The sequence below is a fragment of the Rhinolophus sinicus genome, linkage group LG07 (genome assembly GCF_036562045.2).
Source record: "Rhinolophus sinicus isolate RSC01 linkage group LG07, ASM3656204v1, whole genome shotgun sequence".
Classification (NCBI taxonomy): domain Eukaryota; kingdom Metazoa; phylum Chordata; class Mammalia; order Chiroptera; family Rhinolophidae; genus Rhinolophus; species Rhinolophus sinicus.
This window is the reverse complement of record NC_133757.1, coordinates 19,297,798-19,441,976: the sequence shown is the minus strand read 5'-3', so window position 1 is coordinate 19,441,976 and position 144,179 is coordinate 19,297,798. Positions and strand designations below refer to the sequence as shown.

Sequence of the window (144,179 nt, the reverse complement as noted above, 5' to 3'; positions counted from 1 at the left end):
AACTTTTAAGTATACAGCAAAGTATTGTTACCCATGGACACTACACTGTATAGTAGATCTCCCGAACTTAATATGTATTTATCCTCAAAAACTGAAATGTTGTAGTTTTCACCCATCACCCTTCTATTTCCCCCTCCCATCAGCCTATGAAAACTACCATTCTACTCTCTGCTTCTATGAATTTGACTATTTTGTATTCTACATATAAGTGATATCATATGGTATTTCTCTTTCTGGGTCTGCTTTGTTTCACTTAATCAGAACGACTGCAAGATCCAAACACGTTGTTGAAAATGGCAGGATTTCTTTATTTTAAGACTGAATAATATTTCATTATATATATATATATATATATATATATATATATATATATCACATTTTGTTTATCCATTCATCCGTCAATGAACACATTGGTTGTATCCAAATCTTGGCTATTATGAATAATGTTGTAATGAACATAGGAGGGCAGATCTCTCCTGAAGATCCTGATTTCAGTTCCCTTGGATAAATATCCAGGAGTCTGATTGCTGGATTATATGGTCGCTTTATCACTAATTTTTTTAGGAAACTCCATACCGTTTCCCATAATGGCTGCACCAATATACATTCCGACCAAAAGTGTATCAAACTTCTCTTTTCCCCACAGTCTTGCAAACATGTGTTACTCTTATTTTTTAATAATAGCTCTCCTAACAGGTGTGAGATGCTGTTTCATTGTGGTTTCAGTTTCTATTTCTTTGATCATTACTAATGTTGAACATAGTTTCCATACTATACTGCACTCAGACTGGCATCCACAGTGCAACCCCCAACAGATCTGTGCTTTCTTTCTCCAATCCTCCTTGGTCTATATAGCAGGAATGCCCCTTACTCAGGAGCAGGCTGTTACACGCTGCTTCATGGGGAAACCTTGTTTGTCATTCCCACCACTGATTCAAACCACACAACCCTGCCTTTCTTCACCCAGAGCATCAGCAGCAACTTCTGTGGCCATATGCTTCTCATAAAACGTATGAAGTTTGCATTCATCGTCCACTTCAATGAATTTCTGGCAGCCAGTGGCAGGGAAAGAGACGTTCAGCTTCATCCTGAAGCAGCTAGCTGCCTCTGAGGCACCACACATACACACACACACACAAATTATTTTGTTGGCTTTGATTTTGGTGTCATATCCAGCAAACCATTGCCAAGGAATTTTTCCCTAGGTTACTTTTAGGAGCTTTGTTATTCCAGGTCTTTCATTTAATTCTTTAAGCCATTTGACTTAGTTTTTCATATGGTGTAAGATAAGGGTTCAATTTATTTATTTTTTTCATCTGGATATCCAATTTCCTGATTTTATTTATTGAAAAGACAATCCTTTCCCCATTGCATAGTGTAGATGCCCTTGTTGAAGAATAGTTGGCCTTATATATGTTTTGTTTATTTCTGGTCTTTCTAGTCTGTTCCATTGATCTACATTCTGTTTTTATGTCAGTACCATACTGTTCGATTACTATAATTTTTCAATATAATTTGAAATTAGGAAGTGTGGTGCCTGAAGCTTTATTTGTCTTTCTCAAGATTGTTTTGGCTGTTTGGAGTCTTTTGTGGTTTCAAATGAATTTTAGCATTGTTTTTTTTTTTTTTTTTCTATTTCTGTAAAAAAAAATGTCGCTGGAATTTTGATAGGGATTGCTTGAATATGTGTATTGCTTGGAGTAGGTCAGACATTTTAAGTATATTAATTTTGTCCAATCCTTGAACATTGTGTATCTTAATTTACTTGTATCTTCAGTTTCTCTCATAAGTGTGTTATAGTTTTCATTGTATAGATCTTTCATCTGCTAATTTAGATTTATTTCTAAGTATTTCTATTATTTTTGGTTTTATTTTCAATGGAATTATTTTCTTAATTTCTGTTTTTTGAATAGTTCTTTGTTTCTGTAGAGAAACACAGCTGCCTTTTGTATTTTGATTTTGTATCCTGCAACTTAACTGAACTTGTTTATCAGTTTTTAACAGATTTTTTTTTAATTTTTGTTAAATTTATTGGGGTGACATTGGTTAGTAAAATTATATAGCTTTCACATTAGAACACACCTATTGCACTGTGTTCATCACTCAGAATCAGTTCTTTCCATCACCATATATGTGACCCTTTTTACCATCTTTTACCACACAACTCCTCCCTTCCCCTCTAAACCATTGTCTGTATCTATGAGTTTTTGTTTGTTTGTCTCATTTGTTTGTTGCTTTCAGTTTAATAGCCCAAAGCCCACATATGAGTGAAGTCATATGGTTCTTGACTTTTTCTGTCTGACTTATTTTGCTTAGGATAATCATCTCAAGATCGATCCATGTTGTCACAAATGGCAATATTTCATACTTTCTTATGGCTGAGTAATATTCCATTATATATGTGTACCACATATTTATACAATCACCTATTGTAGGGCACTTTGATTGTTTCCACCTCTTGGCCACTGTGAATAATGATGCAATGAACATAGGGGTACATATATCTTTACAGATAAATGTTTTCAGATTTTTTTTTTTTTTTTGATAGATACCCAGTAGAGAGATTGCTGGGTCATATGGTAATTTCTGTTCTTAATTTTTTGAGGAATCTCCATACTTTTTTTCCACAGTGTCTGTATGTCTGTAGAAATTTACAATCCCACCAGCAGTGTATGAGGGTTCCTTTTTCTTCACAACCTCTCTAACATTTGTTATTACTTGTCTTGTTGATAATAGCTATTTTAACAGGAGTGAGGTGGTATTTCATTGTGGTTTTGATTTGCATTTCCCTAATAGCTAGTGAAGTTGAGCATTTCTTCATATGTCTGTCGGTCATTTGTATGTCTTTTTGGGAGCTGTGTCTGTTCAGTTTTTCTGCTCATTTTTTAATCAGATTGTTTTTTCTTGTTGAGTTGTATGTGTTCTTTATATATTTTGGATATTAGCCCTTTATTGGAGGTGTTGTTTGCAAAAATCTTCTCCCATTCAGTTGGTTGCCTCTTTATTTTGTTGATGGTTTCTGTTGCTGTGCAGAAGCTTTTTATATAGCCCCACTCATTTATTTAGTTTGATATAGCCCCACTCATTTATTTTTGCTTTACTTCTCTTGCCTTTGAGGTCAAATTCATAAAATCCTCTCTGAATCTGAGGTCCATAAGTTTAGAACCTATGCTTTCTTCTATGCAATTTATTTTTTCAGGTCTTATGTTTAGGTCTTTAGTCCATTTTGAGTTAATTTTGGTATATGGTGACAGATAGCAGTCTAGTTTCATTCTTTTGCATGTGGTTTTCAAATTTTACCAGCACTGTTTATTGAAGAGGCTTTCTTTTCTCCATTGTATGTTTTAACCTTCATTGTCAAAAATTATCTAATATTAATCTATCTAATATCTAAAATTATATATATATATGTATTTATCTTTGAGTTCTCAATTATTCCATTGGTCTGTGTATCTGTTTTTCTGCAAGTACCATGCGGTTCTGATTATTGTAACTTTGTGGTATAATTTGAAGTCAGGGAGTGTGATGCCTCCAGTTTTATTCTTTTTTTCTCAGGATTGCTTTGGTCATTTGAGATATTTGGTGATTCCGTAGAAATCGGAGGATTTTTGTTGTTGTTCTATTTCTTTAAAAATGCCATTGGGATTTTGATGAGGCTTGCATTAAATTGGTGTATTGCTTTGGTTGAAAAAAAAAGATTATTTTGCAATTGCAACAAAAAGAATAATATACCTAAGAATAAACTTAAGGAAGAATTTGAGGGACCTATACACTGACAATAAAATTAAAAGAAATTGAACAAGACTAAAGAAATGATAAGAGATTCCCTGTTCATGGACTGGAAGAATGAACATAGGTAAAATGGCCATATTACCCAAAACAATATACAGATTTAGTTTTAACAGGTTTTAAGAGGAATCTTTACAATTTTCTCTATATAAGATTATATATCTCTAAACAGCGATAATTTACTTTTACCTTTATAATTTTAGTGGTTTTATGTTTATTTGTTTTTCTTGCCTAATTGCTCTGGGGTAGAACTTCCAGTGCTATGTTGGAGAGAAGAGGTGAGTGTGGGCATCTTTGACTTGTTAGTTATCTCAGAGGAAAAACATCCAGGTTTTCATCACTGAATGTGATATTAGCTGTGGGCTTTTCATATATGGCCATTATGTTGAGGTACATTCATTCTATACCTAAATTTTTGAGTTTTTATCATGAAAAGGAGTTGAATTTTCAAAATGTTTCTGCATCTTTGAGATGATCATATTCTTATCCTTCATTTTGTCAATGTGATATATCCCATTTATTAATTTGTATATATTAAACCATCCTTGCATCCCAGGGATAAATTCACTTGATCATGATGCATAATCCTTTTAATGTGCTGTTGAATTCACTTTGCTAGTATTTTGTTGAGCACTTGCATCTCTGTTCATTAGGGATATTAGCTTTTAATTTTATTTTCTTATAGTGTGGTTTTCTGGCTTTGCATCAGGATAATGCTGACCTCACAAAAAAAATTTGTAAGTGTTCTCTCCTCTTCAACTAAAGGGAGAAATAGACAGCAATACAATAATAGTAGAAGACTTTAATACTCCACTTTCATTATTGGATAGATCATTCCAACAGAAAATCAATAAGAAAACATCAGACTTGAACAACACTATAGACCAAATGGACCCAACAGATATATACAAGTTGTTCTCTCCTACAGTAGTAGAATACCCATTCTTCACAAGCACGTGTGGAATAGTCTCCAGAATAGATCATATATTAGGCCACAAAATAAGTCATAACAAATGTAAGATAAAAATCATATCAAATGTCTTTTCTGACCACAATGGTATAACACTAGAAGTCAATAACAGGTGGATAATTGAAAAAATTTACAAGTATGAGGTAATTAAACAATGCACGTGGATGATTCTCAAATGTATTAGTCTAACTGAAAGAAGTTGGATTCAAATGTTTATATGATTCCGTATACATGACATTTAGAAAAGCAAAACTATAAGGACGTAAAACAGATTAGTCATTGCTAATGCGGGGGCTGGAAGTAGGAGATTAAGTATGAAGGAAAATGAGGGAATTTTTAAAGGTAATAGGAATTTTTTATATCTTGATGGTGGTCATGGTTATGTGCATTTGTCAGAATTAATAGAATTGTACATTTAAAAAGCATTAATTTTAATCTATGTAATCTTTATCTCAATAATGCTTACACACACACACTGATTACACAATTATTGGACAGTGTACCCAGGATTTCTGATTTAGTAGATCTGGGGTGGGACCCCAATTTTTCAAATTTAGAATAAGGTCCTTGATTATGCTGATATTCCTGGTGTATGGCTACGCTTTGAGAGCCATGGCTTTAGACTAGTGCTTCTGAGATTTAAATATGCACTGAATCACCAAAAGTAGTGTTAAAATATGTTGTTCTTTGATTTGCTATTGGATGGAAGCTTGAAATTCTGTTTGTACAACAAGTTCTACTGCTGTTGGTCTATGGACCACATGTTGTGTATAAGGTCTCAGACATTATGTATTCCTCATAGATAGAAACTGGGGTTCATAGAATGATAAGTAACAGCCACTGTGCGAGAAAGCACGGAATAAAGCTTTAAGTTTCTGACTCCTAGTGTGCTGCATTTGGCTGATGACAGGACAAACAAATAAAAAAGGCTTATTTCTCTCTGTGGAAAATAAGGGAAGAGACTTCACCTCATTCTCTTTCCTAGGAGCATTTATTGTAGAAAACTTGTAACTGTAAGGTTTTTGTTTATTTTCCCTCTTTGAAATGTATGTAAATCTTTTAAAAACTAAATAAGCCTCTCACCAGTTTTAGGACCCAGGAATGTCTTTCTCAAGGACTTGAGAACCGTATCTTTCAAATGTAATTATCAAGGAAGATAGCACCCCTGCCTCCTGGTTTCTGTGTGAGGGCAGGGGCCAACCTTTAGTGGGGCTAACCACCTTGATCCAAAACTACTTCCTGTCAGAAAGATATGGCAAGTTTATTTTTCCTTTGGAAAAAGCCATTTGGCTAACACAGATGGCCACCATATTTACCAAGTAGATCTAGGATAAACCATATGTGACAATAACTCAGAATTAGTTATTGCTTATCTTGAGAATGTGTATGTAATGGGTTGCATCTGCTTGGCTATATAAAAAGGTGAGGTTTTTGTTTGTTTGTTTGTTTTCTGTCTTTCCAATCTCTTTAGTGGATTACCTGTGCAGAGCATCTGGGTTAATGCTTATTTAATAATAAAATTGTTTTCTTTCTTTTGTAAACCTCTTTGTTAAGAGGTTTTCTGGGTTGGAAGAAGGCTTTATTTTTAATTATATTTTTACAACACTGATTACATTTTTCTTGTTTGTTGATGAAGCTGAGCTAGTGGATATTTCTCCTTGGAAGAACAGACCAGGTGCTAAAAGAGTCAGGGAGAGAGAGAAAGGGAGAGAGAGAGAGAGAGAGAGAGAGAGAGAGAGAGAGGTCAGAAAATACACCTAAGTCATCTTCACTAAATAAATAAATACATGAAAGCACAAATAAATGAATATATACATGCAAGAGAAAATCAGAATGGACAGAGAAAACAAAATAGTCCTCGTACTTCATAGATCACAGTCAATAAAACAGGTTTGTTTGAAGTACGTTTGTTTCCTTAAGAACTTTCTTATTTTTTACTCCCTACGGAGATTAGTGCTTGGGGAAATGGGGAGGAAAGAGTGATTCACAGAGTTATTGTAACAGTCATCTAATGCTTCCTAAAATGGCGACCAAAATATACTAAAAAGTAAGCACGCACTGATTTGAAAGACTCTCCATTTGGGAAAGCAGGAGTTTCCTCTCTAAAATTGCTCTCTAAGGGTATTTGATTGTTTTTTTCTTTGATGTCTTACTTCAGGAACTGTACAGAGGATCTCATTAGTGTACTTTCCATCATTGGAGAGTGTGGACTTTGGCTATTATATACTAAACTGTAGATCTGCCCGCTTTTAAAGTGCCAATTCCAATTAAAAAGCTAACAAAGTTCATACAGTTATTTTCTAGACAATGTCCTTTTTGGAAGTCCATGAGGAAGTTCATTTCTGGAGAAAAATGGACTTGATGAGTCAATCCAAACTGCAAAAGAGTGCAGCTCATGGAGAAATGTGGGCAAATAAGATTACACTTCAATGAAAGTACTCTTGTTATTTCAAGGACAGAAATATTAGATTATTTCTCCAAAACACTAAGTCATTAATATGAATATTATTATCAGTAATATCTCAATTTTGCCAGCTTCAAATTAAAAGAGCAAACATCTATAATGCAGCTGCATCTTACAGAAACATAATAAAGTTAACACACAAAGGAAGCGTTTATTAAAAAAGAATACTAAATTACAGAAATAACTCAAACATAAAAAGATTTCTTAGGAGACTCACCTAAGTCTACATTGCACAACAGTCTGCCCAACATGAGGTTATTACATTCTGATCACTGCCTGCCCTACACGATTGCCTACTGTGAAGTCCCGCTTAATTGGGCTGTCCACAAGTTCTGCCAGACCCTCCACAACCTGGCTTCAATCTTTCCATTTGGCCTTATCTCCCAACATTATATACTCTATACCAGGGGTTCTCAAACTTTAGCAGTCATGAGAATCACCTGGAGGGTTTGTTAAAATACAGATTCTTGAGACTTACTGGCAGAATTCCTGATTCAGCAGGTCTGGGTGGGGCCCCACAATTTGCATTTCTGACAAGTTCTTAAGTAATGTTGATGCTGCTGATCTGTGGACCACTCTCCTAGGACTCCAGATGTAACTATCTCACAGCACAGTTGTTCTAGTAATCACCAGCTCTGGCTTTTTGTCTCAGTGCTTTTGCACCTGCTGCTCCTTCCTCTACCCAGTAAATTCCTTTACATGCATCCTAGAGAAAATATATATCTTACTGCCCATCCAACTTTCTCTTAATTCTACATAGTTATTGAGCAGATATTATTATTAAGACCTGTCTATGTGCAAATCACAGTGTTTTCCTGTTAAGAGTGGTTCAGTCCCAATATGAAGCATATTTTGAATATCCCCACTTAAGTACTTAAGATATCCTGAAAAAAATTAGCACTGATTATTTTTTCTTCCCTCGATTGTCAGTGTGATAATCTGTACTTCCTTTTATTTAGATTTTTATCTTTCTCCTAATTGATGTGAAAGATTTGTTCAAGTTTGATATTTTTTTCTTATTTATTGATTATCTTCTTAGAGGAGGATTTGGTAATACCCTTGTGGTCAAGATATTGACTAAAGGTTGAATCCTTAAGTTTCAGTAGGCAAATGCTGAATGTAACAATATTTTATGAATTTCCAACAAAATCAAGAGAGGACTGAATATTGACCTAAGTTCTCAATAGCTGATTGACTATACTGGTGTGATAAGATTTTTATTATCCTTTTGGCAGGGTGTTACGATTATGTGTGAAGATTTCAATGAGTTTTGGAAAATAGTTCAAATCACTCAACATAATCCACTGATACTATTAAGCTCCTAGACAGTGAGGGCTTTGTTTTACATGCTGGGGATACATCAGGAAACAAAAAAGGATAATTCTCTGCTTTGTGGGGCTTATGGCTTATAAGCTTTGGTCAAATATATATCCTTTTGGACTAGTTAGAAACACTTTCAACTTCATGACATCAGTGAATTATTCCTTACGCTACCACCCAACTGGTCACAATTTCTGAAAAGTGCGTCCTGATAATAGGAATAATTTGGCATGGTTGGTAGATTTATAAATACACTAGACCTGTACTGCTGCCATTCTTTCTGTCCACCATGGTTGGTAGATTTATAAATACACCAGACCTGTATGCTGCCATTCTTTCTGTCCACCATGGTTGGTAGACTTATAAGTACACCAGACCTGTACTGCTGCCATTCTTTCTGTCCACCTTAATTCCTTTGAAGAGGCCTCATCCCTCTTAAATGGAAGTACAATGAGATGTTATAGATCAAGGCAGCAGGGCAATGATCATAACCACGTCATGTCCTGGAGTTTCCTCCTTTGGTTCAATGGCGATCAATTGGACAAAGTGAGCAAGTGTATTCACAAAATCCTGATATAATTACATTGACTTCATCTATTCTGTGTGTGATACTAGAGGTCTTTAGTGCCTCAAATCTGAGCTCACAGGTTCAATAAAATCATTTTAACTTATCATACAGGACCTTGTCCCTCCAAGCGCATCCCATCAGTTATTCATGGTATAATGTCTTCCCCCAGGTCACCGAGGAAGAAATAGTAAGATCAGCGCTTCCAAACTTTATTTCATATGGATTTTATGGAGATTTGTTAAAATACAGATCCTGACTCAGTAATTCCTAGGTTACAACCCAACATTCTGAATTTCTAACTTCCAAGTGATGCCAGTGTCGCTGGATTGCAGACAACATTTTGAGTAGCAAGTTCTATACCATGTGTTATTTCTTCATAATTTCAGTTTATTTACTTGTTGCATATCTCATTATAACATAATTCACATGAGGAAGGGGTTCCCATAACCCAGACCTTGAAAATGATGTCTAATTCTCATCTGGACCTTCTACTCCACTTGTTCGAACTCCATTTATCCTCTTGACTCTCCTTGCTTTTGTCCTCATGGGAGTGTGAACACTTCACATTCTGCCTGTCCGTATCTGCTCTGTGGCTATACGCAATCATGTGTCTAATAATTGTACTTTCATTAACAACACAATGCATATATGACTGTGGTCCTTTACAATTATAATGACGCTGAAAAATTCTTATCACCTAGTGACACTGCAGCCATCGTAATGTCACAGAACAAGGCATTACTCACGTGTTCATGGTGATACTGGTGTACACAAACCTACTGTGCTGCCGGGCTTATAAAAGTGTATCACATACAATTATGTACAGTACATAATACTTAATAATGATAGCAAACAACTACTGTGTTTCCCTGAAAATAAGACCTAGCCAGACAATCAGCTCTAGTGCAGCTCTCGGAGCAAAAACGAAGACTTGGTCTTATTTTAATATAATATAAGACTGGGCATAATATATTAATATAATATAATATAATATAATATAATACAATATAATACCTGGTCTTATATTAATTTTTGCTCCAAAAGATGCACAAGAGCTGACTGTCTGGCTAGGTTTTATTTTCAGGAAAACACGGTATGGTTTATATATTTATTATGCTATACATTTTATCGTTATTTTAGAGTATACTCTCTCTAATTATAAAAAAAAAAAGTTTGCTTTAAAGTAATATGCTGTGCCACGCAACCTGATATATCTCCTGTTTACCTCCCCTCTTGATGGCATCTTTTTCTCTTGTGGTTTAATCTTGTATTGTTTTATACAATAACATGCTCTACAGGCTTATAGCCTAGGAGCAATAGGCTACACCATATAGCCTAGGTGTATAGTGGGCTGTACCACTTGGGTTTGTGTCAGTGCACAATGATAAAACCATATAATGACACGTTTCTCAGAATGCATTCCTGTCATTAAGTGGTCCATGACTGTATATCTACCCTGAAATCAGTGACCTCATATATTCTATTTTAAACAGCTATACCTGATTCATTACCTTTTTCGGCACATGGAGTTATTGTCTAATCAGTTATCTGTTTTCTACTAGCATTTATACAAAGAGAAGTACTTACATGAATTTTCCTTTATCTTTTTTCCTCTGAGAAGTTACCCCAGTCACTATGAAGGATATATCCATTTGTCCCATCAGATCCCCTCTCCCATCTTTCTCTTATTGTTCTGTGCCCCAGGAGTTTGCCTATTTCGACTGCCTCAACATGCTCCCGTGACCTCAAACTTTAGTCAAAGGGGGGAAGAAAGAGGGGGGGAATTAAGGAGTAGGGTTACAATAAACTAAGTTTGGGGTATCTGTTCCCTAGTTCTTTCTCTGTTTGTTAAACAATTCTGTACATATAACTAAGCAGTCAGAGTTCATTTTTCTCCTTTCACCTGCCCTGTCAGGGGGTGGTAATGTTTACCCAGCTGATACCAGCACTGGAGTACTGCTTTATTCCTTGTTAGTTTACTCAAACTCTTCTCATAACTTTATAAATAGTCTGTTTATTAAACTCTTCTTAAATTACTCCATTTGAAATTGCCATCAGTTTTGTGCTGCAGTCCTGACCATTATAATCGTTTCCATATCTTGGCTACTGTGAAAAATGCTGTGGTGAACATAGGAGCACAGATAGCTCTTCAAGATTCTGATTTCATTTCCTTTGAGTATCTACCGAATAGTGGGGTTGCTGGATCATTTGATAGTTCTAGTTTTAATTACTTGAGGAATCTCTGTGCTGTTTTATGTAATGACCATACCAATTTGCATTCCCACCAATGGTATGTAAGGGTACCTTTTTCTCCACATCCTCATGAACAATCTGTCATTAGCTATTTCATACTGCATGAGAAACAACCCCAATATATTAATAATATGAAATGATAAGCATTTGCTTCTTAATCTAGTATCTGTGGATCAGTGGAGTTTCATCTGATCTAGGCAAGGCTCAGCTTAGTTTGGCTTCTGTGTCTGAGTTGAGTCCAGATCTTAACCAACATCTCTTCATCATCTTTGAATGGGCAAATGCTCAAGGCATATTCTTATAGCAGAAAGGCAAGAGCAAAAGAGAGGGGTAGAAGAAACAAGTGAGGTGTGTTTTGGCCCCAGATAAGAACAGTAAACTGTCATTTTAATCTATATCCCATAGTGCCAAATCAGTCATATGGACAAGTCCAACATTTTGAGATAAGGAAGCCTACTCCTCCTTTGATGGTTGAAAGGAAGAGTGAATATTTACTCATTAATAATTGAATCTTTCACAGTCTCTAAATTACTATTTTTAGTACTATGTCAGCCTCGTACCACTCAAATTTTGATAATAGAATTCCCTTGCTTTGCTGTTCTTGTCAAATAAATGAATTAATACATTCAGTGCAGTTTTAATTCATTGGTAATACAAATAATCACTCCATACTTTCCATTTGCAAATCATCAACATATATGTGACCACCAAAGTGTCACAGCTATCAGTGATCAAGGGAAGTAAAAGTGACTCATGTAAATATTAAACAGAGAACTAGTATTTTGGAATTATGGAATGCTAAATATTTTAAAATAAAGACATTATACTCAACGGATACTAGAGAGGAAGAAACTAGAGAACAGAGTTTAAAGCAATTATTCAAGTTTCTTAGCTAATTAATAGCATATCCAATTTGTTATCTTTTCCCCTATATTATACTTCCACGGCCTTTATGAACTTAGCAATGTTTCATTTGGTTTTGCACATGTACACTCACATAGTATTAGGAAAGAAGACAAAACTGCTTCTGAATTGGAATGATAGTTATTGGAATCCCGTATCCTCTATGACTAACCTCTGGATTCTGCATTAGTTTGGATTAAATGGGAACATAAGTAGAAGAGTCTTGAAAATGAAAATTGAAATATCATCTGTCTGACAGATAATGCTGGTTGGGAAATATGGGTTAGGTCTGTGACAAACCAGCTTTGTAAAGCTTTCTCCTCCCCTCACTTAGATCATTAGCCTCACCCATTCCCCAATCTAGCTTTGGGACAGCCTACAGGAGGAAAGTTGTCAGTTCTGTAGAGCAGATTCTAAATCGCTATTCTTCAGTGGTCCAAGGAAGAGAGGGAAAAGACAAGACTGAATCCTGAGTGCTCACAGCCTTGTATGAAGTAAGTCTTCCCAGTTGGGATAAGTGTTCCAGTATTCACCCACAATGGGTAAGTTATATGTGGGGCAAATGAGACAGAAGTGGATTGCTAGGCCATCTGTGTTGCTTTTCAGAAGTTCTTGCAGATGAAAACATTAGTTTAAAGGGTAAGAACACCTTCCCAGCATTAGCTGAGAATTATCAATGTCACCAGTTCCTGTCATTGAAGCATTCGATAGAAGCTATGTGGCTGTGCGGGTTGAGACTACAATAAAAACCAGTTGGTGTCAGTTAGGTGATTGTAGCACTGTGATTCTTACACTGTTTTGATTAGTAATGCATATTGATCTCTGGGACTAGGTTAAATCTGGATCTCGTGACATATGCACAATAACACATGACTGCACTCATTTAGCAACAAATAGCCTTTGGAAACTCCTTTATGTCCATTCTCATCATTTTGGTTCCATTTGATGTTTCCTTTCTTTGCCTGCCTTTTCAGTATTGTAGGCAACAAAACCCCAAGGGAAAGTTCTAAGAGCTTCATTAGGAAAGGAAAGTTTTCTCAGCGTAAGGAAATTGGAGCTGTGCATCAGAAATTGTGGTTTCTCTGGATTGACCTGCCAGTATTGCATGTGTCATTGACACGCATTTAATGCAGGTACAGTGTTCAAGGAGAAACAGAATCACTCAGCACAGCTCATGTATTTGCTTACTGATTTTATGTCTTTTCTCTCTCTCCTACACCCTCTGGGGACATCTGTTCACAACTTGTCTTCTTTCAAGAACTAGAGTTAGGTCCAGGGCACAAATTTGCAAGTGCTGAAACATACATACTTCCATTTAATTTTATGTAAGTAAGTATATAAAATTATTAATGGAAGTGTTTGCTGCTCTAAGGCAACTATTTTATTCCACTGGACAAGGCCAGTTAGTTATTTTTCCCCAGTGACAAAAATGGTATTGGTCAATGGGAAAGTTTAATATTCAAAAATCTATTTTTGTCCCAGTGAAGTTTTTCTCTTGTAACCAAGAGTAAACTCCAGAGATCTTGTGGTTTATTCCTGAATTTTTGGAAGTCTGAGGGCTGTGGTGATAAGGTTTTGTAGGCTGTAGGAGGAAAGCATCTAATTTTAGCAGCAGGCTTGGCAGGTAAGGTGTTATTTGTAACATCTCCTGGCATCTCATAAAGAATTTCTTGGCTTGGAATTCAGTGCCTATTATAACTAGGTTTATTCCTTCCTTTTCATTCTCACTCATTTTGTCTCATCCATTCTTAGTGGATACACTCACCATTTCCCCAAACAGAGCAGTTCATTTCACTTCCCAGTGAATTCATGCCTATGCTATATTATCTCAGAAAAATATGAATCCCCATCTCTCTCTCATTTCCATCAGACCAACTCTGATATAATCTTCAATGCCCAGTTTAGTCTTATCTCCTACTATTTTTATTATATAAAATATCCCATTCTCCCTCATCTTCAGGCAAATTTGATTTTTACTTTAGTTAGCTTTCCTGAAATATGTTATTTATCTGTATTATAATTTTGCTTGTGTTATTGGAAATTGCACACCTATGATTCTTTCATTAGACTGTGAGCTCTGCATGGACAGGTAGCATGTCTTAATCTCTGATCCCCAGAGCAAAGCACAGTTCTTGATGCAAAGAATGTATTCAATGTAGGTTTGTTGAATTAAATCAAACACAAAAACAATAACATCATATAAAAAGATGCATGGATAGATGAATAATCACTGCTGAGTAGCATGGGTTTTTAAGTCACAGAGGGTAAGTCACTTAAGGGAGGCTGCTCGGCAAAGTGCTATATCAATCAGGGACCTATTTTCAATTGGATGGTGACAGGTTTACTTTCTGTATGTAAGGATATGAAATATGTTGTGTGTATAATTTATTGTGTTTCATAAAAACTGAAGCCCAAATTCCCTGACAACAAAAGATACATTTACAGAGCATCAAGTGGAGTAATATGAAGAATGCTTACTATGAAATATTTTTAATGTTATTGGGAAGCTTTTGTTGGTTAAAAAATTCCAAAACTAACATAAATATACTTTCAGAAGAATGAAAATGTGTTGCAATTTAGGATGGACAGGGAGTAACAATTGTACTGTACACCAAGGAAATAAAACTCAAGTTTCCCTACAGGACACTAAAAATATCAAAATTACCACATTGTCCAGAGGGGAAAAGTAGTAAATGGTTTTTTATCTCAAAGAGGTATGACATAGGAAATTTACTTATAACTATTGTCCATGAATTTCTATCTTCCCTCGCTCCTGCTCCATAGTACCAATCCACCCTCTCCCTAGGAACAAAAGGAAAAATATGGTACCATGCTTAACGATGGGAATAGGTCCTGAGAAATGTGTCATTAGATGATTTCATCATTGTGCGAACATCACAAATTGTACTTAAACCTAGATGGTATAATCTACTACTACTACATATAACTGTACGTGCTGTAATTTTATAGAACTGGCAGTGCGGTAGGTTTGTTCACACAGCGTTACCACAAACATACAAATAATGTGTTGTGCTATGACATATGAGCACTGTGTCATGTGACATTACAACATCACTAGGCGATAGGAATTTTTCAGCTCATTATAATCTTATGGGACCACAATCATATATACGTTCCATCACTGACCAAAGTTTCTTCCTTCCTTTCTTCCTTCGTTCCTTCCTTCCTTCCTTCCTTCCTTCCTTCCTTCCTTCCTTCCTTCCTTCCTTCTCTCCCCTCTCTTCCCCTCCCCTCCCCTCTCTTCTCCCTTCTCTCCTCCTAAATCAAGACTCTTATATTTGAAAGAAATATATAAGGCTCCTAGTATATTTCCTTTATTCTCGGTGGGATTATGTTCAGACACTAAAGACAGCTTAAGTCCAAGGTGAAATAGATTTTAAAGGTGAGCTTTAAACCTTCTTTAGTAAATTGTATATAAAGAAAGTCACATTTATTTAAAATGTAAATATTTCTGTAGGACAATATAAACATTCAATCTGGTGTTAATGTAGCAGCATTTTGTTTTTGTTGCTGTTGCAGTTGTCTGCATTAGAAAACAAAATCATCCCAAGGGTGTGGAAAAGGCAGTTACTCCCTCCAACACACCGAACATTCAGGTGCCTTTTCTTTAAGGGGACTGAGATAAAGCATTTTAAAGACTGAGGTCCTCCTCCTAATCCTAAAAGGAAAGGTAAAAATTAAATCACTAATGATTAAGCTTATGGTCCAAATGGACCAATTTTAAGAGAATAGAAGAGAATGGGGCTTTTGTGCCAAGGGATAAAATTATGTAATTGGGAACACTGAAATGAAAAGAAAATATGACAACCCAATTATGTCAATAATTATATTAAATGTCAATGGAAAAAAAATTATAATTTAGAGGTAGAAATTATTGAACTGGGTAAAATAAAAGCAAGAAGAAAATCTACCATATATTGCTATGTATTATGCACACTTTTTTGCCCAAATTTGTGAGGGAAAAATAAGGGAGCACATTATACATGAGTAGTACTAATTCCATATCTGTGTGTTTTTAATTCTTTTATGTATGCTTATGAGTTAAAAGTGTAACTCTAGAGATCAATAACGATATCTGTATGCAAAATAATACCCTGGAATGGGATCATCAGTTTGTTGAACTTATGATGAACTTGCAATGACGAAGAGTTCTTGGCCTTCTAGGATGCAATTGTGGTAAATTTGTTACCAGTAGGTAAAATTCCTTGTACCTTGTATCTGTTCTTGTGTTTTGTAATTGTTTGTTACATAAAATTTCTCGTACCATAATACTTTAGAAACTAAATGCTAAAATTCCTTTATAATACAAAAAACAAGTACTTAAATGTAAACGGAAAAAAATTGAATTAAAACGAAAGATGTTTTTCCCCCAAAAAAAGTGGGTACGCATTATACACATGAGCACATTATACATGGCAAAATATGGTATTCTATGTATAAGAAACATAATTTAGATAGAAAGATGCAAGCAGGTTGTAAAGATGAAATATTTATGTATCTATTAGCAGTAAGTGTAGAAAGTTAGCATGGCTATACCAATATCAGACAAAGAAGATTTTAGGGCAAAAATATTATCTTAAGAAATATAATTTCATATTGGTAAAAGGAGTGAGAAATCAGTATGACATAAAATCCTAATTGTATTTGTATCTAGTAACAGAACTTCAAAATAGTTGAAGAGAAAACTGACAGAAACTAAAGGGAGAAAACAATTAAACATTATAATGAGATTTTTAACTCCTCTCTCAGTAATTACCAGAATAACTTTAAAAATATTGTTAGTAGTGAGCACAGAAGGTTTGAAAAAACACTATCAAAAAATTTGACCTAATTGACATTTGCAAAAATGTATATCCAATATTTATAGAATACATAGCCTATTTAAGTGTACATAAAACACTCACTGAGATAGTCCATATAGTGAACCATAAACAGATTCCCATAAATTCAAAAAATTAAAATATTATGATATGTTCTTTGACTAAAACTGCACAAAATTAGCAGTAACAAACAAGGTATCTATAAAATATGTTAATATTTGGAAATTAATCAACAATTCTCTAAATAACTAATCAATAGAGAAAACCCACAAAATTAGAAAATGTTTAAAATTGATGATAATATAATACTACATATCAAAATTTTGAACTGAAACTCGAATAGTGTTAAAAGGGAAATTTATATTTCTAATGATAATTTTTATGAAAGTAGAAGAGTTTAAAAGCAATGATCTCTATTTTGTTCATGAAGAGCATAAAAAAGGGCATATTAACCCCCAAGATAAGTTGAATACAAGGAATATAAGAATAATCATAAATCAATAAAATAGACAAAAAGTAAACAAAATCTCTATATTATTTATTCTTTGAAAACATTAATGAATAAAATTTACATTCAGAATTCTCAAAGAAAAAAAGCAAAACCCAAATTTACAATATCAAAATAGGAGAGGTGATATCTCTTCAGCTCTAGCAGATATTAAAAGTATAAAAGGTTCATAATGAACAACTATATCAATAACAAAATGAAATGGATATATTTCTGAAGAAACACAAATAATAAAAACTAACTTGAAAAGAAATAGAAAATTTGAATATGCCTATATATATTTATTAAAAACATTGAATTTACAATAATAATAATAATAAATTCCTAAGAAAATGTCAGGCTCAGAGAGTGTCAGTAGTAAATTCTCACAAATATTAAAGGAAGCAAAAATACCGAACTTCAACAAACTTTTTCAGAACATAGATAGTAGAATGTTTTCCAATTGATTTTTTTGAGTCAAGCATAACCCGAATATCCAAACTAAAAAGGCATTATAAGAAAAATAATTTTGGTGTATAAACATAAAAATGATCATCAAAATATATATTAGCAAATGTAATTCAGCTACATACATAAAATTATTTTCTACTGAAGCTTCTCCAGGTATGCAAGTAAAATTCAACATTAGAAATTCAATCATATTACTAGAATAAATGAGGAAAAAAATCATGACCATCTCAATAGATGCAGGAAAAAATATTGACAAAATTCAATGCCCATGCATGATAAAAAATTGTAAACCAGAAAACAGTAGAAGAAACTTCCACAATTGATGAAAAATATCTATGCAAAAAACACAACTAATAGCATATTTATAAGCAAAATATTGAATACCTATTTTAGCTTATGAACAAGGGAAAAATGCCACTTTAATTACTTTTTTTTTCAGTATTTTACAAGAGATCCTAGCCATATCCATAATGTAAGAAAATAACAGTAAATGGTACAATGAATAGAAAGTAAGAATGTGTAAAACTATAGTTATAGATAATATATCTGTGGACTGAAAACCATAGGAAATCTATGAGAGACAATAAAGGAATTTAGCAGTTGCAGTATGCAAAGTCATTATAAAAATTAATTGTATTTCTATATATTAAAAGCAGAGAGTTGGAACATAAAATTTAAAAATAGTAGTTGCAATAACATCAACCAAATTTGCAATAAAATCAACAAAACATACAGTACTTTGGTATAAATTTAGTAAAAAATATGCAAGACCTCTACTATAAAAGCTACATAACACTAATGAGAAAAATTATAAGAGACTTAATATCCATAGTACTAATATCCATACAGAAGAAAAAAAAATGAAATCCCACTTCTAGTTCAAACTGTATTTAAAATTATTTGAAATGAATCATAAACTTAAATATAAAAATAAAACCATAAAGGTCTAGGAGAGCATAAAATAAACATTTGCAATCAAACTAAAAATGATTTTTTAAATGAAGAAAATATTATTTTTTTTTGTAGTAAAAAGTTATAGATAACATAATTCAGTTCTACGTAAAACTTCCAAAATCCCCTTTCTCTACAGTAATTCAGCTACTACCAGAGACAGAGTAAGATAAGTGGTTTTACATTACAATGTCCCATATTTCTCTATTGAGAATACAATACATTTTACTTTTAATCTGACACTGACTCATCTAACAGTGACTTTGGACAAGTTACTTAACCTCTCTCTGTTTCAGTTTCCCAATTCTGAAAATGAATATAATATTATCATCTAATTATTTTATGAGTTTTAGGTGCAAAACCTATAAAACAGTGTCTGGCTCTGTTGACATAATATACATTCAGTGCTGCTACTGCTGTTTTGGTGATGATGACGCTAATATTGGTCATTATTCCACTATTTTATTATATGAAAGGTGGTGTTTATGTCTGGCTAAAAGCACATTCTCTAGAGCCAGAATACCGTTGTTCAAATCTCAGCTTTGCTACTTACTAGCTGTGTGACTTTGGACAAGTGACTTTATCTTTTTATGTCTCCATTTCTCCATTTGTAAAATGGGAGTTATGATAGTAAGTTCTCAGGGCTTTTGAGAGGTCCAGGACAGTTGATATTTATAAAGTGCTTAGGAAAAAATTTCTGCCATTGTGAGTGCTATAATGTAAGCCATTACTGTTGTTAGTATTCTTAATATTAGCCCATCACTGTCTTTTCTCTAATGGAAGACTAATTCCAAAAGAGAGAGTTGTTCCATTACTACCAAAATAACACTCTTCCCTGATACCTTTGTGGCTATTCTGACTCCTGTTAATTTCTGAGACTCTTAATTTTCATCTTAGAGCAAAATTTAACTTTCCAACCATCTATTTTAATAAAAAATACAGAACCAAAAGAAAATTTTCACCAGTCTCCAAGGCAAGGCATTGGCTGATGCTTGTTGACTCAGGAGTCTGTGAAATTATATCCATAAGCTTGTTCACTTTTTCCTCTTGGATACTTTCTTAGGTTAGATACCCCAGCAATAGACCATGCAATGAGAATATTTGTGTAAGTGTGTTATGAAGGAAGCGTTGTCAAGAGAAAACAGTAAAGGAGGGGGAAGCAGAACACACAAGGGGAAGAATTCATGCAAAGGTGCAATTTCAGGCTATAGTCTGCCTGAGAGTTTGTGCTTGCCTTGAATAAGGTAGCTGGGATTTCATACCCTGGCACAGAAATGCAAGCTACGTCAGCACAGGGAGTGTGTCAGTCTTGTTCATCATCCACATTCTGTATGAATGACACCGTGACTGCTTAATAACTATACTTGGAATAGATACAGTAGAAGAGATTTGTTCTGAAATATCAACACACATCAATTAGATAAGTAAAGACTGGCAGAGCTTTCTGTATAAATCTCTCCATTTGGTTAGACGAAGGTCGAGTCATTAAACACATCATCCTACAGTTGTCTCTTTTGCCCCGAGAGTCTTCAGCAGGCCTGAGTCATGCACAGATCTTCTCTTAGAAGGCCCAAATATCTGCATATTCCACAGATAAGAATTAAAGAGAAAGAAAAATTTGCAGAAAGAACATTTCACAAACAAAAATATGATACACGGAGAAGAAAAATGAAACAAGAAGATGAAAAAGGGCAGAACAAAAGAAAAGTCACATCTGTATCATCATCAATGTAAAAATGATAATTAAGATTTATTGAGCATTTAACTTATACCACGTTTTCTGAAAATTTTTGTCGTAGATTATCTTGAATCTATCCCATAATGTATGGAATATTCTTATATATCTAGAAACTGAGAAATTGCTCAAATCACATTTATTTTATGCCGTGGAGTTTGGAATTGAGTCCACATGGTTTGATGCTAGGTTTTACACAATTAAGCACCATACTCTATGCTCCTTTATACTTTATGCCTTACAAAGGGCATTGTTTTCATGGATGTTGTTTAATATATTTGAATTTTACTCTCTACAGATCAGGCAACTAAAACTAAATGAGGCAAATTGATTAGCCTAAAGTCAATCACCTAATAAATGATAGAGCCTGGATATAAATATATTTGTGCTTCACAGCCTTTATTCTTTCCATTTCAGAAATAGCAATGGAAATTAGAGATATAAAGCCTCTTGTTACTTTGAACTCAAATATTAATGCATCTGTCAAGGTATGTTCCATAGAGGCAGTGGTCCGTACCCCAAGGAAATTAGACATAAGCTGGAAAGCTTTCTCTCCAGCCCAGTGACCAACAGAAACAGATAGTCTTGATGATTGAAAGGAATCTTGACTTGTTCTTTTAGTTCTAATTGTGATGACTTGGGCCGGTGGTGGGGAGGGAGTGGGTGGAGCAGATTGAAATGAAAATGGTTTGTGTCTATTTATAAACCCTGTGAAGAGTTATTGCTGCTTGCATTGCATCCTAGAGATCACTGTGTGGTGTTTAAGTCCTGCCACATCAGTCTGGATCTTTTCTGGTGTATTAAAATATTCTTCGAAGTGTTATGACTATTGTGTGTCAATCACAAGTCCCAGTTCATCCTCAGTCTTCTTTACTAGGAGTTTGTGAAGATAAAATGTAGACCGTCGTAGTACTGTCTATAAGTGTAGTCAAATCAAATGCATTGGGGTTTCTGTTAGTTTGGGCACGAAAGACCAGACATCTGCTTATTATTTTAGACTATATTTGGTCTTCTCTTCTGAGATGTAGGCCATTTTGCAGGATTCAAAAAATCGTGATTGTTGTTTAAAGTATATTGACAACCACTCAATCCAGTTAGTTAGTGCCATTACTTACAGCCAATAGATTTACAGATTTTAACCTCCTCCCACCTCCTGGGCAGCAGTATCTTTCATTCTAGTTACAAAGTTCTCAAACTAGGTTTAATATGAGATCCATAGTAAATGAGGCTCACGGTAAATTTTCTGTTATAGCATTACTTACCAGCTCTTGCGTGCGTGTGTGCATGTGCAAAGACACACACACACACACACACACACACACACACACACACACATACACACAGTTCCAGTGGGTTCCATTTTATCTCTAGAAGGAAGCTGTTGTCTTGTAAACTGCTGGGTTTAACCAGTTGCATTTTCCTCCACATTTGAGTCAATTTTCATAATGCTTTTGAATCTATATAAGAATATATGATCAAGCTCTCAAATCTCTGTGTTTGTGTTCATAGGTACATTCAAACTTCCATGAATACTCAGTTTATTCCTGACAGATTTATTCAGTGCCATCAACTAAAACCAAACATATTTTGCCAGCCCTTCCCAATTACATCAGTAATACTCTACTCCATGCACTGAACAAATTTATTTTCTGATTTTGCAGAAAGGCATATGTCACTTAGAGACAAAAATTCATAAAACACTGAACTTTCTGAATCCAATTTGGTGTCTCCTTAAATTGCATTTTGTACAATCTCCTGGGGAATGCATAAGTGTAAAGCAGACTTTTGAAATAGGCAGGGATTTTTATGGGCTCTTTCTGTCATTATGGTCTCTCTGTAATTATTTTCTTCTATTTTTCCATTCCTATTCCCCACATAAAGTCTCCCAATTTGGAATTTCATGTGAATATATGTGTCTAGTTGGTGACTCTTGGAAGTGCAGTCTGTAAAAGTAGACTAAGTCATAGATTGTTAGAGGTAGATGGGGCCCTGGAGACTATTTGGCCAATCCCTGTGATTTCTGAGATGAGAAATGGAAGTCTGGAGAATTAGGGAGACTCCTCTAACCAGTATTACAAAGATAAAATCAGAGCTGATATAAAAAATCAGAGAAGCATCCTCATAAAAATAATGATGTTAAAGATAGTATTTGCTGGGGGCTATGATAACCATATTAAATGTATAATTATTAAGTACTGTAGTGTAGTTTTATTATTACTATTGTTATTGCATTTTAAATCTCATAATAATCATATGAAAAAATTATGCTATAAATGTTCCAAGTATATAGATGGAAAATAAAGTCCTGCAACTTAAAAGGGTTATGGGATGTGCCCAAACCAAATGAACAGAAGCAGGCAATAAAGCTCAGGCTGCATTTCTCCAAAGTCTAAGCTCTTAATCACTCCACCTGTTTCCTTCTTCTCTGATCTAATTTTTCTCCCCATGTGTTTTCCCACCCAAACCCTCAAAAATCATTCCTAAGCAGTACCAAAGCCAAAACTGATCTCCCTCCCTACCTCAGTTTCCACTCCCACTTTGATCTCTACTTGGGGTAAGTGAACTTTCAAATGCTGTGCACTTTCTGAATGAACTGCATAGTTAGTCAACATTATACTATGGGATGCAGGACTCTCCTGCCTTCCTCTAGTGGCTCCAAAGGTGCCATGTTTCCTTATGGGCTAATAAGGCTTGGTTCATGAACTCCCAGAAATCCCTTAAAGCCCAGATCACAATAAACATTTAGGGATAAACCAAGAAAAAGAGCTCGGTGGCCTTATGGCACGCTTTCCCACAGGCCTGGAAAATAATCAATATTGTGGAAGGAGTTACGACGAGAATAAATTTTCTTGACTGGAATTGAGCTCAACTTTTTATTTCATATCCTATTCACTTCCTCATTTTGGCTACTTTATGGAGACATCTGGGGCATTGAGATGCTGAGATGAATGTAACCTTGTTCTGTGGTTCTAGAAATTTGTCAGAGTGGGACTTCATCTGGTTTACATTTTGAGATAAGCGTGGAAGGTAGTATTAAAGAGAAGTTATGGAATTTACATTTTTTATGAATAAAACCTGAATTGGTTGAATTCTCCATATCTTAATTTAAAGAATGTATGTGGGAATAGAAAGGCAAATCTATGTATCTATCTATATTTTCTCTATCTCTTTATCCATATACATCTAGTTTTCCAAAAGATACGTCTTTAAAATTTGCATATCATATAGGATAATGACTTTATTTTTTAATTTTTCTCCTGACTGTAAGTATAGAAATATCCTTCCCCCCGCCTTTCAAATTACAGGGGGTAACCTCCTGTCTGTCAGTGTGAATCATGGAGCAGCTCTGTGCTATTCTCTTAGAAGTAATTAATCTTTGACATTTACTTTTCAAAATTCACAGTATTTCAGATTTATGGTTTCTCATGGGTCTCTACAGTAGGTTACAGGGAAGAAAACAACAACAACTATTTTTATGTTTGACACCAAAAATTCATCTGCCCAACAAATGTTAACTTATGTATTATTACAAAGTTGCTGAATGTGCTAATTTCTATTCCTGTGAGACTTTCAACCCCATAATGCTGAATCAAATAGTTCACATTAGCTTCAGATAAAATATTCAAACTTGTTCCAACCTCCTCAAATTCCCAAATTCTGCCCATCACTAGCTGTAAAGCACCCATCATTTCTGATGAGTTGAGTTCATTTAAAGGCTAAATGCATTTGTTATCTTGCCTGCTGCACACAGAGTCAGAGGGGAGTTTTACTTCAAATGTGCGTGAAGGCACTATGTTTTCAATAATCATTATATGAACTATGAAAGAAATAAAATATGCAGGACCCAAAGACACGGTGTATTAATATCCCCTGGTTTTTTATTCATGTTAAGTGTTTCCTTGGGGGATTTCAGTTGTCTCTGCCTAATGTAGGAGATCAATCGGTTTCATCATAAGTCATTTAAAACTACTGTGGAAAACTTTATTTTTATGTCTCTTTAAATAGAGCTTGATCCAAATGCTAACACTGAAGTCATTTTGATACTTATAAATCTCTTATCAGCTCAAAGCCACTGCTTTTTCTCACTTTCAGGTAGGTGATCTAGACTATTGAAGCAGTGTGATTGTCTCTATTGTCCTAATCGTGAGTGAATCAACCCTTCCCGTATCTACAAGGGTTCTATTAGTATTTTTAAAAGTAAACAGAAAAAACTCTGAAAGATAAATTATGATTACTGTACAAATGATTACTTGATATAAAATAGCTCTCCTTTGTCTCTACCTACCAAAAGAGAACTTGAAATGAAAAATCATAACTTAAATATGAATCTATATGGGAGAGAATGAAGATAAACTACTTGAATGCATTTTTCTTATAAGAGCCATTGAGAAGCAGTGAGCCTTTGAGCTCCTGATTTTCTAGAGATGCTCAGTGTCTCCAGTATTCCTTCATCACCGCCGTGTATACCTCTGTCTCAGCCATCATCATGTCACATTGGAATAGCTCATGAACTTGTCTCTCATCCCAAACAGGCTCCTTGAGAGATTAGAGTTTATTCAACTCAATATTGCCAGAGCCCATTGTAGTATTTGGCGTAGAGTATAAACTTGGTAAATATTGAAATGAGGAAAAAAAGGAAAAAAAAGAGGAGGAATGAAAGGGGAGGGGAGATAGAGGGATAGAGAAAATTAGTTGACAATGTATCTAGAAAATTGAATCCTAATGTTAAGAAGAAAATAAACAGTACTAATACACTGCTGCTGTAGTAAACTGGTTTGAGGATGATTTAACATGTAAATGTATATATTTTCATGATTGCAAAATAAAACATTCAGGCTGATTCTAACACTTTCTAATATCCAGTGAGTACTGACAGATTTGCTGACTTTAGATCCAATTAGTAATTTTTAATAGTGAATAAGGTCACTGGATGAGTAGCAATTAGCTATAAAAACAAAATTCTTAATTTCATTTCTGGTAGTCTTAAATCAAGGCAAAAAATATCACAAATGTAAACTGACCCATCAACTTTGTTTTTTCTTAACACTTTCTTTTTTCCAGCTTTTTCTACATTTACTTTTGAAACTACACCATATTACATGATTAATGTAAGGAAATATAGAAAAGGTGATGAGCAAATAGAAAAACAAACATAACAAAATACCCACAAGCTTACCACTGTAACACAGTTACTCAGTATTTTGATAGAAAGCCTTCCACATCTTTGTTTTTATGCATATATAAATGTTTACTCAGAAACTTAAAAAAGCAGTACATATTGAACACATGATTGAAATATGATTTTAAAATTAATAGTAATCAGTTATCAAACATATAAGTCTCTGATTTCTGGTAATGCTGGAACAGCCCAATCAGACTACACATAACAATTATATAACCTAGCAAAAAATGAACAGCACACTATTTGAAGGTGGAAAGTATAGTGGAGATACCTGTCTTAGTCCTCTCAGGCTGCCGTAACAAAACACTATAGAACAAATGGCTTAAATACTAGAGATTGGAAGTGAAACAGGCATAGGATAGACATCCCATTCCAATGAGGACAAATAAGAAAGAAGGGGGAGGTGACAGATCCCAAGTAAGTCCAAAACTTGGCAAGGCAAAATTCTGTTAGATCTTAAAGCTCAAGAATCATCCTCTTTAGTCTAATGTTCTGCCATACAGGCCTACCAGGGTGGCAATGTCACCCCCAAGGCATGGCATGGCACACCTGCCACTTTGGCTCCATGGGTCATCACCCCTAGGGCTCTCTGCCTGGGTTCCACCCATGTGACACTATCTCCTTTAGTTCCAGCTGGCAGTGTTTCTGCTGATATAATCCTATCTCTGTTCCTGGCTTTTGATGAGATGGCTGCTTAAGTTCATAAGTCACGTGCATGATCTCTTCATCAAGTGATAGTTCAGCCACATCTTTCATGTTCTTTTCCAAACATGCTGTCTCATTTTTTTGCAATATGGACAGGTTGAGAATTTCCCAAATCTTTAAATTCTGGTTCCTTTTCCTTGACATTTCATCTCTCTCTTCTTGCATTTTACTACCTATAAGCAGTCAGGAGGAACCAGGCCTCTCCTTCAACCATTTTGCTCAGAAATCTCCTCAGCTAAATACCCATTTTCATTGCTCACAAGTCCTACTCTTCATAACACACTAGGAACACAGTTTAATCAACTCCACAATGCAGTTAGGCCTACAATGTTTAATTCTCTGTTTCCTGATTAATAACATAGGGATAATGACGTCTGTGTTAACTGATTCATAAGGTGGTTGTAAAAGTAAAACTAAACACTTTTTCAATAACCATCCTGCTTTTTCAAGCATGTTTCCAATTATATTCCATCTCATACCTTCTAATTGCAATGGACTACTCAACCCTGTTTCCTCCTTACAAACTGGACTCTCCTTCGTCCATGCCTTTGGCATGCGAAGGTATGAGATACAACATTCCAGTGAAGTCAGCAATGAGCTATCCATTATTTAAGGTCAAGTTCAAGTGCCAAACCTTTCACAAGCATTTCTTTGAATGCTTCTTGGTCATACTCAATCTTTTTCCCCTGTAACTGCCTTGTATGCTTGACAGAACTTCAAATTCATTATTTCATATAACACGAGTCACCATAATGAACCTGAACTGTATCTGACTTTCCTACTAGATTTTGTGTACAATGAAGATAAAGACTCGCTTTACTTCCTACTGTGCAGTACAGCACCTGCACTGTATCTTTACAATCACTGGCACTCCAGAAGTGTTTCTTGCCTTGAACTGGGTTAGTACATCCACAGAATTATTTCGTGTATCTGAAAAAAAACGTAAGAGCAAGATTTCTATTTTGATGTCCATTACCTCATTTTTAATTGTGCCAATTATGCAGGTGTTACTAAGGTAGTGCTTTTTAGAATAGTCCCAAGTAATTACTATTCCAAATAGAGTCGGGGGCACGCAAATACCAATTTAAAAAAATTCCTCAAGATTGAAAAACATGGATATTAATATTACAATAAGGAAACTGTATGGAAATGGTTAGAGAAAGGGCCACCTTTTTAAAGTGGACTTTTACACAAACTTGAGTCTCTTTAATTCTCTGATAGACAACTTTCATTGTAGACACATAAACTGTTAAAGCTGAATTTTTGACAACCTAATACATTTTTCTTTATTAAGAAATGGACAGATACTCTCACTTTGCATGAGTTTTATTATTGCTATCATCTGACCTGAGAAATAGTCATTCTGTACTGTCCTCTCAATCAGCTTAGTAGAGTCAAGACTTAAGGTGTGTGTGTGTGTGTGTGTGTAATACTAAGCACATATTACATCAGTCAATTCCTTTAAGTCTGTGATGTTGACCGGATTGTTCTATATTCTTTGGGTATGAAATAGTACAGTAAACTTCCTACTATTGCTCTTCTCTTCTTCCTAAGGAGTTATGTCCAATACCGCAATTCAGAAAGCAATGGTAGTGATAAAACTTCCAGTACGAATGTGCCCCCTCACTATGTTTTTCTCAAGCTAGGGGTGTCCTTAATGATGCACTCAACACCAACAAGGACACATAAATCTGGGATCCACACTTCTGAAAGCCTGAAAACCATGATCATTCTCTCTCTCTCTCCCCTTAATTTGCCATTGCAGATCTATTGAAATATTTCATTTATTGCAGTTTTAATGCACAAACATGAAATGCAAGAAATGTAATTTACCTTTCTGCAAATGCAGACACTAATCCTCTTCCATTCCCTCATACTTTTGAGATAGTATAACTAACTATAAGTTTAAGGTAAGATGTAGCCTTTATTTCTATTCCTTGCTTAGGCTGAGTTCACTCCAGCAGAGAGGTTAAATATTCTGTTTCCTCTTAGAGTAGATTCACTCTGATACCACGGTAACTGGAAACAACTACTTTGATTTCAGCAAATCCTACAAAAGTGTACTTAATCCTACTATGCAAGGACCCTTTTGACACAACCTAGGAGAGACATGATAATAACCCGCCTTCACAGGATTCTTTTAGGGGGAGTGTGCATAATTGATAGAAGAATGAAGAGGCCTGAAAGAAAAAGCAAATCTTTGAATCAAACAGAACTGAGTAAACAATTTGGGGCACTATATACTAAAAGCAATTTAAAACAAGAGCTTTAACTAGATTTTACAGAAGCAAATTGAATAAAATAGTCACAAAAATGGATATGGCATTCAGGAAAAAATGTACACTGGTTCAGATAAATTAGGCTTGTCACTTGTGGTTTTCATTTTTAATCTCTTGCTCAGAGGCGAGCTGTAACTTTGTCTTTTACCCCTAGCTCACTGCAGGGGAAGCAGGCCAATGCCTTTATTTTATTTGGCTAAAGAGTGTGGTCATTAAAGGAAGCAGGTGTCTTTTATATCCATCTGCGTTATAATGTTAGAAAGGATTTAAAATGTTGTCGAAGGATCTTGAGCATATTATGTGACCTCAAAATTTTAGTCCGGGTAGAGACTCTCTCTAGCACAATCATCACATCCCCAATAAGCAGTGACCAGAGCTGGCACGGCTTGAATTTTAACAGTGAGGTAAATTACCAAGAGACTGAGTTTTGACTGGATAGTTGATCTTTATGTGGGACTGGATTGTGGAATTGGTAGGTTTCTTCACAAGAGGCCAAGAAACTTCATCCATCAAGGATGTGTTGATTTTTCATATGTTTTATTCCTTTTAATTTTCTTCCCCTAGTTTTTGAAAAATAGCTTACTTAGGAGTTAGGTATAATCAGTACTTATAAAGCCATTTACCTCATATGTGTGATTTCATTTATGGGTGATAGGGAAAGGGAGAAGCAGGGGGAGAAAGATTTTTTTAATAGTGTGGGAGATATTAACACTTCGTACTGTTTTCCCTAGTGAGTGAGTGAATAGTAATTAAGTGCTAACTTAGGTGGTGTGCTGACCAGCAGTATTCACCTAGGATGTTAGAAATGCAATTCTCAGGACCCCACCCTATACCCACTGAATTAGAAACTCTGGGGGTAGGGCCCAGCAATCTAGGTTTTAATAAGACCTCCAGAAAATTCTGATGCACATGGAATTTAAGAGCTTCAAGACGTAAAGCCACCATTGCCTCGGGCTTGGTTGCCTTGGTTTTTTCTTTGTGTGAGCTGAATACGATTCTTCATTTGAAGATCACATATACATTTTCCATGCAGTGTGGCTGTTACACACAAGCCAACTATTTTGAATATTATTCAAAGTCACAACAGTGTGTTAAATGTTGAAGAAGAAAGTAACTATACATACTTTCTGAGAAAAGGTATTCAGTACTCTATGCAAAATTAGAGTACCAAAGGAACTTCTGACTATATGCAATTTTTGCCTCAGAAACTGACTTTAAAATTTACAACCGTCATACACACAAAAGGTAATTTCATGTAACTACTCCCTATATTTTTTCTGAAAAAAAAAAAAAGCTTGACATGTTAGGAAGATGGAGAAAATGGAAACCATTGAAAAGATTTTTGACACTTTTAGTCATGTGATACTCTATATAGTCATGATCTCACTTCATGGAACTTACTGACTGCTCCCACCATTTGCAATGTTATTAAAGAGGAGAAAACTGAGTTTTCAGAGAGCTAGAATAAGGTTTTAGAGGGTTTTGTGGGGTTTTTTTTTTTTGTATTTTATTGTGCTAAAAATCACATAACATGAAATTTACCATCTTAACCATTTTAACTGTACAGTTCAGTAATATTAGGTATGTTTACATTGTTGTAAAACAGAACTTTTTCATCTAATGAACCTAAAACTCTATACCCATTAAACAACTCCTTTATTGCCCTCCCATCATCCCCTGGGAACCACCATTCAATTTCTATGAATTTGACTACTTTAGGATGGAAATTATTTAACCAGGATATGAATCTGAATCTCTTCATTTCTGAAATCTGTATTATTTTTCCTTCACAACATGTTACTTGTCAAACTAAGTTAAAACAATGTTCTTGGCATTTAAGTCTTATTCCTTTCTTACCAATCTGAATATGCGTGTATATTTAACTATATCAAGGCTGCCCTTTTGTCAGTTTCTTATAAGTACAGGCTATTTTCCCCCCATTTCTGTCTTGCTGATCCTTAGGATGACCTCTGTGTTTCTTTTTATCTGTGAAAACTCTAACTCCTCTGAAGTTCTAGCCCTCTCAGTTTTTCCACAGTGGTTTCTCTCTCTCTCTTTGTCCTGAATTCCCCCATAGAAATTACTGCTTCACTACACATCTTGTCAATAAGAATAATGGACTCTCCGTTCTTGTAAGGTCCTTAAATTCCAACTAAATCAACAATTCATCTGGTGCTCGAAGCCCCTCAATAATAGAGTATAGGCTTGTTCACCCCCAGAATTGTCTGGCACCCATGCTATTGTTGCACGTCTCTATTCCAACTCTCTTCCCTATGTGGAGTGAAATGTTGTGTCAATATAGCTTCTACCCACTCTTTTTTGGTTCTCCCCCCTTGGTTCCTTAGGGGGTGAGTCTAATGCCTTTTACACAGAATAGTCCATAAAATATTAATCTTCTCATGAAACTTCTCATCTACAAGTTAAATACTTTCCATCTTTCATAATTTTTAAAGGTCTCCTCTATTTTGGGTACCAGCTTAAAAACATGACCAATGGCTTTTTCTCTTAAAGAATGACACCCAAAACTAAGTCAGTTCTGTAAGTTTGTTTTACCCAGTAGAGTAGAAAAAACATTACTTTCCTTATACTTGCGTTTAATAAGGGCTAAAGTATTCTCATCATCATCATCATCGGTATTGGCAGCCACTCTTCTTTGATGACATCTATCCACTCACCGTGCCTATAAACTTATTGTTAATAGAAATCCTTTAAATATGTGTCAGCTATACCATTAAGACAAATGAGGCCAGTCCTGATTCTAGTTCCTTTTATAGAATTTTCTCTCTGTTTTACATGTGTGTCTTCCATGTATGCCTGTTCTTAAGGAAACACATGTGGTCTTGCCTGGTATAGAAGTTGTAAACACAACTTTTATTAACTCCGTCAGGAGAACAGGATTGAGCATACTTAAAAAGCTTATGTGGAGGAACCTATACATAGATTTTGTTTGATTATTTTTAAGTTACCCTAAGTCCACCACAGAGTTCCTAAGTCTCACAAAATTGACACAATGCTCCCAAACTTTTCATCAAAACATGCTCAACTTTGGAAGCTTCTAACTGGCTCTGAAACCAGGTGGGTTTTAAAAATTACCCTAATTAACAGTTTCGGGAACCATGCCATTAAATGTATTTATAAGCAGAAATCTCTTTCTCATGATTTGAAACAAGAGGGGGAGAGATGAAGCCTTGGTGTCTTTTTCTGTCTCTGTCACTGACTCACCCTTCATTGCAGTGAAAACCAATTAACCTCCTCCAGTTTCCCTATTTGTGAAATGAAAAAAAAAATCACTGGGAAATTTGAAAATAGAGGTTGTGGAAACTTTTAATATGTGTAGATAAAAGGTGCTGTATAAATGTAAAATCTACTTTTTTAAATGATGGAAGTAGATTAAATTTGAGCAGGAATTGTTGATAACCATCTAAACCATTTTTAGCAGGCAACACTTAATATTTATTTGTATTTCTATTGAACATTTATACTGAAAATCTCCAAACATTTTGTATTTACATATGGTCATGCTTCTTAATTCTTTCATGAAATGAGGTAAAATTCTTTATTTTAAACGCCTAGTAGATGCTTTAATAGTATAATTCCTGAAACCTGGAGAAATTCATATTGAGGAATGACTAGCAAAATATTCCAGTCTCCTAAATTCTTGAGAGTTCTTACAATGAACTTGAAATTCAACTCTACTGCCCTAGATGAGAAGATTATGACCAAAATGTAATTAGGAGATGTGTACAGAACTGTTTTTATAGCAGATGTCTGGTCAGATGTCTTTTATTTTGTTCTCACTAAAGAGTTACATTTTCAAGTTGTCTGAACAGTCTTGGGCCAATCCATGTGGGTTCTTTAATACCATCCCATTTCATTATTTTAGTTATTTTCATGATCTGTAAGATTTAGTATCTAGATTTAGGAGTCTGGACTGACTAACTGATTATGGGTCCTTATCAAGATTATTATCTTTCTGAATATTCTTCCTCTTTTCAAAAATAAGCCAAAGAAAGTCTTTAATCCCTGTATCCCAGGTTAGAATAATTCTGTCTATGAATGTATCTCTTTAAAATATAAATTTAAAACACCAAACAGCCAGTTAAAATGTTCACTTACCTTTAAGTTGAAAAAAAACACACTATTAAACTCTATTAATAGATAAAATGAAAAGTCATAAAAATAATATTCATTTAAGAATATTAATATGGTGATGTTTAAAAAAATTGAGTCATTTAAGTTCTAGGGTATTTGAATAGCATCACATAAAAATTCTAGTAAGTTGAATGTTTTTAGATTAGACCATGCCTGAAGGGAAAATACTGGAAATTATAAGAGCTCTATTATTGAAAGAAATTTCTAAAAAAGCAAACAAATAAATAAAAAAAAACAAAACAGACAACAAATAGCATCTGAGTCAGCACACACCTATTTCTCTCTCTCTCTCTCTCTCTCTCTCTCTCTCTCTCTCTCTCACACACACACACACACACACACACACACACACACACTCACAACTCTGAATATTGTAGAATGGTCTGACAACCCCTGGAAATAAAATCACAGCCCACATTAAATCTGATGCGTAACTAATTAGGAATGCACATTACTTAATTATTTGCCCTGAGGAACATGAATAGATCCTGTATAGATCCAAATGGTCTGGAAAAATTGCAATTCAGGAACTCATACTTTAACTATGTCTATTTGAATGTTCACATCATGATATACCAACTCCAGGAAGATTTTCTTGATTAATTTACAGTATGAGTTGAGTTCACATCATATTGACTCAGCAGCAGTGTATTGCCAAACACTATAAGACACTTATTTGAACATCAAGAAGTCGTTGTTTCTGAACACTTATACAGTTTTGTGATATGTGTCTTTCAGGAAAAGTCTAGAATGGTACCGTCTACATTGTGGAAACTTTATGCATGTCTTGTCATAATTGATTTAAATGTAATTTTTAGCTTTTGTGAGTCATGGGAATTCTACTTTTACCCTAGATAATCAATGCATAGGTAATTACAGTTAAGTTAAGCCAGATACATGACAGTATGTATCTTTTGAGGGTGAGTGAGCAAGAATGATTGGAGGATAAAGGGGAAAGGGAGTTAAAAGAAATTAGGTGATGAGATGAATTATTCAAGGTCTATATTGAATATGGAATTAAGTGAAGCTGGAACTGAGATAATAGAGTGGCACATGGGAAAAAATGAAAAGTGAGGGGAAGGATGGTCTAGATTAAGAAAAAAGGGGGTGGGGGGTGGGAGATGAGGGTAAGGGGGATCGAATATATGGTGATGGAAGGAGAACTGACTCTGGGTGATGAACACACAGTGGGATTTATAGATGATGTAATACAGAATTATACACCTGAAATCTATGTAATTTTACTAACAATTGTCACCCCAATAAATTTAATAAAATTAAAAAAAAAAGAAAAAAGGGAATAAGGGGTTGAAGTCTAGGAAAAAGTTAAAGACCCTAATTTTTGCTGAGTGTGGCACAAACTTAAAGTCCTTTTCCAAAGTGTACTCCAGGCAGCCACTACTGATTGACGCAAGTGTGCATTTGAAATGAAAAACTATTATATTTGGTTTCCATTTTTGGATTCAGACACTTGGGTGGCTAAGTCTCCTGCCTTTGATGGCAATAACTTGAATGAATCATGTCTCAGCAATGGATGTCAAGTAATGGCATTTAAGAACTTGAGTGATTATATCTGCATCAACTGCCTTATGTTAGAGAAAACAATACCACTATGAGATCAGTGAAAATCAAGACCATGGCATTTAGGGAGCAGCAGGAACATACTATATTGTGACAACATTTCATTTAACTGACAAGAACATGCTCAGTTGTGTGTCTTAGGCACTGAAACAACAGCCTTTCGAGATTTCTAAAAAAAAAAAAAATTCTTTGAGCTGATGATTTAAGGTGATAGCCATGTTATTGTATTCCACCTCAGGTGTATCCACTAAAATGATATGATTTGCTAGAACGCAGTATGGGTCACCATCAACCCCACCAACTACAAAGAACATGCCAAGGTTAATTAGAAACAGGTGCTGTTGTCATAGTAGGCAAAATCTCTTATTTGTGTGGGCTGGCAGGCATACTCTCATTTTGGGCCACCCCTCGTGCTCTTTCAAAATGATAGCCTTGAAAGTGATATGTACTAGGACAATATTTAGCTGCCTTTATTCAACAAATACTTCTTATGTACCATGTGAAAAGCAGAGCTGGTAAGCTATAGGAGATGAAAAGACAAAGCATATAGTCTTTGCACCGATTCAACGTCCATCAGGGGAAATACTTGTATTTATTCATCCTTCCTGTCCCAACACAAATGTGATTTCTTTAAGATTAGTTTTCTCATTAGTTCTTACATGTATTTATTCTTTACAGAACTCTTGACAGTTGCAATATCTCCCTTTCCCCTGGCTTATGAACTTTATGAGGCCATATTCTGAGTCTGTTTGTTTTCCATTTATAACCTCAGTATTACCTGACACATGGCAGGTACTAAATAAATATTTTTAATAAACAGATAAAATTATTATTGTAAGAAAAAGCAATAACTTGTTATGTTGGCATAAAGTCAATGTGCCATTGAACTTTAGAAGAGAAAGGAGTTGCCTCTATCTAGAGCAGGAAAACGTTCATGAGACATTTTAACAAGATTTCAAAAAGCAGAGATCATTTGGATTTGTACAGATAACAGAAAGTGGTGAAAATTGAATACAAAGTCAAAAGGAAGTCAAAAAGGAATAGTTCATTATTTCTATCTATGTATCTGTTATCTATCTATCTATCTATCTATCTATCTATCTATCTATCATCTGTCATCTATCCATTCAAGTATAGGTTGAATAAGGCTAATAGACGTAGAAACATAGAAATGAGTATTGGGTCCACGATATGGAGATATGTTGTAGAATGGTGATCAAAGAAAAATTGTGAGTCTGGAAAAAAACAAGGCCATATTTATGCTTCAGTTGTATTAAGCTCAGTGATATAAAGGGTGAAGAGACTGAAGACCATAACATCAGATAGGAAGCTATTGCAGTAAAGACAGTGAGGATATGGCAATGAAAATAGGAAGAAAGAAAGTTCAAACGATGTCGTGAAGGGATTTGGAAGCACTTGGAAATTAACTGAATGCAGAAATGGAGATGCAACAAAAAGAGAAGAGTAAAAAGTTCATTGGTTTGTTCAACATTTTTTTTTTTTTTAACGAGCACTTACTAGGTGCCAAAAAATAGAGGTTTGAGAGAGATAATGAGTATGGTAGAGCATTAAATTTCTTTTTCCAGCTTTACTGATATATAACTGACATACAGCACTGTGTAAGTTTCAGGTGTACAGCATAATGACTTGACTTACATACATTGTGAAATGATTACCACAATAAATTTCGTTAACATTCATCCTCTCATATAGATATAAAAAAGTAAAAGAAAAATTTATTTTCCTTTGTAATGAGAAATCTTAGGATATTATACCACACAGGAGTGTTAACTATAGTCATCGTGTTGTACTTGTGTATCCTATAACTGGAAGTTTGTACCTTTTGACCACCATCAGTCAATTTTTCCTCCCCTAGGCCTCGCCTCTGGTAACCTCAAATCTAATCTCTTTTTCTATACATTTTTTTTTAATTCCACATATAACTGAGTTCATATAGTATGTGCCTTTCTCTATCTGCTTTATTTCACCCATCATAATGCTCTCAAGGTCAATTCATGTTGTCACAAATGACAGGATTTCCTCCTTTTTTTAATGGCTGAATAATACACACATACACACACACCGTAACTTCTTTATCCATTCGTCTGTTGATAGACACTTAGGTTGTTTGCATGTCTTGGCTATTGTAAATAATGCTGCTGTGAACATGAGGGTGCAGATATCTCCTCAACATAGCATTTTCATTTCCTTTGGATATGTTCCCAGAAGTGGGATTGCTGGCTCATATGGTAGTTCTATTTTTAGTTATTTGAGGAAACTCCATACTGTTTTCCACAGTGGCTGTACCAGTTTACAGTACACAAGGGTCCCCTTTTTCCATATCCTTGTCAGTATTTGTTGTCTTTTTTTTTTGATGCTAGCCATTTCTGATTAAGAAATATTCAAGAACTTACTTAGCTAACTGTATTTTTATCCTTCTTTAATCCATGATTACTATTAACATATAACAAGTAAACTACTTTATTTGTTCAATCACTAATTTTGATATGGACAGATCCCCATAGTCTACACATTTTTTGCTAGTTTAGATTCCATGGCAAAAATCATTTAGCAATAATGAAAATTAACTGTAAGTAGTTTCCTTGAAACTAACTGAATAAGGCTAAAAGAAGAAAAATGATTCATTTTTAACTTATTTATCTAGTAGTGACTTCCTGTTCTAACTAATCACGCATGGGCATATTGTTATGAATATTCAAAGGTTTTTTAATGGCTTAATATTTTTTCTTTCTTTGTTTCTAGGAACAGAAATCATAACACACATTGAAATAGAGGATCGCACATGTCAAAATCAGATAAAGTAATGTCTCATTTGATGCTCTATCTTTCATAGCACCAACAAAGGCAGACCAGCCATCAAAGGAAAGTACCACTCCCATCTGGATTGTAAGGCAGAAATAACATAGAGCTGGCTTAGTCTGGATTCCCTTGATTAAAGTTAGAATATTCAAAGGAAAAGTTTCACTTACCAAGAGTCATCGCTATCAAATGCATGTCACAGGTCTGTTTGAAGTAGATAATATGTCAGCTCCAGGTTTTCCCAGCATGATATTTCTGCTCACTGCTTTCTACCGCGTACATAGAAATTGGTAGTTGGCAAAGTCACCTGGAGGAAAGAGGAAGAATCAGATTTTGCTCATTTTATTTTTGCTTCACTTAACCAAATAATGCTTGTTGTTTCCACTCCTTTTTCTTCTCAGAGCCACTCACTGCCCATCTTTGCCCCCTGGGATACTGACCTCTATACACTGGGTCACTCGGGCTCCCTTCTCCTCTAGCTTCCAGCTGAGGTTGGCCAATGGGAGGACTGTCAGGAATTGGAAGACACAAGGAGCGTGGGCTGTTTATTTCCTCTACTCGTTCACTGGTTGTAGTTTTTGGTAGATGCACACAATATATACTGGACCGATGGGGACAATCTCTCTTTCATGGCTCAACATTTTCTAAAGACTGCTTCTATATAGCTCCCTTCCCCCTCCATCAGGCATAGGGATAGTAATGGCTTGCCTCTTCTGCTGGTCCTTTGGTCCATCACTATTTGTTGTGATTAGTCAGTCATACTTAAAACTCTTACTAGTTATTTTAATAGCTCCCTTAGCATCAGTATATATCAGTAAGGATCCTAGAAGGAAAGAGATAGTAACCTCTAAAGCTTCTGGATTTTTGTTTATTTTTAAGGTACAATGTATAATTTCTCAGGAAAGGAACATTACTCAGGATTTGGTCACTATATTACTACTCTTCCCTTCTGCATTTGTAGAAGGCAAAAATACAATTTACAGACAAGTGGTTTGCAAATGTTTTTCTGTCATGCCACACAATATTCACATGTTCACTGCAGAACGATACACAAGATAAGGGTAATACTTCCATGATTTAAGAATTTCTTTTGCCACTTAAGAAGGTATTATTATAAAGTATGTGAGAATAGGTTGTCATAGATAACTTTAAAATTGTGCAACTTTATTTTTAAAGAAGTGAATTTTCAAACTTTTAGTAGAAACACATTGTGCAACACACCACAGAATCTCCTGAGGATCACCTATGCCGCAGCCTAGCACAGCTTTTGCTGAGACACAGATGAAAAGATAATTCTCTTTTAGGAGCTTCTAGCATAAGATGAGTGACAAATTGTCCTACTTCTTCCATTGATTATAGTAGTCAGCCCGTTAATGACAAGTCAAAGAAATATGAATTAACATTGACACAAAAGCCAATATGATAGATGTTTCAAAAATTTTTGAACTATGCTGAAATTATTTAGTTACCTGGAAACCATGAATATTGTAAGAGATGTAAGAAAACCAAAAAAAAAAAAACAAAAAAGAGAGGACGAGAAAAAGAAGAAGGTATATCTTCTTGACTAGTCATCCATAGATTCTTTAGATATTGATAGATTCTTTAACTGCAAAATGTTCATTGAGCATCTACAATAGCCAGCTTCAGAGTAAAATCTGCACGGTAATGAGCCACAAGCATTAATACCCACACAGAAAGGTACTACCAACTAATCATCCAAGTAGCAGTCTTAATTCTCTAAACACAGTTTCTGGTTTGCAGTTAAGAAAGAATTAAATGAATTTCCTTAGCGTGAATAAGCTCATAAATATTTTGTAAGATATATGTCAACCTTATATTGTTTACTTTTCTTGAAATCACAACAGCCTGACATATTCATAAATGGCACTGTGTTTATAAATTTACATTATTAAAAGGTTGATGTATAGCTCAAGGTAGCCATGCAGATTTGCATGCATATTTTCCCCACAAATTTAAATCTCACCATTTGTTAACTGGATTATGACTAATTCTCAAAATCACTGCATACTGCATCTTCAAAAATAGGAGACACTATAGAGACATTCAGAGCTACTTTATAGAATGGGCTCTGCAAGTTCATCTTCATTGTGAAAGGGAGTAAGTACCTTTATTAAACAGCTTTGCACAGTACTCATTTTTTTGTTTCCTGTTCCTTGCTTCCACTTTAGAGAAAACTGCAGATTTTAAGGAAAAATAACTTGAATTAAACATTTCCCCCCTATATGTTTTCCTCACTATAGCAGGTAAGAGACCTCAGAGAAGTCCCAACGTCAGAGATGCTATGGAACAACTACTTTAAATGAAAGGCCATAAATATCCTTAACCCCATTTTCAGATTACACAGCTGAGATTTGGGTAGTTTTAGTATCTGGCCTGTTCACTTACTGAGCTAGTAAGTGATAGAGTCAGGCCTTAAAAAAAACTAGGTTCAATTCCCAAGGTCCTTCTGATGTACTAGAAGTATCCTGGTCAACATTGTATAGGCAAAGACGGGCAGAACTGACAGCACCGGCAAATGCTAAAAATGATTTAAAACTCAGTGTCATCTGACGTTCAGAATAAAAGGAGCCAAAGTATGCTTTTTATTAGCTCCAGATAACTGCTTTGCCAATGTCAATCAGTAACATAATCATGAAAGAATACGGATTAAATGCAGGTTAAAAATGCAGATTTCTTCACCCTACTGCTGAGATTCTGATTTAATGAGTCTGGAATACAGTCCAGGAATCTGGGTTTTTAGCAATCATACTGGATGATGTAATACAGGTGTTCAAGAGTTATCCTTTGAGAAATGTTGCCATAGAAAATTGAAAGGGTAAAACTTCAGGTTTTCTGTTGGTCATCTTAAAACACAGACACACACACAGAATTTCCAATGTCAAAAAATCAGATGGGCTTCATTGTTTGTCATTAATACTTCTTATTAAATGTAATTCTACAATTACTGAATTAAAAAGTAATATTTAAGAGAGATGTGAGGATTTAACAACCGGTTTCTTGGAACTAAAAACCCCTTAGATCTGTTGCTAACCAATGATACCACCCGTGAATACATGCAACGTGATAAGATAGCACCAGTGTCCATCAGAGTGCTCCCGAACGTACAGAAAGAAAATTGTGTGTCCAACAAATGAGACATTACACTCAAAACTAATCTCTCACTTGAGGAAAGTGGATGAAGGAACCCCAAAGAGGATGAGAAAAGTTCTTTGGATCTCTTTTATCCTCGTGTGCTACAGTTATACATTTCAAAAAGTAATGATTCTGACCCTAGTGGCACATCCAAAGAGAGCACAACAGTGACATTTCAGATATCCACTCCCACCTCCCCGTACACATTTGCCCCCGGGAGCCATCTTTACGCTACCTTGCTAAGGTCAGAAGTTCCCCAGGCAGTTACTAACTGGCAGTAGCTGTTAGTGTGAGTGAGGGAGCCGATTTCATGAATATCACCTTTCACCTAGTAGTTTCTTGCAGGACTAAAGTGATCACTAACACACAATTTCAGGTAGTATATTCTCTTGGCGTTAAGTACAGGTCATAAGGTGCACGTTGTCATAGGCTGTGAAGGGTAAAGAATGGAACTAAAGGGCATCCAAAAAGGAAAACTCCTTAATAGAAACATACAGAGTCTGCGTTTGTAATGTATGTATCATTATGGTGGGAGGCAGCAGCTGGTGCATGCAATTGATTTTAGTATTAAAAATAAAATCCCTATCATTTGAAGATCATCAGTGGGTAGGTTTGGTCTGAATGTTTATGAGCTTTGCAGGGCATGAATAGGAAGATCAATAAAGCAAAACCAAGGGTTCCAGAAATGGTAGCAGAACTATGCTCAAAACTATGCAGTTACTTAGAGACCTTTGTCTTTGGCTTCAAACTGAGTTTAATACTCATTCAGTTGTTGCCTGAAAAGTACGTTTACAATTCAGTTTTCTTGTCTGTTTAAAAGTTTCCAGCCTTCCTTATAATCATCAGATCATCTAGAAACTTTTAATCAATGCAGTTTATATTATTATTATTATTATTATTATTATTATTATTATTTGCATAAGGATCCTTTTTAATAGAAGCAAAAAGAAAAAAAATTGAGAAGGGAACAAATGTATTTCAAAGAGACTTTGGGAGGCTGGTACTTTCTATTCACAGCTAAACAAAGACTGAGCAGTTCCATATTATGTGACTGTTTCATCAAAACCACATTAATACAATTTAAGATCATTTTCCTTCCAGGGACGATGAAACCTAGGTTGTTCATATCCCCTCAATAAGTAAGTTAAAATATAGACAGGGATGTCACCTCACCTTGGCCTGAGAATGTTAACAGCCCAGCATCCCATCAGCTTTTATTTTCTGGCAATGTTATTCATACTCAGGGCAGGAAGTAGTGGTGATGAGTCTTTCCATGATGCATATTTCATTTGAGTTATCTATAGGTAATTGTACTTTAACTTGCTGTTCAAAAAGAAAACCGCACATAGAGGGCTAGCCCCAAATGTAAGGTGAAGATGCTAAGCCTCATTTTTCAGTTATGCCAGGGAAGTGAAGTGGCTTTATTTCTATCCTGTCACAGTGCCATGAAATCCCACCAATTCTTACAGTTGAGACACATTCTCCAAAGTTACAGGATAGAAATGCCTATATGAAAGGTAACTTATCATGCCAGAAGCACCCAATAGTCCCCACGGTGAGTAGTCAATTAAATGGATCTGATTGACAGAATACCAGGGAAAAGAATACTGGAAACACCAATGTTCAGAGGCCGCAGGAGGGCAGTCATGAATATACAACAGAGCCATAGCCTGTGTGGCATAACAAAGGTGCCAAGAAAGAGCATCAGGTAAGAAATGGAACCCAACTTGTCTATAAGTATAATGTAGAATTTTATAGGCAGCAAAATCATGTTGTAGAAAAATAGCTGATAATTTGGGCTTGTAATAGAAGATATGAAGCACAAAAAGCTGATACAAGTGAAAATACACAGTCTGATCTCGTATTTGTATGAAAGAATTATAAAGCACATTTTCAGATCTTTGACCAATTAGAATAATAAAAACTGATTAAATAAACATTTAAGCATCTTTCTCTCATGTTTGAACTAGAAATACATATAAAATTTAAGCATTCAGTTTTTCTGAATATATTCTTGGTAATGATCTTACTGTTTAGAGTTACAAGAATGTAAAGTCCCCACTTGTAGAGATTAATGATTTACCACTGCTACAAAGACAGAGCACCAACTCCAAGAGCAGAGCCACATTCTGAATGATCATCCAGAGCCCTAGAGATTTTTCAAGCACTTGGAGGCTTTTGATTTCTGTTTTTTCTGACATTGAAGAATTTTTTGCATTCCTGTATGGCCAGATCAGGGTACTCAGGGTTCTTAACTTTACATAAACCTTCAAATGCTGCCTCTCCTCTCCTCCCAATTTTTCATATTTATGAGTGAATCTCAATTTCATACACCAGAAAATGTAGCATAGGTACTGTCTCTCTCAACAAATTCATGATACAGAAACAGGTGATACACATATGTATATACATAGATGTCAGAAAATGAAATGATACCGAGTAGTGATAAGGACATGATGTGATGAGAAAGAGTATGGGGCAAAATGTAAATTGTTACAAAGACTTTGGAAAATAATTTGGCCTTATTTTGTAAAGTTGAAAATGCACACATTTTACCAATCTATTTCTACTCTTAGGCATTTACACTGTGGAGAAACTCTTGCATCAGTGCACCAGAAGACATGGAAAACACAGTTTGTAGCAGCATTGTTTAAAACAGTGAAATGTAAAAACAAACCAAATGTCCACTGAAAGGGGAAAGTATGATAAAGAAAGGCATATTCTGATCCAGCTTTGGGCTTGAATAAACCATAATTACATGCATCCAAATGAATAGATTGTAACAAAAATGTTGCTTGATAAAATGAAGTCACGATAGACTCTAGAGTCTAAGATCAATTACACCAAGTTTAAAAACAATAAAAAACTAGAAGTTATTTCATATGGGGATGCGTGTCTCTATTTTATAACTATGTTTTCAAGTAAGAATGATTAAAAACACTCGCTCAAGGTAGTGGTTATTCCTGTAGTGAAGGGAGGGGGAGGCTATGATCGGAGAAGGGGACAGTGCTTTAACACTGTTCTAGTTTTCATAAGCTGATTTATGATATTGTAGTAAATATAGTTTTAAATTGTATCAGAAATCTCTGTTTCTTGAACTGAAAAAAATATACTATTTGATAAACTGGGATAGTGAGATCTCTTTTATCTGGCTGTCCCTGAGTTATGCCCTTTTATAATAAACCAGTAATCTAGTAAAAATAAATAAAATAAAGTAAAAATATAAAACATAACGATAATATGTATTAGTGTTATTGTGAGGAGTAAATGAAATTAAATCAGACAAAGAGCTAATGTTTATTTAGTAATTTTCATGTACCAAGCACTGTGTTGAGTCCTTTACATAAATTAATATAAATATCAACATCATACCAATACTGGTTACTTGGATGACTTTGCTCATCTACTCATCTTCAATCCATCTCATGTTAATGAACTTAAGAGGTTAATAGGAAAGTTCGAGATGAGTAATGTCATCTATAATCACCTGGTTTAAGTATCTCAACTCTTATTACTAAGCTCCAATTAGTTTGTTTTTGTTGAGAAAAAAACAGATTGAATCTCTGTTCTAATGATTTAAAAAAGAAAGAAAAAAGCATAGAAGATCTTGAAACAAATAAACAAAACAATCAGAAAGATTACATGCATATTCCTGAAATTAAACAATCTGATTAACTACCAGGCTGACTTTGACTTGCAATATGTTAGAACAAAGGAAGATTGCTGTGAGGCCAGCTTACGGTCTAAATATCCATGTCATCAGAAAATAAAAGTCTTCATCTCAGACAGAACTGAGATATTTCCTCTGGAATAAACAGACCTAATGTCAAGTTCCAACAGGATTGGACATGCATAAAACTCCCACTAAGTGTGCTTTTGTTTTCTCCAGTGAGTACACTGCCAAATACCAGCTTTATTTATCATGACCTTTGATAAAAATCTCAATATGACTTTGTGGAAAATTCGGATTAAGTAAACTATATTTGAAGCAACATATAATTGTAATGTCATCACAACAGAATTTTCTTAAGTTACAAGCTCAGTTGAAATACATCTTGCCACCTATTAACAATTAAAAAACATAAATAAAAGCAAAACAACAAAGTTGGAAGGCTGACTCTACCTGAATTCAACTTATTATACAGCTACAGTAATTAGCACAGTGTGGTATTGGGTAAAGGTACAGACAAATCAATGGAACAGAATAGAAAACACAGAAATATACCTCCATGAATACAGTCAACTAACCTTTGATAAAGGAGCAAAAGTAATCCAAAGGAGCAAAGATAACCTTTTAATCAAATGATTCTAGGACAACTGGACATCCACATGCAAAAATAAAAAGAATCTAGACACAGACCTCATAACCAAAACAAAAGTTAACTCAAATTGGAACACAAACTTAACTATAAAATGAAAAACTATAAAATTCCAAGAAGAAAACCTAGATGCCTTGAGTATGGTGATACTTTTTTAGATACAACACCAAGACACAACCTGGGAAAGAAATAATTGATAAGCTGGACTTCATTAATATAAAATAAAAAATCTTGTTTACAAAAAGTAATATCAAGAGAATTAGAAGACAAGCCACCCTTTGGGAGAACCTATTTTCAGAAGACACACCTGTTAGAAGACTATTATCCAAAATATGCAAAAACAACAAGAAAAAAAAACAAAAAAATCACAGTAATGAAACAACTCGATTAAAAAATAGGCCAGAAAACCTTAACAAACACTCACAAAAGAAACTGTACAGATGACAAATAAGCATATGAAAAGATGCCCCCATCCTATGTCATCAGAAAATACAAATATAAACAACAAGGTACCATTACATGATTAAAATGGCTGAAATCTGGAACCTGATAACACCCCCCATTATGGCTACACACCTGGGCTCAACCCAGAAGGAATAGGCAAGATACCCATCTCCCAGTTTCTGCCTAGAAGGGGCTTCACTACTTATTTTCCCAGGTACTGTCTGATGGTCAGCTTTCTAATCAGCCTGCATCATGATGCTGACTGTGGTCCTCCCCTTTGGGACACTAACATGTCTTAGCACACCCTCAAATACTGGATGTACTAATGAAGAACAAAAGAGGTGGCTTGGACAATCACAAAATATTTGAATAAAAATTAAAACAAGTCTTAAATCATTTAATAATATTGGAATTATAACTAGCACCATTTCTGACAATGGTATGAAACTAGAGATTAATTACAAGAAGTAAACTGGAAAATTCACAAATATGTGGAGATTCAACCAGAATCTTCTTAACAACCAATGGGTCAAAAAAGAAATCAGAGGGAAATCAAATAATATCTTGCCACCAATGAAAATGAAACATGATGTACTAAATCTTACAGGATGCAGATGAAGGTACTTCTAAGAGGGAATTTTATTGTGATAAATGCCTACATTAAGAGAAAAAGAGAGATCTCAAAGAAATAAGCAAGCTAACTTTGCACCTCAAAGAACTAGGAAAAAAAGGAACAAACTAATCCCAAAGTTAGTATAATGAAGGAAATACAAGGATCACAATGGAAATAAATGGAATAGAGACTTAAACAGACAATATAGAAGATCAATGGAACTAGGAGCTTGTTTTCTGAAAAAATAAATAAATAAATAAATTAAAAAAATAGACAAACCTTTAGCTAGGCTTACCAAGAGAAAAAGAAAGAAGTCTAAATGAAAGTATAAATCAAAGAGGAGATGATTACAACTGATATCACACAAATACAAAGGGTCATACGAAATTGTTGTGAACCATTATATGTAAGCAAATTGAATAACCTAGGAGAAAAGGATAAATTCCTACAAACATACAACCTGCCAAGATGGAATAATGAAGAAATAGAAAATATGAGCAGACCTGTTACTAGTAAGGAGATTGAATTAGTAATCAAAAAGCTTCAAACAAATAGTCCAGGACTGGATAGCTTCAGTGCTGAATTCTACCAAACATTTAAAGCACTAATGCCAATTCCTTCCAAACTCTTCCCCACAAAAATTGCAGAGGAGGGAGCACTTCGCAAGTCATTGTATAAGACCAACATTACCTTGATACTAAAACCAAATAAGAACACTACAAGAAAATAAAATTGCATGTCAATTTCTTCTGATGAACATAATACAATAAAAATCATCAACAAAAATATTAGTAAACGGAATTCAACAGTACATTAAGATGATGAAATACCATGATCAAATGGGATTTATTCCACAGACGTGAGGATGGTTCAACATCCACAAAATTAATAAATGTGATACAACACATTAAAAAAAAGTGAAATATAGTCATCTTAATACATGCAGAAAAAGCATTTTACAAAATTAAACTTCCTTTTATAAAAAGTGCCAACAAGCTGAGAATAAGGGGAACATACCTGAGCATAATAAAGGCCATATATGACAAGTTCAGAGCTAAAATCATACTCTTTGATAAAAAGGTAAAACTTTTTTCTTCTAAGATCAGGAGCAAAAAGATGCCCACCCTCACTCTTTTTTTTTTTTTTTTTCATAGTATTGGAAGTCCTTAGGCAACAAAAGGAAATACAAGGCATCAAAATTGGAAAAGAAGTGAAATTGTCTCTATTTGCATATGACATATTATATATAGGAAACACTTAAGACTCCACCATAAACCGTAGGACTGAAACAAATTTGGTAAAGTCACAAAATACGTAATCAATATGCAAACGTCATTTGTATTTCTATACATCATCAATGAACTATAAGAAAAGATTGAAGGAAAACAATCTTATTTATGATAGCATCAAAAATAATATACTTAGGAATACATTTAACTAAGGAGATGTAAGATCTATACACTGAAAACAATGAGGCATTGATGAGAGAAATTGAAGAGGATGCAAATAAATGGAAAGATATTTTGTGTTCACGAATTTGAAAAATTAATATTATTAAAATGTACATACTCAAGAGATCTACGTATTCATTATAATATCAATATTCCAATGACATTTTACACAGAAATAGAAAAAAAATCCTAAAATTTGCGTAAAACCACAACAGACCCTCAGTATTGCCAAAGCAATATTGAGAAAGAACAAACATGGAGGCATCATGATTCTATACCAAATTTTATTACAATGCTATAGTAATCAAAACACTAGAGTGTTGGCCTAACAACAGACACATAGACCAATGAAACAGGGTAGAGAGCCCAGAAATAAATCCATGCATGTATATTTAATAATTTGTGACAAAAGAGCCAATAATAATGGGGAAAGGATAGTCTCTTCAATAAATGGTGTTGGGAAAACTGGACAGGCACATGCAAAAGAATAAAACTAGACCCCTTGTGCACACCATACACAAAATTGGTTAAATACTTGACTATAAGACTTGAAACTAGACAACTGCTACACGAAAACATAGTGGGTAAGCTTCTTGATATTGATCTTGACAGTGACTTTTTTGGATTTGATACCAAAAGCTAGGGCAATAAAAGCAAAATTAAGTAAGTATGACTACATCAAACTAAAAAGCTTCTGCACAGCAAAGAAAAACGTCAACTAAATGAAATGGCAACTATGGAAGGGGAGAAATATTTACAAACCACATATCCAATAATGGGTCAATATACAAGGAACTCATACAACTCAAAAGCAAAAGACTATCCCAACTTAAAAATGGACAAAGGACCTGAATGTATGTTTTTCCAAAGAAGACATACAAACGGCCAACAAGTATGTGAAAAGGTGCTCATTGTTACCAATCATCAGGGACATGCAAATCAAAATCACAATAAGATAGCACCTCATACCTGTTGGGATGACAATTATGAAAAAAAAAAAAAGATAAGTGATAACAAATACTGGAGAGAATGTAGAGAAAAGTGAACTCTTGTTCACTGTTTTGGGGAACGTAAACTTCTCTAGCCACTATGGATGAGTATGGTGGTTCCCTAAGAAATTGAAAATAGAATTACCACATGATCTAATAATCCCACTTCTGGGTATGTAGAGAAAGGAAAAAATAAATATCAGAGAGATATCTTCATTTATATGTTTATTATACCATTTATAATAGCAAAGGGTATGGAAACAACCTAAGTGTCTATTGCAAGGCAAAAGTATGAAGAAATTGTGGTATATACATACCATCGTATATTATTCAGAATTAAAAATGAAGTAAATCCTGTCATTTGCAAAAACTTAGGTGAACCTGGAGGGCATTATGCTAAATGAAATAAGTCAGACAGAAAAAGAAAAATAGTGCATGGTATAACTTACATGTGGAATATTCTTTTTTTGAAGCCAAACTCATGAAAATGGAGTAGAAAAGTAGTTTTGGGAGTTGGTGGAAGCAGGAAGACATTGGTAAAAGGGAACAAACTTTCAGTTGTAAGATGAATAAGGTCTGAGTGAAATGGTGACTACAGTTAATAACTCTGTATTGTAAAATTGAAATTTGAAATAAGAGAGTAGAATGTAAGTGTTCTCACCAAATAAATAAATGAATAAATAAGTACAATAGGTAAATACGTGAGGTGACGAATTTGTTAGTTAACTTGATAAAGGGAATCCTTTTACAATGTATATGTACATCAAATCAACAGCTCTACTCTTTAAATATATAATTTCATTTGTAAATTACTTCAAGAAAGCTTAAAAATGGAAAAATATCAGTGGTTGAGGGGGCAGGTGGTAGGAGAGATACATAAGTGGAGTACATAGGACTTTTAGAGCAGTGAAAATACTCTGTATGATATTATAATAATGGATATATGTCATTCATTATATATTTTTCCAAACCCATAGAATATACAACACAAAGAGTGAATCCTAAGGTAAATTATGGGCTTTGGGTGATCACGATTCATCAACATAGGTTTATTTTTGGTAAAAAGTAATATGCTATCCTGGTGACTGCTGTCAATAAAGGGGAGTCTAGCCATGTGTGGTGGGAGGGGATATGAGGGAAATCACTGCACCTCCTTCTAAATGTTGCTATAAACTGAAAACTGCTCTCAAAAATGAAGTCTTAAAAGAAAAAGAAAAACTGGGGACAATAAAATCCCCACAAATTACCAAGTTAAAAAGGCTTCTGTGGTTGAATAAGTTATATGACTGTCACATCGACTAGGTTATTGCCTGAAGAAAGGCAATTGTCTTTAAAAGAAGTATATGTCTTTAAAGGAAGAACTTTTCACACAAGCTCTGTGACTACAGCAAAGCTTGAGTGACCACGAATGTCTCAAACCAGCCTTGACATAGATCCACTTATCAAAGGTGTCATTTTATGTATTTGCTTGTGTCAATAGCCATAAAGGACCAGGAAAAAAGCTCAACACATAGTAATAAAAACATCCAGTCTTACTTTGTTTCAACTCTTTTACATTTGCTCCTTGAAGGGAAAATATAATTTATGTCAGAGTGTAAATTAAATAATTCATGGTCTGTGAGTGACATATAGGCACTGAGTGTAATGATTCAATGTATCAATAAAATAGACCACAGAAGAAGAAATCTATTTGCATCCCTCCACTTACCTGATACTACCTATCTCCCACCCTACTTGGACATTAAATAGCCTCAGTCACCACTGTCCCATTACCTCATACCCCCAGCTGGTTTGGCCCCTTGAAGTAAGAGCTCACTTCTGACTTGGTTTTCATTATGCCCACTATGGTGTAAGCCAAAGCAGCTTTAGTAATAAAGCCTGAATGGCATAACCATAGAGGCTATCATTCTGTCTCGATTCTAGACTACGGAAAGCACCATGCATTAAGTATGAGATCTAGTTTCCACAACACATATCCAAAGAGGCCTGAGGATTCACCTGGAGATGCAAGAAACTATAAACCCTTGCAGTGACTAGTTAACAATACTGTATTGTATACTTGAAAGTTGCTAAGAGTAAATCTTAAATCTTCTCACCACAAAACCAGCAATAAAAACAATGGTAATTATGTGAGGTGATGGATGAGTAACTAACTTGATTGTGTTCATCATTTCACAATTATACATGTATCAAATCATCACATTGTACACCCTAAACTTATATAATGTTATATGTCAATAAAGCTGGGGGGTGGGGGGGAACCACAAATATCACAGCCAAATAAAGGGAAAGACTAAAAATGAAAGCTGATTTCTCATCAGAAACAGTGGAGACCTGAAGGAAAATGGACTAAGATCTTTAAAGCACAGAAGGAAAAAATAAACTGTCAACATACAATTCTATAGAGGATAAGGTGAGGCAGGTGGTAGATGAGGGTAAAAGGGATCAAATATATGGTGTTGAAAGAGAACTGACTCTGGGTGGTGAACACACAGTGTGATATATAGATGATATATTACAGAACTGAACACCTGAAACCTATGTAACTTTACTAACAATTGTCACCCCAATAAACTTTAATTAAAAAAATAAGAATTCTATATTTTTCAAAAGGAAACATGAACTCAAAGGAACTGAAAGTAGGAACCCAGATATAGGTATGCCAATATTCATTGTAGCATTATTCACAATAGTCAAAAGGTAGAAACAACCCAAGTGTCCATGGATAAATGACTGGATAAACAAAATGTGGTGTACACACACATATAATGGGATATTATTCAGCCTTTAAAAGAAAGGAAATAATGATACCTGCTATAACAAGGGTTAACTTTGAAAACATATGCTAAGTGAAATAAAGCAGACACAAAAGGACAGATATTGTATGATTCCACTAACATGAGGTATCTAAAATAGGCATTCACAGAATCAGAAAGAAAGTCAATTAGAGGGGCTAAAAAAGTTTTGGAAGTAGTAATGCTGGTCACCCAATATTGTGAATGTAACTGATGACACAGAATTATACACTTAAGAATAGTTAAAATGCCACCTGTCTTCCATAAGCCTCCAATGAAATCAGAGGTCCATGGTGATATTTTGAGTCCTCTGTCATCAGTGCCAGCTCAGACTCTGTATCTACAACTCCTCATAGGTTCTCTCCAGTGTACAGTTATTTGGTTAATGCCTAAGGTTCCTGCAGGGAAGGACTGACAGGATGTTTATTGTATTGACTTGCAGTACATTTCAGCATCTCTACCTAAGTAGAAATTGGCCTCCTATTCAATTGGTAAGAACTGCATCTGAAAACTGGGAAGGGAAACATTTTTCCATTAAGACTTCTGACAGCCTTCTTATAAGCTCTTCCATTTTTTTCAGTTTATACAAGTCAAGCAGTACCATTTCAGCTGCCTCGCTGTCTTACCCAAGTAACCTATGGTTTACTAGTCTGTGCCAGAGATATCCAACAAAAAGTCATCCTGGTTGCTGCTCTGCCCTTACTTTCCATTAAAAAAAAAACAAAAAAAAAAACAACAACAAAAACTGTCCACCTTGCCTCAGGTGGTTAAGTTCCACCAACCTCTTCTATTTTAATTGACACTAGGCAGCTCAATTTCACAGCAGCATCTCCTAATGCCAATCTTGTCCAAAAGATGGCAGTCACCACTAAACCAGGGATGGGTTGGAGGTGTGCTTCAGTTAAGCTGGAGTTTTCCCAGGAATCTATTTAGGCTTTTCCACCCTAATCACAAATCTTAGGTTCAATATAAAGTCCCTGACTTTCTAACTGGAATTTTGTATCCTGTTGATCCCCTTTATTCGTTTCGCTCACCCCCACCCCTTGCCTCTGGCAACAGCCAATCTGTTTTCTGTATCTATGAGCTCAGTTTCTGCGTTTGCTTTTGTTTTTAGGTTCCACATATAAATGATATTATATGGTATCTGTCTTTCTGTGTCTGACTTATTTTACTTAGCAAATGCCTTCAAGATCCATCCTTGTCTCAAATGGTAAGATTCCCTTCTTTTTTATGACAGAATAATATTCCATTGCACATACATACCACACGTTCTTTATGAATTCATCCATTGATGTATACTTAGTTTCCTTTTATTGACTATTGTAAATAATGCTGCAATTAACAGGGGAGTGCAGATATTTTTATGGTTTAACTTTTTTGTTTTCTTCAAATAACTACCCAGAGGTATTATAGAATTGCGGCACCATATGCTAGCTGTATTTTTAACTTCTTGAAGAACTTTTATATTGTTTTCCATTGTTGCTGCACCAATTTATACTTCTAGCAACAGTCTGCGAGGGTTTCCTTTTCTCCACATCCCCACCAACACTTATTTCTTGACTTTTTGATAACAGTCATTCTAACAAATGTAGGTGGTACCTCATGGTGATTTTGATTTTCATTTATCTTTTGATTGATTGGTGATCGTACCTTTTCATGTACCTGCCACCCATTTGTATGTCTTTTTTTGAAAAATATCTATTCAAATCTTCTGTATATTTTCATTTTTTAAATCTTTTTTTAGCACAAAAGAATTTTATTTATCCCTCATACAAAGATGCAGGTCAAGAAGCCCTCCTGTAACCATTGATCAGGGATCCAGACTCACTCCAACTTAGGATCCTTCTATCTCAAATGTGCCACTGTGGCAAGGGCAGAAAACACAACAGACTCATACCTTAATTGCTTCTGACCAGAAGTAAACAACTTTGTTTTGCTCACAGACCATTGGACTGAACTAGGCACATGTCCCCTCAGCTGAATAAATGGAAGGCTATTAAAAGTCATGGAATACATTGCTTAGCACAACAAACTCTGGCATACACACAAGAGAGAAATTGCTTTCTAAAATCTTGCTTGGCATAGTGTTACCTTGGATATCCAACAACAACAAAAAATTATGTAGAAATTTAAAATAATATTCAAAAAGAACTGGTAATAACATGGAAAATGATTTTGCTATGCTGTTTAAAAACATTATAAACTTTCATATGTCACATATTAGTTTTGTAGCTGCTAGTAAATCAATTTTTATAAGCTTTATTTTATTCATATATAAAATACAGATAGTAATAGCTCTTTCTATTGGGCTGCTGTGAGAAAATAAATGGCTCTGCATGTTGAACTCTTATGTCAGTGCCTAAGTTCACAAGATGGTCAAGAAATAGTAGCACTTTTTAAAATCTATTTTCATCTATAGCACTCATCAACTCACATGTTAGATATTCAATATTTTTATTAGTTTCAGGTGTACAAAACAATGTAATAGTTAAACATTTCACCCCTCACTAAGTGATGACCTCCCTCCCCCAAACTATTGCCCTTCTGACATTACATTACAATTCCATTGTCTCTGTTCCCTATGCTGTACTCCATATCCCGTGACCATATATATGTATATGTACATATATATATATGTGTGTGTGTGTGTGTGTATATATATATATATATATATATATATATATATATATATTCAATTGTAGTTGACATATAATATTATTCAGCTTCAGCTTCAGGTGTACAGTGCAGTGGTCAGGCATCTACACTGTCCATGAAGTGGTCTCCCTAATAAGACATGTGCCCATCTGATACCCTATTACTCAGCTATAAAGAATGAAATATTACCATTCACAATGATATGGATGGATCTAAAGAACATTATGCTAAGTGATATTCATTTCATAAATGTTTATTTTCTGTCTCTTCTCAGTTGAGCAGGGATTTATTCAATGGTGCAAAACCAGAATTGAATAAATATTTTTATTAGATTTTTAGTGCACCTTTGTATTGTTCTTTTAGTGGACTGGATAGGTGTGCATACTTGTCTATTATTGTCTACCTTAGTTTCGTGTATCTATCACATCTAGAATAACGTGAGAAACTTTTAAGTTAAACTCTATTTAACCCTCCTGACTGTGTTTTTTCATTCAGATAGTTTCCTTTTACATGTTATGTAAGATACAGTTCTTGTTGTTTGTGCAGTTAGCATTCTTTCATGTTTACCCCCATCTTTATCCTTTCTGTAATCCTTCATTCTTTCATGTAGTTCAAAGCTTTCATCTGAAATTATTTTTATTCAGCCTAAAAAACTTCCTTCAGGATTTCCTGCAGTGTGAATATTCTGGTAATAAATTCTCTCAGCTTTTGTTTGTTAGAAAAAGTCTTCATTTATGCCTTCAGTTTTGATGAGTATTTTCACCATGTTTAGAGTTCAAGACTGGATTTTTTTTTTCCAGTACTTTAAAAAAGGTAATTTTGTTGTGTTTTGGGTTCCATAATTTCTGGTTAAAAGTCAGACATTCGTTTTATTGTTGCTCCTTTGAAGATAATGTATCTATTTTTTCTAGTCCCTTGAAGGTTTTTTTCTTTAACTTTGATTTTCAGCAGTTTGATTACGAGGTGTCTAAGTGTGATTTTCTTTGTATTTCTCCTATTTAGATTTCACTGATCTTCCGGAATGTGTGGATTGAGATCTTTTATCCACTTGGGAGAATTCTGTCATTATCTCTTCAATTGTTGCTTTTTCCTCACTCTCTTTCTCTTTTCTTCATGGGTTTCCAATTATGTATGTTAAAAGATTTGGCCACATCCCACATGCTCCTTACAATACATTGTGTTCTATTTTTCCATTTTATTCCTTTCTCTGCTTCAGTTTAAGTGTTTTTCTATTGAGCTGTCATTGAATTCACTAATCCTGTTTTCTACTCTGCCCAGATTCTCTTTATATTCATTCAATGGGTTTTTAATAATGTACATTGTGTTTAGTTATAAAATGGCTATTTTTAAATTTTACAAGTACTAATTGGAATTCTACATGTTTCCTTACGTCTTATCTATCTTTTCCTCTATTAACATTTTAAAATAGTTATTTGAAAATCCTGTCTCAACTCTGCTATCTGAAAAAATTGTGATGAAATTACTTTTATCTGTTGTGTTTTTTTTTAGTTCCCTCTCAACTAATTTTTAAAAAACTAATCTTGATTTAGAATTTTGGATTGGATGTCAGTCATGTGGAAAATCTGTAAAGTCCCTGAAAGATAATATTTTAAAAATAGATTTCTGACAGATCAACTTAATCTTTAAAAGGGTTTTTTTAAAATACATTGTAAAAACAGGGCTATTTCAGTTTTGCCGTTTATCTTAGGATTTATCCCTTTGGGAGCTTTCTTTTTTCTTTTTTTTTTTTTTTAATTAAATTTATTGAGGTGACAATTGTTAGTAAAAACCTATGGCGTTTACAAGCCCCTCTAAACTTGGCAGGACTTGAACTAAACCATGTCTCCTTAGCTCCAGGCATCTATGTAAATGTCTATTCAACTTCAGACCCTACACGTTGCTTCTTCCACTGGGTTTCTTGAAGTCTTGACCTACACAGTTTCAATTTAATCATCAACCAACGATTTAAGAGGAACTTTCACTGAGATTTAGAACCCCCCCCCTTTTTATATTTCTTTTTCTTTAACATCCTTTCTGCCTCCTCAGTTTCCAGTTTCTATGACAATTCCACGTCTGTCCATTGCAATGTTTTCTTTGGATTTCCTTCTCCAGGCTGTGGTGAACCGAGAGTGCCCTCAGATAAAAAGCCAAGTAACTGTGGAATTTACCTAGTGCATTTCTGTTTTTGGAAGAATCGTATTCCTCAGATTTCTTTCTGCTTTGACTTGTCTCCAGTGATTTCAAACAACTTTTAATATGTTGTTGATATTGGTGGGAATATAATTAGAACTGATTTCCTTAGCAGCTGCTAGAATCCTCACATTGGTTCCATGATCCCTAGATTAATAATTAATCAATAGGTAGGGCCAAATGTAAGCTCCTAAAGCTAGCCCCATCCTGACAGAAAGAGCAATTGAAGCATTATAGCACCCCATAATCCTTTACAGAGATGAATGCCACCTCCTACAAAAATCAGAGTATTGTTTTGAATGACTAGTGATTACTGTAAACTTAACTGATATCCACAATCACAACAGTTCTGATAAATAAGGACTACTTCGGAGACTAGGTCAACACAGCCTCTAGAACTTGGTATGTGGCTATTTATCTGACGAAAGTGTTCTTTTGAAACCCCATCGATAATGAGAATACAATTGCATTTGCTTTTAGATGGGAAATATAACAATATACATTCACTGCCTCAACTCAGGGCTAAGTTAACTCTCCTGATTTCTGTCATAATATAGACCACAGGAGGTTACGTCAACTTCCTGTTCTGCCGAACACCATGTTAGAACTCATTATGGGTGATATCATGATCATCAGCAGCAATCTATGACAGAATGGAAAGGCTACATTCAGAATCACGCCCAAGCAGATTGAGAGACCACTGCTTCATTTCACTAACACGTAAACTAGATACCCACGCCCCTCATCTATGCTGCACCAGTGGTCATGGTCGTAGCCTTGTATGCATTCCCTGCATCCAGTTGGATAAGAAGTGAAAACTCAGGTCTTCTATACAGATACCTTGTCCAACTGTGTCAGTGCAAGCTCATAGTTTTAATCTGCTACTCCACAGCTTGTATCAGGAGTGACCCTAAAGGACAGTGGTCAGGGGAACTTCTAGAAATACAATTTGTCCATTTGGTTTGAAGAGAAATTGTCTGAAGTAAGGATATACATGGACTCATGAAAACTTGCAGATATCTTAGCAGGCCGGTCAAGGGACTGGAAAAACTTTGACTACCAAATCCAAGAAGCTTTGGAGTAGATACATATGCATGTATCTATGCTAGTCAGCACTAAGTGTATGAATATGTGTGTGTCATATCAGTGATGTGATACCTAGAGGACCCACTGAAACGGAGGCTCTCAATAACAGGTGGAAAGAATGACTCATCCAATGGATGTTAGCAGCTTGTATATTCTATCACTCTTTTGCTTGTGGTATAGGCTCACAAAATGTGTACCCATGTAAGATAAAGTCTTATGTATATATGGTCCCAACAGGAAGGGCTGCCTGTAAGTAAAGCTGATTTAGCTACTGAACTGACATTAGCGCAATTCAACTCTGACACCTCAATACAGTAAAACCCTTTGAGGAGATTAACTTGCCACTTTCTGTCAAGTTGAAGACATTGCATCACTTCCACCCTGTAGGGTGCAGTTATGGATTTTTATTAAAATAAAACGTATTCGTGATGTAAGTTTCGTTCTCAAAATGCTTCTTATAGCAACACTATTAGAGTAATAGAATGTCTGATACACCAGCAGAAACTATTGTATAATATCTCAGACCCATTGGCCAAATTTGCAATGAAGGAGGAATAAGAATTATCACATTACCACAACTCACCGACCTTACCATATGTTACATCACATGGAATTAGTCGGTCCAATAGAATGCTAGACTGGACCATTAAAGGTTCCACTAAGGTTCAAGAGTGATACTCTATAGGTTTTGGTTTCTGTTTTCCAGGATGCAATATATGCAATAAACCAATAAGTCAATATATGTTGCCAAGTCTCCAACAGCCAGAATACACAGGTCTGGAAGCCAAGTTCTGGAAGAAGGATTGATCTCTTTCACCATCTCTCCTAGTGAACCATTTGCAAAATTGCTTTGATCTTGAACCTCCATATACTAAAATTGAGGAAATGGGGTTTGACAGGACTATTGAACCCATAGCCTTTTCAGAGTTCTTCTAGTGTTAAGTCAAATTCCTGGGAGGGATACACCATGCTAAAGCTTTGGCAAATGGGAATTTTAATTTTTCTGCTCATGGGTCTGCAGATTGGCAATATATTCACTGGCAGTACTTGTTGTCAAGGCCATCTTAATTTCTACCAGCTCTCTCTAATGCCTTCCTGCCAATGTTGGATTCATAGGATTATATCTTCGGATACTATGTCACCAGGGACATAGGAATCTCTGGAAGGTTTGCCGTCGCGCAAATTACCTTGTACAAACTACAAACTTTGCAAGGGCTTTGTGTAAAAAAGGGAAAGTGATCCTCTTTCTTCAATAAGTCAACATATATCTTTTCATTACTTCCCTCTGTCTGCTTCATAGACTAAGGAAACCTATTTCTTGTCTAAGGTGACAAGATTCTTTTTACACTATGTTTCTCCCTATTATTTTACTGAGGTTCTCAATGCTCTGTGTTTACACAAGTGTTTGGTTTATAGAAACTAAAGCCAGAGCTCTATACATTTTCTATCTTCCATCCCTCCTCGAAGGCAATAGAGAACAGCAAGAAGGGGGAGAGGGCTATTAAGAAGGCAAATCCTAGGAGAGGAAACAAATACCTACAAACATAGAGTAAATATAAAATAATATATATGAAACACTCAGTGTTTTCACTTGTGTCCTAATTGGAGCCTAATCACAGATGAAATAAAATTAATTACTTGTTATTTCCTTTTCTGTCACTATTCTTGATACAAATTATATTCTGGTTAGAAAAGAGCTGTGTCCTGTGCACATAGCTGTGTACTCACAACTCTGTGTTTATGTTGAGGAGAAAACTCAGGAAAGCCTTACAATTATAGTCTACTTAGGATTGGTCCACATAATCTCAAAGCAACCTATTAATTTAGGAAGGTAATCAAGCAACTTTGTGTTGAGCCTAATATATGTTCCATAGTACCCAATTACCCTTATTTTCACTTTTCAAACTTTCTTTAGAGTGACATATGAGGTCAGACAATTAAGTTTGTGAACGTGTTGAAACAATTCTGCTAACCTCTTTTGATATCAGAAGGATTATTCATTATGAATTTGTACCAATTGGACAAACAGTTAACCAAGTTCACTATTTGAATGTGCTGAAAAGGCTGCATGAAAAAGGTAGATGACCTGAACTTTTCGCCATCAATTCGTGGCTCTTGCATCACGACAATGCACCAGCTCACACGGCACTGTCTGTGAGAGTGTTTTCAGCCAGTAAACAAATAACTGTATTGGAACACCCTCTCTATTCACATGATCTGGCCCCCAATGACTTCTTTCTTTACCCAAAGATAAAGGAAATATTGAAAAGAAGACATTTTGATGACATTCAGGATATCAAGGGTAATTTGACGACAACTCTGATGGACATTCCAAAATTGCTTTGAAGGGTGAACTAGATGCTGGCATCAGTACATAGCTTCTCAAGTGGAGTAGTACTTTGAAGGTGACTGTAGTGATAATTCAGCAATGAGCTATGTAGCACCTTTTCTAGAATGAGTTCATGAACTTAATTGTCTGACCTCGTAAACAGAATTTCTGTCCTCTATTTTTATCTACTGTATAGCACTTATTTTCCTTTCTGCCAAAGTTTCTTCTTTACACCTGACGAATCATTTTTACCATAGGATGAATCTTAGAAGATGCCTGGAAAATAACCCCATCTCCTGTGCAAAATTCCAGGATGCTCTGTGGTTCTCTTTTATGGAACTGCAAAATTATCTTCCATGATTTTCTCCATCTTTGCATTCATCTCTGTGTGTCTTTTAGGTGGCTAAACTCACCACTCAATCCGTTGGCTTAGGCATTATAGCAGTATTTATATGTGACATTTGCAATATGTTTTGGTGAAAAAATAAACAAAAAAATCTTAAAACTTATCTGAAGAAAAGGGTCCCCAAGAGGAAGTCTCATCTTGCTATACTCCTGTACCCCTTTAGTGAAGGCCCAATAGTGCATGCAGAAAATGCAGAAAGAAACAATAATACCCAATAAATGTTAACACAGAGATATTTCGTTACATATAGGATCTTAACAGCCAGAATTGCACAAGAGTATGAGAATGTTACCCGTAATTATGATTAAATGCAAAATATTTTAAAACATTAACTGTACCCTGAGGAGCACTGACAAAATTCGTGAAAAATAATAGTGATGTGATGTGACAATTAATATCTATTTCAACTTTATATGGTAGGTGTTCACAGCACGAATTTTTGTTTTTGTTTTTGTTTTCTAAATGGAAGCGAACAGGTTGCTGCACAGAAGAGAAAATGGCACTATTTGAATTGCAAATTTCTGCTGCAGCCATTTGTTTCCCCTAGTATTTTCTAGGGTGACTTGTAATTTGGACTATTTAAGCATTTACAGTTGTAATGCTTTTCTTTTAGTCATTGCACCTTGAAAGCCTGTTAATAAGATCTAATCATCCCTGCCTTATAGTTGAAGTAACCAAATTGTGGGGGGAAAAATTAGAAAATTATCACCAGATTTCATTATTGAATGTTGTTTTGTCACTATCTCCCATCTCTCTTAATATCTGTTTATTTAATTACAGAACAAATCTGACAATTTACCATTATGCTTTTACCACTGAGCTGGAATCTCTGAAGTGGAACAGGTTCCAGCATATACTATAAGCCTGGCATTTCCACTAACAAGATTTTCAAAAGGCACTACATTCTTTCTACTAAATGAAAAAAATGGAGGCAGGGACTGTATCAATTTTATCAGTATGATAAGCCATTTACTATGTTTTCCAATTCTAAGCATTCTAAGTCTTCTCTTGTCTGAAATAATGAAACAGAAATAAAATGGAAATTAAATGAAACCCAATGAATGGTTAATAGAAGCAACCTCCATCCAAACTTACTTTAAGGTTATCCATCAGGGTTCTGAACTACTCTATGAAATATCAGAATTCCTTTAAATATTACAGGAATTTTTCACATACTCTGAGACAAGTAGCTGCTCAAGTAAAAAACAAACTGTTTTTTAATTACATAGTAATTTAATAGAGCTCCCAGGTACACACTTGGTAAATACATTGTAATTATATATTCCTGCTGACAGAAATTCCCTGCCTCTAATTTCATTTTATACTGTATGTTGTTTGGACAGCATGGAGCATATTGAACAATCTGTCAAAGTAAATGTTCATTTATATACAGCCAGTTGGGGAAATTTATTGACTTCTGTAACAGTATAATATTCAAAACACAAATATTTAAGGAGCTTTCTCTACACCAACTTTGGTGATTCAAAAGAGAGTTTTCTCTTTGGTTGTGGGTAGTGGGAGGGAAAGGACTCTACCATGTTTTGGAAAATGATCTGAATTCTAGAATTACTTCCTCAGTATCTTTGGTATTTTCATTTATAATAACAAGGATGGCTTTTACTTATAGATTTTGTTTTACCTGGAGGTCTCAAAAAACGCTTCACAGATATTGTCTCATTCTTGCAGTCTGACTGCCAGGTATAAGGAACCAGGGAGAGCATGCCATCTGTACTTTGTCTTTATAAGATAAGTCACCTGGGGTAGGACACAATAGGCCAGCCTCTGACAGGGATAGCCTTTTCACCACTATTGAATCAACCGGGTGGTGTGGTATTTTTTTAATGATTATTTTTGGATCAACATTTCAGTAACTCAATTCAAGTCACCGAAAACAGAATAATAAAGCATACATCCAAACTGATGTGGAAATTTATTTGTATAATAATGGTAATGGTAATATATATATATTTTTTGGGTAATGGTAATATTTTTTAACAATTTGGTACATTTTCCAACATGACCTATATTAATTTTACAAAGATCAAACTATCCCATTCCTACCAGATGGAATAATCACATTTGGCATTTGAAAGTAATAGATGCTAAAATATTACTACATCCATTCTAAAGACATTATAGTCCCCAGTATAATCCTAGAACCTTATGCAAAAGGAGCCACATCAAAATATAACAACTGTTTCCCACAGCACTTTGCTGCAAGTATTTCCTCCACTGTGTGCAAATTAACTAATACAGACTAATAAGAAAACTGTGTGAGAAACAATCAAGAAGTTTCATGGCAAAGAGCCATGAAATAGCAAAGACAATAGGGTTACTTAAAAGGCATGCAATTAATTGATTAATTAATTAATTAATTTTAAAATGTGGTTTCCCCTGTCATGATTCATTGGTCACTGGCCCCTTTATACTGTATCAAGTAGAGTGCTGGTTTGCTTTTCTATTTCACACCACATTACTAATAGACTTTCTACTGTTTCCACCAAGAATACACAATCTGCGGGCACCAAGCTGATCAATGTGATAGTATGGCAAACTTATTAAGTCTCTGCCTGCTGGTGGACCTAAATCTTCCATTCTTATCTACTTATTTGTTCACCATATCTTCACTTCTAATTATCTCTGTTCTAATTCAAACTTTCTTCTCTCAGATTAACACTTTTATTAATCTATGCAGGTCAGCCCTCCACAATCTTTTTTAAAGCTTTTTAATCCTTTAGTATTTAAAATGCATACAGTATCATGGAAAATGGGAAAATGCAGAATTTTTTAACATGCACAAATAGAAAGGTTTTTTATTAGGTCTTAAAGACCTTCTGCTGTGCACCCATCTAACTGGAATTCATTGGATTTTTCAATGACATAAGTATCTGAGTCATTTTAAACTTAGGGTAAAGGCATTTGGATAAAGTTTGAAATAATATTCACCAGGCTTCCAATATTAAAAATTGGATAAATGAGTTGTGTGTGTCCAACTCATTAACATTTTATTCATGTTCTTTGGACACTAATGCATCAGTTTGGATAAATTCTGTCTAAAGATTAGACATAGATCGCAATAAACAGAGATACCCTAATAATTCTGCAAGAACTTAGAATCTCCTTGGGCTTTGAGTGAGTTCTAAATGAGCAAACAGTCCACTTCTCAGGCCTCACCTCATTTCTCAGGCTGTGACAACTGTTAATAAAGAGCCCAGCTTGACTGAATGGCAGTGGCCATAATAATTATTGATTTTAGAAATACTGTATGGTGGTGAGATACCAACTCGGGTCTATGTTTCCAAAGGCAGAGACATGAAAATCCAGGGAGTTAAGAAATGCCATATCATAACATTAAGTATCCAAATACTTAAAGAATCTAAAGAATCTAAGACATGAGAAGTCATGGAAAATGATGTGAAGTGTCCAAGAGATCAAATGCAGCGCTTGTCCACCTCTCAGAGCTGTGTGAGGTTAAAGGGTGCACTCGATGATTTCAAATGATTCATATAAAAAGTAAAAGTGAGATTAAAACAAGTAAAATATGGGTGGTGAAGTGAGAATATTTGGAACATCAGCCTGGGCTGCACAGGAGGACTTGGCTTTTACATACTCAATTAAGGTTGACTTCAAGTTCCCCTCTGCAACTTTCGCTTTTTTTCTTTTATTACATCCTAGGGAAATCCTTCCTTTATAATCCCACATTTCAGAGGGCTTATTGATTAGCCATGCTCAGCCTGTGCTCACCTAAATGACAATATATCCCAGCACCAGAGAACACTACAACCACCAAAAGTCTGTGGTTCAAATCAAGAATGATACTAGTTCCTGCCCAGCAGTCTACACAGATATGGGATTCTTGGCCTTTAGTGCTGTTACTGCCACTGTGATTTCCACTGCTGAGGAGTTTGTAGGCTCATCCTAACTTCTACCACCTTGTGATGGAGACACAACTGGGGCTCCCAACCTGAGAGGCAACGACTCCTTATGACTCCTGCATTGATCCTCCATGTCAATAAGTGATAACAACTTTCTTTCTGGATTTCTTGTCAGCTGCAAAATCAAGGTTTACAGTAGGATGAAACAGGACATCACTGTGCCTTCCAAAGAGGCACCGTGATTACTGACAGCCTTCTGTCACTGCTCGTCAAGTGCAAAAGGCCAACATTGTCTGTTATGTCTAATGCAACCCTGTGGGTTGCAAGGAAGTCAATTGTGAGATATTTGGGGATATTTACTACTTAGTACTTATGCATCCCTTAAGTCATGTCAGATCATTGACATTTACTTAAAGTCTTAGAATTTGTAAGGCAATTCCAAAGGTGTTCTTTATATTCACAAAATCTCTGAAAGTTAGACTACATGCAATTGTTCTTCAAAATCCAAGTTGTTGTCAATACAACAAACTATGTATAAAAATATCTGATCCTGCAAAATACATGTTCTCTCCAGCTAGACTGTGAGCATCATGAAAATAATAATTATCCCTTTTTCTTTTGATTTTATCTATCATCCCAACAGACAGATGTCTAAACAATAATCATAGCTGATTCCCTGCCTTCTATAAGCTATATTTCTGCCAGTTTTATCCTTCTGAATTCTTTTCAAACCAAGGCATTATTTTACCTGAGAAGGCCTTTCATATCAGACCCAAGTCTTATGTTTTCTTTCAAGGAAGCTCATATCCTTCCATATCTCAGATATGTTGCCATCAGCTCCACTCTGAATTTTAACCTCTCTCCTCCGACTCCCAAAATATATTGGTTGGAGATCAGATCACTTACCCTTTCTGACATCTATTCATGCAGCTTTCTCTGTCCTTTATTATATCATGAGCATCTAGAAGCTGGGACATTAATTTTTGAGTCCCAGAGTCTAACCAGTAGCTGACACATAGTAGACATTCAAATGTTAGATCAAATTTATACCATTTTGTCATTTTAGGGACTAGTGTCATACACCAAAGAAAGAATCACGTACTAGAACATAGTCCCCTTGATATCAAGGACCATTTTTTAAAATGATTTAATATGGAAACAGCATAGTGTTTGCCTACATCTATGTCTCAATAAATGTTTTAATTGTCATAGTAAAAATGCAACATAAGTTTTCATGATGCTTAGTGTATGACTATCTGTTAATTTTTTTTGATATTCATATTATTTACTAAAGAAAAATGACAGGTTTTAGGAGTTCTCCCCCAAGAACAACAACTGCAGGGCAAAAAAAATGTCACTATTTCTTAAAACACCCTTTCTTATTGTCTACCTGGCAGTGCACAGAAAGAGCATCATTGACAAAAAGAAAAAAACTACCTTTATGTCTTTCCCTTAATAATGAATCACAGGGTTTGCTGCATCTGTTGTTTGTCAAGAATGTATACCCTCACACTCAGTGGGGAACTTGCAGTTATTTGAGCAGTAGCCAGTTTAGGTAATGCTGGGGAGCCATAAATATTAGGTTGGTGCAAAAGTAATTGCAGTTTAAAAGGTTAAAAATAATTGCAAAAACCACGATTACTTCTGTACCAACCTAGTAGCAATTAGAAAATTCTATAAAAGTTTTTTAACACCACAGCCCATTTATATTGTTTGCTATATGTCACTGGAAATGCACCTTCTACGTTGCAGGGACTGGCGAGAAAACATTATGCCCATCATGATATGTGTTGTAAAAATGTACTTTTGCATCCTCACTAAGGTTGCTGCAGAAAGCAAGACGCTAAGGATTTGAAAGGCACAGTGCCTATTTCAGAAGTATGTAATCAGCTGCTCCAGGCCTGTGTGGGTTGTATGTTTTAGACAGTTGGTAAGAGGAGTGGTGCTAGGCTTGTGGGACTAATTGAAGCCATTCTACAGGCTCCAGGTAAACATGAAACACTGTTCTAACTGGACTGAAAAAAAATTTTTTTTTTGACTGCTTTCCCTTACTTTTTCCAAACCCTAATGAGAGGATAATTAGTTTTTACCTTCTTAAGATCATGTTTTATAAGGGGACCACCCATGATCCAGCTTCCATAGAAAATAGAACTGTTAAACAAAACATTAAAATGTCTCTTTAAAATGTCTTTGTAAATCATTGGGAATTTTTCTTAATGGTGGATTTATGGCTTTCTGGATGCTTTGATGGTACAAACTTGCAGAGGTTAAAAAATGACTGTGCAGCCTAAAGCCAAAGAGCCTTTTTTTTTTTTTTTTTTTTTTTTTGTCCATTTGTAAGGAAGACACTTTTCAAATTCTCCAATTTTCAGATTCCCCCAAATCTCATACTCTTTTCCAAAAACCCTTCATCCAACATGTAGCAATCTTCCGATGGTTTATCTTAACTCCCTTGCTTACAATTTAGATCCATACCTTTCTCACTAGTAGCTCACGATGCCAGTGCTTGCTCGTTCACATCCATTGTCTCATAAATCTTTGCTTTTAAAATGAATCATCTAAGCAGCTTCTGAGGAAGGACTCACGTCCATGGCATGCACAGAATTCTTCTTTCAATTCCAATGAAAGAGAGGCTTGGCCACTTTTCTCTAAAACTGCGTGCTGGTCACTATCTGCTCATATTTGCATCAGAATTTTGCATATTTCTTAACATTGCTAACAATAGTCTGATGTATGAATCCTTTCCAACATACAATGGCTACAAAGCTGATTCTTTGGTGAACAATACTTTACAATATGGTGATGAATTTATGCAAAGATGTGATTGAAGGAGTCATGAGTAAGCTATTTAAAGTTGCAATGGTAACCCATACTTCAACTAGCTTAGACTTAAGCACATTCATTTACCTTAATGAACAAATTGCTTCAACCTTTAAGATTTCAGACACGACCTAAGAGTTCTCACCAAGTTGGGAGACAAGCTTATACTGTTCTAACAAGATTGACTGGAAAAATGCCAGATTTATGGCTTAATTTGTTTCTAGAAGGTGATGGCCAACAGCCATTTAAGAACACTTTTTATTTCCTTTCAAGAGCAGCTCTAAAAATTAGGCTTCACATCTTGGAAATCTGTTTACTATTCTCCTAAATTATGTAAATAAAATATTATTATGTATTTTAATAAGCATTCTTGTATTTTAATTTAAAACTGACAATATAAAAATATTAAAAATATTATTTCCTTTTTTTTGTTTGTTTTTTTAATGTGAACCAAACACCCTGAGGGAAGTTCTTTAAACCATGGGTCTAGTAAACTTTGCTCTGAATATTTTTTCCACTTTTTCTGGTAAAGATTCCCTTAGTAAGCATTCTTCAATACTTGGAGGTAGCAATTGGCATCAAAAGGCCTGCAGGCCAAATCTGTCTGGCCACATGTTTCTGTAGATAAAGTTTTATTGGAACACAGCCATGCCCATTTGTTCACACATAGTCTATGAATGCTTTCAGCCTATCATGGCAGACTTGTGTAGTTGCAATAGAAACCATATGGCCCACAAAGCTGAAAATAGTTACTATCCGGCTCTTTCCAGAAAAGGTTGTCAACCTCTGGTTTAAATAACTTCATTCAAAGTAGATACATCTGCCTCCAAGTGTTTGATTTTCTTTTGAATATCTATAAATGCCTCTAAAGTCTTCAGAGTACATGTGTTAAAGAATGCAGTACTTTCACCTCCTCTCCTTAGCATCTGCCTCTACTTCTCAATAAGGAAAAAAAAAAGGAAGAGTAAGAGATCTCTTTGATAGAGTTGGTGGAGGTGGGGGAGAAAGAAGAAAGGAAGCATGTTCTGTACTACCTTATAACCAGACATTTCTTTTTCTTTTTTTGCCAGTGTAGTGCTGTAAATATATACATTTCCAGAAGGATCCTTACACTTATTACAGAAAATACTTTTCCTCTGCAATTATTTCAATAAACTTTTATGGGAATTCTTTGTTTTATACTGGTACTTACAATTTACTCTGTCCTCAAAAGTGTTAACAGGTCTCCTCCTGAGTCATGTAATGAATGTTTATGAAAAACATTTCCCTAGCTTTCCCCTCTGGACTTGTTAACCTCTAAGAAGACAGACATTGTCTTTACCAGTATTCATTCTTGATTCAGAGATATGATTCCACATATGCCCAAAGTTTTTCTTCCCAAGAATTATATTATTTGAAACTCCTGCATTTCAAACCTTTCTAATTTTTTTTTAAGTTTGTAATTATGTGTAGAGTGAAAATTTTGATTTAGAGACTAGCTCACTGACTTTCACTCAGGAATTTTGTTGATTCAAAATATTTTACTTAATTTATAAAAATGTTGGCATTCTATGCATCATTGTTTCATTTTCTTACATAAGAGTAAATTGATTTCTAAGTTTGAAATAAAGAATAAAGTGTTGTGACAAAGATATTTTTTCTCTTTATTCCCAAAGTAGACTGAATTGGTCATGTGATCTTTGACCACGCGCTCCTGTGAGGGTCGTCAATGGGATTGAGGCTATGGAGTCAGTTGTCAGCTCTTCATAAATAAAAATTCCAGCCATTAATGTAGTGGTCTTAAAATGAAAGGGTTCATAGAGCAATGTTGTAGTTCAAAGTATCTTAAGTCTGGAAATTTGCTCTTTTATTTCTTTCAATAATTACATTTTAAACAAATTCTATATGCATGGTCTTATCATTAAATCAAAATTAAGTCAAAATTAAGAATTGAGAAACCTCTTTTGTTGGAAAATAAAGACTATAAGACAAAAGCAAAGAAGATAAAAGAAACTAGACCAGATAGAACATTACATTAGTCTCCCACGAATATGCTCCTATAGAAACCTTACAGTCTGGTCAAAGTGAACACTCCATGTTATCTTACTAAGGTGTAGAAAGGAAATAAGAATAAACCTGTGTCTTTAAGTGAAAAATAGAGTGGGATGTAGACTCATTTACTGAGGTGGAGAAGAGCAGAGGAACATTTCTCTGGGAAGTTGGGGGACATACCAAATTTGGGATATTTAAGTGTATGTCTCTTAGTACTTTAGTCTCCATTTTGATGTCAAAATCCAGAGCTCAAGGGAGAGTGAGTGACTCTTGATTCAAATATCAGAGTCATCACAACACAGAATATTTGAACTAAATCACACACACACACACACACACACACACACACACACACACACACACACACAGTGTATCTGAATAACAACTCTCAACTTTCCAGTATCCGAAAATCAGGTAGAGAAAGAGTAGCTATGAAAGTGGACTGTGAAGGAAGAGACGCTTGAGAACTGATTGAATATAGTACCAAAATCTCGGAGAGGTTTATGATGAGAGCAAGAGAGAGAGAACATGTCAAATGTCACAGAGAACTGTATTAAGTGATGCTGCTGAGAGGTAAATCAAGATAAATATAGAGAAATAGCCACTGGATTTGACCACTGAAAAGAGCAGTTTCATTGAAGGTGGAAACAGAATGGAACAAAGTAAAGAGGGGATTGGAAATAAGGAAGATAGTACAGAAAGAGGAGGGACTTGTCAGATGATATCTACTCCTTTCAGACCATTTTCACAGCATCAACAAGATGAGTTCAGATCACCTTCTCCCCATTAAAAAAATATTCAGCAAGCAAAGAAAAACACAAGCCATAAGTATTGTAGCTGACTGTTTAAAGTTTTTAAGGTATGTAGGTGGTGTCTGGAATGACCAAAGTCCTTGTGGCGGGTGGCTGAAGCGAGAACAGTGTGTTTGAGTAGACCATGATATAATATGGGAGCTTTTCCATCTTGGCATGATGAGATAATGTTGATAATTCATGTACAGCAGCCCCTGCTATTGCCATTCATGAGAAGGTACTTAGAATTGCATGGTCCATGATAACTACACGGTGAGACCCTATCATGTTGCGTCCAACAGAAAAATTGTGGAGGGCAAAATTAATTTATTAGAGGAGTATTAAAAACAAGTCTTTGTTCACATGAACAACATGGATACTTAAAGTGGTAAATTTCAAAATTACCTGTTCAGTCTTTTTCTACATTATTTTGTTGGCACAACAATGTAGGGTGTGACTTGAGAAAGCTTCTAAAATCTGACTTTCAGTTGTGTGGCAGCAAGACAGTTTACCTTTATGAAGCAAAATCCTTTCCCCTGATACATAATGATAAATTATACCAGAGCCACAGACCTTGTGAGTGTGAGGGTCACAGGAAGGCAACTCAAAAAGAGGATACAAACTGATGGATTTAGGTATTTCAGGAAAGTACGAAAAGGTAAAAGGAATTATGGACAGTGACTGTAATGTGCAGTAATTTATTTTATTCTATTGGATTCTGCCAAGGGAGATTCACATGTGAAATCAACAAATGACCTGCAGAGCACAGCAGTTTGGGTTGAACTTGTAAGCAGATCATCATTAAATCTGAATTTTAGAGAGAGGAATCGGTTCATTGACTTATAAAAGTACCTGGATCACAACAACAACAGAAATATGTGGGAAATGAACAGAATTATGAACTTTTTAAGACTAGAACATCATTTATCATGCAAGGGCTACAATATAAGGATTTTTAAATTCACGAATTTATGTTAGGAATTTATTATTCCCCAGGGTTTTTAGAAGGGGAAATCTGCTTTGTGTCTGCTAGTGAATTATAAATGAAGGCATGCGTTCTTTTTCTTGCAAATAATTAGACAGTTTATTCTAAAAGTAAAATTCTTGATTTGGTGTTATGGATTGTGAAGCTGATTGGAACTGGGTAGAAAACCGAAGACTCCAGGATTAAGGTTATCTCTGAGGTCAATTGAGAGGGCAGGGGTGCTAGTTCTTTGCTGATTGGAGCGCACATTTTTAAAGCACTATTTCATGCCTTTATTGATCATGAATATGATACTTGGTGATGATAAAGTTTATAATGATGATATTGAACTGCTACCCTTTTTAAAAAGGAAATATTAATTCAAGAGTGAGTAAAAATAATGTGTTCTTGCAGGAAATTTTATTTATGGCTTGAAACACACTACGTTTTTACCGTATTGCTACATTTTTCTTCAGATAAGCCTTAGACAGAACTTTCCACAGGGAAACCAAAGGGTTTATTTGGAGAAATTGTCCCAACATCATCAGAATAATAGTGATAGGTATCAGAGTAACAGATAACAATTACTGATTGCTTACTTAATTCCACTGTGCACATGCATACAAACATCTTTAATCTTTACAAATATCCTACAAGATATGTACCTTTATTCTTAGCTTACAGATGAGGACACTGAGGTTTGAACAGATTGAGCAATTTACTCAAGGTCAAACAACTAGTGTAGAATAGAGCCTGGAATTTGGGATACATTTTACTCAGAGCCTATACTTTTAAATTCACCTGTTTAGTGGATAGTCGTGATTGGATATTCAGGTCCTGAATAAAGATTATGTGGGTTTGAATCCCAGGTTAGCCGTTTACTGCCTCTGCATCTTTGGACAAAGTAACTTATTTTCTTTTCTGTCTTTTTTTTTTAAATTTATTGGGGTGACAATTGTTAGTAAAATTACATAGATTTCAGGTGTACAATTCTATAATACATCATCTATAAATCCCATTGTGTGTTCACCACCCAGAGTCAGTTCTCCTTCCATCACCATATATTTGATCCCCCTTACCCTCATCTCCCACCCCCCATCCCCCACCCCCCTTACCCTCTGGTAACCACTAAACTATTGTCTGTGTCTATGAGTTTTTGTTTCTCATTTGTTTGTCTTGTTCTTTTGTTGTTTTTGGTTTATATACCACATATCAGTGAAATCATACGGTTCTCTGCTTTTTCTGTCTGACTTATTTCGCTTAGCATTATACTCTCAAGATCAAGACTACAGTTCTGAAAAAATTCAACGAGCTGCAAGAAAACACAGAAAGGCAGTTTAATGAACTCAGAAACACAATCAAAGAACAATATGAACACATTACAAAAGAGATTGAAATTTTAAAAAAGAACCAAATAGAATTTCTGGAGATTAAGAACTCAATAGAAGAAATTAAGAATGAAATAGCCAGCTTAGGTAGTAGACTTGACCAGATGGAGGCAAGACTCAGTGACATCAAAGATAGAAACCTGGAAATGACACGGATGGTAGTAAGTTAAATTCTTGTCATGTCAGCCTTGTGATTGGTAGAAGATAATAAAGGGGATAATATTCCTATTAATTTCATAGAGCTGTGGTGATGATTAAATAGAATATATGTAAAATATTTAGAATTAATCCTGGTACTTAGTAAATGTGTAGCACACAATATGTTTCCACCACAAAAGGAACACAACAATACTGCTGTATAATTTGAAAACTTTCCTCAATCATTGAAAAATGATGTGAATTGGTAGAGAATAACAAAAAGACATTTTAAAACTGAATTTGCCAATGATGTGAATTATGAAGCTCAAATTAGAACTTTTTTTTTGGATCTTCCCACTATTGTGCTAAATTAATAATTTTAAAGGGACAAATGAGTTTCCCAAGTTCAGTGTTGTCACCATGACCTTTCCTAGCTCATTGTGATTTCAGCTGAAACCTTTCTAAAAGGATTATAGTTGTCAAAAGTAAAACACAGAGTGACAATGGAATACATTTCGAAGTGGACAGAACATTGGGATTCTATGAGAGTAAACTAAACCTAAATTCAGAATCCAGCCTTAATCCAAATCAGTCAATTTGTTTGATCAGGAAATCAAATGAAATTCAAACCCATTCCTTTTCTAAAACTACCATCTTTGACTTTGTAATTCTTAAAAATTTCATTGTCAACAAACATTCAAAAGGTAGAGAAAAAATTTCAGGTTGCCTTCTCTTCTTAAATTCCCATCAACAGTTTGAAGGCAACTTCCACCTGTCGAACTGATTTTGACTCATATGTACAGAACAAGTTCATACAGTGAACTATTCAGCAGTAACGAGATGACAAATTCTTCACGGATTCCTTATCAACTCATCACTCACTTGAGAGAGTAGAGAGGACCAGGGTCAGGGTCAGTTCAACAGGTTGCATTTCATCGTCAGGGGGTTATAAAAAATAAAGTGATTATCCTTAAAGGGCCACACTGGACAAAGTACTAAACTCGCTACAAAAGTTTCTAGTAGAGATTGCCTATGTGTTTATCTAGGGATCATATATTATCTAATATGTGCATCAATTGTAGAAAGGGGATTTTGAAGGTAAAAAGAGATTATTTGCCCAAAGTATGAAATATAACGAGAAATAATAGCTCATATTGTGAAATACTCAAAAGAAATGCTGAGAGGGAAAACATTAAACTTTAAAAAGGAGCTCTATGGGCAAACAAGTTGAATCTCTGCATATTATAGATCCCTCTTGGAGATTCATAATGCACATTAGCAAATAAAATGCTCTCAATAATCTGCAATTACATAAATGTATTTAACTTTTTCTAAACACAGTCATCTCAAAATTTAGTTACCATGGGATCATACCATGGGTTGTCTTTCCATATGAAAAGAATAGCATATACATAGTGTTATGGGTTAGAAAAGTAAGCATAGAGCATAATATGGAAACTATCAATTTTCAGTTTTGTTTTACACACAAAATATTCATTTATGAGTACTAAATGGTTGGGCTTAGAAAAATAGGTTGCCAGAGGAGTTAGTAAAAAAATGATATAGGCCTTGAATGCTAAGGAGTTAATTGTTGCTAAATTTAAAAATACAATATTAACAGTAAAACTAATTATCATTCTACTTATAAAAATAAAATGTGTTCAAATAAGTTTTGAAAAATAAAACATAACAAGGAAAATCACTTGTAATCATTTATAAAATATGAAAAGAATACAGAGAATTATAAAACCTCATGCAATTTTATTTAGATTTACGTAATTCATATATTAATATTTTCTACAAATATTGTGAGCACCTATTAAGTAACACACTTTTTCAGATTCTGGGGATACAGTGGTGACTAAGACAGTTTTCCTAACCCTCATGGAACTTATATTCTAATGCAAGAGAGAAAGAATAAACAAATATTTTAACAAATAAATAGGTAATACGAGGTAGTGACATGAACACTAAATAATCCACATTCTTGTGAGATTTTAGTGTAAAAGACCAATAAGAGACAAACCAACAGTGAAATAAATATAGTGTTAGATGATAATAAAAACTATTAAAGAAATAAAACAGGATAAGGAGATGGAGAGATACTGAAGTTGAGGGAAATCAATCATTTTAATATGATGGTCAAGAAAGGCCTTGTTGAAGAATCTACATTAGAGCAGAGTTATGAATGGAGTGACAAAGGAAACCATTCACTTCCCTGTTTATGGAAGTTTAGGTTAATTTAATTTTTTCCTAATGTAAATAGTAATAAAGTGATCAACTGTTTTTGTCTCCTTTTGTACAAATTGAAGAGTTTCTTTAGGGTATATGATTTAAAAGAGGATTACAAGGCTGTTTTTCTTCAAGTTTGCTAGATACTGTCTTGCACATTGTCCTCCAAAATGACTGTACAATTATGTATCCACCCAGGAGCACAAAAACTTAGAGACAGATAAACTTCCTCTATGATTGGAGGATCTGTGCTACCAAGAGGTTGCAGAAAACCCCAGTTGTGTTATATTCTCTGTCTTCCCACTGGCCAGAAAGCTGGAGCTTTAATTATTCTTTTCTGCCTTTCCCCTGGTGTTGGCACAGTCATGGGAAGTACATGGCAGGTAAAGTTCAACCTTTCTGGTCAAAAGACAGATAAGGGAAATACTAGGGAACTGGGAAGTACCAGGGAAATTTTGGAGAGGGAAGAGCTGAGGAATGCCAGACCATATAGTTGTTTATGAACTAATGGGCTCTAAATGATATAAATACACTAACAAAAAGAGAAAGAGATTGATAAAATGGGTTTTAGAAAATTGACTCAACTACATGCTATGCACAAGAAATTCATGTCAGATGCAATGATATAGTTAGGTTAAATTCAATGGGTGGAAAAATATCTATGAGACAAATATTGATAAAGGTAAAGCTAAAGTAGATATATTAATATGGAAGTGGACTTCAGAATAAAGAAAATTACCAGAAATAATTAAGTGGAGAATTACATACTACAAAAAGGTAAATCCACCAAGAAGCCATAAGAACCCTAAATGTATATCAACATAAGAAGAGAACTTCAGAGCATAAAGCAAAAACTGAAAGAACTGAATGGAAAAGTTTTTAAAAAGTCCTCATTTATAGCTGTGGATTTCCTTATCAGTCAAAAATAGAACACACAGACAGAAAATCAGCAAAGATATAAAAGAAATGAACAATACCATCAACCAATGGATTCTAACTGATATTTAAAGAATACTTCATCCCCAAACAACAAAATATTGTTTTCAAGTGTACATATAATCTCAATCAAGATAACCATATCCTGGTTCATAAAACAAACCTTAGCATAATAAAATAATTGAAGTCATACAAAACGTGATCTCTGACCATAATGGAATTCAAATATAAGGCAATAACAAAGATAACAGGTAAATCTCCAAACACTTGGAAATTAGACATGACACTTTTAAATAATACATGGATTAAAGAGAAAGGCTCAAGGAAAATTAGAAAATATTTTCAACTGAATGGAAATATCAAAATTTGTGTGTTGCTACTAAAGCAGAGCTTAGTGGAAAATGGATAGGACTAAATGCTTATTTTAGGAAAAACAACAACAACGTCTCAAATAAAAATGGTACAACCATTTTGGAAGAGAGTTTGTCAGATTCCTATGAAGTTCAATAAACACTATACTGCCTAGAAATTCTGCTTCTAGATATTTACCCAAGAGAAATGAAACATTTCCACACAAAAATACTTGAAACTGTATATAGCAGCTATATTCATAATAATAATAAAAAATATATCCTTCAACGGTGAGTATATAATCTAATTATGCTAAAACATCCATACAATGAACTATCATTCACCAATATAATAAAAACGATACATAAAACAATGTACATGGATCTCAAAAGCATTATGTTCAATGAATGAAGCGAGGCACAAACAAGTGCTGAGAGTAGATATCCTTATCTTTTTCCCAAACTCGGGATAGTATTCAATAGTTATTTACTCACAAAGAATCATATCTGATGCCTTTGCATTGAAACCCTTTATCATATTAAGGAAGTTTTTTCTACTACAATTATGTTAAGAATATTTGTAATGTGTGTTTGCTTAATCCTATTAAATGCTTTTTTTCTTAATCCATAGTGAAAAAATTTTTTTTTGTCAACGATAGATTTTTAAATATTAAGCCAAATTCTTTTAACTGGGATACACCCTGCTTGGTAATGTTTTAAATACAGAGCAAGATTCAATTTGCTGAATTTTTGCTTAATATTTTTGTGTTCATGCTCATGAGAGAAAATTTTCTTTCTTATTATGCATTATTGAGGTTGTGTTATAATAACTAATGGTAGCCTTATAAAATGGGAAAAGTTTACTTTTCATCTTTTTCTCTTTTTGTGCCTTAAATATTTTGTTTACCATAAAGACATTGGAGCTTGAGGTTTTTAAATTATGGGTTAACAGATACAGGGCAATTCCCTTTTTATTTCTTCTTCTGTAACTTTTAATAAGCTTCATCTTGTAAAACAAAATATCAACCTCATCAATGTTTTAAGTTTATTGGCATGAAGTTGTTCATAATATCAGTATAGTTTAGTTTTTCTTTTTGACTTATGTTCTGTAGTGATGTCCCTAATCTCCTTTACTGTCTACCATTTAGCATAAATCGAAGTAGTGTGATGACTACTTAAAGTGTAAAATAAATATCCTTGAGTCCATAGTAATATAAATAAATGGTTGCATAAATAAATGTGGGAAGACAAATCTACTATGGAGAATAATTCCAAATAATTAATGTACATATTCCACCCTCGGGGAGGGGGAGATAGCTCTCCACTCCTGAAGCATGGACTGTTCATAGTCTATGAACAGTGATGTCCTTCCAAAGACTTTAGTATAAAAAATAGGCGTTAAAAGAGAAACTTTACAGTGGAGAAATCTGAAAAATACTACCTTATGCAGGAGATCAATATCAACAGGGATTTGAAAGTAGTATGTGCCCTCGATATAATGTTCTGAAATGGCACTTGCCTGTATAGTTTCCCTCCAAAAAGTACCCATAACCGCAGTCTAATCATGGGAAAAACAGCAGACAAATTCTAACAGAAGGTCCTTCTGCAAAATTCTGACCCGTACTCCTCAAAACTGTGAAAGTCACCGTTATCAAAAACTAGGGAAATCTTAGAAGCTGTCACAGCAAAGAGGAGGCTGAGATATGATATTTAAACGTAATGTAGGATCCTTAATAGAATCCTGGAACAGAAAAAGGCTATTGGATAAAAACCTAAGAAATATAAATAATCTATGAATGCTAAATACTAATAAGGCATTTGTATTCATTCATTAGTTGTAACAAATGTACCACACTGATATCAGTGAAAACTAGGGAAAACAGGTACAGGACTATATGGGAACTCTCTGTACTAACGTGTCAAGTTTTCTATAAATCTAAAACTGTTCTAAAAATAAAGTTTTTTTAAAGAACTAAAAAAAGGTAAAATAAATAATGTAGTGAATATTTTATTTTTAACCTTTTTTCCTTTTTCCCTCCGGGGGTGCGGTGGAGATATTAAGGAAACTATCTCACTCATTTTGGATTGTGTTGATGTTCATTTATTGTGTTGTTTGACTGTTTGCTTTTCAATATTTAGTCAGTTGTCTTCATATCATTCATAAATTTATCCTAACTATCTTTGCATAATTTTTCCACCATACATTAAATTATTACATAATTAAATCAATCCAACAGTACTTGCAGTGATTAAGTAACCTTCCTAGGTACTCACTGTAGTACTTATGGCGGATCTTTAACTTTTCATTTCCATTTATCTTGTAAGAAAAAAAAAAAATGATGCTTGCTCCCTACCCATACATCTCTCCATCCAAAGAGACTCAATTCCATGAGCCCTACATCCAAATCTCTTTATTATTCCCCATTTAAAAAAATGAAGTGTTTCTAAAGCTCATTGGCTCACACAACATTTAATTTTTATTTTAAGCCATTTTTTTTTCAGGCTTGGTATTCCACAGAACAGCAATTATAAATCACTGACATAAATAAAGTTGATTAAAACCCAAAATATATATTTTTCCTCTACACTCAGCTAATAATTAATTCTTTTCATCTTTACCCATGTATTTACCAATGATTTCTAGTAGTTTGAAAAATACACAACAAAAATTTAAAAATTTTTAACAAAAATTGCAGTTAACACTACACCTAAAAATTATCTTTTAAAGCATGATTTCAAAGAATAGGATACAGTTTTAAGTGAGAACAACATGTACATAAATCTCAAGATACCATTTGCCACTTATTGATATAATGGTTGGTAGACTCACTGAGAAGCTCTTACAACTATATATTGATTCCTTAATGCTTTCATTTCCTTTTTATTTACTCACTTGTCTTGATTTGGTTTTTACATTAAAAACTTAATCACTGTTGTTCATTGGTTTACCACTTTGTTGCCTTTTACAAATTTCAAGAATCTCTGATTACCATCATTTGGGATTAAATCAGGTGACCACTGGCCTTGGGAATACCTTACATATTACCTTCCATAAACAGTCTTTTTATTGGTGATCTGTTGTTATTGTTGTTGTTCTATAAGCCTAACTTTGTTCTCCCAGGGAGGCTAAGTAACACTGATCTATGAAGACACTTGCCTTGTATTATATCTAAGGAATAATTTTTTTTCCCATTGTATTTTGAGACTAGAGAATATCTTTCTCAGCTCTCAAGCCAAAGTATTCCCTTTTATAAACTCTGCATTAATATCAGCATGTTTCATTCTTCCTGCCTCTAATTGTAGCTGTGTATCAGACCCCATAGGATGAAGGCAGTGAGTTCATCCTTTTCTCTCTATCAGAGTGATGATAAACACAAGAATGAGGTATAGAGTTAGGTGTTACAGAGTTAGGGGTTAGGTGTTATAACAAAAGATAGAAGACTAATCTTTGCAATCCTACCTTGTCAACAAAATGAATTTACCCACACTAGCTGTTAGCCAAATCCTGCCACTTCCTTGCTGAGGTAGAAAGCCATACTTAATGAGGGAGCTATAGATTATCATTGAACCTTTACACATGAATATGATCATGTTTGCATTCTCTACAATGACGTCACAGGGAAAGACTGAACATTTTTGATACCGTGTTTCCCCGAAAATAAGACTTAACCGGAAAATAAGCCCTAGCATGATTTTTCAGGATGACATCCCCTGAACATAAGGCCTAATGTATCTTTTGGAGCAAAAATTAATATAAGACCCAGTCTTATTTTTGGGGATAGCCGGTATTCAACATTATAAATCAGGATTCAATTCTGAGGATATGAAGATATTATCAGCATCCCTTCACACAAAGTTCCCAAGGAATGTGTGTGTGTCTGTGTGTGTGTGTGTGTGTGTGTGTGATTAAAATGGGATAAAAATACTGTTTTTTTTTTCAGTTATGACTTAAATTTCAAATATTAAAAAAATGCTTTTATAAACTAGAGTAGGCCATCTAGTGAACTTGTTTCCCCCCCCCCCATGGTAGCTCTGTTTATGTGTTTAAATAAAATAAAATAGGCTTGAGAATCTGCTTTGGTCTGAATCTATTCAAATCTATGAATTACACCTTATGTTATGACACAAAGGAAGGCCAAATTCACACCTGTTGACACTAGGGAAAAAGTGATAATCAGGGAGAGACTGGACCAAGAAAAAGCATTTCATGTGGGTATGTCAAAGCGACACAGGAGCCAACTGAAAGAGCTACCAATGGTCAAAACTGAAACACTTTGAATGACAAAAATCAATAAAATAGTAGTGGATTACTACCTGAAATACAAGAAAAAAAAAAATCTTCAAGTCCCTAGTGATATAAGTTAAGAATTACCCATACATAAAGATCATGTTTCTGCATTCCATGCAAATCCAGAATTTTCCAGACTGCCTAAAATTCAGATTAGCACCATATTTTTATATTTCCCCAGTTGTCATAATCTATACAAATGGCTCAAGAGTATGAGATGGAGCCTCTAACTGGACTTGGAGTAAAATTCTGATCATTCCCCTTTGATGCTATTTTCTGGAGGAGCAGAGAAAACACTGCCTGCCCTAAAATGTAATCCAGCAAACCTTACTTTGCTGTTACTATGGCTATGCTGATTCTGTTCCTAATTCTAAGGAGTGCTTCTTGCTCAAGATGCCCCATCTGATTTTGGTTACTGTATTATATGTCCTCACTTAGAACTCAGCAGATATGAGAAAGCAATTGAGATGGCACGTGTTTCACTCGAATCAATATTAGTTAACCAGCTGTTTTCCTGCACTTCAGTCCCCTGCTGTAGGCATAGGAATTTGCAGCTGTGACTGCCTTAGTCCTACACTTCAGAAGCAGAAGAGACTTGTAGAAAGATCATCCAGATAATAAAAGATTAGCTTCAATTTTTTGGCAGTATTTTCTCAAAACTAATCCCAGAAACTTTGTTGCCTATTAAAATTTGTATTCAAAGTGGATGCCATGTTTGTTTCCATCCACGATTTCAACAACTTCTATCACAAACTCAGTGACGATACCATGGAAGTAGAATGCCTGTGCCTCCTGATCAAAATCATCACAGATTTTAAGGAGCCCAATGGACAAATAATTTTACACGGTCCTGGAGAAAAGATCAAGGTCAGTGGAACAGCCTCTATAAAATGAAGGCCGTGGGGCTGGCGTAAAGGTTCAGGTCCAAAATAAGAAGTCAATTTATCTTAAGTTTGCTGATTATGTCATTGAGGTAACACTGCCCTCACTGTCTGTTGATCATTGGTCATATGTTACTGGATCGATTAGGTCCTGAAGGTCTTGAAACACCTTTTGGAAAAACTGCCAATATTTCCAATAAGATCTCCAGTACTTAGGATCCAAGGCAAAAAGCCGGTCACTGAAGAAATTCACAGCTTTTAACAAAGTGCATTTACATATTCGGTTAATGAGGAAAATTTAGTCTCAAGGTAAAGGACAAGCTGCTGACAATTTTTAAACAGGAAAAACCTATAGAAATGGATTCAATCAAGATTTTAAACTTAAAGTCAAAAATAGATCTTGCTAGAGTCCAAATTACTATTTAGACATAGCAACAGGGTCCCCTCAGAGTCCTCTGTGGCTGATTTACTGTCAAAACTAGGATTAGGTATCTGCAAATGTGGATTCTCTGTCTACTCCCCGCTTTACTTCCTGCCTCCTATGGCGCCATGCAAGAAGTGTTGGGAGATCTGTTCTGCTTCTTGTGAACCAGTTCTCCAAGAGCAATAATGTCCTTAATTCTCTAGGCAGTCGGGTCTATGGCCATGAACTGTGGCACCAACCTAACATTCTAACAGCAACGAAAGAGAGCATGGGATAGTGAGAGAGACATTCAAAAGCTAACATCTGGACAGGGAAAGGAAAACTTCCCATGGCATGTTCAGAAGTTATATGGTACCCTCAGAATATGCAAATGAACAGTGATGACTGTGTATGAATATTAAATTGTTATAAACATATACACACCCTGAAAAGGAAATCTGCCTCCATAGTCAACAGAACCGCAGAACAGGCTCATAGTCGCAAAGATAAAAACTCATCTTACAAGGAAATTCTTAAGGTTTTACTCCCTTTAAAACAAGCAAAAACACTGTAGCCTCTTTATAGATGTTGAATATTTCATTTCTATGAACAAAAATTTTCTTTTCATCTAAAACATTTTCCTGGAGAAATGTCATGACCGTTGAAGACGTATATATGCTATCATTACCATTTTCCAAATGGCTAATTTCTTACAATAACAGGCAGTTTCCCCTGCATTGCTGAGTGCCATTTTCTCATGCACTGAGAGTCAAGAGGCCCCCCTGGCCTGCAGAGGCGGTGTCAGGTTGAACGCATGCACATGCTTCTTCTAATATAATTCTTAGCCTTGGCAAAGTAGTGATTTTGAATTTTCAGACTCTAGACCTTGTTACACAACAACAATTCATATGACTCCACTGAACATTGAGATTTAGGTAATAGAAGGTGTTTACTCAATGTAAGAGCTTGCGTGAATAGCACAGGGAAGAAGATCTGTTACTTGCAGACCTGAGTTGTTGGTCCTAAGGTTGGTGAAGTTGGCTGTGAGGGTTAATGATTTTCAGAACAATTTCCAGCAAGAATTGCAGTGCTTGAATTGATAAAATTAAACAGATGTTTGCAGTGACTTCTGCATTGAGACTGGAGCAAGTCAAAGGCTGTAGCTGCTCACTCTTACCTGTTTCAACCTTGGACAAGGTTGAGCTAGGACTCTAGGGACCATAACCAATTGAAATTTTGGAGTTATGTAAAAAGATCATGCCTTAGGATATTGGGAAATCCAAAAAGCACACAAGTCATTTGCACACAGCATTGTTCAAATATCACATAGAGATTGGCCCCAGAATATCTACAAAGCATTGCTGCATGGATTTTGCAGTCACTGTCTTTCATTTGGAGTAGTTCTTTACTAAGAGACAAAGATTCTTTTATTACTGAAATATTCTGTAATGCCCAATCCTTGTAAATGTTAGTAGCATTATATCTGCATTTTACATTCCCATTTGCATAATGGCCTTCTCCATTGTCTTACATATGTTAATGTAACTATGCTCCTTATAATGTATAAAAATACCTTTTTTTAAATCTATGGTATCATCGGTTAAAAAAAGTAAATAACTGAGTATATAAATGAATACAGAAATAAAACAATTCAGTCAATCAAGCAAGCAGAAAAAGGGAATAAGTAGTACCTGTGTAAGGATTTTTGTTTTGTTTTGTTTTTGTTAGGTAGATCAGAGAAAGTATCTCAGAAATGCAACATGAGTCAAGTAAGATCTGGCAAAAGGAGCTGAGAAGGTAAGCCACCTGGATTCCTAGAAGGATAATGTTTTAGGCAGAGGAAAGGGAAAAAAAAAAAGATTCAGGGGCAGAAGCACACTTAACATGACTAAAAACCAAAGAGAACAATGTGGCTGGAGTAGAATGAATGAGGAGGGAGATAGAACATAGGTCCTACATCCAGAGGATTTTGATTACATGGGACTTTATAGGCCACTGTAAAGACCCTGGCATTTAGGCTCAATAATAGATACTTCACTCTTTAAAAAACCCAGATGCAATTGAAGTTCATCCTTTCCTCAGTTGATTTGTTAGGAGTTATATTTCCAGTAGTGGGTGAGTGTTGAACCATTCACTAGTCTCATAGTATCCTCTTTATTGCCTATAGTCTTCCTAGTTGGGATTAGAGCCCTGTAGCAAAATTAACTGTAATTCTTACTGATTTAGTATGCAATATTAATATTCTTCATTAGTTCATTATTTTGATGATTATCCCTAAGCAATCTCTATCTACTCAGTTCTGTACTAAGAACTAAACTATAAACTCTGGGAGGATTGGGAAAGGATTGTTTCATACTGTCCTTTTCTAGGATTAGCCCAGTTTCTACTCTTAACAACCACTCAATAACATATGCTGAATAAATAAATTATTAATACGGGGATACAATGGTGAAGCGCATATATTTGTTGCCTAATTTTCTGGAATTTACAGTCAAGTGAAGAGCGATTTTTAAATATGTGATTATATCACATAGTCATAAGTGTGATGACATATTTCATAGTGATAGTAATTAATCTTTGCAAAAATGTATAACTCGATGACTACGATCCAACAAGGTAACAATAACGGAATACTGATTAGTGTCCCTAAAGAAAATTGGAAGGAAAGGACTAAGAGTACAATTTTTAGACATTAGTTGTTTGGAACATGATTAGGCCAAGTGTTAAAATGCACCTAACAAAATTAAGTCAACTTTATAAATGGTGCCAGGATTTTTATTGGATTTGTTTAGATGTTTCTCAAAAAATAATCTAAGACTTTGCCAATTTACTCCAAAGCTAATTCGATGACTATACCCATAGAAAGTAAACCTAACAGATCTATGGCCTCAGCATATTGACTTAGAACAAGAGTGGGCACAAAAACTCAAGAGCAATTTCAAAACAGATGTTGATTTCTCCTACATTTGTCTTATAGATAATTCATTAAAGGCTTGCAAATGTCAATTCAGAAATCAAAGACACTTGTGTCTTCAGATTCTTACATTTAAAAGGAGAAATGCATCCATGCATATATGTAGGAAACATCATTTTGATTTATAATTACATATCAGGTTTCAGGAACAATGAATATTCAAGGACATAGGAATTCAGTCACTCCTACAAGGAAAACAAAAACATCATTGATTGTCCTGGAAGGCATTTAGTAAATTGTCCATTTACAAACCTTAGTGTGAATCTAAAATTATTTAAAGCTTTCCTTGTAGACAATAAAAAAAAAAAAAAGAAATAGAATTTAACCAACAGAGTCTTGAACACAAGTGATGTTTATAGTTTCTAGAGCACTAATTGGCAGACGTTTTCTGTAAAGGTTCAAACTAAATATTTCATCTGTGCAGGCCCCACATTCTCCTTCAGAGCTCTTGAACTCTACCTTAGTGTGAAAGCAGCCTACACAAAAGCCCCTGCTTTTATAAAAAAAGTTTTATCAGCCGCACTTATTAGTTTGTGTAGGTAGCTTTCACACTAAGGTTTGAGCAAGATTTGGCTCAAGAGCTTTAGTTTGCAGATTCTGTTCTGCAGGATACTCAGATTAAAAATATCAGGGGTGCTTCATATCTGTACGGTCACAACCAGGTACATTCTACTTCTCAAATGCTCTAGTATCCCAGGTAATATCAGCCTGGTGAGTAAGTCCTATTTATGTGACTCAATGAAAAATCCAAATGCAAACTTCATCTGAACTTGCCTGCAGTTGACACATTTGGGGAAACATGGGAAGGAATGTTTTTTATATGACATAAATCAACCCAATAAAAAGATGCTTAAGTGAGGTATGCATGAATAAAGTGTTTTAAATGGTCACCAGGGGAATCGTCTGAAATCTATGAAAGCAGAAAATACATTAAACTAGATGGTGAACACAATGTGATATATAGATGATGTATTACAGAATTGTACACCTGAAATCTATGTAACTTTACAAACAATTGTCATCCCAATAAACTTCAATTAAACAAACAAACAAACTAGAAGTCAAGATGTCTCGATTCTATCTCTAACTTTTCTACTAGGAGCTCACATGACTTCTACCCTCTAATTTTCCTAACTAACACAAAACAAAACAAAAACAAAAACAAAAAAATAGGGAAAAATATGTGAACTACATGAACTTATTCCAATCTGGAAAAGTTGCTAGCATTATGGATGAAATGGACTCTTTGATGATATTACCAATAGCAGGGAGAGCCAATGATAACTAAAGGGACAGGTGCTCTCCATCAGACAGATGTACTGTTAGCACTGAAAACTGAGTTACTAGGGACTTTTTAAATGACAATTACAGCAAGAGGATATAATGCCTTATAACATACAAGTTCTGACAATTAAGTTCGTAACTCATCTAGAAAAAGTGCTACATATCTCATTGCTGAATATCACTATGGTCACCTTCGAAGTACTCCCCTTGGGAAGCTATGCACCAATGCCAGCACCTAGTCCACCCTTCAAAGCAATTTTGGAACTCTTTTTCGGGAATGGCCATCAGAGCTGTCACCGTATTACACTTGATGTCCCGAATGTCATCAAAATGTCTTCCTTTCAATATTTCCTTTATCTTTGGGTAAGGAAAAAAGTCATTGGGGGCCAGACCTGGTGAGTAGGGAGGGTGTTCCAATACAGTTATTTGTTTACTGGCTAAAAACTCCCTCACAGACAGTGCCATGTGGGCTGGTGCATTGCTGTGATGCAAGAGCCATGAATTGTTGGAGTAAAATTCAGGTCGTCAAACTTTTTCATGCAGGTTTTTCAGCACTTCCAAATAGTAAACTTGGTTAACTATTTGGTGTAAATTCAAATGAATAATCCCTCTGATATCAAAAAAGGTTAGTAACAATGTTGCAACAAGTTCACAAACTTAATTGTCAGCCTCGTGTATGCCATTGCATACATGCCATACATTTCAGGCAGAGTGTGTTCAACACCGCCCCCCTCTCCCCGCCAAGAAAAGGACACATGTGCTGCCAATAATATTTGCCAAACTAAGCTAAAATATTTAACTGCTCGCAAAGTAGAAGCAAATGTGTTTCACCTCAGATCATATGAAGCATAGCCTTGTATACCAATGTATTTGTATCTTTACCTTTCTTTAAAAAAAGTCAATTTTTACTTTACTATATTTGATTATTAAAATGTAAGATGCTTAATTTAACTGTGAATCTATAATAGCCTCAATCCAAGTAGTTTTCAAAAAACATAATCTCAAACTGCCAGAAGCTCAGCTATCAAAACTCAACAGAGAGAACGTATTGACAGAAGACTGCCCAAAGGAAATACTGCCTGTGATTAGACATAATTTTTTGGAATCTACCTTTCCCTTAAGTCAGACCAACAAAGAAACAATCTTCTCAGGTGCATTATATTGTTCACCCCACCTGCTCACCCTAGGATTGCTTTTACTGAACTATATACTGTGTTGCGATGCTATCAACATAAATTAATTTATATTGTCCATCCTACCTGCTCACTGTAGGATTGCTTTTGCTGAATTATATACTGTGCTGCGATTCTATCAACATAAATTAATGACCCTACGTGCAGTGTGACTATGTGCTCTGGTTGGCCTGGGACATTCCTGGTCCCAGCACAATGACTAATGTAATGCCCTTCCCAGCACCATTTTGAGAAGACTTCAATGAAGAAGACTTAAACAATTGATACCTTTAAAAATCACAGGGAAAAACAAACAAAAAAACAAACAAAACCCTTTAATTCTTCCTCTTATTTTCCCTAAGCCAAGTGAGAAGAAAGAAAAGGATTCTCCACCAAAAGATTTTCACCATTCAAGAACAGGTCTGGCAAATGTTGGTATTGAAGGAAAAGGACTATTGGCTTTTGTTTTTTGATCAACAAGGAAGGGAAGATCTCTGTAATCATGAGAGAAGAGCAGGGTTCAGCAGATGGATTGCAGACCAGGTAGGTGCCTATCCTCTTACCTCAGGCTGCCCTGGAGAGATGACCAGAGGCGCCCTTACTTTTCGAGGACCAGCCTTCTTTGCAAGGAGTCAAGCATTTAGGTCCTGAAATGTCTAGGCAAATAGAAATCACCAATCCTTGTAAAATACATCACTTTCCCTTAAAGCATTTCTACTTGTACCTGAATTCAAATAGCTACATGATTTTCAAATTATATCAGTCCACTATATTTTTAAGATATACAAACTTCAACTAACTGTGGAATACCACACTGATTAAACGGAGAGAAAAATATTTGTTTTGGGGGGTCCCAGTCCCCATATTGTTATTATCTAAATCCCCTCATTGTCTTCCTTAGTTTACCCTTATTATAGTGTCTTGCATGCATTTTTATATCATTTTAAACCTTTGCTGGAATAAGGCAGATTATAAATAATCGAATAAACACGTATGTATGAAATAGTAAGATGGCATGATATTTCTCAGGCTTTCTCAAATCATACTGAAAGTTTCCAAAGATAGGATGGCACCTGTTCATTTAGCAATTACTAAATATTAGCACTATACACTGCACTAGGAAAACTTTATCTCCCTCTCTAAATTATATATCATTTATTTATCTTCCTTTATTCTTCCAGTAGTGGAGTACAGTTGTACACAGAGAGCCCCTCTTTGCTGACCAACTCATTTTATAAACAGAGCATACATTTTCTCTAAGGACTGGCCTGAGAAAATGAGCAGGAATGGATGACTTTGTCCTATCCACTAATGGATGTAAAATCCTTTGGCCTCTTTTGAATCCTGCATGAAGTATACTGCTTTGCCAAGAGAAAGCTAACTCAAGCATTACTTCTTAGAGATCCAGGGCTTAAAAAGAAAAGGGGATGGTAGAGTTGTCAGTTAAATTGGGTTCCCCAAAAATATAAGTTGAAATCTTACCACCCCCCCGGAAGTTTCTATAAATGTGATCATATTTGGAAATAGAGTCTTTGCAGATATAATTAGTTAACATGAGGTTGAACTGTATTAGGGTAAGCCCTGAGTCCAGAGACTTATGTCCCTATAAGAAGGCCATGTGAAGACAGAGACACACAGACAGAGGCGAGAAGGCCACGTGACAATGGATGACGACATTACAGTGATACAACTGCAGGCCAAACCTGCACACATCTTTATAACTGGCTACTGCCCTATTAAGGGTGTCATCAGACCCCTCAGTTAGAAACGCCTTTCATATACAGTCCATTTCACTTCTACCCCATATCTGCTGAAACCATGCTCCTGGTTGGCTTGAACTGAAATCCAAAATGGAGAACTGGTGGATACCTAATCAGCATAATGGTTTTCATTATATTAACACATTCTACACATCAGGTACAATGCCAGGTGTTTACCTATATGAATGATCTAATAATCTAAATAGCTTGATACGCAGAAAGCATTCACTAATGTTTGTTGAATAAAAGAAAGACTAAGCACGTAACAAATCAATATGCCATCAAATTAAATTTAATAGAGGCATCATAGAGAAAGCATGTGAAAATCCTTATGCACAACAATGGGAAGGAACCATTTCATTCATTAAAGTGACTATTGAGAAACGTGTTTTAAAATTAGGCTTCTGCAGAATTATTTTTTAGTTCAATTATATTACTATATATTTTTAGCCAGAATATCAGAAATTATATTCTTACTGACTATGTTGTTTCAGTTCTCTGGCCTAGAGTTCCGAGCTGGTCCTGCCCTCTCCCATACCCGGGGTTTCCCTCAGGTAGAGGTACTGCGCTGAAAGCCAGGAAGACAAAGGTTCTACTTTGGAACAGGTCTTGGGGCTCACAGTGAGACTGTGGGAACTTGCCAGACCCCCTTTTCTTACTGAGTTTTGTTTGTTACTTGTTCTTAATGAGCAAAAGTGGGAAACTTTTTCTCTATAAGTCAATGATTAGGAGAATAGTGGCAGGAGTTAGACTGCCTGGGTTTACTACTCACACCATTAAAAACCTGTGTGAACTTGGTAAGTTATACCACCTCCCTGAGCCTTATTTCTCCATCTGGATAATGGACCTAAAATAGTGCCTAACACAAAGTTGCATTCTGAGGGTTGAATTTGGAAGTGGAAGCTCATAGCACAGTGCCCGGTATATTTTAAGCATTTAATAACTACTAGGATAAAGTGAGGTAATAATCAAATTGTATCCTACCGTTCACTCTCTCCTTCTTACCCTATAGTACTCCCCGTCTCCTTCATCACCTTACACAAATGTACTCTGAACACAGGCTGGTATTTGAGGCTGCATTCCCACGAAGGGTATGGACATGGAGGATCCCCATGGCACCATGTCCTCCGTGCAGATGCATTAACACATCTGCCTGTGATTGTGCTTCTGTATCTTAGGCCCAGGGGAGTCTCACAACTACAGAATTCCTCTGTGTCTGTTGGTGGGGATGGGGTAAGAGTGGAAAGAATGAATCACTGGCCGAGAGAGCCTCAGAATTTAAGGGGAGGACAGAATGTAAACCTGGAATCAACCTTCTAGATCAAGACACTTAGTTAATACATGAAGACACAGAAGCCAGAGAAGTGACAGGTCTGACTCAAGTCTGGATTCACTGAAATCCAGTGAATTTATTGGGTTCTGCTACTCTCTGTGTCCCTATTCCTGCCCCTACCCCCACCTCTCTAGAAGCTTTTTGCTATGCCAACCAGAAGGTATGTGGCAGAGAAGAGATTCACCCACCATGGGACCCACTTGGTGGAAAGGGGATAATTCTGCACCATTAACTGATTAAACTTTAAAAATCCAACGTAGCATTTCTTTTTCTCTCTAAGATGCCTTGGGGGGAAATTTGAGGAAGAAGAAAACAAAACAAAACAAAAAACTAGTGAAATGAATTTTAAGCATTCCAATAAGATTATTTTAGTATTTTAATAAAAATGAGTGTTTTAAAATGAGGATCTAGTTTTCCTTTGTTAAATTTTAACTTTTAATTAACCACAGTATAACATCATTCTAGCTGTAATTTAGAGAGCTTTCCATAGTATGGGAAAGGGCTAATCTCATGAGCAAAGGAATTGTTCATGCTTTGTGATACTCAGAGGCATTTGCTGATAATCATCAAGCAAGGAGAGGGTGAGGTATCATGTATTCATTTATCACATGTGTATTGAGTAGGTGCTGTGCCAGGGATCACATTGGTTCTCAGGAATATGAAAATAAGACTTCAACGTTATTCTGAAGGAACATATAGTCTAGTAAGAGACCATAGCATGTTAATTACTAGAATAACTGACAGTAAATGCAATGCTACAGGTATGCCCTGTGTCCTACATTAACCTTAGAAGTGACCCCTAAATCACACTGGAGGAAAAAAAAAAAGATCCCCAAGGGGCTGACTCTTGATCTCTCGATGAACTAATTGATTGAGAAGGAGAAACTCTTTGAATTAAAACATAATGGGACACTTTGATTTTAAGGTAACAAATAGCTGGCAAAATCTGATCCAGCCTCACCTCATTTTCCTTTTAACAGCTTATTAAAACCAGACAAATAATTACAACTGGGGATACTCATTAAAAACTTACAAGATTCTGTGGGGAATTTTCATTAATCAAAGCCCAGATGTAGCCTTATGGCCAAATATGTAGAGAACACTGGAAGAGGCTGAATCAATTTCCTGCTCCTATCCCAGAAATAAGAACGCTATTTATAGGTGAAAGGCAAAAACACTGGACACGTTTGTGGCCCTCGGTGGATCTTTCTAATGGTTCTGTTTTTGCTACCCTCTGCTCAGGCCGTGATCTTAGTAATTAGCACATTCACCAACCTCTGTATACAAGGTCATCTTTCCTCTTTATAGGCTTATGAAAATAATAATTTAAGTCGTTGACACTCGGGATATTTATTATTTTTAATGTAAAGAGTACTTGTTTCACTAGAAACAAGTGTCAGAAAAGACAGCATTTGAGCTGTGGCAGTTTTCACAAATAGCTGTGGTCTAACAACACCCTATATCCTTGTCATTGCCTCAAATTCATAAGAATTTAAACATAATCTCCATGGTTCCATTAGGAAAGAGAACTCCGGGGCTAGGGCTCTGATTGGGAATTAATATACAGAATTTTAGCCTTTGATTACAGAAACCACAACCAATTCCTTGGTTTAGGTACATTTAACAAGTTCATACAGTCATTAAACAATTATTTATTGAACATTCACTCCACTCCAGGCACTATTCTATATGCTAGAATATACCAGTAAATAACAACTAGGATTGTTGTTGACACACTGATTGTTTTTATGGAACTGGAAAACTGTCCATCAAAATGGCATTGGAGTACTAACTTGTCAGTCCAATTGCCTGTCATTTCTATTGCTCCTCAAAAATAATAGTGAATTTAACTCCTATTTGGCCTTCAGGAAATAGGAAAAGTTTGAAATTGGTCATTTCCAATGCAACAATGACTGCTGCAACAAATGGACAAGAGAGAGAAGAAGTTGTTGAAATAGATCCAGGCCTATTAAGCTTTTCAAGCTCCTGGCAAAAATAAAACTCCAGATTCTACCAATTATACAGAAACCACTATAACCCAGCATGAACAAAACTATCATGAGCAAGTAAGTCCTGCCAAAGATAATCTCACATCAAAAATTACCAAACACATGAGGAAATGATCCTACCTAATGGATAGTCTGTGGAAATAATACAAAAGAATTAGTATCAGAGAATTTGATATAAAGGGGAAATCTGAAAAAAGCTCTAAAAGAAGTATGTTAAAATGAGATAAAAGACGATTTAAAATAATATATAACTAGAGAGATATTTTATAATGGTAAAATCATAAATCAAGCCTGAATATATAACAATTATAAATTAATATGTACCTAAAAACAGAGTTCCAAAATTCATAAAGTAAAATATAACATATGAGGTTGGACGGTTAAGTTAGGAACTTGTTGCAACAATGTTACTAAGCTTTTTTGATATCAGAGGGATTATTTATTATGAATTTGTACTGGACAAACACTAACCAAGTTTACTATTTGGAAGTCCTGAAAAGGCTGAGTGAAAAAATTAGACAACCCAAACTTTTTTCCAACAATTCATGGTTTTTGCATCACGACAATGCACCAGCTCACGGCACTGTTTGTGAAGGAGCTTTTAGCCAGTAAACAAATAACTGTATTGGAACGTCCTCCCTACTCACCTGGTCGGGCCCCCAGTGACTTCTTTCTTTACCCGGAGATAAAAGAAATATTGAAAGGAAGACATTTGGATAACATTCAGGACATCAAGTGTAATAAAATGACAGCTCTGATGGCCATTCCAGAAAAAGAGTTCCAAAACTGCTTTGAAGGGTGGACTAGGCGCTGGCATGGGTGCATAGCTACCAAAGGGGAGTACTTCGAAGGTGACCATAGTGATATTCAGCAATGAGATATGTAGCACTTTTTCTAGGATGAATTCGTGAACTTAATTGTCCGACCTCGTAATTGAAGTGAGAAACAGGCAGCCAACAATATAGATACTTCAATACATCAAATTCAGTAACAGATAGAACTAGACAGAAGGATAACAGAGATATAGAGGACTTGAACTACACTAAGTCAACCAGACCTAGCAGTTGATTTAACACTCCACCCAACAGTAAACGAATACATATTCTTCCGTAGTGCATATGTAACATTTCTCAGGTAAACCACATTTTCTAAGATGCTAGAACACAAAAGAGGTCTCAAAAAATTTAAACACATTAAAATCGTACAAGCACATTCCCTGACCATAATAGTATTAAATTAAAAATCTATAACAAAAAAATTGTGAAATTCACAAATATATAGAAATTAAGTGACACATCACTAAATAACCAGAAAACCCAAAAATAAAACACAAGAGGGATTAGAAGTTTCTTTGAGAAAAATTAAGTTAAAAATACAAAATATTAAAATTTATGAGGTGCAACTAAAATTGCGCTGACAAGGAAATTTAGAGCTGGAAACATCCATATTTAAAAAGAGCAACTATATCAAACGTATAAACTACCTTAAGAAATTTTTTAAAAAGGAGAAAAACCTAAACTCAAAGCAAATATAAGGAATGGGACACTTAAAATGGATGGAAGTGAATTAAATAATAGAGAATCAACATTGGTTCTTCGAAAATATCACCCAATTGATGAATTTTTAACAAGTGTGCAAGAAAAGATAAAATATTCAAATTTCTAAATCATGAAGTAATAAGGGAATACTGTACTATTTCAAACCTCACAGAAATTATATATATATATATATATATATATATATATATATATATATATATAGAGAGAGAGAGAGAGAGAGAGAGAGAATACAACTGTATACAAATAAATTAGATAAATTGGACGAACTGGACAAATTCCTAGAAAGACACATATTACTGACTCCAGATGATATAATAGAAAATATAAGTAGATTTTTAACCAACAAAGAGATTAAATTAGAACATTTAAAACTATTATGAAGTAATAGCCTGAGAACATATGGTCTCATTTGTCATTTTTACCAAACATTGAAAAAAAAAAAAAAGAAAGGAGAACGCAATCACCAACTCCTTCTGTTAGGCCACTATCAGCTCGCTAGTACACCAGACGATGACATAACAGGAAAAACAAAAAGAACTACAGGCCAATACATCTCATGAATATAGACGCAAAAATGTCCAAGAAAGTATTAGCAAACCAAATCCAGCAATATGTAAAAAACGGATTTACACCGTGATCAAGTGAGGTTTATCCCAGGATTGCAAAGTTGAATTAATATCCAAAAATCATTTAACGTATAACACCATATTAATAGAATAAAGGACAAAAATATATGATCATCTCAATAGTTGCCTATGAAGTATTAAAAAAATATCCAGCACCATTTCATGATTAAAAAATATTCAGCAAGATAGGAATGAAGGGAACTTCTTCCACCTCATAAAGGATATCTATGAAAACCTGTAGCTAGCATCATATTTAATGATGAAAGAATGGATTCTTCTCCCTAAGATCAGGAATAAGAAAAGAACTGAAACTGTAACAAATGCAAATAAAGACATGGGCATTACTTCAAAACAGTATGATTGACTCTAGAAAGATAAGAAAATCAAAACTCTTACAACTATTAAAAGATCACAAACTGAGAAAATAAAATACGTATAAAGCTACTATTAGCTTTATAAATTTATCAGGAATTTCTAATAGTCTTAAAACAAGAACCATGTGACTTCACCCATGTGGTATATAAAACTGAAAGCAACAAAGAAACAAGACAAACAAACAAAGAAACAAAAACTCATAGACACAGACAAAAGTCTGTGGTTACCAGAGGGTAAGAGGGGGGTGGTAAAAGACAGAAAAAGGAGATCAAATATATGGTGATGGAGGAAGAACTGACTCTGTGTGGTGAACACAAAATGCAGTATACAGATGATGTATTATAGAAATATGCACTTGAAACCTATATAATTTTGCTAACCCATGACACTGCAATAAATTTAATTAAAAAAAAACAAGTGTAGAACCCAAATCAATAAACTATAAAACTTCCCATCAATAAACATTAAGCAAGCCCCCCAAAATGGAGAAATATACATCTAATGGGAAAAAAGTAAATATTTCTATTTTGATCATTCCCCAAATAATATATGCATTGCACAAAAATTAATTAAAACCCTAATGCCATTTGTTTTACAATGTTATTTTTATAGTTCACTAAAAAAATTTCCAAAAGTCTATGAACTTTTGAAGATTTTTTTCGTTTGAGAAACACCGAGGGCATATTTCTCTTATGAGATATTTATAGTACTGTAAGGCTTCTGTAACATTGCGTCCTTACTAGAAAAATGTATCACTAGAGTTTAAGTTGATTATCTTCTCTTTAGTGAGCAGAGTCTATCACTTCACAGTACAGGCTGAGACTGGAAAACTCACCTTGAATTCACAGTCATCTTCATTGGTTGTTTCCAATGACTGGCCCTGCTTGTCCAGAAAAGAAAGTGTGTAAGAAGATACCTGTGTTTGGTGATTAATGAGTGCAGGTAGGGTAAGGAGTGCCTCTTGGCTTGTATGAGGCTTGGTGCCAAATCCGATAGAGTCACAACAAGCCCAAGGCTGCTTTGTACTTGATGTAATGGCTGTGTAGTGCTAAGACCTCTAATACTTTGAGTGATTAAGCAAGATCTCAGGCATATTTTTTCCCCCACAAAGGACCGACCACTCAGACTCCCACCAACACCAAAGGTAGCAGGCACAGCAAGGACCTGAGTTCTGTCACTTCATCACAGGCCCAGCTGTCGTGATGGCTTCCCTGGCAAAGTCATACTTTGTCCCCTTAGGGCTCAAGTCTTTTAAGGATAGGATTCCTCTGTACCTTAGGATTGAGAAGTTCTTGTTTTCTTCCCCCTAGGGAGTCACAAACGGACTACATTTCTGAACTGTGTCATGTCCTGTGGGTTATACTTTAAGGTCCATCAGAACCAGAGCACCATAGCCAGGTGTCTACCATTTAACCCCCATGAGGTAATAGAGACTGTGCCATTTTGCCTGGAAAATTCTTTCACCAGGGTGAAATAAACTCACTGAAGGGTCATTAAACTCACTGAATTTTCATTTGAAATGACTGGGTGCCTTAGCTAGGATTGGGGGTGACACCATTCTAGTACCTATGGCTGGGACCTGGCCAGAATTTTGTTCATCTTCTCTACTTTGGACGGAACATGGCAAGGCTGTTTTCAACTCAGCCACAGTTCAGTTCCTGAGACTGGGCAGAGCCACCCTGGATATTCCTATTCCAGACATTCATAGGCACTATAGGAATGCTGAACAAACTGCAGGAGGAGATCACAACCTTAGGATGGATGGTTTTTTATACTCTAGTTTATTACCATCAAGTTAGGAGACTTGAGAATTTTTACTCTTCCTAACACCTATGTAATAAGATAATGTCCTTTGATCTTCCCATAAAAAGATGAGAATCAGTGTTTATATGCGATACTTTAATATTTGCACTCTCTCTTAATCTCTCAACATGTCTATAATGCCAATGAAGGTTGTTAATTCTCTCTTCCTTTTGCTCCTCCCTCAATTTCACTCTTAATGGACACACATACTTCTCATTGTAGAGTAAATCTATTTCAAACAAATCAAAGCCAATAAATCTTATAATCTCAGCGAAATTCCCCTCACTTTCAGGTCTCCCATATCAACTACTTTTCTAAAATGCTCCAGAAAATCCCTGCTCACTTCCAAATTTCCAAACAAATAAAAATATTTGCAATTGCTGGGGAACAAAATTGTTTTCCCCTAGAGCCTTTGAATCCTTATCTAGTTATTTAGTTGAACTCTGAAGTATATCCCCCAAAACATCTTGGGGATGGGGGTCTGTTTGACGACATTCATTGATAAGGATCTCATTAGACCTCCCACTCTTTGGATTATTCTCACTGGTAATAGGAGGTTCTTCTTTGCATTGTGTTGACGTCAAAGGCCTTATCACTTCTCCACATTTTTCTGAATGTGCCCTCTGGGGTCATTTATAAAGCCTGTATATCCTTTGTCTCTGAGTCCTTGTACCACTCGCCCTTCATCCCAATATTGCACATGACATGCCTTTTATGTGGTGGCATTTTGATCCTCACCCTGCAATGTTTCTCCATACCATTGACCAAGACTTGGTCATACTGCTACATCATATGTAGAATCTGGTAACAGGGAACAACTTATAAAACCAAGTGGTGCTGTGAGGATATATATATATCATATATATATATATATATATATATATATATATATATATATATATATAATATATGTATATATATATACGCATATATATGTATATATATGTGATATATGTGTATATATATATGCCATCAAGTAATAGACATTGCCAATAGCCAATTCAAGTTATTTCCCATTCATTCACTTTTCTTGCCTTGTGTACTCACTTAACTGACTACCATAACCTGAAATACTTATGGCTTCTTCTTCACAGAACCATCACGTGTGATTTCCTGCAAAAGGAAGCAGGAGTAGCCAAAAGATTGCAGAGTAAAGACTATTTTCTCAGCCATTTCACAAAACCATGAGTTATTGCTGTGGTTTACTAATCCTCACTTTGTTTGTCTCCGTGTTTCAGTATGAATTACTATGAGTCTGGGTTTCTGCAAGGCAGCGATATGTTCTCAATTGCTAGTTATTTTCCAGGAATATCACTTCTTGACGTGTATTCAATTAGTCACTTTGAAAAACATATTTATCGCTATAAAGCAAGGCTAGACTTAATGCTGACCTATTTCTTTTCCCTGGATTAGTGCATTTTCCTCTTATTTGTTCCTCAGCACATGAGCCCTATGTTCTTTTATTAAGAAAAAAAAAGAAAAATGTTTATATTGGCCAACTTCAGTGCCTTTTGTTTGATGCCATTTATTCCAAAATTTCCATCTGCGCTCTGACCAACACTGTTCGTATCCGAAAGGGCCATCGTATTATTTAGTAAGACATTTCCTACTCTATTCGGGGTCTCCTTTGTCTAAGCACTAGCTCATATTAAACAACTTGCTTCATTTATTAATTTCTTTAGTGCCAGAACTCAGATTTAGAAATAGGATTCTCAAACAAATCACAAAAAGTCCAAGTTATTTCCCAAATTATTTTAGGGCTTTAAGGTGCTGAGAGCAGGAGGTATGCTCTGTTTAGGAAGACTATATTTCTGGTGGAATCCATTTGTTTCCTTCCTCTTGTGAGGAGCAAAATTGAACAGTCTCATAGATGGCAGATGGCCCATGTGTGGTATTGTTCTGTTGCTAAAATAAAAACTGCTTGAGCCTATGCTAGCCAAATCCTAGTCCCTTTAACCTGTGTGCAGCAACTGAGAAATAACAGCTGTTCCTGTGAACATCAAATCTTGCCCAGAGGGACACATGTGTTGCTCCTCTAATACATATAGAAACTTTTCTTGGCTTCCCTAACCATGCACATCTGGTGGGGTGTCATGGCTCACAAGGATGGCAACAACAGAACACCAAGGGGAAGCAGAAATGGCCTTGGAACTGTCTTGCATATAGTGCCCTAGCTCAAGGTTAAAGACAAAACCTCATGAGGGACCCCTGCCAAGGGAAATCAGATGCTACTAACAATCACTGATACTTGCATAGGACCGTATAGCTATTTAGAGAATATTCAAAGATATAAACTCATTTTAGTTTTCAACACAATCATGTGAGGTAAAATAGTAGATATTTTTGATTATGGTCTCAGAATCCACCTCATTATTTTACCTTTCCCAACAGCTCCGATTTCTGTTGGGGAAATTATGTGGGTTCCAAGAAGCTGCTTCCTTTTCAAGCTCCATGGTGAAATGCATGACTCAATCTGAATCAACTGGCATATTTAATTTTTCTGGTCACACAGTGATCGGTACTGACATGGACATGAAATCTATGCTGATCCAATCAGGGTGAATCTCAGATTTTCTATGCATCCTGGAATGAAGGAATTGCCTCTTTCATGTTATATGTAAATGGCAAAGTACTTGACCCTGGAAGCCTCGGAAACTTATCTTGAGACCATGAAGGAAATTGACCATAGGATGAAGTGTTATGTTGGAAAGCCGAATAGAACGATGGAGAGAAATCAGATCGTTAGAATACGGTAAAAGTAAAGGATAAAGACTCATATGTAACTAATCCTTCTTCTGGAAGTTGTACTTGTGTGAATCAATAAAACCCCTTTATTGTTTCAATCAGTTTAAATTTGTTTTTCGGTTAATTACAATTGAAAGTGACTTGATAAAGAGGCTGCCTTTGATGAACACCCCTATAAACAGAGTCTGAGGCAAAGAGTTGGGTATAGAGAGTTTATTTAAGATAAAATCTAAATAAGATGATGTGTGTGAAAGAGAGAGAGAGTGGAGAGAGAAAATAAGGGGAAAATCAGTCAGTAAAGGAACTGTTATCAACTTGGTTATTGCTGTGGGCAACTGGGGATAAAATCCAGGGGACTCTGAAGAACCATGTAGAATGTGCCTCAAAATTATCCCTCTGAAGGACAGGAGGCTGCACATTTATCTACCAGCTCCCACACCCATTGATTGAAAGTAAGAGTTATAGCCTTGCACTTCTAGGTTGTACTTGAGATCAAATTGAATGACTCCCAGTCACAGGAAAGTGTTGGGGAGAAAAAGTGGGGACTACTCACTGATCTTCAGGTAGTGTCCTTGCGTGCACTGAGCTGTCCATAGCGGCAGTGCTGAAATCAGAAGTGGGTTGAAGGGATAGATGTGAGACAATAAAAAGAGGGGGGGGGGAGAGGAAAGGAAGGAAGAAAGAAGGAATTGAGGAAAAAAGGAAGGGAAGAAGAAAGGGAAGAAAGAGCACATGCTACCCTAAACAGATCAGTTTTTGTATCAGTTTCTTTTAGAGAGGTTAAAATATATCTTCTAAGTTTAAAAGCAAATCAGCAGTGGTTGTGACAGAACAGTACTGCAAACTGATATTTATTAAACTTTTACTACAAACAGGACTTTGTGCTAAGTTCTTGTTATGTATTATCTCGTTGAATCTTTAAAATAATCTCTTGAGATAGTTATTATAATGTCCAATTTATTAAAAAAACAAACAAACAAACAAACAAAAAACCTCCGTAGAGAAAATTGTGGAAAATTCTCCAAATCATATGCTGAACCTGCCAGAGGTGGATCCCAAGTTCAGGTCTTTCTGACTTCAGTACCACGTGTAATACTGCCTCCTTCCCAACCACACCAAAAAGCAAGAAGGGGTGGAGCAGACACTAACATAAAGGGACACGTTCATTATTGAAAGAAATGTTTATGTGAATCCTCTGAATTTCTTTGGTACATTTGAAACATTATTTAATTTTCAAATAGGGATGCCCTAACTTCTCAAAGGTTTTATTTTACTCTTTGATAAGATGAAAGAGTTGGTCCATATTCTCTAAGGGCACTAATCACTTTTAGATTATACAATTGTCTAACTATATGAAAACTGTCAATATAAGTGAGTTTAAAGTACTGTCCATAACTGAGATATTACTTTTTAAAGCACTAATACTTTTATTAATGCTTTTAAAAATAAGTACAGTTATCCATTTGTGGTTTTCTGGGACTTGAAGATAAACTAGTGACGTGTGGAACCATCAGATATAAATATAGATTAATAGCATTCAGTTTTTAAAGGATATTTATTGAGTACCTGCTTTGTTTCAGACTCTACATAGCCAGTATTATATCAGTCAGCAAAAATAAAAGGTAACAAAAGATGCCCAAGACTTGATGGCAACAAATTGCATGTGATCATAGCTTTTTCTTTTTGTTTTTGTTTTTTCCTGGAGTAGGATGTAGATAGTATAGGTTGCGATCAGGACAGAAAAATAAGTAATCTAATTCTAATTCCCATTCCAGTTTTTGCCAAGTCTTGAAGCTGGTGAGAGACTCATCTAAGAGATCAAAATTTTTACATAAGTCTATGCTCACACATACACACTCATCTATAATGTGATAACTTCCTTATATGGTATATAGTTCTAAGGAGGAAACATAGCCTGGTGAAAAGAATGATGATTTGGGAATCAGACAGATTTGGGAGTGACTCTCACTTAGCCCTTTTTTACTGGGACACTTTACCTCTCTGAGCTTGAATATTCCTATCTTTTGAGTGATTTGTTGTAACTGCAAATTTGTCAACTAGTGCCTGATGTAGGTAGTCAAGCAGAAAAAAAAAAGTAACAATAACTACTATTCATTATGAAAGGATTTTAGAAATTGTTTAAAATATGGGTTTTGAGAAACTTTCTTTGAAAACAAAAGTTCTTCCACCTAAATCACTAAGTGAATTATAGTTTTTAAACTTTTTAAATGTCACAAACAATTGTATGTAATTAATGACCACTTTCAAGATTTTTCTTCTTTTTTTTTAATCTAATGAGTGATTTTCCCTGGGATCTAAAAGTTAATTTTGAAAATACTGGTACTCAAACTAAATTCATTTAAGTTTAGGTATTGTTTTTGTATTTTAACAGCCGTTTCCTTTGTTTTAATCAAATAAATGTTTGAAAATAAAGGGCTTAGAAAGCTTATTCTTCTGAGCTATCAAATCTAGCTGTTACACTTTCAAATTCCTGAGATCAAAGATTGAAGCCTAAGTTTTGAAAAATCATAAATATTGAAGCAACGATATCCATATGTCTATATGATTTTATCTTAGACTGCATTAAATTAATCCTGATTATCAGAATTCAAATGGTTGTATAGGATAAAAATTTGGCCAAGAAATGGATTTGAATTATCAAGTTTTTCCCTTTAATGCTGGTGAGGCTCTTCAGAGACAGTCAGGTGATTTGTTTCTAAGTCTTCATGTATTCTGTATGACATCTTTGTTATATTGTCTGTTCTTGTTAATCTTTGTACTGAAGTCCAACTTTTTTATGGGTTTACAGATTTTCTCCCCAATAGGATTATAGGATTCTTGGTAAAAAGAGACATGTCATGCTTCCTCTTGTAGCCCCTGAGGTTCCTAGTACAGATTCTCATGCACAGCAGGAGCCTAGCGTATAATCTATTTAGTGCTTGGCTGATTATTTCACTCATCTCTATACTCATCTCCAGCTCTTCATGGTGATTTGTTTCTGCTCTGTAACCCCTGTCCTGCAACTTGACCTCTCCATCATAGTCTCCGTTTTATCAAATTCCCTCCTCATTTTAAATCAAATCAAGTCCTTCTGTTTACTTTCCACTTACATTACTGCCTGCAAATGTCTATCAGGTGTACGTACACCTAGGTTATTTATGCTGGGGCTGTAATGCATTTCACAGTACCATATGCATCAAAGATGCTTCCCAGAGCAAAACTCTGCCCCGTTTAATTACATCTACTCAATTTTGTAGGCCCACAACTCCTCCCAGTTATTATTTCCACAATTATGCCAGGGAGGACATTGATTGCATGAAAAAGTTACAGGATTCCTCTCTGTCTAGTTCTTTTTCTTCCTTTTTTTTTTTTTTTTTTTTTTTTAGTTAATCAGTTTATTTTATTTTCCTGCTAGTCCCTCATAATTATCACCCGTTCCAGACTCATCTGTATTTGATAATTTCTACAGGCTTCTCCTCCTTTCACTTAAATTCAGTTCATTTCAGACATTCGCTTCTCCTCACAGACATAATCAGCTGCTCCATGTGCCAAAAAAATGTTTTGAAACATAAGCAGGCCACATCACTCACATTAACAGAATATAAGATCTGTCTCTGATTTATCTGTACCTAAGGGCAAAGATTACAAAGGTGGATTATAACGAACTCATTTTATTACATTACCTGTTAGATTACACTAATGTGTCATAGTGACAACCAGCTACAGTGTAACTTTCAGCAAGTCACTGGTCCCCACTGGACCTGTTTCCTTTTATAGACATAAGGGAGTGGGGGAGGGGCTAAAGGCTCTCTGACATCTTTATTTGTAGGCACTATCCAAACAGCGTCTGCCTTGTCAGTAGCATGATGTAGAAAATCTATAGCTTTCTCTACTAAAACTCTGCTTTTTTCATAGTTATTCAGTGGTAAGAGAAGATACTCTCAAATTTGAACTGGAAGAACCAGGACATAGAGCTATGGGACTGTTTTTGGTGGGTGCGCTCTCTGACTTTTGAGACTTATTTCTCAAAGGAAATATCTCCATCCAAGGGTTAGGGCAGATGTCTTTTCTGAAACAGCTATGAAATAAGCAGTGTAATCTGATAAGAGAGGACCTGCCCCTAAGGGCCAGCTAGCTGACAGAGCCACATCTTTGTACCATATTCTGGCCCATGAACAAGACATCTCCCAGGACAAATACCAAACCTACAAAGGAACCGAGCATCTGTTTTCATGCTGTTGAGAGATGCCATGTATCTTTGGTTGGAAAATAAATCAAGACTGTCTTTAAAACAAACTGTTTTCAAAGCCAAATTGTAATGTGGACTCTAGAAATATGCATATCCATCTGGGGTTATCAGAATAGACTATATTTGTCCAGGATTATTTGGGATATATAATCACTCCAGTCATAGTGCACAAGTGCTCTTTCCATAAACTCCATCCTCTGGGATATGCCTGTGGACTTCCTAAGAAGCAATTCTAAACAGATGAACTTAAGGACTAATCAGATTTGGTGGGGACAATCTGCTTTTGTGTTCATACCTGGGAATAAAATCAGACCTAAACGGACTGATCTAGAATTAGACTTTACAAATTTACAATATAAACAAAGACACCTTGTTAGTGATCTATGTGACACATTTAACCATGCTATTTTTCTAAATTGCATTAGTGAATTCACTTGGCTTTTTTGGAAATTCATTAACAATGGAGGCTGGTTGGGGACGACTTCTATTTTGATGTATCTTTATTAAAAAGGCTTGAATTTAGACATATCTAGACAGTGCCACCTTGTGGACAAAAGGCAGTAGAGGTAGGTGGAGAAAAGCTCATACATATGTAAGTTCTTACTATTTGTACCTGATTGTTGTCCTTATATTAAACTTGACAATCCAGATATTTCTTTGATCACAAACAGGTCAAAACCTAAGTGAAAGTAATTCAGGATGACCTAAAGATTATAGGAAAATCATTTTTTCCTGTTTAAATATTATTATGCAAGGAAAAATACAGCGTGTTACATAAAAGACAAAACGTGTTGCATAAAACAGGAAACATGCACACACACACATAAATTGCAACTTGGTGGTGTTCATAAACTACATGGAGACAAAAACGTCAGTACACCTTATTTAAGATATCAATACTATATTTACTTTCTACCTTCACATTTTTGTTATTCAGCCCACCATCAATGCCACATAATTATTAATTCTCAGGTACATGGATTCAAACACTCAGCATAAACGTTAAATTATTTTTATTGAAGAAAAACGTGGTTATGGAAGAAATAAGAGCACTGCAGTGGGTTGTCATTAGTGGCAACCTCTCATTCAATGTATCATATTAATATTATGCAGCTTTAATGTTAGAAAGGAATACCTCAATTCTGGAGACACCTGGTTTAATACCGTTTTTTATAACCCATAAACAATGTACTGTCTCTGATTCCAGAATGATAAACTGGAAACAAATAATATGAAACTAAATAGTTTCAAATAAATATTGGTGTTATTGTTTATATCTATTAACTGTTTACATTCGTCTTATTTGATATCTTAATTCACCTTTCAATATATGACTGCTTTGAAGTTTTCCGAAGGATGAGGATTTAGATACAAGGACATTTTAGTAATTATTATAAAGCAATCAACTTCTTGCTGGTTTACCAACTATTTTATAGATTCTGATGAAAACAATAGTGACTAAGTCACGTGAACATTATTCCAATCCCAGATAAAAATATCTGTAGATGTATTGGACTAATTTATCTTAGTAAAAAACGGCTGTGTCATTTCATTGTCTTTTGAAAGTCCACACTTTTGTACTTTCCTACCAGATACCCAAATGCAGATCCATTGTCCATCCCTGTCTCCACCTGTCCTGGCCAATCCCAGAGGTACATATCACACGGGAAAGAGAAGGCGCTTTCATTAGGAAACTCTTTCCAGTGCCCTTGCTGCTTCCTCTTTGTTTCTTTCCATTTCTTCCATAAAGTCACCCTTGACTTCTTCAGCACTCATCAAGTTCCCTTCCCTTAAATCTCCTATAAATCTTCACCACACAATTAAACCCTTAATTATATAAGGTCGTATTCCATCCTCTAATTGTTTTACAAGTGTTAATCTTGATGCCTCACTATATGGATTACACATTATTTTTTTTTCTAAGCCCTGCACTACATCCATCACAGGACTGAGCACAGCCAGTGCTCCATAAATATGTTTAAATAGAATGAATTGGGAATGTGGCTGGGCCTTGGCTTTGTACTGTGTAATATTTGGGGAAATGACTTAAAAGACCTAGAAGAAATGCCTTTCAAATTTGCAGATATCTTTAGATTCAAAGTGAGAGCTCATAGTCCAGTAGGGAGACAGATATACACTCTATTAAATTACCATGCATAGTCAAATATTAGAGAAATGAAGAAATACTGTAGGGAACTTAAGGATGAAGAAAGTAACTGCCTGGGAGGAGTCAGTAATTACTGAGAGGACATTTGGGCTGGGAGAGAAGGACATTCTGAAGATGGGTGGCATATACAAAGCAACAGAATAAAGAATTATCCAGAATTATTTGAAGATTCATGTATTCAGATAGTAGACATATATATGGATAGGTGAATACTGAAATATAGTACTGTAGAAGAGGAAAATGAAATACAACTTGTAAACAACTTTATTTACCTTGCAAAATGGCTAGAATTCAACCATGGTTTCTATCTATCTCTGTCTTCCTCTCCTTATTTTCAGTGCCACTACTGCAAAATCCCTCATTCTGTCTTGAATAAAATATTGCAATAACCACCTAATTGGTCTCCTCATCCCCATATTTTTCCTGTATAAATCAATTCTCCACTGGTTGAATAATATCAAGTCACTTGTGGTTTTTCTAGTTCCTATCAAATTGAGAATAACCTCTCTGGCAGTAAGTGCTCTCTGCAATAAGACTGTGACCTAAATATCCTGCATCATCTATACTCCTCCCTATGAGACAGTCAAATCCAATTTCCCCTGGCTCCCAGAGCGATTTCCATTTTGGGAAATTATTCATTCTTTCCAATTACTCATGCTCTTCATTTTGTTTGAAGTGCCCTACTACCCACTTACCAAATTTTGTCTCTTTCAAGTCTCACCTTGAGTGATTGAGTTCTATATCAATTATTCCCAGATACCCACCCAACCATGATTTCTACCTCCTTTGAATCTCACAAACCTTTGCTTTTAAGTATGATTATTTGACATACATCTTCTGTCCTATATAGTTATTTGTGTTCTTGTCATCACACGATCGATCTCACCTTGTTCTTTCCTTGAAGGAAAAGATGTGGATTATAGTCACCTTTACAGACCCTAAAGGTAGTTGTCATAGTACCTTGCCAATGCAGGTTTTTAGCATTGTACAGTTTTTTGTTTGTTTGCTTGTTTTTGTTTTCACTCTGGGTAACGGTATGTGTCCTCTCCTGATCCTGCAGGATCTGACACTATAGCCTCCTCAGAGCCTGCAAACTAGATGGAGAGCTTATCATATATGCCACAATAAATGAAGGTGAAAAATGGGGGAGGTTGGTGGAATTGCTAGGTAAGGGTTCATTACAAAAGTAGTAAGTTTCCTTTATCCACACTGAAACAATGTGGTCTGATGTAGACTTTGAGCCTATCTCTGAGGTCTGGTTGGTGGATACAAGTGATAACCTAAGGAATCACATGTGATAAGAGGGGATGAGGGCCATCCTAGGTGTCTAGGAATGGGTAGGTCCTGTGACACTCCTTACCAGGATGCACAGGCTGGATTAAAGGGCCAATGAAGCCCTCTTTAATAACAGAGCAGTATTAGATTTTGTTTTATGTTTATAATGACACACATACTTCTTGTAGAAAATTTGTAAAATAAATACATCAATACAGAATTTTCAAAATCTTTATGATATTATTTGAGATGACATTGCATAATGCTATTTGAATCCTGTGCTTTTTTACCTAGCAATATGTTCAAAAGACTTCCCCATTTCATTAGTGTTTTAAAATAACGGCTGCCTGGTACTATATCTATGCACCATAACTGATTTAACCAATTGAGTGGGACCACATTTAAATACTTCTGTGTTTGCAGTGAGGGCTACACCATCAGCTATATTCTCAAAATTGGATTAAATGAAAAGCAGTTGTTAGGGCAAAACTTCTGTGACCCTGACTACTTAGCTTCATCCCAAATTTACTTCAAGATGATTTAATGTTAATGGAGAGTATTTATGTGTAATTTTTCTCCTCTTGTATTCTGGAAACATCATCCAAGGAAGCATATAATGGGAACATGGGTTGCTGGGGTATGTGCTCTTCTGTAGTGAAATAACTTTGCTAATTCAATTACCTTCAAAGACAAAGACTAGCTCAGAGCAGGGAGAGAACCTCATTTCTGTCTTAAGCACCAGCTGCTTTTCCAAGATGGGCTACAGTTGGAAGGCAAAGGAGCAATTGCCAGGGAAGTCACTGGAAGACTGCAGGCGTGTTCTTATTGACATCAACCTTCCTCCAGTGAGCTTTTCTTCCCCAGAAGTTAGCACACCCAAGACACATGGGGTGGGCTTTGTGTCACCCATCCCTGCAGCCTCTTCCCAGAGCAGGTTCCTTTATCTTACACTAGATCTAATTGATAAAGGACAGCTGTTACTATCTACTGTGAATAATCAGTGTTAATAATAATGATGATGTCACCCTTAAAATTCATGAGGGAAACATAATAATATACTTGTCTGGAGACCACCAGCAGATTTATTATTATTATTATTATTATTAATTTTGTGGAATAAAATGCCAGTTCTATGAGCATGTGGATGTTCACATATTCACAGATGGAAGGGGTGAGGAAAAGGCTAAAGTTAAACACAACCTCAAACTTATTTAATAATGGATTCTATGATTCTTTTAAAGTCCTAACATGTAATCCTATATGTTTCAGACAAAGATGGATAATCTAGATGTACACATATAGATGCGGCCATGTGCCCAAACACAACATTGAGTACTAAGTGCTTTCTGTACATCATGTTCTTTAATCAATCGAGCAACAGAAGGAAACCATCATATCCCTCATTCGCTGGTGGGGAAAATGAACCCCAGGTTTGCCACTGACCTTACACCCAGCTGATCTAAGGTTAAAGACCGTATTCTCATCATAGCACCACTGTTACTGCTGGTGCTACTGGTAATAGCACTGATGTTGCATTTATCTTACTTATGGCATCATTATCATTTATTTCATACTTAGCATCTATTTATTGAGTGTTTGCATTATAAATTAAGCTAAGAAATTGATAAATGTTATCTTTTTTAAACTCTGTGGTTCCCCTAACACTCATACCGTTGAGTGGATACCTCTTATTCGGCAGTAATTTGATTGTTTTTCTTTTCTTTGGGAAACTTCGCCTTCCCTATTCCACGAGGTTCTTTGGGGGCTGCTGATCAAAGGGACTTGTTCCCCTTGATGTAGGGACATGAGACCCAGACTAGCAAACCAGATGCTCTCTCCCAGAAATCTGAGTAACATACACAGGGAGAGGGAGTATAGCTGGAGCCCAACCATCTGTTCAGAAATACCCAGCTCAGCTCTGGTTCTGTTCTTCCCAACAATGCTCTATTGCTCGGTTCTTCCTTTGATTCTGCCAACTACAGTAAAAAAAAAATTTGATGGCATCCTTTCCAAACAATTATTTTTCAAACTAAAGTTAGTCACTTTGATGCCTATGTCTCGTATTCGTATCATTGTGCTCTAATTCACAGATGAAGCCACTGAGGTTCAGAGATAAAACCATGATAGAAAGATGTGGAAAGGACACCCACAGACGCTCGCCCACCTACAAATAGGATTTAAACGCAGCTCGAGCTGACCCCGAAGCCTGTGCTCTGCTGTCCAGCTTTGCCCCCTAACAGTGTCTCTAGTTCTGTACCAGAAGCCTCTTAAGGAATCTAAGAGATTCCAGAAGTTAGGGGAGACTGGGGGACACTAAAAGATGCACCCCTTTTGATTAGAAGCAGCACTAATATTCATAATCTTTAACACTTTGTCGGGCAGAGACATTGAGCAATCACAACTACCCTCACCTATGAGCTGGACCACAGGCATACAGACTACCTTCAGGGCCAGATGCCAGCTGGGATGCTGGGAAGTCTATTGGTACAAGGAAGGAGCTAAGGTGTCAGGCCAGTGGGGGAACTAGGGGGGGTCAGGAAACGACTATGCAGCAAATGGTATGGAAACATTTGTTTTTTAAAAACCACAAATGTGGCCATTCCAGTACAAAAGGGCTGAGTGTCAGACCTGGAAGGAAGGTGATTTTTGAAGCAACAGTTGTGAAGGGAATCCTAGTGAAACAAGCCAGGCAGGAAAAACAGCAAAATGTGCTTCTGGTACCCACAGGTAAATAGATTTTTCATTGCTTCCCATGCTAGGAGGGACCAGATAAGGGGCAATCTGGTAGATCTTCCCCGTGATCTAAACATCACATCTTTCCTCTTTTACCTACATTGGAATAGTGTGGAATATTTCATAATGGAAGGCCATCTCTGGACTGAAATCAAAGGGGAAAAAATCTGGACTAAACAAAGAAAAAGCCCTGGACACTGGCAGTGACTAATTTGAAGCAGAGATACTCCACTGGCTGACACGTGTGTGCCCCTGCTTGCCTGTTACAAAAGATGCTGCAATCAAAGAGGTGGGTCTTGGGAAGCCTCTTGCCTCCAGACAGGAAGGACCCAAAACCTCCCCTTGAGACATCTGTCCCTTGGGCTGAACTTGCAGGAAGAGGAGGCTGCTACGCGTGTGCAGAAGCTCAAGCTTTCACTCCCAGAGGCAAATCTCCCCCAATGGTTTGTCTTGTGAAGAAACGCACTTTGCATCCTGTTTGAACTCTATGTCCATAGGGAGATACATACCCTTTGCACTGATCCTTGCTGAAACAGAGCATGTGCCCACGCGCTTGCCTTGTGGTACATACATATCGAATGTTTCCACGTGCTTCCAGTGTCCACCTGGAGGGCTTGGCACAGCCTGAATCTCCTCATGCCTCATTAGGAGGCCTGTTTAAACTATGGACACAGTTCTTGCTTGAAACAGAGAAGGCAGGCTCACGCCTTCCCATTTTTCCTCATTCACTTCTCTCTTGGAAATACAACAAATAGCTTGTTCTTCTATGAGGCTCTGCATGAATTCCCACTATTCTATGTGGTTTGTTCTATAAAACTGTTTAGCTGGAATCAGAAACTAAAGCAGATGAATTGGACCTGAGGGGATGGCATACAATATGTTGTGCTGCCAGACAACTTCATTACTTTAATTATAAATATATATATATATATATATATATATATATATATGTAATATATATGTATATACATATATATTACATATATATAGTTTGGCAGGGTAAGACTCTCATCCCTCAGCCTACACAATAATATTGTCTGGGAGACATGGTTCTAATCCTGATACTTAATAGATTGCCCTAAAAATATTTTTTCCTGGGAACAGACCCATTGACTTTTATGTGTATGTGGTATATGTCCTTAAAATTGGTGGAGGGATTGGTGTTTGGACACTGGGGATTGAGGAAGGTAACTGGAAAGATTATTTATTATAGACCTCCTATGTGCCATTCAGTGAGTAGTTATCATGTAGCTAATATGTGTCAAACAGTGTTGTAGGCACCAGGAATGCAACAGTGCAAAGACAGCCAAAGTCCTTGCTCTCATGAAGGTTATATTCTCCCTGGGGTAGGAGGAACAGGATAAAATAATAATGATAATAATAATAATACATGGACACACTCTTTCTAAATGTTGAAGAGAGAAATGTGAATATCTGGGGACAGACCATTCCAGGGAAATAAAAGACAACGTACAAATGCCCTAAACGCGGAGCCAGCTTGGCATATTCAAGGCTGGCAAATAAAGTGTGCTAAGCAGATGGAACTAACATCATGTTTGGGTAGCTTAGTTCTGCCACTTACGAGCTGTGGAAACTTAGAAGAATCACTGTATATCCATCACCTTCAGTTTCCACGTCATGATATGTGGTTAACAATATTTCCCTTACAATGTTTTATAAAATTAACTTACAGAATGTATATTGACCACATAGTGCCTGGCAAACATAAAGATTAAAATCAGTGATATTAGTTGTCTCTGACATTGATATTAAATTGTGACATCTTCGCTTGTCTTTCACAGTACCCTATACTCCAGAGTAAACCATTATTAGTCTCTAAATGTGATATTTTTTTCTGAAATGCTTCATCCTGAATGCTATATACAAAACACTCCCCACCATCACCCTGCCATCTTTTCTATTAACCTGCTCAGAAGTTTTATTATTCTTGATATCTCTTGAATGACTCACATTTAACCATGTCAATTAATAAGATATGTATTACGGGTCTCAGATTAATTTTATATTGTCTTCTCCAGTGTCCATCAGGGTAGATCACAAGGTTTCATAGTTTCAGTGCCCCTCAATTTTTTTTTTTTTTTGCATGGGACTATATCAGGGAAGTAACACCCATTCCAGGTAAATGGTAGAATTTTAATATAGAAAACTAGTTACATAGATGTGGGAGGAGATGAAATACCAAGCAGGCAACACTGAAATTGGCAAATGCAGCAAGTCACCATCATCCTTCGGCTACAGAAATAAAATAAGGAAACTGAAATTCTAGAGCCCAAGAGACTGGCCACCTTGAGGGCGTAGATATGGTGGGAGGTCTTGCTAAAAATAAAGGAGATGTCCAGAAAGAGCAGGATGAAGTTTATGCTAGGACAAAGTGCCCAAATCACAGAGAGTGAGCAATATTTTCAGGTTCTCCTTTTCTCCTCCCTCCCAGCTCTCATTCGTGATTGCCGTTGGTGCAATCTATCTAGAGGCCAGATGGAAAGGAAGTCTGAGAAATACAGTGTGCAGAGGTCAAGCCCCTGTGACACAGATTGCAGCAGGGGATGGGCAGAAAATACACCTGAGCACAAACAAGCCAAACGAACACCATGGGAATAGACACCGGGGCTCCCACACCATACACAGCACATCACCTGAGTCTTCAGCTGTGACATTTATGCAGCACATATAGGCATCTTGGGATGTAAACACATACCTAGGAAACAATTCATCCTCAAACTAGAGTCAGAGATATCTATCCCTGCCTTAGGAGAGGGACAAGGTGTGAGCACTGCACATTTCTCGTCACTCAGCCTCCCCTTCTAGCCTGAGCTAAGCCCCAGGAGATAAGCTTGAGCCTGAGGAAGGGCATTCTGCAAAGCAAACCTGAAAAAGCTGATTAATTAAAATGTGCAAAGTAGAAAGTAGTCCCAAGCAGTGCTGCCATAAATTATGAGTAACAGTATGATGCAAAGTTTCGTCCAGGAGATTAACCTCATGTTAGCAGAAATTAAAGTGATTTTTGGCGTAATAAGTACTAATCACTCTTGTAGCAATAGAAATGACTGCTCTCCTTAGATACCTGAAGGCCCCAGACCTTGCCTGCTAGACCCCCACTGCAGGTATCAGCAATGTCAGCACAGTTTATTAGGTGCTAGATGGAATGTCCACATCATTACATGAACTAGAACCCAAATGGCAGATCCCCATTGAAATGGATCAAGAAGGAAGACAAAAGTAGGGATGTTGAGGTAGCTGAAAGGACTATTTATGAGCCCTTCCTAGTACCTATTATACTAAACATGCTATATGCATATATGCATGCTACATTTCTATGTGTTTCATGTAATTCTCTTTCACTACATTCAAATTCACATACCTGTTTCAGAGATACGAAAACAGAAAAAAAAGCTGTATCTAAGAGTCATTGAAACATAATATATGTATGTACATATACATACATATATACACATATATAATTATATGTAATTATAAGAAATAATCATTGAAGAATAGTTTTTTTGTCAGGCACTACTCCAAGTGCTTTTTACATTAATTGGTCCTCATGGGGGGAGAGGGGAGGTACTTCATTCACTCCCATTTTGCAGATAATGAAAGTGAGGTTAAGGAATTTGCCAAAAGTTACAAAACTGTTAAGTGGTGTACAGAATTCCAGCTCCAAAACTCATGCCCACATCCATTTGTTTACACGGCTTCCATGTGAGACACTTCTTGAGAATTTCCAAAGACTGTTGGGAATGGGGGAGACTTTAAAGAGAGGAGAAATACCTAAAAATATTAAGTAGGAGATAGAGCTACTAAGGCTGTTTGTTCTGTTGTTATGAGTCAATAGATACAGCCAGTGTGCATGTGCATACACACACATGCACACCCTCTGTACATATATACACATGAGTGCATGCACATACAGATGCACACCCCCTGCACATATACACACATACATGTATGCACTCACACATGCACACCCCCTGCACATATACACACATACGTGCATGCACACACACATGCACACACCCTGCACATACGTGCATGCACACACACATGCACACCCCTGCACATATACACACATACGTGCATGCACACACATGCACACTGTCTGCACATATACACACATACATGTATGCACACACACATGCACACCCCTGCATATACACACACAATGATGTGGCCTAACAAAAACTGGGTTACACGTAGGTGTTTAATCATATTGATGTCTACACAGTCAATCCCTGACTACAGTGGTTCAACTTAACAATTTTTCAATTTTACGATGGTGCACAAGCGATACCCATAATACATTACATGAAATAGTTAACACTTTATTATAAAATAGACTTTCAGTTTTATACTTTTGTCCAACCATAGGCTAACGTAAGTGTTCTGAGCATGTGTAAGGTAGGCTAGCCTACGCCATAATGTTCAGTAGTTTACGTGAGTTAAACGCATTTTCAGCTTATAACATTTGCAGCTTATAATGGGTTTATCAAGATGTAACCCCATCATATATTTGAAGAGCAGGTATTTTATTAGTGGCCTGGTTATGTATCTCTCATTACTCTATACCCCACACCGTGCATTCCAGTGACTTGCATTTGAATGCACAATATATATTTTCTCAGTGAGTGAATAAATTTATAAATGAAGCTGTTGTGTATACAGGGGTGCAATGACACTGGACACAGAGTGTGTGAGAGACTATTCCTAGCTCGCTCAGAACCTAGCCGATCAGTGCATACAGGTATAAGAAGAAGGAGATGCCAGTTGGAGGCAGTTGGAGGGTTAAATCTTTTTTAATTATACTGGGGCAGTTGCAAAAGGGGGGATGTTTCATACATTTTTCACTAGCTAAAATGATCAAATATTTATTCAAAACTCACAATTAATTCTTATAAACAGACTAGGCTTTTAATAATTCAGAAGCATTTCTCAGTGGTCTTGTTTGTCCCCACACCATTGCTGAGCAAAAGCTGCTTTCTGAAAAGATGGGGACCATTTTTTTTAACCCAAGAGCATCAGCTCAAACTCCTGTAATTACATACCATGGTAAATATTAACTCCTTCTAAGTGCTTAGCCTCATTCCCAAAACACTTCTTAAAGCAGAAACAGGCCATTCTTTTCCTTTCGTGCCCACTCAAAATCTGTATTCCTTTGTATGTTCATTGGATACTTTCTTGTTTTGACTTCTAATTAGTTCTGAATCTCTTTGGGTTAGAAAAATATACTATATATAGTTTTGAGGATGTAGATATAAAATGAACATGAGGACAGGCTCTCAAAGGGCTGCATATAAGGTAAATGGAGACCAAGAGCCCTGGGTCTGTCGTCAACCTGCTTTGATAATGATGGCTCCTTAGTAGACCTCAGTTTCCTTATTTGGAAAAATGTAGAAGGCCCTCAAGGGTTATTTTGACTTAAATAACTTGCTTGAACCTAAGTCTTATTGTTCTATACGTTCAGGCACATCTAGTTCAAATAATATCTGTAGAGTGCACACAAAGTAATAGAGGCAGAATGATGCCCCTGATAAGGGGTTAATATCCAAAATTTAAAACATCATGCAACACCAAAAAAGCAATTCAATTAAAAAATGGGCAGAGGACTTAAACGAAGACAATTCTCCAAAGAGGACATACAGATGGTCAACAGACATATGAAAAGGTGCTCAACATCACTAATCATCAGATAAATGTATATAAAAACCACAATGAGATGATAACTCACTCGTGTCAGAGTGGCTATCATCAATCAACAAACAACAAGTGTTGATGGGGATGTGGAGAAAAAGGAACACTTGTGCAGAGCTGGTGGGATTGCAAATTGGTGCAGCCCCTGTGGAAAACAGTATGGAGGTTCTTCGAAAAATTAAAAATAGAGCTACGTTATGACCCAGCAATTCACTCCTGGATATTTATCCAAAGAAATCCAAAACACTAATTCGAAAAAATATATGCACCCCTTGTTTACTGCAGTGTCATTCACAATAGCCAAGATATGAAAACAACTGAAATGCCCATCAATAGTCGACTGGATAAAGAAATTGTGGTACATTTATGCAATGGAGTATTACTCTGCCATAAAAAACAATGAAATCTTACCATTTGCAATAACATGGATGGACTTAGAAGATATTATGCTAAGTGAAATAAGTCAGATTAAGAAAGATAAATACCATATGATCTCACTTATATGTGGAATAAACGAATAAACAAAACAGAAATGGACTCATAGATACATAGAACATACTGATGGTTGTTAGGTGGGAGGGGTCTTGGGGAGATGGATGAGAAAGATGAAGGGATTAGGAAATACAAATTGGTAGTTACAAAATAGTCATGGGGTATGGGAAGTACAATATGGGGAATATAATCATAATGTTGTAAAAACTATGTATGGTGTCAGATGGGTACTAGACGTATTGGAGGGAATCACTTTTAAATTATATAAATGCCTAACCACTGCACTGTACACCCGAAACTACTATAAAATAATATTGGATGTCAACTATAATTAATAAATATATATGTATATATAGTGTCACGGGATGTAAAGTACATCATAGGGAATATAGTAAATGGAATTATAATAGCTATGTACGGTGTCAGATGGTTAGTAGACTTATTGGGGTTACCACTTTGCGAGGTGTAATTGTCTAATCATTACATTGTTTTGTATACCTAAAACTAATAATGAAACAAAGGTAATAGAGGCAGCACCTTAGTCAACGGAAGTAATTTATTTCAGTAGAAAAGATGACAGATGCAGGGGTCTTTCAATTCTTAAAGACTCAAGGGTTGCTGTAATCTAGTGTTTGGTCTGCCTCTAAAGCAAGGGAACTCCTGTAAAAGCTATGGGCTCGATATGTTCCAATGACATAATATGGTAATTTCAAACATATACATGTTAAAGTTTTCTTTTTCTATTCTACATCTTACTTGGTAGACTCATCTTGGATTCATAGGATCAGAACACAGTTCAGCATAAGATCTTTGATGTTTACAATCCCCATCCAAGTGTGTCAATTGCATAGGTAGTCTTGGAGGGAAGGAGAAGTATGGCTTTCAAATGAGATCTCCAGATACCAGAGTTAAACAAATATTTCAGATCAAGCAGATAAGATCTTCCAGCTCTGCCCCCTAACCTTCTCTAAACTTCTGTATTTTCTTCTCTTCCTTCCCCTAATAATATTATTTGCTTGCATTCTTTGCTCCCACTTTCCTACTCCAATACAAACTTCAATACCAAGAGATTAAGGGGAGGTTGCTAGGCCAGGACACTTAGTTTTGAGCCTTCTTTAGCTACCAGGAAGTAGAACCAACTTGAGGCTCAACTTTAATGATGATATACTCTTACAGACTCACAATCTACATTACTTTCTCTTTTGCCTTGATCCATTAAGTTCACCAATGAGTCTGACATTTTTGTCTTCCATATATATATATATATATATATATATATATATATATATGCAAATTTCTATCTTGCTATAAGATAGCAAATCCTTTGTGAGGGGGAAAAAATAAATAAATGTGCAGTCAGCCATTTCCTTAGGTAAGCCAGAGCTTCAAGTAATGTAATTGAGAAAAGTCAACTGGGAAAAGTTTCAGAAACAGTAATCAAATACATCAACTTTCTGGATAAAATATCAATGTATTTAAATAAACATCTTGTATATATCATATTTAAAACACTATGAAAATGTTCATCCACTTGTGACCTAAGAAAACATCATGCTAAAATTGAAGAATGATATTAACTTGCCCAATGTGGGTGGGGGAGGCGTACATTTAGTCATCCAAGCAGGACTCAAGGCTTAATTTTTAACTCTTGTTCTCATATTCTTTCTCTAGTTCAGCTCTTCCCAAGCTGTGTTTCACTGGAGTTAATATTCCATAATATTGATTATGAAACATTATGTTTCATATTACATCTTCCTCTTGGAGAAGAATTACAAGAAGTAAACTTGCTTAAAATTATATACCTAGGTTTCTCCCGAATCCCATCCCACTCCTATCCACCCAGAACCACATCCCAACTCAGAACACCTAGTAGTATCTTGCAGAAATATTAGTCTCAGGGATACAGTTAGACGAAGTCACATGAAACCATCATCAGAGCTCTATCGGATGGTAGTTGTAGTTCTGACAGTTTTCCAGGCCACTGACATGCCTGCTAACCCTGGATTCACAAGTCTCACTTCTGTTACATACAAGCTTGGTCCTCTCATTCTGCCATATTACTTCCATCCTCAAAGCCTGATTCTTTGTTAATAAAAATCAGACTGATAGAAATCCTATGTGCTTGTTTTGAAAATTAAGTGAAAGTATATGTATATAATGCCTGACTAATAACTCAATGAGCAATTGAGTATACAATATTATTGTTACTACTTTGATTGCTATTTCCATCTGCTGTTGGCCTCTAACAAAAGGACATGCTTATGTAGGTATTGCTGCCTTCTACTGAAATTATTAGAACCTGTTTTGCCTCCTATGACAATGGTCATTGATCTTTTCTCAGACCTCTCAAATTCTTGTCAGCCCTTCATCCAGTACTGTTTCTCAGCCATTGATACACTGACCTTGCAAATAGTAAGAGGTGAATAATTAGCAATGCTCTGAAGTCATCCAGATTATCATACCAGTCACTTTAATGCGAGGTGATAAAATTTGTGAATTTTATGAGGCTTACCCTGCAGATCCTAACTATAAAATATGCCATGGAGAGTGGATAGCTGGGGAAAGTACTAACTGAAATTTAAAATATGACCCTAACAAACCTAGCTCAATCCCACCAACCATGGTTTAGAATCTAAAAGGATGGTACCTGCAACAACCAAAGCATCCATAGAAATATTTCACCTTTACCCTTACTCTCTTCACTCCCTTATTTATGATTTAATACTCTCCTAAATTAGTCTCACACAAATACTACTGAGGTATATCACTTCATATTGGGGGAAGAAAACAGGGTGCATATCTAAAGAGTTAATTGTTGAAGACATTTTCTCCTATAAATAGTGTACAGAGTCCATCATCATCAGTATTTATGAGTTTGGGCTAAAGAAGAGTCCAGAGACATCAATCTCCTTACTTGAATTTCTTTGGTATTTTCATCCTTGACATTACAGAGTTTCCTCCTCCCTTCCCAAAACAGTTTTTTTCACTTGTCTGCTCAGTTTGTCAACAATCGCCAGATTAATTTGTGCTATTTCCTCTCACAATGTCACCTAAGGATTTAAATTTGCCCCATTGATTCTCTATCACGAAAATAATTCCTATAAACTAATATATTCATTCAGAACAAATCAGCAGTTATTAGTAAGCAAAACACATTGGTAAAGTTAAAATAAATACTGCAGATGAGTTAGAAAGAGAAGTAACGCATGTGTTAATCCAAATTCTGTCCTTTTGATGAAAAAAAATTGTTTTTCTTACCTTTTCTTCTGATACCAGCTGTGTAGGTAGGTGTCTGTGGTTGTAAGGGAGAATTAAAATGCCAGTGACTTCCTTTTAAAATAGAACTTGGATCCTGGTAATAGAAAATTTTTGTGATTTCGGATTCCTTTTCAGAATTGACAAAACAAAAAATATATTTCTAATTGAGTTGATTTCTCAACTATAAAGAATCTCTAAAGCTGAGTTCTCTTTTGTGTGGGGAAACACAAAGGAGTTCAACATAATTTCTAAAAACTTAAAGTTATAAGATACCTCAAAGAGCAACCAGGCCAGTTCAATCACCCACATTCCAGCAAAGAGATTGTCTCTCCAGAAGAAACTCGCTCCTCCTCTTGCTTTTGGGTTGGCTTTTAACTCCTGGGTCTTGCTTAACACGATTCACAACTAAATGCATGTTAGGAAAACCTGGCTTTCCCCCCAGATTAATTGAGTCCAGATCTAGTCCAGATGCTTGTTGTTCCAAATAAGGTCCATGTGCCTCGAGCACCAGTAACACCGGAGAGCTTATCAGAAAAGCACAATCTCAAGCCCCAGTCCTGACCTAACAAATCAGAATCTGCATTTTAACAAGATTCCCAGTGATCTGTATGCACATAAAAATGCAGATTCCTGGGTCCCTGTCATCAGAGAATCTTATTTAAATGTTTTTAGTTGGGGCCTCAGCATTGTTTCTCAAAGTGTGGTCGCTAGACAAGCATTATTATCACCTGGGAAGATGTTAAAAATACAAATTATTGGGCCCCAGACATACTGGATCAGAAACTCTGGGAAAGGGAACCAGTAATCTGTGTTTTCACAAGTGAGACAGTGATTCTAATGCACGCTAAAGATCAAAAACACTTGCTCAGGGGGATATGTCAAATTTAATAGTATACTCCTAGTGTGGGGACAGAGCCAGGAATGCAGTTTCCAGGCTCCTGGCCTCACATGGAAAGGTGCTGGCTCAGGTAGTAAATGGCCATCAACTGTGATTGGATGGCCATCAGCTGTGGCTAGTTGGCTGTCAGCTGTAACCAGTGAGCCATTGGCCACTAATATAACTGCTGTGGCTATGCTAGCAGGAAAATGGGGGCTAGCAAGAAGATGGTGGCTGAGCTAGCAAAGAGCGGATTGCAGAGAGGCGGATGCCACCAGTGAGAATATAGTGATATGACTCCCCTACTTATGGCTCCGTGGGTGTTCCTTTTTGGCCTCACCATATCCTGTGTTCTTATGTGGGGAGCGGGACCAGAGACTCCGCAGGCCGCCCCGCACGACACCTAGTCTATTTCCCACTGTCTTTGTGACAAATATGGGCTTATAACCAGACCTACAGAATCAGAAAAATCATGTTATAGGTATGAAACCAAATGTGTGCGCTTTATGGAAGCTCACATTTCTCTTGCCTAAATACAAACCAAGATGCATATTGCTCAAAAGTCATGCCAACTTGCAGACAACATGAGTGAAGCAAGACTGAAAAATGAACCTGTATTCCTGGTGACAGGGGTACATGAATTTCTAGGTCTTAACCATTCCTGAAGCATGCCCTACCTCCTGACTCTCACTTGTATTAGCTAGTAATGAGTTCCCTTACAAGTTAAGTGGGTTTGAGTTGGTTTACCTGTTCTTTGAAACAAAGAATCCTTGTGTGAAGGCATTTCCCACTTCCAGTGGAAAAATTAGAAAAGGACAATACATGCCTCTGATGAGAGGTTGTGCAACCTTCATGTTTATACCTCTAGTGATCAGAAATTTACCTACTTCAATGACAATTCATTCCAGCTTAGAAGATGATAATTAGAAATGCCCTTCTTTACATTGAGCTGAACTCTTAAAAAGTTGTATAGGTATTTTACATGAACCCCAAACACCTTATTATTTCCTCTACCGTGGAACAACCGTTTAGGAACTTCAAGGTACATCTGATATGCCCCCACAAATCATTTCTTCTTTATATAAACATCCAAATTTATTTTTCATGATAAAATAATTTGATTGCCCTCACCATCTTAATTGCTTGACCCTGAATACTTGGCATTTTATCAATTTCTTTTAATCCTTGTGTTGTAAGTATAATCTGATCCATGCAGACAGTACACAAAATAGTCTCCTGCTTGGAATAGTGTATTGAACTATGAATGATAGACTTCTCCTCTTCATGTCGCTGCCAACCTATATGTTTGTGAGGCAGTGACTCCCGGCTGGGTAGGAGAGAGGTTATCAAAGTACCCTGAGAAAACTCTTCTTTTTTTTCCTCTCTCCAAATTTTATACACCTCCCTCACCCTTTACAATTACTATTCTTTGATTGAGAACTAGAGAAGTTTTAATCTGTTTTATAAACAAAATCTGACACTATCATTGTCTAATCCAATCACTTCACGGGTACATTCCCTTTGTGGTTATTTGCAACTTCTTAGCATGTTAATTCAAACATCTCTTTACTTCTTCTTAGCTCTTCTGCTTTCCTAAGGCTTAGTTTCTGTATTTATAATATGTAGATAGCAATCCCCTTTTCTTAGGATACTGCAAAGATTAAGTGATACATATACATATATATGTGTATATACACATAATATATAATGTATATTATGTATATACATATGCATAATATGTAATATATACACATATATATGTAAACCAAAAAGCATATATATATATATATATATATATATATATATATATATATATATATATATATATACTGACTTGTTTCAATGTCTGTCATATATTCAGTGCTGATATATCTTGGCTTAAAAACAGAGTCATAGAACTTTCATGAGCTGGTTTATATGTACCTTCCCAACCTCGTGTGATTTAGCTCTTGTATCCTAAATTCCAGCCATTCTCAATGATATATAATTTCTATAGCATGCATATTTTTTCTTTAATGCTTTTATATACACTTAAATACAATACTGAAGTCTTTTTTCCCACGTATTTCTATTCTACAACATTATTATGCACTTGTGCTGTATTTTCTGTGTACTAAATGGTAGTACTTTACAATGATCAAAATTCAATTTCACCTCATCAGATATGGTTTATGATTCCAGCATTAATTTTTTTTATCCCAACTCTGTCATATCATACATAAATTATACCTTTTCTGCCACCATTCTTTAAGCCTTGAGTAAACAGAACCCTGGGAGCTTATATGGTAAGACACAATCAATCTAAGAATAATGGCAAAATAACACACTAGCAAGTTAGAACATATATATGATAGAATATATTAAAATAAGTAGACATGCACTAAATGGAAATCTGGATAAAAGAATTATCAGAGTGGGAAAATTTTAGAAGGCAACTTGGAGAAAACTAGTTTTGAGATAGAACTTAAAGTAACCAGTCAATGTGGACTAATGAACAAGAAAGAAGGGAGGTGTGTGGGAAGGGTAGGAGGCAGGCACGATCAAGGTCTATATTATGAAAAAAAGTTTATATAAGTCTTTCAATATTTATTTTCCTAAGGTAAGTAAACATGCCCACTTTGATTCTCTACCTGTGTTTGCCTAAAATTGTTAGGGGTTCTGAATACATACCACAAATTCATAGGTGAACCTTTAGCTTGTTTTGACCATTTTAGAAGTATCTGCCCTGAAATAATTTGTGATTGGTCCACACTAGGAATTTACATTCCAAAGAAAAATATTGCCATTTTGAAAAATATTTTATACAACTCTTTGGAGGTAAAGAAAGGAGAGAATTAAAATTATGATTTAAAAAGGCATTTATGTGTTTTTCTTGTTTGATTAATTTTCTCTGTAGTGTATGAATACCCACAGTATGCAATGTACCATCTGGGAAACCAAACACAGGAAAGCTACGGGGCTAATGTTTTATAAATCTTTTGATTGCAACATTTTCTCGTCTCCATAGTATTATAAAATAGGCATAGAAGCAGCAGACTGTCTCCACTTTTCTAACCTTCTCACTCATATTAACTCGTTTCTGTTATGAAACTTGGACTATATCTGCAATTCCCCAAAACATCTATATTAAAGTATTTTAAGCAATTACTTAAATATGGTGAAAAAAAATGATAGCAAATCTTTTCATAGTCAACATTTTTCTTATTAAAAATTATAGTATTAGGTAACTAATTTGTACAAATATCTACTAATTGCCCCTAGAAGTTAATAATGTATTAGGGTACTAAAACATGTACACTATTATCAAATATACATGACAGTATTGGATAAGAGATAAGAAATTCAATTTACAACCACTGTCATTAAGGAAACCACTGGGAAAGAGATGGAATACGAAGTAGGACTGGGTGGAAAAAAATGGTCAGTATTATTGAAGTTGGGGAAGCCTTGCCAGGCAGTAAAATGGCAGGAGTAAAATTATATCTTGTTAACTATGAAAAAATTTCATGGATTCCTAGCAAAATAAATTCATATAAGCTGGGTAGGCTCACAAATAACAGTCAATCAAAACTGCTAAGAGACTGATTATAGGCTGGATTTGCATTTCGAGGGGAGTACTTCGAAGGTGACTGTAGTGATATTCAACAATGTGGTAGGTAGCACTTTTTCTAGGGTGAGTTCACAAACTTAATTGTCTTACCTCATTAAATACTGAATTTCTATAAAATAAAATGTGTTTCTAAACTCTCTCTTCTGTTCTGCGTATCCCTCATCCACATATCTGTCCCTATTATAATACACCATTAAGATTAAGGAAACTGTCTAGAAATGTTTAATGTGAAAGAGATACAAAAGCTTTCTCAGCATTGGCTTTCTTTTTGATCTCTTTCTTAACAATTTCCATATATTTATTATTTTATGTGAAGTTGAAAATTGGCCTATTATTCTCTTCTCTTAAAAATGTCAATTGATAATCTGAATCAAAGTATATAGTTTAAAATGTCTGTGTCAAAATATATATGTATATTTGGAAGAAAACGTCATTTTTATGTTGTTAATTCATACCATGAAATGCTCCATGCCTCCATTTATCAAGATCTTGTTTAATGTTCTTCTATAACATTTATAGATTTCTTCATGTTAGGCGTTATATATTTCTTGTTAAATTCACTTCTGGGCATTTTATACTTTTGGTCATCACTATAAATTACTTTTTTCCATTTCCATTGTTAACATATTGTTTGAATCAAGAAAACTATTGTGGTTAACAGATTTATTTTGTTATCAAACAACAAATGACTTATTAATTCTATATATTAAGTTTACTTGAGTATTTAAAAAACACAGGCATGTTATTTGCATTCTAAGTTAATTTTCTTTTACTCATTATGACCTATTGTTAGTCACATTAACTAGGTAAGATACCTAGTACAATGTTAATTGGTAGTGGCTATAGCAGTCATCCCTGTTCTGATCCAGATTTTAATGAGAATGGCTTTATTATTTCCCTTATTAAGATAATGTTTGCTATTAGTCTTGGGTAAAATAAATAGGATTAGATATAGTCATTTTTTTACTATGATGTTTCCCTGAAAATAAGACCTAGTCAGACAATCAGCTCTAATGTATCTTTTGGAGCAAAAATTAATATAAGACCTGGCCTTATACTATATTATTATATTATATTATATTATATTATATTATATTATATTATATTACATTATACTCAGTCTTATAGTATAGTAAAATGTATTATATTAATTTTTGCTCCAAAAGATGCAATGGAGCTGATTGTCCGGCGAGGTCTTATTTTTGGGGAAATGCGGTATTTCTATTTTACTCATATTGAATTTTATTCACAATGAATTTGTATTCTTCTTTAACTTATTGACATATTCCTTATTTAATAAGTTGTAAATGTTATTTTCACATTAATTTAAATATATTGTTCATATTTTGATAAATTACTTAACACTGAACAATGTTGGCATTCCTAGAATAATCCCAACCTTCTCATGGTATCCTATTATTTTAATATATAATTTATTGATATTTTATTTAGAATTTTCATACCTATATTTATAAAGTTTTCCTATAGTTTTGTACTATATTTTTTTAAGTTTCAGTAAGATAATTTGTGTTAATCTGTAGAATTACCTGGATAAATTTTGAGATTTTTCTTCAGTATGGGATTATCAGAGTTATATGTAAGGTTTAAACTCAATTCTTATGTAACTCTTGAGAAAATTATAATTCCAAGACCCATCTGTCTTTGGCAGCCTTTTAATTTTTAATTATTAGGTTGGTGCAAAAGTAATTTCAGTTTAAAAGGTTAAAAAAATTGGCAAAAAATGCAATTACTTTTGCACCAACCTAATACTTAAAAGACTTTTACAGTTTTCCTATGATTATTTTTCTGTTATGATTTTATAACTATTCGTCAAAGAGATATTTATATTTTGTTACAAAATCACCCATTTTCTTATATTTAAAATATATTGTTAAGGAGCTATTCACAAAATTATCCTGTAACATTCTATAATTTTATATAAACCACGTTCAAACTTTTCATTCTTAATGTTATATGTATTTACTTCCTTTTTCTATTTCCTTAATCAAACCAACAAGCATTTCAAAAAATAGCTATTCATTGTGTGTAATCTTTCCACTTTTTTATTTCATTACTTTCTATTTTTCATCTTTATTAAAATATTCCTTTCATTATTTTTTTGGTTAATTTTTAGTTTCATTTCACTAGTTTCTTAAAAGTAATAATTTATTCACAAGTTTAATTTGATTTTTAATTTAAAAATATTTAAGCTATAAATACTCCCGAGTCTAGCATTTGCTTAAACTTATGTTTTACTATGAGTTGTTACTTTCATTAATTTCTAGGTAATGTTTAATGCTGGGTATAACATCAATTTGATTAGGAAATATCTGTTTCTGAATTTTTAAGGAGTAAAATTTTGTTCCCTTTTATTAGTATTTTGGATTTGTGTATTTCTTTGTTTTATAGGCTTTGTTTTCTTTATTACATTGTCTTATTGGACAATGATCAAAGAATTTGGCCTTTAAAGTATCTAATAGTTGAAAATTTAGGTTTTCTTTGTTGATAGTTATATTAGTAGAGTTTTCTGTAAATAGCCCTTCAATTTAAAGACAGAATAATGCATATATGAAATCCTTTTGGAAATACTTGATTGTATTAAATTTGTGTTTGATTTTTTGCCTCCTGGATTTATCAAATTCTGTAAGACACATAAACACCTCCATTTATTTATTTTGCTGCTATAAGATTTGGTACCATACAGTAATGGCTAGTATATTATTCTAGGTGTTTTCTTTTCTTTTCTTTTTTTTTTTTTTGGATAGAAAGATATTCCTTTTCTTTAACTTAATGTAGTTGGTATTGAATAAAACATATATATTAATAAAGCCAATTTATTTTTTGCATTTATGTTATATAAAGTATAAAATGTATGTTATAAATGTACGTGTATGTTTATTTTAAATAAACTTTTTTCAACAGCTTTATTGAGGTATGATTGATTAAAAAAAAATAGAACTGCACCTATTCAACATACAATTTGATGAGTCAGGATATATGCAAACAGCTGTGATAACATCACCACAGTTGACATAATGGACATATCCAACACATTCCAGAATTTTCTTGTGTCTCTTCGGTATTTATTTTTATGTTTGTCTTTTGTGGTAAGAACACTTAACATGAGATCTACTCTCGGAGAAACTTTGAAGTGCATAATACTGTATTGTTATATGTGGGCACAACGCTGCACAGCAAATCTCCAGAAAATATCCATCTGGCATAACTGAAAATGTATACCATTTGCATAACAACTTCCCAATTCCTCCACTCTCCGGCCCCTGGCAACCACTATTGTATTCTCTACTTCCATGAGTTTGATTATTTGGAATACCTCATGTAAATGGGAAAGAACTTGACAGGTGTTTCTCTAAAGAAAACGTATAAATGGCCACCAGGTATATAAAAAGCTGTTCAACATCAATATTTTAAGTAAACTTTTAATCAAAACTTTCAGAAAGGCCAAAATCATAAGTGTACAGCTTGCTAAATTATTATGAAATAACTATATTTCTGTAGCCACCAATGAGGTTTAGAAATACAATACTACCAGTATCATCCTATGGAGTGTTAGTGAGACCTGTGACCTCTTTCTAACCAAAAGAATACAGTAAATATGATGAGGTGTCACTCTGCGCTTAATTTATGTTATATATGATTTTGTCTTGCTAGTGAATTTGTTTTAGAGAATCTTCTTCCTGGCTTGGTGAAGTGACTATGTTGGGAAAATCCACATGGCCAGGAATTGAGTGCAATCTCTAGGAACTGCAGGAAGCCTCTAGAAGCTGAGAGTAGCTTTCAGTTGACAGCCACACAAAAGTCAAGTCTCTCATTCTTACAACCACAAGGAAATAAATTTTGCCAACCACCTGAATACTTTTGGAAGCAGATTCTTCCCCAGCCAACCTCCAGGTGACAATGCAACTGAGAAGATATTTTACTTACTTCTTTGTGATACCCTAAGCAGAGGATCTAGCTAAGTCATGCTTGGCCTTCAAAAAACCCATAGATATTGTGAGATAATAAATGTGTGTCACTTTAAGCCTTTAAATTAGTGATAATTTGTCATGTAGTGAGACAACTAATATCCATCCCAATTCTGAATTCTATCAACATAGTTTTGCCTGTTTAGAATTTTATATTAATAAATACATTCAGTGTGTGGTCATTTATATCTGACTCCTTTAACTCAATGGCATAATATGTTTGTAGCTTTTCGATACCTTAATGTATATAAGTTTAAAATTTTATGTGTAGTTTTCTCTTCATTTTTATGAGTATCAGCATGTATATCTGGCTCTCTGCTAGGCATCCACAGTCAATCCTAGTTACTGTATGAGTTATAATGCCAAGCAAGTAACAAGAAGTGTACATGAGGAATACCTATTTAATTGGCCATATTCCCTCATTCCCCTCCATTTTATTTTATTACTAAATTATATCAAATAACAAATCATTCCTTTACTTCTAAATTGTTTTTTGTTTGAAATTATGCAGACAAATTTATCTTTAATTCAAGTCAAAATTTTAATGTTCCCCATTCCTTTTGGTGAATGCTACTTGGAAAATCCTGTTTATTAAAAGACTTTTATTTTGCCACTAGCTAATATGGAGTATTCTCATAAAGCTGTAAATGAGCTCAATATTCATTATGCAAATGAATAGAACCAGACAAAACTAAATGGGTTGTTTTGTAGCATTATTTCAAGGATCTAATTTGGGGGTTTCGGGCCTTTAGGCTAGCAGAGCTGTGGAAGTCACATTTATTTGCTCTTGATAAATAATACAGCACTTAAAATAGAAATTGTGGTGAAAGGGGGATGACCCAAAAGGAGGAAATGTTATAGGGAGAGGACACTAGGAACTGATGATAACTCCCATCACATATTGCTCCATCCCTAAAGCACTTTTAACATTTCATCCCACTTTATTTGTTTCTGTGATCAGCTCTCAGCCCTCAGTTTGCAGGGACCCCTCATCTATTTTCACCAGTTTCTTCCTGGTAAACTAGGAGATATATAGTCTCATCTGTTTAACTTTATGAGAGATCGATAAGGGTTAAACAAGGAATTTTTCCTTATGTGGTTACCACAAAATTAAATCTAGGAGTTATTTCTGGGTTTGCCACCAAAAATGCTGTGTAAGTACATAACTTTATGTTTCAGGGTCTTGATTTCCTCCTTGATTAAAATAATGATAATAATAATAATAATAACAACAATAATATAGGTGAGAATGGAAGAACCAGAAGAGCTGACAGACAACTAAAATCTTAGATATTGAGGTGGAAAGAATATTAAAGACAGTCTAATTCACAGTCCTTATGTGCAGAAGGGTGAAACCAGGTAAAGTAAACATCTTATGGGATCTAGTTAGTGACTAGGTCCCAGTTTTCTTGAATTCAATTTCTTATTATTGTTTTTTGTTTGTTTGCTTGCTTTGTATTTGTTTGTGTTTGTACTATGACACTCTAATTTTAAATGTACTTATTTAAATTTCAAAAAATATATACATGATTCCACGTTCTTTTTTCCACAGCATAAAAACGTCCAAAAGAATCTGCAAAACAATTGTTAGGTATATTGGAAAATGTATCTGGGACTTTTTTGGTGAGTAAAATAAATTAATCAAAGAATAAACATTTATTGTTTTTGGATGATATTCCATATATTCCATTTTATCAATCAACAATTTTGAACCATTAAGAGACACTGACTACCACCCAAAGAAAATATGCGAGGATAAATTGTAATGATATGACTCTAAATATGGTTTAACAAAACTGAAAGTTTTCATAATGAGGAGTGACTCTTGGCCAAAAAGAAACAAACTGATAATTTTTGCCAATCATTTTTCTCGTTTAAGAAACAAGTGAATAGATATTATAATAGTAATGAGATTCAACTTTATTTCATGGTTAAGAATATGTTTTATATATGTAATATGATTTTCTACCATGCAACCAATGAGAGCTAGTTATTATTATTGCCAGATATAAAATTCATCTGCATTTCTCAGGTGGGAATTTTACCTCTATTTTTGTGGTAGCACACAGAAAATATGGGACCTTCTATAATTGGTTCAGAACATCTTAGTAAGGTCGGATCTTTAGAGAGAACTGTAATTACTTTGATGAGTTTGTCTAAACATGCAGCCATCCTGTCTTTGCAGGATTAGATGCAAAAGAAGCAGTTATTTCTCTAATGCTTTTATGTAATCTCAAGGAAGTGTTTTCAAGTTGGAAGGGAAAGGTCCTCATTTCTCTTGCAAGCTGTTTTAAAAGTATTATTATCAAAATAATTGCAATTTCAAACTAATCAAAGATATATTTAGTAAAATGAGCAAATGTTCAAGGCTAACATTTCCTCATGGTGCTCAGAGAATTTTGTGTGCTTCTCACACTTTCCATCACAGCCTCATGTGCCTCATTCCTCCAAACCCAGCTGGAAAAGTCTCCCCTTTTCTTCTGGGTGTTGAGACCCTAAGATAAAACAAAACTAAGTTGACTGCTGGCATAAACCACTGGTAGGTTCCTGAAAAAGTCTGCATCTGTCAAGCAAAGCCTGATCTTACTTCCCCAGATCTTACTCCTGGTATTATTTTAACAAACAGCCATTTTCACTATGCCATGCGTTATATGACATCGTAAGCAATGTTGATGTGTATTTGAACCCGTGTGTCACAGCCATAAGATGGCAGTATCATCTTAATGAGATATTTTCCCCCAAGTGATTATTTTCAGGTATCTTTTACAAAGGTTACAGGCAGTTGTTTCAAAGATTGTATCAGAGAAAATGAAGTTACCATAAATCAGGGTAGATTTTGGTGGAACATCAGGAACAATGTCTCATTTACCTGGGATAAAAATCAGAAACTAGTGACAGATGAAGGCTGAAAATCTTCAGGAATAAAAGAGACAAACGACATCCCTTTCAGAGTAAGCCTGAAGGGCAGGGCTTATATCAAATGGTCTCTTCAAATTTTAATCTGAGAAGATGGAGTTCACTTCAGGTATCAATTTTCAGCATTTAGGCAAAGAAACAAGCTCAAAGAAGAGCATACTTTGAAAATTATTTAGTAAACTGGAAAGTTACATTCATTGCTTTTACAGAGTTTATAATCTTGCTCTCAAATCCATCCCCCCAAATTTAGCCTATTCCAGGTGTCCAAAATATACTAGGTGAATAAAATTATAAAGGAATTAACCATTGTCCTTTTTTTATGGTAGAGATATCGCCATTCTAAAAAGATAAATGATTCACCCAAGGCTCTACAACAAACTTTGAGGCTCTCTCCTATTTAAAAAAAAAAAAAAAATCATGCTGGAGCAGAACTGTGGTAGGAGTTCTGCCAGCAAATCTCCAAGTCAGACTGCATATAAATCAGGCCTGGGCCTGAGGATCAACTCTTCTCCCTCCACTCTGTTCAGGGACTTTCTAACATGGCGGAACAGCAAAACCTGATATTGCCAAATTTCTTCCCAAACCTCCTTTATTGAGGCCCAACATTTCATTAGCTCGTCAAGTTGGTTGCTCACCTTTACTGATTAAGGTGTTTTTTAAATTCTTTTACCCTAAAGCTTCTAATTTGCACTTCTTGTGAAAAGCTTTTGCTTAAACACCAGCTTGCTGTATATGAAGTGTATGTATTTTTGAACCTGAGAGTTAATCATCACCCAATTATCATCTTAGGTATCACTTGAGAACTTTGTTTTTCTTGTTTTTTATGCACCTGATGTATCAAGAACAGGTCTGTGTAAGGCAATCAAGTTCAAGTATGCCATTGCATACATTTATCAAGATCATAAATAATATTATCCAAATGGACTTAAGGGATGGATATGAAACAGGCAGATACTAAATAAAGAAATGAATCTTTAGACTTCTAGAGACATCAAGTCTCAAGGTAAAATGAGACTCTAAAGGTCATCTCTCTGTAACATCCCAGTCACTCAGTCCTTCTTCTTATATTTGAAAATGCCAATTTTCAGTCTCCACCATCCATTCTAGGTTTCCCTCACTCTTGGTCAGCATTTCAACTGACTGTAATGGCCTACCTGGGAGGATGACCCAGGCACGTATCCCTGACTTACCGGTGCTCTTAATGGCCTTACTTTTTAAAAGTCAAGGTTTTGCAAAAGTTCATTCACTTTTATTGCTGCACAGAAGTACAAATTGTCACAGTGTGACAATTTAATTTAACCCCTTAGATTAAAGACATTTCTCCCATCACCTACTATGTAAACCAGTCTAAACTCCTCATATAATCAGGGTCTATTACTCCCATCAGTAGAGTAACTCTCTCTCTCTCTCTCATGCTTGCTGCTCTAGCATAAAAACTCAAAGCAACTAGAATGAAGCTTAAAATTCAACAGAATGCTTAGCGTCTCTAAGAGAGCATTATTTCTCCCAAGATCTATGGCCACTAACTAGGCAAAGTCTAGAGTCAGGAGGACAGAAAGCATTAATTTCATAAACAGCTAACTGGGGGCAAGATGAGAAGAGCCAATCCTACTCCCGTTGCTTAGTTCTCACACCCATAGATACTAGCTATTATGGACACTGTTGGTCCACCAAACAGACTGCATTCTGGTAGTCAGTGTCCCAATTCCCAGAAGGTTGTCCCCGAACTTTTTCCTTAGCTGAACCTTTAACAATGTAGTCTACTGTTCTGTCTGGATGATGGAGTTTGTGGTAAAACCAATATATTTGTTATAGTCCCTTTGCTATAAAAGGGTCCCTTGTTCTGAAACAAAGTTATGTAGGCTACCATGACAATGGATCAGCCATTTTATAAGTTTTTAAGTGGTGATGATGGATGCACTGCTGGTAGAGAAGGAAAATTCATGTATGTATTAATAGTAGGTGTCAATTCTTCCCCTTCTGGGTGGGAGGAATCCAATGTAATGAACCTGTCACCAAATAGATAGCTGGCTTTCTGGAGCAATTATGTCCTATGGAGGGCTCATCCCTACAGTGGGCCTAAATGTCAGTGCAGTCTGTGCTGTGGCTTCAGCAGATGAAAATCTCCTTAACAGCTTCCACAGAAGCTGCCTGGCTTTCGTACGCTTTGAGTTATCAGTTAGCCACCCTGAACTTATTATTCTTATTTCAAGTTTTATAATAAAAACAAAACAAACTCAAGTTCCTTGGAATTGTCATTTCTCCCACATGATTCAAGCCCTCAGGTAGGGCACAGCCAGTGCCTCACCTTTCACCTGCACTTCATTCTGTGTATTCACAAGTGAACGCATCAACGGTAACGATCACCCCACTATCCCCAGCAATGAGAGCCTTATTGTCATCAGATTAGAATCCAGCTCCAAATTCCCATCTCCTTCCTAGAGACACCCCAAATTGCACTGTCTTACTGTGACTTCCTGCACAATGCAAGGTCTAATGTGAAGACTTATAAACTATTGCTTTATCAGGGTGCTATACCAAGGAGTGGGATCAAGGGAAAGGGAATAGAGGTAGGAAGCAAGAGACAATATGAGGATGTGTGATAGAGCTAGAGTTCAGGAAGTGGATCTCATTCAATTGTCCTCCAAAAACCATATTAACCCAATACCTTGATAGGAGATAGAAGGAAAAATTTATCCACTGGGTTTCATCTCTCATTGATCAAAGTTTTGTACCACAGTACATGAATTCCCACATTTTTCTGGGTTTCACAAACGTGGTCATAAAGTACAATCCATGACAAACAATGACCTGTGTCAATACTGAAGATGAGAAATACATGGCACAAACATGAGGCAGAGCACTGCCAAGTTGGGCCTAGGAGAGGCTGGTTTGAGTCCATTCTGTCTATAGATGAGGATTCACTACAACCTCTACAGGAAGAAGTCTCAGGTAAGATCAAGACGCTCTGAAGTCGTACACAGAACCTGATACAGTGAATAAGATTGGGACCAGGTGAATGTCTTGTGACATATTATGACTCCACTGTTCCCCTGAAATCATTCATCTTAGATAGTCATTCACCTGATTTTATAATACTATCCTTAATCAAAGGACCAAAAATTTCCTAAACTTCCTGGTGAATGAGAAAGACCAAGAGGTCAGTTGAAAGCTTTTAAGTCCTCAAATTGTAGGTGGGGTTTTTTCTCTAACCTGACTTATACACACAGGCATCCCTCCTATTTACCACCTGAATAGAAGTGCAAACAAAACAGAGGAACATAACACACATCTTCTTTTGATTGTCCAAGCTGAGAGCAATGAAACAGCACAATGCTAGGAATGAGGAACTATAAATCCAATTTACAAAATTCTACCAGGCCTAATAAAACAAGGTATAGCATTAGCTGCCCAACCAAAAGGCTTCTATTTTATTGGCATTTTTACTGCATTCAATTTTGACGTTGACAACATCCTTTTTAATGTGCTGCTTATATGAACATTCTATTCAATGTTTAAACTTAAAAAGCTGTATAAACAAAGCAAAGATCACAGCTCTCAATGACAAATTAACTAAGGGTCACTAAACTGGATTATAAATTACATATAAAAATTATGTCACAAAACAAAGAATTTCAGATGCCATAGAATTACATGATAGTGCAACTCATATACCCTTCCTTTGCACTAACCCATGCCTTCTACTACCATTTGGCATTCGCTGCATACCCTAGGAATATGCCTGCCACACACCGCTGAAAAATAAAGGCCCAAAGCAATTTTTCCAAAGTCTCTCCATCCAAATAAAATAATTCAAAAAATGTGTGTGACCTCAAATAGTCAATTTTGTAAAACAAAAATAATTTTAAAAAATAATGCACACACATACACAGATATTGTGTGGCTCCAATGTGCCAAGCTCTGGGCATTGGGAACATAACATTGTAGACAGAGAAAAATGCCCACCCATACAGGGATTACATTTTAAATGTGGAAATATATACCAAACATGCAAGTAAGTAAAGTAGAGTACATCATATTCCAGTTGACGATAAATGCTATGGATAAAATTAAGTAGGGAATGCCAATAGAAATGGAAGGGGAGGATCTCTTGCAATTTTAAAAATGGTGGTCAAGGTGATACTAAGAAAGCACCAACAAAAAGGGAAAAGAAAAACCCACCAAAAGCACAGGCAACAAAAGCAAAAATTAATAAGTGAGATTACAGTAAACTTAAATACTTTTTTATAGCAAAAGAAACAATCAACAGAGTCAAAAGGCAACCTATAGAATGGAAGAAAATATTTGTTAGCCATATGTCCAAGAAGTGGTTAATACAAAATATATAAGGAACTTTTACAAAGCAATAACAAAAGCAACAGAAAACAAACAAGCAAACAAGAACTTGATTTTAAAATGGTCAAAGACTTAAATAAATATTTCTCCACACAAAACATACAAATGGCCAATAGGTACAGGAAAAAGTGTTCAGCATCACTAATCATCAGGGAAATGCAAATCAAAACCACAATGAGATAGCACCTCACATGTTAGGATGGACATTATCCAAACAAACAAAAGATAACAAATATTGGTGAGGATGTGGAGAAATTTGAACCCTTGTATACTGTTGATAGGAATGTAAATTGGTGCAACTACTGAGGAAAATAGTATGGAGATTTCACAAAAATCAAAAATTGGAGCTAATATATGATCCAACAATCCCATTTATGGATACATATCCAAAAATATTAGATGAGAATCTCGAAGAGATATCTGCACTCCCATCTTTATTGCAGCATTACCCACAGTAGCTAAGATATGGAAACAACCTGAATATCCATCAATGGATAAATGGATTAAAAAAACGTGGTTTATATATGGAATAGAATATCATTCAGCCTTACAAAAGAAGGAAATCCTGCCATCTGTGACAACATGGATGAACCTGGAGGACATTATGCTAAGTAAGACAAGCCAGGCACAGAGGACAAATACTGCATAACTTCACCTACATGAGCTAACTGAAATAGTCAAATTCACAGAAACAGAGAGTGGGATGGTGGTTACCAAGGGTTGGGGGGAGGGGGAAATGGGGAATTGCTGTTCAATAGGCATAAAATTTCAGTTATGGAAGATGAGTAAGTTCTAGAGATCTACTGTACAGCAATGTAGCTATAATTAACAGTGCTATGTTGTATACTTGAAATTGGATAAGAGGGTAAATCTTAAGCATTCTCATAAATAAATAAATAAATAAATAAATAAATAAATAAATAAATAATAAGAAAATTAAAAGAAAAAGAAAATCGTAACTACATGAGGTGACCGCTTTCTTTATTATCTTAATTGTGTGGTTACTTCACAATGTATGTGTATATCAAAACATGAAGGCATACATCTTAAATATATACAATTTTTATTTGCCAATTATACCTGAATAAGGGCAAATATAAAATTAAATATAATTATTTGGCATGGGAGATTGGGGATGGCAAGAGGGGAGAGCTCTTCAGCTACCCCAAGGGAGACTATTCCAAAGAGAAGAAAGAGCGAGAGCAAAGGCCCTGAGGTACAAGTTGGCCTGACGTGTCCCAGGTCCAGGAGGAGAGCAGAGTTAGAGAAAATCTAGCAGGTGATGAGGTCAGGGAAGTAACAGGGACCCCATTTGTTCTGCAAATGACCATGTGGCCCAACATAAGAGCATTGGTTTTCATTCTGAATAAAATAGGAAATCTTTGGAAGGCTTTAAGAGGTATAAAATTCCAACTTAATGTCACTGAAAAACAGAACAGGTTAAGTTCAGCCTTGATTAAATATTTAGATGTACAAAATATAATGCTAAGATTCTAGCTCTCCAAGAACTTAAAGGCTTAAGGACATGAAAAATACATTGTCTGAGGACTAGCTCACTAGATAGATGATAGGCAGATAGATAGATAGATAGATAGATAGATAGATAGATAGATAGATAGATAGATAGATACATACATACATACATACATACATACATACATACATACATAGATGATAGATAGACAGATAGATAGATAGATAGATAGATAGATAGATAGATATATCCTAGGCATTAAATAATGCAGAGATGTCCCCAACTCTATCATCTCCCACTTTTCTAGAAAAGTCTTTCTCTTTTCCCCACATCTATCTACAACAGTATAAGGCAGGCACAGTCAGGTTTACGTAATTCTGTCCCTTGAACATAGTTGTGTAATAATTCATCATCGAATTCTTGATCCCCACTGCATCGAATGACAATTCTTCAAAGCCTCTCTTCTGCTCCAACCACTTTCCTACATGTGTCTTGTACAAAATAAAAAGTTTGTCTATAGTTAGAAAGAATACAGCACAAGCTCAGAATAAAACAAAGACAAAAGATGGGGACAGAGAAATACTGTTTCCTTACAACTCTCTGATTCCAAACTATGCCTGAAGTCCAGAAACTATGAGATAGCCAGTATCCTGCAATATTTTCTTTTATTGCTTAATCTAGTTTTAATGAGACTCTGATACAAGAGAAAAAGAAGAAAATAAAAGCTAAGCAGCTATTCACTACTCATAGCTAAAGTTTGTCTCCCAGAAAACTCCAGACCTAAAGGATCCTGGGCAATGAGGAGAGGTGACGGAGTTAAGTGTTTAAAACTAGTTTCTGTATTTGTTAGAGTCAGCTTGTTTCCGTTTTGCATAGTGTGGGACAGATTTTAAGTTGATCTCCATGATCCCTGCATTCTGGCATCTGTGCCTTTGTGAAATCCCCTCACCTAAAGCGGGAATGGGACCTGGAACTTGCCTCTAACCGATAGACTGTGACATGGGTTAGAGTGGGGGTACATCTAGTACCTGTCTTGCTAAAGTATCTAGCTCTCGCTTGTCGACCTTGAAAAAGCAAGTAGCCATGTTGTAAGAGAGCCTGTGGTGAGGGCCATTTGACGACGAACTGCCATTGGCTTCTAGGAGCTGAAAGTAGCCCCTGGCCAAAAGTCAGCAGAAACCTGGGATATATGTCCTTCAATGGCAAGGAAACAAATTCTGCGAACAATTGGAGTAGACTTGGAGGCCGTTTCTTCTCCAGTCTACCCGCCATATGAATGCAGCTTGAGTACATCTTGATTATAGGCTTGTGACTCTGAGAATTTAGCTACGCTGTGCCAAGACTCCTAACCCACAAAACTGTGAGGTAATTAATATGTGTTGTATTAAACTTCTAAAGGTTTGATAATTCATTACACGGTGACAGAAAACGAATACACATCAGAATAGACTAACCACACAAACAATAATATTAGAATATGACTGTGACTTGGGGCTTTGCAGAAGGCTATGATAGAGGTATTATGGTTAGGGCCCTGACTTACTCTGTTTTCTTGAGTCACTCCTTATGGTTAATTCCCGGTGTCATCTTTTCAGGGTGAAGATTTGGAGCCCCAATGGAGTTTTCAAAGAAGATATTTGCTCATCTTGGCCCTGAAGCTTTTCTCCTGTAAACTCCCCTGAACAAATGAAAGATTTGGGAAAACAAACAAACCCACTTCGTTTTTCCTAGGGTGTGTCTCAATGACTAATTTGAAAACTAAGTCACCAGGCCTGGTTAGATATTTGCAAATAATAGCAATGAGGAAGGATACAAAAGAAACAAAGTGTCCACTCACTCAATTGATTGCAATAGTGTCACTTGATTTGTCAGAAGTGGAAATGTTCTAGGAAATAAGCCTCACACCTTTGTGACTTCTTAAACTGAGCACAATACAAATAGCAACTGATTTTTTCCAGGGTACATCATTGTATCAGAAGATGAAATCACACAATTGCAGCTTTTACGTGCTGCTTCTTAGAAATGGTGCTGAAGTTCCTCTGATGTGGGTTCCTCAGCTTTGTCATTTATTAACTGTTGGAAACTGGATGAGCCATATAATTTCTTTAAACACTGTACACACCTATGTAGTGCTAACAATGCTTAAATCATGATCTTGTGACAAAGCTTGAAAGTGAGATATATATATTGACTAGGACGAGGACTTTTGACATCAAACGATCCTGTGTTTGATTTAAAGCTAACTTCTGTGAGTTGTGCCTATAAGCGACTGTCTTAGCCACATAAAGCCTCACCTTGTCATGTCCTGCTGGGTCCCTGAACAACATACACTTAGAAGAGTGTCCATCAAGCAACAAATTGTAAATGAGTGTTATCTATTATTAGAGAAACTGCAGAAGTGAAAGTGGTGTCTTGTCTGATAAGTATACAAATCACCCTGAAAATAAACAAACATGAACTCTCCTAGAGCAAGATTATAACTCAAAGACTTAAGAGGACCAGACTTACTACTTCATTCTAGAAACAGTGCCCAGGAAGATTGCTGCTTATAAAAAGCAGGACAAACAAAAAAGATTAAGACATGCAGTAAATGAGAATATTTGAGTGAGAAAGAATAAGTAATTGGTTACATACTAAGAGTTTTTAAATAAATGAGGAAAAAATAGAATGAACTAAGAATTGTTTTGCAAAACAATATACTAACTTATTTAACACTGGAGTATGATTCGTTCTTTTAATTGTTTTTACTAAGCTGATGAACATTACTATATATCTAGCTATATAACTTTGTGGTAACCTTAGAGACAATACACAAATTATAAGTAGGAGTGAAATCCAGTCTGACCACATAGTGACAATATTATGCCAATTGACCTTACAGCACATTATCGAGAAAAAGGAGGATGGAAAGAGTGGTTACACAGTTTTGCATCTTTCTTATTTAAGAAATGGAGGGAAATTAGCACAATGAGTAATAACAACATAGTTATTTGTAGAAGAAAAAACAAGTGATCATGAAAAATACAGAAAATGTGGGTTCATGCATTCATTTTATACCACATATAGTTACATAGGTAAACCATAGTATATGATTGTATAAATATGACAATTATAATTTATTAGGATTTTTATTTTCTTATAAGCAAAGAAAAAGACACAGATCCTTAAAAATCTTACCACCTATTTAAAAAACTTAGATTGAATATTATCAACAACTTACTTTAGAGATAATTCATATAAGTAGAATTAAATGCCAGACAAACAGCACTGCTGGTTTGTTCCTGTAAGTCTGCTAAAAGGGTTACCTACTTAGAAATAGAATGTATTTTATTATTCTTTTTTCTCAGTATTACTGCAAAACTGCAATGATTTTTCCACTTTAAAAAAAGCAACAACAAAAAAACCTTTCTCGTTCCTAGAGAGTTGTTTCTTCAGGGGAAAAGAAAAGGAGAGAGAGAGAGAGAGAGAGAGAGAGAGAGACTGAAGGTGCTCCATTCAGCAAAAATCATTGCAGAGTGAGAAGGTAATATATTTTATCTCCCAACCTATTACAATTTTAAAGTTTTTATTTTTTTCTTCTTCACGCTTCTTTTTCCAGCTGCCTATTATCTCACTAGGCATTCATCAGATGTCATTGTTATTAGTCTTTCCTGTTAAAGGTGACAGATGTTTCCAGGCTATTTGCCTTTGCTCTTTATGTTTTGGCAAAGAAAATAAAAGTGGCTTCTCTTTCATCAAATCAAATTTAAGGGACAGCTTTCTACATGCATAGGCAATGGGGATGAACAGAATGGAACGGACTGAAGGGAGCATTTAAACTTCAGAGACTGGTTTTTATTAGGCTAGTCAATGAGCTGGTAAGTTATTTGTGTATTTGTGTGCTAAGCATCTTGTGTACTAGAGTACACTTTTCCTGTTATACACAAGGGGAAAAATAACTATGTTCAAGGCTAGGTATGTAAAATAACCTAATAGTATCTTCTTCTGCAAAGTAGTACTAAAATTATGTGTTGAGTACTGATGGAAAAAAAAAAGAAAAAAAAAGCTAGAAATATTCCAAGTCATTGCATTATTCTAATTAACAGGAGGGAAAAGCTGTTAGCAGGATATTCATGGAAAAACCATGTTTGCTCGTAGGACCCTGGCTAATTCTTCTCCATAACCAATCGCCACTCTCTCTGTTCATTCTTTCTGTGTTTGATACTGAAACTGAGCTTAGGCTCAGGGTAACGAAGTAAAGAAAGAGAAAATTCAAGCTTTCCTTCATGAAAGTTGGATTGTGTTTTCTATATAAACACTGACATTGAAAAGTGACAACATCATGTTGGCATTAGAATCACCAAGGTTTAGTTTGTACAGCTCACAGGAACAGAGGGAGAGAAAGGTTTGATAATAGATTCGGGGCATCTTAAAGCAAGGAAACTACTAATTAGAAATTCTACTTGGCGTATTATTTCCCTGCTTTGTCAGCATGTGAAGTGTTGGTGTGTGAATTATACCAGCAGTGTTGAGAGGTTTATATCATTCAAGATTGAATTTCAATGTCTTTGGGTTGTGGAGCTTCTCCAAGATTTGTGACCACTACATTCCCACATTAACTCCCTCTTGCACCCTCAGGGAAGAGGGAATTTTCTTGTGTTGAAGCTTCCATGCAATAAAAGTCCTTCAAGATTAGTCAATGTCTTCTCTCTTATAAGATCACTTTCTTAAACATGGATCATTTTCCTTTTATAACCACCAATCCTTGTTTGTATAGCTTGAAAATAGCCTAAGGCCTGTAAAGCCCTTAGATCAAGAGCAATTTGTTATTGACGGTGATCTCAAGTTGAAGGACATTGGACTAATCACGGTATTCCTCAATATTTGCTCCTTGGATTAAAATCCCAACATGGGAAGTCCAATTCTAAAGGAAATGTAACTTCTCCTGTGAGAAAAATTATCTTAATTTTTTAAGAGCTTTTAAACTGGGGATCATATCTCAAAGCATGCAGCCTGGAGGCTGAGCTATGGGATAGGTAATGCATAGAGAATTGGTGGAAAGGAGAATGGGGAATAGGGAACAGAAAGAAGAGAAGCATTCATTCATTCAATAAACATATCATTTATTTATATTTACATATGTTATATATATAAATATATACATCTATTTTACAAGATAGACAGGCCCCTGCCCTCACGGAGCTTTTGTTTTAGTGAGAAAAAGATAAACAACAAACAAATAGACAGTAAATAATTAAGATAATGTCAGCTATTGATAAATGCTGAGAAGGAAATAAGAGAATAATCTGGTAGGCGTTATGGGAGGTAGGGGTAAGGATAGGTAATATAGATAAGAATAATCAGGCATAACCTCTCTGATGCTGGGGCATTTGAACGGAGACTTGAAGGAAAAGAAGGAGCCAGTCTAGAAACTACTACTACCAGGGAAAGAGAGTTCCAGACAGGCAAACTTCAAGTGTAAGAACTTTGATGACTTTTTTTTTCTTTCCTATAAACTTAGAATGTTCAAGGAATACAAGTCAGTGTGTATGGAGTATAGTGGGGTGAACAGCAGGAGATAAGCTTGGGCAGGTGGATGAGGCCAAATGTTGGGCTTCAGATGTCATCTTAAAAAGGTTAATGTTTTTCTGAACTAACCGGGGCGTGATTGGAGCCTTTTAAGCAGACGACATTCATCTTCTAAGGCGGCCATAATAGAAGACCACCGACTGGGTAGCTTAAACAACAGAATTGTATTTTCTCACAGTTTTAAAGGCTGAATGACCAAGATCCTTCCAGGTTTGCAGATGGCCACTTTCTTACTGTGGCCTCACCTGGCCTTTCTTCTGTGGACACGCCCTTCTGGTATGTCTACCTTTTCTTATGATGCTCCCAGTTCTATCAGACTAGGGCCCTACGCTTATGACCCCTTTTAACTTTACCTCCTTAAAGGTCCTATTTTCGAGTACAGTTTCTTTTCCAGGGAGAATTTTCACATATGAATTTTGTGGAAGATACAGTTAAGTTAATAACATAGGGGATGAATGGTATCATCTTACACCTGTAAACCACCCCTTTAGCTGCAGTGCAGAACTTGGATGGGGGAAGGGTCAGAATCATGTATAGTCAAATATAATCTTTCTTTTCTGTATTATATGCTAAAGTCTACCCCCACTCTGAAATCTCACTGTAATTAAAAGCAGGTAAACAAACAGAACCAAGTTCTTAGGCACATATGACATGAACATCAGAGTTCAAGCCGAAGAAAAGAATCTTGGATATACTCAAACAAAAACCACAAAATTCTTATGTTGGTTTATTCTTCTCCTGTTTTAAGGATTACAAGGTCACAATTGTTTTTTTCTATAAATTTCAAGCAAGGCACTGTTGGATCAGCAGCAATATCAACACTGTATAAGTCTCATAGATCATAAGTTCTTGCTGCCTGCACAAAGCAGTACACCATTATCGTTACACTAGTCCAAAAGAAACAATTTGTTTCTTGTGCCCCCATTTACCATGACCCTTTCAGAGCTGGGATGATCTCTCTGAGACATACTGACATGAGGAATTCTTTTCCCCAACCACATCCCACTGGAGCAGAAAGTGAGAGGAACAGGATAGTAATAATAGCTATAAGTTTTTGAGCATTTAATATATGCCAGCTGAGTGCTTCACAATGTCATCTCCTTGAATTCTGAGAATAAACCTCTGAGGTAGGCAGTATGAACCCAGTTTTAGAAATGAGGAAAATCAGCCTCAGGGGGATACGCAGGTTGTCCAATGACACGGGATGAGTAAGCTCAGAGCCAAGTTCCGTGAGACCTCAAAAGCCTCGATTCTGAGCTAAGTGCAATGGTACTAAGTGCTCTGCACACCACTGGGGTTTCTGAATTTACTCAATGTAGCAAACATTAGCAAAGTTCTCCTAGACTTGAAATCATCAAACAGCATACCCAGATGTGCGGATTGTGAAACAAGTTATTGTCTGTTCTGATAAAAATTATAATCATCTTTTACGTGTGATTATAATTACGTGTGAACGTATCGCTTCATAGCTTCTGGAGTACTTTGACATACATGAGCTCATATGACTCTAAATAATTCTGTGCATGTTTAACATTGCTTATTAGGATAGATTACATCTAAGAGATGAGAGGCATTAAGAGTCTAAAAGTCTAGTCCATATGATAACAAATGACAGGTCCTGTTTGAACATGGCCAGGAATGTCTCTTACTTCAAGGCCAGTGTGCTCTGCACAGATCATATTGTCCATCCCACAGTACCTCCTTGCTGCCTGACCAACTCGAGTCCTCCCTTTATGCCTGCCAAGTTTGGACCGCATACAGCTTGCTGAAATTGAACAGCAGAGAAGAGTGAAGGCTAGGATGAGACAATATTGTTTGAATTCCTCTTGACCCCATGACCTCTCTTATGGGTAAGTTACTGAATTATGAAAGTCTCAAACATCAGAAATGTTCTGCTTGCCATAAAAGTAGTTTATTATTTTTGTTATTAGATGACAAAAAGTAGTTTGTTGGCTGTACCCATTTATCTGGCTCCTAGTGATATGCTGGAACAAAGAAGCTTAAGTTGTGTAAATTAGAATAACAACAGCAATAATCTTACAGTTGGTTGTGTATTGACATGGAAGTATGTGCATGATGTAATGAGAATAGGCAATATGACATAATCCAAATTCTGTTTTGTTTGTCTGTTTGTTTGTTTGTTTTTTTAACGGTGTGAGTATGTGTAATCTCATAGACTAAATAAATCTTTAGCTACAATCAGAAACTACTGCATTCATCTCTGCCCTCTCTCCCACTTGAACCCTATTTATGAGGTTGGTTATATCTTTACTTCATATTAGAATATTAAACAGGCTCCATATCTTACTCAAGCATGCTCAGAGGAGATACTATTTTCCCATTGGCAGAAAAATCTCATTCGAATAAATAAGAGGTTCAAGTCCGTGTGGTGATCAAAATTTTGAAATTTATTAAATTTATTATTCACTTAAGTTGATATAAATTCACTGAAGTTGATAGCTCCCCCCTCTTTAAATAGAAATACCCCAGTGAGGAAGCCTGCATGGGGAAATACTGGCATGCACATTACCTTCTCTCTACAGGAAGCCTCCCTTTTGTTCCACCTCCGCTTCTAGAAGGAGGGACGAAAGCAGCAGGGTAGCTAGCTCCAGCAAAGCCCTTACTGGCCGTATTAATGTAATTTGGCATTTGTTTCCTATGAGCCAGGTACTTATATCTAAAACTAACTCTTTCCTTTTTGAGATCCTTTGTAATGTCTTTAGAAACAACTACCGCTGAAGATCTTGTATCTACAGCTCTATTGACTCACAGAAATGAAACTCCAGCAGTGAAGTCGTAGCATTTGGTGGCACCCTCTACCTACTCCTTCAGCTGAGGGTTCCTGGCTCCTCCAGGTGACTCTCTCAGACATTG

General features: G+C 35.5%; 1 long non-coding RNA gene across 1 annotated transcript; it reads right to left on the bottom strand.

The window, feature by feature from the left end:
- Nucleotides 1–28,782: 28,782 nt before the first annotated feature.
- LOC141572790 (uncharacterized) lies at nucleotides 28,783–118,911 on the bottom strand. Its single transcript, XR_012498285.1, has 4 exons — nucleotides 118,792–118,911; nucleotides 118,519–118,612; nucleotides 37,642–37,778; nucleotides 28,783–28,819 (listed from the first exon to the last, which is right to left on the bottom strand). It is a non-coding gene; the product is annotated as an uncharacterized LOC141572790 (long non-coding RNA).
- Nucleotides 118,912–144,179: the final 25,268 nt, after the last annotated feature.